Source organism: Panthera uncia (assembly GCF_023721935.1).
Source record: "Panthera uncia isolate 11264 chromosome A1 unlocalized genomic scaffold, Puncia_PCG_1.0 HiC_scaffold_17, whole genome shotgun sequence".
NCBI lineage: Eukaryota > Metazoa > Chordata > Mammalia > Carnivora > Felidae > Panthera > Panthera uncia.
The window spans coordinates 111,011,542-111,153,273 of record NW_026057577.1 but is presented as its reverse complement, the minus strand read 5'-3'; the positions used below and the strand labels follow the sequence as shown (position 1 = coordinate 111,153,273).

The 141,732-nt window shown below is 51.0% G+C and overlaps 1 protein-coding gene and 1 non-coding gene across 2 annotated transcripts; one reads left to right on the top strand and one right to left on the bottom strand.

Moving 5' to 3' along the window:
- Positions 1–25,568: 25,568 nt before the first annotated feature.
- LOC125935835 (U6 spliceosomal RNA) lies at positions 25,569–25,676 on the bottom strand. The gene has a single exon (XR_007461820.1). It is a non-coding gene; the product is annotated as a U6 spliceosomal RNA (small nuclear RNA).
- A 3,239-nt stretch (positions 25,677–28,915) lies between these two features.
- Positions 28,916–138,642, top strand: PPARGC1B (PPARG coactivator 1 beta). Its single transcript, XM_049648032.1, has 12 exons — positions 28,916–29,041; positions 107,294–107,467; positions 113,084–113,305; positions 116,610–116,726; positions 117,936–119,091; positions 120,330–120,366; positions 120,958–121,042; positions 122,181–122,983; positions 126,104–126,179; positions 128,489–128,610; positions 131,399–131,553; positions 132,529–138,642. Exons 1-12 carry the CDS (start codon positions 28,964–28,966, stop codon positions 132,627–132,629), a joined length of 3,126 nt encoding a protein of 1,041 aa, XP_049503989.1. The 5' UTR covers positions 28,916–28,963; the 3' UTR covers positions 132,630–138,642.
- The last annotated feature ends 3,090 nt before the right edge of the window (positions 138,643–141,732 follow it).

Below are 141,732 nucleotides of genomic sequence, written 5' to 3'. Positions count from 1 at the left end.
CAGGAGGGACAAAGATCTCGCCTATCTATCCGTGGGTCCTCTTAAGTATCTTCAGCTTCTGCAACTGCACATTAAGGGCGGGCCCGGGTGTGTGTATGGGGTGGTGGTGAGGGCTTCCCAGTACCCTGCTTCCTGGCTTTGTAATCCCATCCAAGTGCCAGGGATATCGGAACGCGGTATTCGGGGAATTCTCCCAGGAAATGTTACAGAGGTTGAGCTGTGTTCAGAAGGTCCTCGCTGGGCATTGTATTAGGGGCCTGGAGTCACCATCATGGCACTACTCTCCAAGCTTTGGGTCTCCCAGAGGGGCTCTGGGGAAGGGGGGTCGTTGTCTCTGAAGTGCCTTTCATGCACTAAGCCGAATGACCTTGGCCTGAATCGCTGAGGGTTATGTAAGATTAGGTAGCCACTTAGTCAAAAATAGCTCTCATGCTGACTCCAGCCTACAGAACAGCATCCAAGCGAAGGGGACACAGATGGACCAGAGCTGGGCACGCACGGGGAAATTCCCTTCCTGGTCCTCACCACTGGAAAATTGTTTGAGAGTGTCGGATGGAACTTCAGAGCTGCCGACAGGTGATGTCCCATGCTTGTCTATTTGGCTGCAGCAGTGTGGCTGTTATGGGCACAGAGACCTTGGGCACAGAGACCAAGGGACCATAAAGACGGAAACTCAGTGCAGACATTTGAATAATTTAAGTAAGAGAGTACAGCAGGCAGAAGAAAGAGCACTGAACTAGGAGTCTTCAGATCTGCTAACTGCCAAAGACACTCTAGAGCCGGGCACTTTGATTTATTCAGTCAACAAATACAGAGCAGTCACTACGTGCCAGAGACTCTGCGAGCACTGGCGATACAGAGGTGGTGACAGAAGCCATCCCTACTCTCACAGAGTTCCAGCTTGTGGTCAATTGTCTTGTCCCCCATCCTACTGAGAACTAACATTTTCTGAGATCTTCCCTGTCCCAGGTGCTTTACAAGACATTGGCATTCACGTGAACAAGACAGACACTGTCCCTGGCTGCATGTAGCTTCTAGCCTAGAGGAAGAAACAGACAACAGACAAGCCAGCATCAATGAAACCCAAACAAAGTATCTTTATAATGACAGTTCGGCGGGCCGCTTCAGCGGGCCCCTTCCGCATCTAAGAGGAGGATCTCTCTATTGAACGAATGAGACTGTTCCTATTTTCTTCAAGGTTTCTGCCCAGTGAAGGAGCATGCCAGGGGCCCTTACACTCTCCCTCTGGAAGTTACGCTGGCGGAAAATCATGTGGACCATGTTTGAGGCAGAAACCCTTTCCACTGCTGTTCAGAGTGGGTGTTGGTCTGATACTTTTGGAGGACAATTTGGCAACAGTCATCAAAGCTTTAGAAGTATGCCTCTCCTCCGACCTAAGAAATCCACTTCTGGGAACTTATCCAAAGGAAATAATTGGATAAGTGCACAAAGATGTACATTGTAATGAAGCTCACGGCATTCTTATTTATGATAGTTAAAAATTCGGAATAACTATGAGAGACGACATTGAGAGATCATTGCAACAAATTGCAGTATAGCTGTAAAATGTGGTAAAATGATTAGGCGGTCCTCGATACCACAGACACGGAAAGATGGCCATATGTGAAGTTAAAAAAAAGTTGTAGGTTGGGGCGCCTGGGTGGCTCAGTCGGTTAAGTGGCCGACTTCAGCTCAGGTCACGATCTCGTGGTCCGTGAGTTTGAGCCCCTCGTCAGGCTCTGGGCTGATGGCTCAGAGCCTGGAGCCTGCTTCCAATTCTGTGTCTCCCTCTCTCTCTGCCCCTCCCCCGTTCATGCTCTGTCTCTGTCTCAAAAATAAATAAAACGTTAAAAAAAAAAAAAAGTTGTAGGCAGAGAAATTAGACCCCTGTGCACCGTTGGTGGGAATATAAAATGGTATAGCCCCTGTGGAAGACAGTGTGGCAGATCCCTAAAGAATTAAAAATAGAATTATCAGGGGATCTAGCAATCTCACTTCTACGTATATACCCCCAAAGAATTGTCGACAAGTTCCTGAAGAGACCATTGTATATCCGAGTTGATAGCAGACGAAACACGGAAACAACACGTGTCCGTTGGCAGGTAAGTGGAGAAGCAAATGTGGTGTGCGTCTCTCCAATGGAACATTATCTGACCTCAAAAAGGAAGAAAATTCTGACGTGCGGTACAACATGGATAAACCTTGAGGACATTACACTAAATGAAATAAGCCAGTCACTAAAAGAAAAATACTGTGTGATTCCACTTACATAAGTCACTCAGTGTAGTCCAGTCATACAGATAGAGAGTAGCATGGCCGTCGCCAGGGGCTGTGGGAAGGGGACAATGGGGAGTTACCGTCTAATAGGCCTAGAGCTTCGGTTTAACAAGGTGAAAAGAGTTCTGGAGTTTTTAATGCCACCGAAATGTACACTTAAAAATGGTTATCATAGTTAAAAAATGGTTAAGGCGGTAAATTTTAAGCCAATTTTGCAATTCATCGGGAATTGCAAGAAATCCCAAAGAGCCAAAACAATCTTGAAAAAGGAAACTAAGTGTGAACACTCACACTTCCTGAGTTCAAAGCGTGCTCTGCAGCTACAGTAATCAAAATAGCGTGGTATTGCATGAGAACAGTCTTACATATAGGTCAGTGGAATAGAATCGAGAGTCCAGAAATAATTCTACACATCTTTGACAACTGGTTTTCAACAAGGATGCTAAACCCATTCAAGAGGAAAAGAATAATCTCATTAACAAAGGGTGCTGGGACAACTGGGTATCTGACATGCAAAGAATAAAGTCGGACCTTTAGCTCATACCCTATGAAAAATAAACTCAAATGTATAAAAGTCCGGGATATGAGGATCTAAAAGTATAAGAAGAAAACATAGGAGTGAGTCTTTATGACCTGGAGCACAAGTGAGGAAAGAAAAAAAAAAAAACCAGATAAACTGGAATTCATAAAAATAAAAATCCTTTATGCATCAAGGGATACAACCAAGAAAGTGAAAGGAAACCCACAGAATGGAAGAAAACAGTTGCAAATCATATATCTGTTGAGGGTCTGTATTCAGAATATATAAAGAAGTTGTATAAGTAAACCACGAAAAGACCCAACAGCCCAACTTTTTTTTTTTTTAATTTTTTTTTTTTAAACGTTTTATTTATTTTCCAGACAGGGAGAGACAGCATGAACGGGGGAGGGTCAGAGAGAGGGAGACACAGAATCCGAAACAGGCTCCAGGCTCTGAGCTGTCAGCACAGAGCCCGACGCGGGGCTCGAACTCACGGACCGCGAGATCATGACCTGAGCCGAAGTCAGATGCTCAACCGATTAAGCCACCCAGGCGCCCCCCAACAGCCCAACTTTTTACCTGGGCGCAGGACTTGGATATTTCTCCAAAGAATACATGCAAATGACCAACAAATACATGAAGAGACACTCAATGTCATTAGTCATTAAGGAAATGTAAATCAAAATGGCAACGAGATTCCACTTCATATCCATGAGGATGGCTGTAACACAAACAAACAAGTGGAAAATAACAAGTGTTGGGAAAGATGTGGAGAAATTGGAATTTTCCTACATTGCTGGTAGGAATGTAAAATGATGCAGCTACTGCAGAAAATAGTCTGGTATTTTCTAAGTTAAACATAGACTGACCATTCGACCCAGCAAGTCTGCTTTTAAGTATATACCCCAAACTGGGGCGCCTGGGTGGCCCATTCAGTTAAGTGTCCGACTCTTGATCTCAGCTCAGGTTTTGATCTCAGGGTCGTGAGCTCAAGCCCCGTGTTGGGCTCGGCACTGGATGTGAAGCCTACTTAAAAAAAAAAAATTATACACCCCAAAGAATTGAAAACAAGTGTTCAAACAAAATCTTATGTGTGTGTGTTCACAGCAGCCAAAAGGAAGAAATAACCCAAAGGTCCCTCCACTGATGAATAGATAAACAAAGTATGATATACCCTTCAATGGAATATTATTTGGCTATAAAAGGGAATGAAGTTGCTGATCAAGGTCACAACACGGATGGACCTTGAGGACATTATGCTCAGTGAAAGAAGCGACACACAAAAGACCACATATTACATGATTCCGTTTCATAGGAAATATCTAGAGTAGGCAAATCCGTAGAGACAGAAAGCAGATGAAGGGTTCCTCGGGGCTGGGAGAGGGGAAAAGGGATGACCCCTTGATGGGTACAGGGTGTCCTTTTGGAGCAATGAAAATGTTCTGGAACTAGGTAGTGGTCGTGGTTGAACAACACTGTGAATGTAGTGTCACGGAATTGTACGCTCGAAAATGGTGAAAGTGGTGAAAAAAATACATACATTCCTAAAAAATAACTGGAAAGAGAGACACTAAAATGTTCACGGTGATTATTTCTGGATAGTGGTAGGATTGACTTTTTTTTTTTCTTTTTTGGTACTTTCTGATCATTTTACAATTAAGCATGTTTTACATTAGTAATCAGAGTAGATAAAAGCCACGATGAGCTGTTTTCATTTTAGAAAGCAGGAAGAAAAGGAAAGAAAGAAGGGGGGGCAGTGGAGGGGGAGGAAGGAAAGAAGGAAGGAAGGAAGGGAGGGAGGGAGAGAGGGGAGGGAAGCAGGAGAGGGAAGGAGGGAAGGAAGGCAGGGAGGGAGGGAGTCAAGGGAGCTCTGAACCACCCCACTCCCTGTCTCTCTCATCTGCTTGGGGCTGCAGGCCTGAGTAGAGGGGCTGAGAGTTGTCAGGGTTTCTGGTTAGACACCAAGAAGGACCCTTTAGGTCAATAGGGGCGAGGTCACAGCCAACCGACTCTTTACATGTGCTATAGAAAGATCCTCAAACTGTACTGTGTAAAAGGCAAGGTGTAGAACACAGTACTTCGATTACTGTAAACACACACACACACACATACACACACACACACATCACTAAAAAATGTAAACACGTACATTTCCAAATGCAAAGATACTCTCTGCCAACATGAATAAAAAACAGTAAAAACCCGTTTTCCCCAAAGAGGGGAACTGGGTGGCTAGGAGGCGGGAGAGGGAAGGAAGGGAGCTGATTTTCACTCTGGACCTTTTGAGTTATATCATTTTCAAAGATATATACTTTTTTCTTGAGTATTTGCTTTGCATCCTAAAAAACAAAGTTTCCCAAACATTAGATGAAAGATATTCAGGTAAAAAAAATATACTGTTTCTGCCCTATTTTGTGTTTACCAAAGTAACAGTAGACATTACTTAACATCAATAAAGTAGGTGTTCCTCAAACATTGAAACAACACAGGAAAGTTTAAAGGAAACACAGAACACTCCTCACTTACTTTCAAAGGGAAAGTATATTTAATAATAAAATGCATTTGAAAATAAAAGAAATGTATCAGAAAAATGGTCATTTTTTTTTTACTTCTCTTTTTTTCTGCATTTTCTATAATGATATCTATTATTTTATTTTGGAAAAAGTCTGTAATTAACCAAGTTCTTAAACATAAAGGCACTGGCTTTAGGCGGCTGGTAAAGCATGTGCTGGTCTGACCTTGACCTCTGAGCAGCCCCTGACGGTTCCCTTCGGCCCTGTGCACTGTAGCCTCCTTGGCCCAAACCCTGGGCCCTGTCTCTCCAGCTGCCCTCAGATGGCCTGCCCTGCCTGCCAAGGCATTCATTCTGTCCCCATCGGAAGCCTCCTTAGCCCTCACGACTCCCTGGTGGAACCAGTGCTTGGCAGAGGGCAGGGGCTTCTGGATTCCTCTCTAGGAGCGGCGTGGGGGCTGTTTCGAAAGGTATTTGTCCAACAAACGCAGTATTTCCACCTTGATGGTATGTTATAGACAAAGTTTTCAAAATAAATTTTTATTCCTCTTTTACATTAGGTTGAGCAAGAATTATCCATTCTTAAAAAGTGGGTGTGCATGTGTTGGGAGAAAACTGATGGAGAGAAATGGGCCTGCCCTGGGGCCATCTTCCCTGGCCCCCTTGGTGTGGCCACAGCGGGGAGAGCTTGCTGTCTGCCTGCTGTGCAGAAGACAGAGGTAAGCCTAGATGCCTCCAGCTTCCTTGTGCCCAGGCGTGTCATTGAAAAACCTTCCTGGGCTCTCCCCCATGGTCTGGGACCAACATTTGGAAGTTTTCTCCCGGGATGTGTTTTCTGAGCCTCACCCCTACTTGGCTTCTCTGCTCTGCTGTCCTTTGCATACTCTTGAGGTAATGCTAGGTCAGACCAAAGAGGGCCAGTCAGAAACTTCCCGGGTTCTCTAGTGGCTACTCTGGCAAGGTCCTTTTACCCCGGATAATTCCTCTGTTGCTTAAAATACTTCCATTTGAGAACCATCCTTTTGCAGTATTAATTCTAAATTCCTATTTAAGAACAAACAAAAGTTCATGTCTCCCCTGAATTACAAAAATATGTAATTGTGTAAAATAGGGAAAGGTGGACTCTTCCCCACCAAAAGTCACAAAATATTCACACACCGAGTGAGTACCTAAAGAGGATACTATAGATATTATAGTATAGAAATACTATAATATTTTTTTGAGGTCTTTAAAAATAAATCTCTGAGGAGCGCCTGGGTTGCTCAGTCGGCCAAGTGTCTGACTCTTGCTTTTAGCTCAAATCACAATCTCACGGTTCGTGAGTTCCAGCCCTACATCAGGCTCCCTACTGACAGTGTGGAGCCTGCTTGGGATTCTCTTTCTCTCTGCCCCTCCCCTGTTTGCTCTCTCCCTCTCAAAATAAATAAATAAATCTCTGAGTCATCATTATTATTATTATCATTGCTTTATATAATTGTGATCATTCCATATATGAATTTTGATCCTTTTTAATAAAAACCATTTCAACAGAAGCATTTTTGTTGTTGTTGCTGGAAATCCTGGCTCTGCTGTGTTATTAATGATTTTATCTTGGGCATCTTCTTTAATCTCTCTGTGCCCCAGTTTCCTTACCTGCAAAATGGGGATAATACCAGTATTTACCTTCCAGGGTTCCTGCAAGGATTCAGTGAGACAATGCAGGGAAAATGCTTCGCCAACAGTGAAATGCAATTAAATGTTAGCCATTCATCCGTTGCTAAGCATAGGCATGGTTGATTTCATTTTTCAGCTGTCATGAATAATACTACGATGAACACCTGTCTGTGTGGAGTCTTGTCCATATTGAGGATTTATTCCCTAGGAGCGATTCCTGGAAATGGAATTGCTGGACCAAAGGGTTAAGACTTTTCTAAAGTTCCTGATACAGATCGTTACTGCCACTCCTACCAGGAACGAAAAAAATCCTGGCTTGATTTACCATTTATTTACTTGTTTGTTTACTTATGTATTTATTTCCAGCTTTCTTGAAATACAGTTGACATATAACATTGTGTAAGCTTAAGGTGTACAATGTCATGATTTGATAACGTATAGATTACAGAATATTTTCCACAGTAAGGTTAGTTAGCACATCCTTTACCTCACGTAATTACCATTTTGTCATTGTGAAGAATCCTGGTTTTAGGTATGAATCTGTCCTCTGCAGGACAGGACACGGGGCTCCCTTCCCCTACCCCAGCACCCCCAACTTTAGTGGGTGTGATTTTAGAAGCCTTCTGTCTCTGGGGCACCTGGGTGGCTCAGTCAGTTGAGTGTCGGACTTGGGCTTAGGTCATGATCTCATGCTTCATGAGTTCAAGACCTACATGGGGCTTCCTGCTGTCATCATAGAGCTGGTTTCAGATCCTCTGCCCCACCCCTCTCTACTCCTCCCCCTGTTTGCGCTCTCTCAAAAATAAAACATTAAAAAACAAACAAACAAAAAGCCTTCTCTCTCTGAACAAGCCCCAAGCCTGCCTCCAAGTCTGATAAGACATCTCGGCATCATGCAGGGACCTGGTAGAGTAACTCTCAGTTGTACTCTTTGTGAGACAGGGGCAAGGATCTTGCCCAAGGCGTGGTGAGGAATAATCAATGGCTAATGGCTGGAGTGGACTTTTGTCCTCCTGGTCATAAAAGACCTTTGATTTGCTTGGCCACTTTTGAGTTTCTCAGGAAAAGTGATAACACTAGGCCAAAGTTCGTGCCAATTGGTCAGACTGCCTCCCTCCAGTACCCATGAAGCTAGGGAGAGAAAGGGAGGATCATGGTCCCACATGAGCTGGGCCAGGTTCACTGGGGCTGGGGTCATCGGGGTAAGAGACACTTCCCCTTTGATCCTCCCACACATCACACCACAGGAAATATTCCTGTGCTTTGTCAGTCTACCACTGACCCCTGACACGTCTGAAGGAAGAAGGTTGGATACACAGTAGACAGAGGACTTAGAATGAAGTGAGGCTCAGCCCTGATTTGAGGGACTGATCAAAGCCAGGCTTGTCCCTCCTTCCATCACCACCCAGCCACTCACCAATACTCCCCAGAATTTGATTTGACTAAATCAAAATCCCCTGTACCTATGTAGGGGCAGCTGGAAAGCCAGACTACAGGGAGGACAGAGCTATCAGGTGGGACATTTGAGCCTGGTGGACGATATAACTTTCCCCTCCATGGCCCACAGAATCTTCAGGAAATCTATAGTGCCTGCCAGTGCTTTGGGGATTGGATGTGTTTTTGAAGGGTGAAATGAAATACAGAGACTAGCCTCAATCGGAGAATACCCATGGGTATCCAATCACATGTAGAAGAAAATTTAATGACATGGAAAACTGTTCACAACATGTTGTTAAAGAAAATAATTGGGTGCAGGAGGAAATGTGCAATTGCAATACCATTTTGGTCAAAACAGAAAAGCATTTGTTCTGTTGAAATGTGAGATTAAAGGATATATCTACATAAACATAGACATAGGCATAGACATAGACATAGACATAGAAATATAGATGATATAGATATAGATATAGATATAGATATAGATATAGATAGATATAGATACATACGCCTGGGTGGCTCAGTCAGTTAAGCATCTGACTCTTTTTTTTCAATGTTTTTTTTTTATTTTTTTTATTTTTGGGACAGAGAGAGACATAGCATGAACGGGGGAAGGGCAGAGAGAGAGGGAGACACAGAATCGGAAACAGGCTCCAGGCTCCGAGCCATCAGCCCAGAGCCTGACTCGGGGCTCGAACTCACGGACCGTGAGATCGTGACCTGGCTGAAGTCGGACGCTTAACCGACTGCGCCACCCAGGCGCCCCAAGCATCTGACTCTTGATCTCAGCTCAGGTAATGATCTTGGGGTTCATGAGGTCAGCCCCACATTGGGCTCTATGCTGACCGTGCAGAGCCTACTTGGGATTCTCTCTCTCCCTCTCTCTCTGCCCCTCCCCCACTCATGCTCTCTCTGTTTCCTTGTCTCTTTCTCAAAATAAGTAAACTTCAAAACAAGAAATATATATTTAATTATTCGTGCTTTATATTTTCTTTAACGAACACGTATCGCTTATGAAGCTGGAAATAATCTGAAATGTTTGATGAGATGAGCTGTTCTTACTGTGCTGGATTAGTTGGCAAAGGAATGAAGTAACATCGTCCAGGTCAAGCCAAGACTGAGGGGCCCATTGATTCATGGCCAGTTTAGCGACCTTTCCATTTGACTGGAAGGAAACACCTCCCCAGTAGTGTATTGAGCGCTCCGGACGCACGGCATCGGAAAGATCTGATAGACTGGACCACTCTGTCTCCCACTCACTTCCTTTTACTGGATTCTAGGGAATGAGCATTGTCTGGAGAGTGTGGGTGGCTATAAGTGCATTCTTTCTCCCATTTCTAAGTACACTCACCAGCTTTTCTTCTGCACTTCCGGTCAGTAACATGACCCTCGAGCTCTTCTGGGCAGAGAATCATGTCAGCAGGATGGGCTGGGAAGCCTCCTGCAGATTGAGCCAGTTTTAATCTGTGACTCATAGCCACACATAATAATTTTCTACAAAGGTGTCTGTTGAGTGAGAGGGACACACGGAGAGACAGAGACAGAGGGGCAGCCAGGCAACGTGCCTAGACTTACACGCCTGGACGTGAAAGGACCCTTCCAGATCACCTGTCTCATCGCCGCATGATCTGGGAAAGGGAGGCCTGGGTGGCACAGGCCAGCAGTACAGCCAGGCCACAGCCAGCTGGGTTTGCTTCCTGATCATCTCTCCTTGCCATCCTGCTCCCCGGCCCAGCCCACAGGGATACCCTAACTCCTCCCTGGCTGATCTTCCTTCCACCTACAGCTGTGTCACTGGGGGTCCAATGAACCATGTTGAGGGGTTTGGACATTAATCTGGGTCCATGAAACAGCATGGGAGAATGTTTAGTCGGGAGAGTAGTGGGGTCAGATCTGGATCTCAGGAGGCCGCTGAAACCCTCCGACTGCTGTGGCCAGACTGGGCCCACGGAATGGGTCCACGAAAGAGTGGGTTCAGGGAGACAGGTCAGGAGGCTGCTGTGATTGTCTGGGTGGGAGGCGGGGTCAGCCTGGGCCATGGCTGAGGCAATGGAGACGAAGAAGGGTGGGTGGTCTCCCTGACTTCTTGAAGCCCTCGTTGATCTCCTTCTGCATTTGCAGTCAGTATCAGCCAATTCAATACTTAGTTATGGGCTTACATTTGTTAGGGCTCTTCTAGCTGTGATTGCATGGAATCCTGACTCGAACCAGCTCAGGCTCAGCACGGTTGAGCCGTGTAGGGCACATGGGAGGTGTTCAGTAAATGATGAATGAATGAGCGAATGAATGAATGTGTCTTGACTCCTGGACCATTGTTCTTTCTACTACGCGTTAGGCAATACTGACCTTAAGCCTAAATTTTATAACCCTAAGTACTCCAAGGCCATCTATCTGGGCTTGCACCCAACTCAGGAATCCCGTCTACTACATGCCTGACAGATATCCATTTGGCCTATCTTTGGAATCCTCCCGGGTCAGGACACTCACTACTTCAAAAAGCAATCCATGTTAACAAACAACGAAAGAGATATGTAGTTTAAAAATCAGCTATATGGAAGTGTAATTTATATAAAATAAAGTGCACCAACTTAAGTATAACATTCAATCAGTTTGGCAAACATAGACAGTTATGTAACCACCACAATGCAGTCTAGAAAATTTCTATCATGCCAAAAAGTTTGCTTGTCTTAATAACACTTTCTTTTCTCTAGCTTACTTTAATGTAATAATATGGTAGGGGCGCCTGGGGTGGCTCAGTCGGTTGAGTGTCCAGCTTCGGCTCGGGTCACGATCTCACAGTTTGTGGGTTCGAGCCCTGCATTGGGCTCTGGGCTGACAGCTCAGAGCCTGGAGCCTGCTTCAAGTTCTGTGTCTCCCTCTCTCTCTGCTCCTCCTGGCTCATGCTCTCTCTCTCTCTCTCTCTCCTTCAAAAATAAATAAAAACATTGAAAAAAATTGTAAACAAAAGAATAGTAGACAATACCTGTAACATACAAAAAAATGCGTTAATTGACTATTCGTGTTATCAGTAGGGCTTGTGATCAATGGAAGATTATTAGTGGTTAAATTTCAGGGGAGTCAAAAGTGATATGTGGATTTTCAACTACACAAAGAATTGGTGCCCCTTACCCCTGCGTTGTTCAAGCATCAACTGTATACACTCTCCAGTCATTTGAATCTGGCATATGTCACTTAGAATAATGCACTTAAGATTCATCTATGCTGTTGCCTGCATCAGTCGTTTTTTCCTTTTTATTGCTGAATACTAGTCCATTGAATGAACGTTACCACGATTTGTTTATTTATTCATCACTTGCTTATTCATTCAATTTGTTTATTCAACCCACCATTGGGTTGTTTCCAGCTTTTGGTTATTGTTAACAAAGCTTCTATGATAATTCACATGTGCATCCTTATGTGGACGTATTTAAAAAAAATTTTTCTTGTATAAATACCTAGAATGTGATTTCTGGCTCATATGGGAGGTATATGTTTAACTTTTTAAAAAACTGCCCGACTATTTTCCAAAGTAGCATCTCGCATTTGTTTTTTTATTTAAAAAAGTTTTGTTTAATGTTTATTTATTTTTGAGAGAGACAGAGACAGGATGCGAGTGGGTTAGGGGCAGAGAGAGAGGGAGACACAGAATCCGAAGCAGGCTCCAGGCTCCGAGCCATCAGCACAGAGCCCGATGCGGGGCTCGAACTCACAGAGCCGTGAGATCACGACGTGAGCCCAAGTCAGACGCTCAACCGACTGAGCCACCCAGGCGCCCCGTAGTATCTTGCATTTGTATCATCTTGCCCTCCTATCAATATTGTAGGAGAGGGGCACCTGGGTGGCTCAGTCGGTGAAGCGTCCGACTTCAGCTCAAGTCATGATCTCACGGTTCATGAGTTCATGAGCTCTCTGTGCCCCCCTTCCTTCCCCGCTCACACCCTGTCTCTCTCAAAAATAACTAAACATTAAAAAATGTTTGTAAAAATATCGTACGAGAGTTCCAGTTGCTCCACAATGTTGCAAGCACTTGGTATGGTCGGTTTTTAAAATTTTCATCACCGCAGGAATGTATAGTGGTCGCACTGCATTTGTTCCCATTTGTGTTGCCCTGATAACTCACGACACTGTGCATCTTTCCAGGTGCTTTGTATGCTATACACATGAAATAGATGAGGTAGGGAACTTGGGAGAACTTCCGTCTTGGCTCTGAACTCTTTCTTCACGGAGATACAGGCTTGTTGTCACTCACCCATCACACAGTTGTTGAGCGTCTATTGTGGACCACACGCTGTGCTGGCTCGAGGGGTGGTTATGAACCAGACAGGCATGGTCCCTGTCTCATGGATCTTACGGAGTCAGGGCAACACATTCATTTCCTTCCCTCGTGGCAATCTATATCAAAAATATGTATCTACTGTCAAAGAATTGCTGAGTGATTAGGAAACATCAAAACAGATTTATGCTAATTGTATATATTATATAATTTTAGGTTGATGTCTCATTAAGGTGTCTCTCACTTAAGATATGTGTACTTATTAAACATTTGGTTCTTTCACGTGGGTTCCCTTGGAGAGTGTCGCATGATCATCCAGGGAGATTAGGATTGCAACCATCTTCGAAACTGAAAGTCAGAGAGCTAGAAAACTGGCCCAAAGTCACTCAAAAGCAGAACCAGTCTTTGAACTCAAATCTTGGCACTTTAAGTCTAGATACTGCTTGGAATAGTAACTGAGTGCCACTGGCATATTTTCAGTACAATTTTAGGACTAACACACTAGCTATAATCCGTTTAAATTAAGGTCCAAGGGATTATGGTCTGGGTTATTTTCCTAAATTTCCTAAATATCTATCCAAATCCCTCATTCAGCCTGTGAGACCAAAAAGGTCCAGAGGAATGGCCACAGGGCGAGTCAGAATCCAAGTCCCGGCCTCCCGACTCCAAGCTGTTGTTTTGTGAAAGTGTTGCCCCTCGGTTCTCCCTCCTTTGCTTGGCCAGTCTCCGTTTATTTAGTCTACAAACATTCAAAGCAGTCTGTGCTGCTGTGGGCAAAGGAGTGAGGGAAGGTGAGAGGAGAGACTCAAGAGACCTGTATTCAAACCTCAGCTTTGCCACTGCCAGACCAAATGACTCCGGCAAGGAACTCAACTTCTGAGTCTCAGTTTCCTCATCTGCGCAATGGGAATGATGACGGCACTGACGCTGACGTTAGAGAGCTTCAGAGAGGCATCAAACTCCAAGTGCATGGAAAGCCCTCCCCTTGAGCTCTGGATTTTACTATTTGTTAAATAAATGAAGGAATACAAGCGCTTCGCTCCCTGCTGAGCTTATAACAGCACTGGATGAATCACTCGATGGCCAGCTTTTCCATTTAATAATTGCACTGAAATTATGTTTTATGAAGATTGAATTAAAGGAAGTTTTAGTAGAGAACATTTTCACTGAAATCAGAATTCAAATACACTGTTTCATTTCTCCGTGTTTTCTTCAAACTTTTTATCCCCATTTGGAAGCTGCATTAAAGTGATTTATTGTTAAGAAGCTGACAACAATGAAAAGAAAATCCTAAAGGTACATTTTTATATAAAACCCATGACTCAAAACATTAATGGTTTTCATTTCTCTACATTGCCTTCCAACTTTTATTCAGAAAATTTTTACCTCTTTAGAATGAGAATGGCTGTCTTTGGGTCACTCTTTTTTGAAAACATTTTATTATTTAATTTTTGCTTCCAATTGTTTAATAAATAAAGTTGTTCATGAGCTTTATGCTTGTGATTTCTAATGGTTCCATATGATTCTTTTTTAAAAAAAAATTTTTTTAATGTTTTTATTTATTTTTGCGACAGAGAGAGACAGAACATGAGCAGGGGAGGGCCAGAGAGAGAGGGAGACAGAGAATCCGAAGCAGGCTCCAAGCTCCGAGCCGTCAGCACAGAGCCCAATGCGGGGCTCGAACCCACAGACTGTGAGATCATGACCTGAGCCGAAGTTGGACGCTCAACCGACAAGCCACCCAGGCGCCCCAGGTTCCATATGATTCTATCCAACAGAATTCATGCACTAACCTACAGAATCTCAACCCTGCAGGAAATTATATCAGATTATCATAGCTTATTATATTCCACAAAATCACTAAACGTTTGGATGTCACCACAACCCTATAAGGTTAAGTACTAAAATTACCCCACTTTAGGGGCTCTTGGGTGGCTCAGTCGGTTAAAGCGTCGAACTTCCGCTCAGGTCATGATCTCGCAGTTCGTGGGTTCAAGCCCTGCGTCAGGCTCTGTGCTGACAACTCAGGGCCTGGAGCCTGCTTCAATTCTGTCTGTCTGTCTCTCTCTCTCTCTCTGCCCCTCCCCCACTCACACTGTCTCTCTCAAAAACGAATAGACGTTAAAAAAATTTTTTTTTAACTTAAAATGATCCCACTTTACAGATAAGGAAACTGAGGCTCGTGTAATTTTAATGACGGGCCAAAATTCATACGAATAGTGTCTCAGCGATCTATTGCCGTGTGGCAAACTGCCCCCAAATGCAGCGGCTAAGGCAATGACACCAGCTTATTTGCTCATGATTATGCAACAGGATCAGTTGGTGAGTTGGCTCATCTCTGCTCCACACAGATACTGATTGAGGCAGCTTCCCTGTAGCTGGAGGATCCCGGGGTGGGGGTGGGGGGGGGCGGTTATTGAGAAGCCTGGTGTCTCCGCAGGGGAGGCTGAAATTGCTGGGGGCTGGCTGGTTTCTCTCTTTGTGGTCGCTCATCCTCCAGGGCCTCTGTGTCCACACGATGTGTCTGGCGGGTTGGCTGGACTTCTTTCTGGGCGTGTGGCTTCCTAGAGACCGAAAGCAGAGACCCCAAGGCGCCTTAAGACCTAGGCTGGGAACTGGCACGACACCTTCTCTGCTGCATTCTTTTGGTCAAAGCAACTCCCAGGGTTGTTGGTCTAGAATCAAGGGGAGGAGAGTAGACCCTACCCCCTGCTTGGAGGAGCGCCAGGCATGAGGATGCCGGGATTGTTGGCTGCCATCTTGGTAGCTATGGAACAGAACTCCAAACATAGGCCTGCGCGACTACGACCTCCAACTCAGCTTCCCCGTCTCCATTCTACCTCAACAAATCTTTTTGTCTCACTAGCTCTTTCTCTTAGTTTCATTCACGTTTCAGTGGAATTTCCAGGAACGGGGAGACCTGGTCAAAGGGCAGGCACGTTGCCGTGCTCTATGCTGAGACAAGTCGGCATCGGCAGAGCAGAGTTATCTCGCGAGCTTCTCCTTAGGCCTGCTGCTCAAGCCCCTCCCCCCCCTTCACAAAGGAGATGTAGGTTTAATTTTATTCAGCTAATTTATTCAATTGTATTCATTTAATTTATTCTGTTGCCGCACTTACTTTGACGGAGGAAATCTGGGTTCCTGCTATGGAGAACCTCTTTGGGACTTCTGGGCAACAGCAAAGTTAGCGGAGACTTATGAGGATCAGCTGATCCTGAGCTAGGCAGGATAGTGTTCCCTGTGGGACAGGGCACTCGGGGAAAGTAATTTGCTGACCTTGACTTTTTATAGAACTTGGGATGCGACAGCAAGAACATGGCTTACACTTGCCAGAGTTTAGCGCCCCTTCTGAAGTGTGACCGTGTGTCTTTGTTTGCTGTTCCAGTTAGTTTACACCTGTTGTCCCATATTCTGTCCAGGTTAGCTTTTGTCCAGGGCCCAAACCTCCCAATTTGGGCAATAAATTTTACGCGTACCCCACCTGTCACAGAAACTGGGGTAAGTCATTTCTCCTCCCGGAGCCTCAGCTTCCTCATCTGGACAACAGGCCCAGCTACCAATTTCAGAGATGTGGATCACTTTTCATTTAATAGCATTCTTCCACGTGGCAGGAGCTGTCCCAGGCTCTGGGGGGACACTGTGGGTAACCAGACACTGTTCCTGCTCTCCTGTCTTGCTTGGGCTTCACGTAGACAAGCCAGCTAATTTCAGAGGTTGAATTTAGATCAGATAGCCAGGGAGGGCTTCTCCGAGAAGGTGATATTTGGGCCAAGGCATGGAGAATGGGAGCAGAGCATAAAGGGAGGTGAGGGCACAGCATTCCAGGTTAAGGGAACAGCAAAAGCAAAGGCCCTGAGTCAGGAGATAACTCACTACAAGGGATAAAATGGAGCTCATGAGCAAGGTCATGTTCTAGAAACTGTGAAGAGTCCCAACAGTAATTATTTTACACTAGAGGGCTTTAAAATACTCTCAACATCCCTATGATCCTTAAGCGATCCTTAAAATGATTCCAAAAAATGTTGGAGAGGTGGGGCCGAAAAGTATTATTAGTCCTGCTTTGCAGAACAAAATATTCTTATGAATTGTCTTTGCCTATCTTTCCAAAATGGTCCCACTATACGTCTGTGCTTAAATTTAATTTCGTGTATCACCATTATCTTTTATTGCTTTTGAGGATGGGAATCTTCTGGGAACCAGAGACATCTGTATAAATCTCTTCCCATTATGGTATTTAATTCTGTGGTTAAGTCCTCGTGTGTATTGCTTTCACATCTATATTCATAAGAGATATTGGTCTGTAGTTTTCTTTTCTCATGATGCCTTGGTCTGGTCTTAGTGTTCGAGTAATGCTGCCCTCATAGAATGAGGCGAGAAGTGTTCCTTCCTCTTCTGATTTTTGGAAGGGTTTGTGAAGAATTGTATGGATTCTTCTCTAAATGTTTGGTAGAATTCACCAGTGAAACCATCTGGACCTGGGCTTTTCCTTGTGCGTAGTTGTTTTTTTTTTTTTTTTTTTTTTTAATTACTAAATCCATCTCTTGTTTCAGGTCTATTCAGACATTTTATTTCTTATTAAACTAGTGTTGTGTCTTTTAAAAATGTTTATTTATTTATTTTGAAAGAGAGAGAGAGAGAGAGACCCTTCAGGGGAGGGGCAGAGAGAGAGGGAGACAGAGAATCCCAAGCAGGCTCCGCACTGTCAGTGGGGACCCCGATGTGGGGCTCGAACTCACGAACACAGAGGCCATGACCTGAGCCAAAATCAAGAGTCAGATGCTCAACCGACTGAGTCACCCAGGCCTCCCTATTTCTTATGAAATTAGTTTTAAGAGTTTGTGTCTTTCCAGGAATTTGATCATTTTACCTGAGTTCTCTAATTTATTGGCACACAGTTATGTATAGTAGTCACTTATAATCCTTTTTATGTTTGTAAGGAAGTAATGTCCCCTTTCGTTTCTTATTTTATTTATTCTTTTAATGTTTATTTATTTTTGAGAGAGAGAGAGAGACACACACACACAGAGTGTGAGCAGGGGAGGGGCAGAGAGAGAGGGAGATACAGAATCCGAAGCAGGCTCCAGGCTCCGAGCTGTCAGCACAGAGCCCAATGTGGGACTCGAACTCACAAACCGCGAGATCATGACCTGAGCCGAAGTTGGATGCTCAACCTACTGAGCCACCCAGGCGCCCCTCATTTCTTATTTTAATAATTTTAATCATCTCTTTTTTTTCTAGGTCAATTTAGCTAAAGGTATGTCAATTTTGTTGATCTTTTCAAGAACCAACTATTGGTCGTTGAGTTTTTCTATTGTTCTTTGATTTTGTTAATTTTGACTCTAAACCTTATTATTTCCTTTCTTCTGCTTGCTTTAAGGCTTCATTGATCTTTTTTCCAGTGTCTTAAAGTGGAGAGTTAGATTATTGATTTGAGGTCTTCTTTCCTAATACAGGCATTTAGTGCTTTGACTTTCCTTCTCTCCTGTGTGCTGTTGTTTAGCGTCAGGAGTCTGGGGTTTCCGTCTCAACTTCTCCACTGCCCCTGGAGAGGCCAGAGTAAAATAACCAGGTGTAGAGTCAGGGAGCCTTCCCGGGTCCTGAAACTGACACTTGCCGGGTGACCTTGGTTAAGTCATTGCCCCTCTTGGGTATTAGTTGTTTCTTACCTATAAAATGAAGAGGCAGGGGGCACCTGGGTGGCTCGGTCAGCTGAGCGTCTGACTCTTGGTTTTGGCTCAGCTCACGATCTCACAGCTTGTGAGATTGAGCCCCACATTGGGCTCTGTGCTGAGAGCATGGAGCCTGCCTGGGATTCTCTCTCTCCCCCTCACTCTCTGCCCCTCACCTGCACATGCTCTCTCTCTTTCTCTCTTTCAAAATAAATATTTAAAAATAAAATAAAATAAAATAGGCTGCACCATAGCATGTCTAGGGCTTTCTTCTAGTCTAAATGGCTTAGAGAGCAGGCTCAACATCTGACACATCTTTATATGTGTCTTTATATATCTTTTTGGAGTGGGCATGTGTCGTTTCTACTCAGCATTCTCTTCCCTCCCCTCCGACAAGGCACTTGGTTGTCCTTTGGGGAGACACCACTCTCCCACAATATATCTAGACCTTTTTGTGTGTGCCATGGACCCCTCTGGCAGTCTATAGAAGTCCATGGACCCTTCTGCAGATGGATGTTTTTAAATGCATACTATAGACTGCATATGATTTAAAAGAAGTCAATTATATTGATATCGTTCTCAAATAATTAGAAACACGAAATTTTGCTATAGTCTTATACATACACTTCTTTTTTTTAATTACATTTATTTATTTTTGACAGACAAAGAGAGACAGAGCACAAGCGGGGGAGGAGCAGAGAGAGAATGAGACACAGAATCCGAAGCAGGCTCCAGGCTCCAAGCCATCAGCACAGAGCCTGACGCGGTGCTCGAACTCACAAACTGTGAGATCATGATCTGAGCCGAAGTTGGAACCTTAACCGACTAAGCCACCCCGGCGCCCCCATATACTTCTTTATTAGCACATTAAATAACAAGATCTAGTTGGTCCGCTACCTACCATATTTCAAATAGTGAGGAACATAAACGATACTTTGAGATACCGACAACTGTGATGTAATACGAAACACCCGTGATTTCTATTGGTGACAAAGTTGTAGGTATTTTTAATGCTACTGTGATGCGTTTGCTACATTTGTAACAGAAGGAAATGCTAAATTTCAGGTAGAAGTCAGTGAAAAGAGAGCTATAATTTTTTCCTATGTAAATCAACCGTCCCTTGTTAAGAAACCTTTGTTTAGAAACTGCTTGACTCCGGGGATTCCGAAGTAAGCGTGTAACCCAGTAGCGGCCAATCAGAGCAGAGACTGGCTTACCTATAGGCATTTAAGCCAAAGTGGTAGCATCAGAGTGCATCCTGGGCCTTTGCTGGAAGCCTGGGACGGTTCTTTCTGGTGGGTTTGCTAAAGAGGATTGGGTGTAGGCCTGGATCCTACATACCTTGCCTTCACTGGGGAAAACCGACCTCAGGATGAAGCCAGTACCGAGGAAAGCAGAGCTGAGAAGTGATCATTCACAACTTCCTGGCAACATTCCTCCTTTTAATGTGTTAATTATGGAAGCCAATACATTATCTGTTGAAGCCAGTTTGAGTGGGGTTTTCTGTTCATTGAAATCAAAGCGGTCATAACTAATACAGTCCCATAAAGCTGGCACAAAGTAGGTGGCTCATGAAGGAATGATGAATGAATTTCAAACAATGTGGCAACGTGATTAATATTGTTTGCTAGACTCATCTGTACAGAACTGGCTTGATTGTGTTTTAGAGGATGAAGGTATACTTAAAGCAAGCATTCCATGGGCTTTTGGTTGGCTGAAGGAATAAAAGAACTCACCCATTGTCATTACTTTCTATTTTTAGCCTCGTATATTCCTCAGTGATACAACCAAGACCGCATAACACAAGTCTAGAGTCATTTGGGGCCACAGTTACAAACTAAGTCTGTGGCCCACTCACCCTGGGGAATAGCATGCAGTGATATAAAGGAAGAAGGTAGGTCTATATGTGCGGATATGGAAGCACTAAGACTCTTCAAGAAGGAAATTACAAAACAGTAATGACAGTAAGGTTCCATTGTCATTAAAAACGAAATCTCCCAAGCAAAACTTTGAGTTTCTCTGTGAACATAATGAGTGTATAAATCAAAGAAAAAAGTCTGGAAGGTCACTCACGAAACACTAACAGTGGGCACCTCTGGGGAGGGAGGGGTATCGGGTGGCCGTGGTCACAGGAATGTCCTTTCTCTCTATTGTTCCCGTTTTTTTTTTATACAAGGATAAAATAATTATGGATCGTTTGTGTAATCTAAAATAATTTATGATGAAAAAATAAGAACTCTGGCAGAAAGTGGACTATTCCCTTTTAGCCTGCTCCCCACCCCCCACCGAGGCGTCTGTCAGTATTCTCAGGGAAACTGAAGATAGCAGGGATGTGCCCATGATGCTCTGCTGCTCCCCTGATGCTGTGCCCATGATGCTTTGCTGCGCCCATGATGCTGTGCCCATGATGCTTTGCTGCGCCCACGATGCTGTGCCTGCAATGCCACGCTATACTCTCTGTACCTTGCCATGCCTATGAGGCCATGCCCTTTCCCTGGGACTGTCGTTCTGGCTGCTCCAGGAGCCAAGGAGATTCCACCCCATATAAAATGCTCCTGGGGTGGCCTACTGACCTGGATTCTCTTCTCAGTATCCTGACTCCAGCTGCCTCTTCTGCCAAACTACACACGGCCCAGATGATTTCTCCTGCAGATGGGAGAGGGAATCAGAGCATCTCACGGTCAGGGCAGAGGCCCCCAGGGAGACCCCTATCCCACGAACGTTTGGGGTGGCCAATCCAGTCTATGCCTGTTGTGCAGACTGGGAATTTGAGTCTTAGAATGGGGAAGAGGTTTGTCCAAATGTGAGTTTAGTGCCAGAGTGAGACTCCGACCTGCCTCCCAGTTCAGAGCTCATTTTCAGGAGGGTGCCAAAAGTTCCCGCTGTCACAGCTCTCCTTTACGTAGAGATCTTGTCTCCAAGATGTCCCTGTCACAATGCGCATCTGTTACTTAAATCACACATTCAGCACTCAACAACCTAGTTTCCCGGAGGAGCTGGGTTTTAGCATAGGAAGCAGATAGCAAGTTCCATTTTATTTTACTTATTGTAAAAAACAAAATTGTAGGGGCGCCTGGGTGGCTCAGTCGGTTGAGCGTCCGACTTCGCTCGTCGATGATCTCGCTGTCCGTGAGTTCGAGCCCGCGTCGGGCTCTGTGCTGACAGCTTAGAGCCTGGAACCTGTTTCAGATTCTGTGTCTCCCCTCTCTCATGGTCATGAGTTCGAGCCCCATGTCAGGCTCTGTGCTGACAGCTCAGAGCCTGGAGCCTGCTTCGGATTCTGTGTCTCCCTCTCTCTCTGCCCCTCCCCCCGTTCATGCTCTGTCTCTGTCTCTGTCTCTCTCTCTCTCTGTCAATAATAAATAAACCCTATGGGGCGCCTGGGTGGCTCAGTCAGTTAAGCGGCCGACTTCGGCTCAGGTCATGATCTCGCGGTCCGTGAGTTCGAGCCCCGCGTCAGGCTCTGGACTGATGGCTCAGAGCCTGGAGCCTGCTTCCAATTCTGTGTCTCCCTCTCTCTCTGCCCCTCCCCCGTTCATGCTCTGTCTCTCTCTGTCTCAAAAATAAATAAACGTTAAAAAAAATTATAAGAAAATAAATAAATAAATAAATAAACCCTAAAAAAACAAAAAAACAAAATTGTAATGACACAAGTGAACATATTAAAATAATGTATTTCTGCCATCCTAATCCTGTTTCGTGTGTGCAGACGTCTTACGTTGCTCTAACATACATACTTTGCACGCGCGTTTATGCACACGGCTATAATCATTTCATAAGGATTTTTTTAACTTTGTTTCACTTAATATTGTACATCTTCCCCATTTTCCACATCGCTTTCTCCTGCCTTCTGCAGAGTATTTCATCATGTAAATAAACCATATTTACATAAGTACATCTTCATTGTTCTTCTAAAATATTCCAAACATACAGGAAAGCACAGGAACGATATGCGACACAGGTTCACAAATACTGATACTTCACAAATATTTTTGAGACCTTTTCCAAGAAAATAAACCATTACAGGTACAGCTGGAGCTGTCTTCTGTACAATGGACTCTAATCTCCCAGGACAAGCGACATAACTTGCAAGGCTCAGTGCAAAGTGAAAATGCAGAGACTGGTGTTCAAAAATCATTATGAATTTCAAGACAGTGACAGCAGAGCGTTCCAAGAAGCATGGGGCGTTTCTAAGTGTGCGGCCCAGGGTGACCGTGCAGGATGCACACCCACGAAGCTGGCCCTCAGGCCCCCTCTCCTGTCACATTCCTGAAAGTGATCTGTGTCTTTGCTGTCCCATGTTTACACTTTTCCTTCATACACATGCATTGCCCAACATTATGGAGTATTAGTTTACATATTTTAAAATATTACGTAAGTGGCATACCAACGTGTATCCTTAGACTGCTTGCTTGTCTCGCCTATTGTTTTTGGGATTAATCCACGCGGATTCATGAAGATGTTATTGATTTTCACTATCGTCTAATATTCCATTATGAGATCTCACCACAGTTCATTTTTTGTAGAACCCTTCTCTTTTTACCATAATTACTAATGCTGCAGTGAACAGCCTTGGACACAGTTCTCTGTGCACATGTAAGCTTCTGTCTGCTCTCTGTGAGGAGGTGTGGAATCGAACTGCTCTGTCTTACCACATGTTGGGGTTGTTTCCGATTTTTTCCCTGGCATCAATGTGCTCCCCTTACGTGTCTCCGCTTGGAGATGCCCCACAGATATCCAACCCCCCTTGGGAGACTTCCCTCTAGTTGTGTTTCCTCTAAGACTCATCACCTACTGAATCCAGAAACTGGATGTCCTGTAATCCTCCGCCCCGCCCCCATTTCCTACCTATGACCAAAGCCTACTGATTCCCGGTCTAAACTATGGCTTCCACTCATCCACTCCTTCATATCCTTCTTGCTACCTTCATTGTCTTGGCTTAGCATCCTACCTCTCCCCTGGGCACTTCTCCCAGCCCCTCCAGCCTCCAGCCTCCTAACTTGTTGCAGAACCTATGACTCTAGTGAACTGCATTTTGACTAGTCTCTCTCGCATGCATGTGGTGGAGATCAAAGCTGTGAGTTATACAAGAGCAAAGACTATATCATGGTTCCCATTTGGGGGCCTGTAGCACAGTATCTGACACCTGGCAGGTTCTGAAAATATTTGTTGAATCAAAGTGTATGTAAACATCATGCTGTAGTTTCCCCATCTTTTGAATCAGACCCCTAGGATAAATTCCCAGAGGGAACGTTATGGATGACTTAGGATAATGACTTCGTAAGTAAACTTGACCCACAGAAAATTCTAGGTCAGGTAGGGTAGATAGGATGTCCCAAAGCCAGAAAGTGACAGAGCGTCAAGAAGAGGTCTTCAAGTCTTGCCATCGGCTTGTCTTATTTGATAGGGATACTAAATTTAGATGGTGCCCTTTAATGTCAGGTGACTGTCTCTTTAAATGTTGCTGTTCTGGTATACATGTAACAACCTGGTAGAATTCACATCTCTGGAAGAGCAAAACAGAACAAAATAACCCTCACATCTATGAGCCTTTGTTTCAGTATCTATCAAATGGGCAGACGATCTCTTTGCTCTGTGGACAGATAAGGAAGAAGCACCTTTCTTTTCCCCTACCCCGATCCATCCTTCCCATGCTTAGTGCATAGTTATTTATGAAACCGAGGAGGGTGAATGAAAAACAGCTCTCTGCAAAAGTGACTTAATGCCCCTCACCTGCTGATCTGGAAGCCCTTTAATCATTAGTATATGAAAGAGAAATCTGCTAAGTGTATTCCCAAAAGGTACTGGTGATTTCATAGGCTAACCCTCCAGGAAGAAAAGGGCATTGACTAACACTAGAAATGCCTTGCTTATGATGGATTTTCAAGTGCCCAAGATCCCCACCCCCCAACTCTGAGACCCTAGAATGACACCATCTAGTGCATCTTTCCAAAGGCTCAAGCCCTGCACATGCAGCCCTGCACACGCCTGGCTTGCGGTCCTGGCTCTGCCCCTGGAGGGCTGCGTGGCTTTGGCCACATTCTCCTTACCTGTAAGGTGAAGGGGTAGGTAACGCCTTCTCCCCTGCACCTCTGCAGCTCTCAGGTTCTGTGTTCAGCGAAAGGTGGAGGTGGCTGTCAGAATTGACAACACAAAGCAGGTGTTTTTTAGTTCCTCTTGGCTCGAATTTCTGCCTCCTGGACAGAAACTGGGAAATAGGTGTGTTTCTGACTCCCTGGCATGGGTCACAGAATCCGAGTTGTGGGTGGCCGGCAGGAAACCCAAGTGATTCTAAAGACCCAGGTCCTAGCGCTCTCCCTCCCTCAAAGAAAGTTCACCATGCCCTGATCCATGAATAGAATACAGCCCGGTCGTCAGCCACCGTGTTCTCTGATTTATCTATGGCACCTAGCGCAGCGGCTGGCACGTAGTAGGTGCTCATTAAATATTGGCTGAACGATGGGTAGTTTCTCGTAGGAAGCGTCATCTAGGGGAGCCTCTTAAATGCAGATTCCTGGGCCCACTGCAGAGCTACCCGATTATAATCCTGGTAGCAGAGCCCAGGTGGCCGTCGTGCCCTCCAGAGTTTGAGAGCCACAGTTATAAGCGTCTGAATAAAGTATGCTCCTAGGATCAGAAGGGAGAAAATGCTGTTGTTTTTAATTTTGAGCATTTGTCAGTGGTGACTATAATCAAGTGAAAAAGGTTCATATTGCTGTCGCCATTTCTGTGGAACCTGGAGGAGTCTGGGCTTTGCCGGGTGTATGTGCAAAGCAAACTTTCACTAATCTCAGGAGAGGCGAGGCCAATAAAAAGGCAGAGCAGATAGGAGTGAGCCACATGAAGTCCAAGTTTGGCATTATTATTGCCCTTCACTTGGAAGTCATAAAACAAGAAATGTGCCACTGTTCCGGCTTCTTGGGAGTGGTTAGCTGGTGTGAGGTTTTTCTCAATTCCTTTCAAGGGTCTGTGGCTTGGACCAGACACAGACCTGGGTTCGAATCTCGGCTGCGTCTCTAACTGCTTGGTCTTGGGCTAATCACTTTAACCCCTCTTAAGCTTTAGTTTCCTCAGTCATTACGTGGATATCATAATGCCGACTACTCAGGGTTGTTGAAAACAACCTGAGATGATACACATTCAGGTACCTGGCCCATGTGTGGTATGGAAAAGCGAAGTTTTAGCCAGTAACCTATAAACGGCTATCATATTGGAGCTGCAGGGTTCAGGAAAGGGTCGTTTAGTTTAGCTCCTTTGTTTTATCCTTGTGCAGGGGCCATGCTAATCTTCTCTGTGTCGTTCCAATTTTAGTATACGTGCTGCCCAAGTGAGCACAGCTCTTTTGTTTTAAAGGCAGGGAAACAGCCTGACGGAGGGCAAGCAAATTGCACAAGATCACCTAGCACCTTAGGTTTCTTGAGGGCTTCTGTTCTCAACGTAGATCTTTGAGTTTTTCCATGGACCAGAGAGGGTGAGGAGGCTGAGCTCTGTAGGTGGCTTGTGATGGAGGCATTTTGAAATGTGCTTTTGAAAAGAAAGCTACATATCTCAGGTGAGGAGTCTTATCACCTGAGTTGTTTGCCAGCCAGAAGCCTGTTCTGAGGACATAGTGATTGGTGAGAAAGTCCTTGAAGCTGCTCAGTTTGTGGCTCTTCTGTCGACACCAGAGTTTAAGGACACCAGAGTTTCGAGCACTGTTGAGGCCTTCCCTGGGAGGCCCTGTCTGGTACTGTGGTTGTGTAAGGCCAAAGCCTGGAGATGGCTGGCCTTGGGGACTCCCCAAGTCTGGCCTCTCAGCTGCAAGGGGCTCAACGCCAGTCACAGGCCATGCTGGATCTGGTAGGGACATCTCTGGAAACTTGTCCTGCAGGGTTCTGACTGGGGTCTGTGGGCAGCAGCAGCAAAGTCCTTGGTGCCAATGACGCTGACCTTGGTGACGGTGATGACGATGAGGGAGGACGAGCCCAGCTATCTGCCAGGTGCAGGGCCCAGCAATTTCTTTTACGTGCACTGATTTGTGCAACCCTCACAAGAACCCTATGGGGAGGAAACTGTGGCTCAGAGAGGTTGAGTAAATGACCAAGGGCACACAGCTAGCGAGCACAGGATTCAAATCCGGATCTACAGGAGTCCAAGGCAGCCAGCAGCCTGTGAGTGCTGGAAGAAAGGAAAGTAACACCGGCCCATTCCTTCAAGGGACGTGTATTTTCTCCCCATTTTTACAGATGAGGAAACAGAGGACCAGAGTTTAGTGTTTTTCCCCATGAGGTCAGGCACCGTGCCAAGCACTTTACATATTTTACCTCTTCACTCATCATAACATCCCTATGAAGTAAGTAATTCTATGATTTCCACTGGTGTAGATGAGGAAACCAAGGCCTGACACTAGATGATTGGCAGGGGTTCAGAACCAGACAGTCTGACTGCGGTGGTGGTGGGGGGGGGGGGTTGCCCATGCTCTTGATCTCCTGAGTTGCCCAATACTGAGACAAGATGTAGCAGGACTGGACCAGGACCCGGGACTCCTGAATCCCAGACTAGTGCTCCAAGGCTAGATGGAGGCTCTCTGTTGGGATTCTTTATTCCTTAAAAGCGCGCTGGCCTAAAGCCCAAAGAGTGAAATCACGCCCTGCGGTTCTGGGAACCTCAGACTGGAGAAGAAGGAAGCTCTTGCTCTGGTGTTCAAGTCTGAGCAGGTGTACTGAGAACTCTCCCTGTTTCCTCCTCTGGCTGGGAGGGAGCCCACACAGGGTGGGCAGGGTGGGCAGGGTGGGGCAGCCCTCCTGAGTGCCAGTGGGGGAGGAGAGCAGGAGGCAGGCGTGCCCAATGAAACAGGCCTAAATCTTCCCTCCTTAGGCCTTTATCCAGGTGGTGCCCTCATGTGCTGCCTGGCAAACAGCAGGGCATGATGATGAGAGTCCAAGGTTACAGTCAGGAGGCCTGAGTTCTGGTTCTGGCACCATCGGCTCCGGGCAGTTTCCTTATCTATTCAACGGGTGGTGGGGGTGTGGGGGGTATCAAAATCCTCTGGGTTCTATAGTTAACACATTATTTATTAAGCACCTACTGTGTGCCAGGCCCTGGAGATATAGCAAATGGGAAAGCAGATTTAGTCCCTGCCTTCATGGGTCTTAGGGTCTAGTAAGGAGAGACGTGAAGACCAAATCTTCACTGAAACAAATGTAAAATGGCAGCTATGGCCAGTGTTTTATTTTTATTTTTTTAAGTTTATTTATTTATTTTGAGAGAGAGAGAGAGAGAGAGAGAGAGAAAGGCACGGTGTGTGTGGGGGGGGGGGGGGGGAGAATCCCGAGCAGGCTCCATGCTGTCAGGGCAGAGCTCCATGTGGGGCTGGAACTGTGGGATCATGACCTGAGCTGAATTAAGAATTGGATGCTTATGGGGCGCCTGGGTGGCGCAGTCGGTTGAGCGTCCGACTTCAGCCAGGTCACGATCTCGCGGTCCGTGAGTTCGAGCCCCGCGTCGGGCTCTGGGCTGATGGCTCGGAGCCTGGAGCCTGTTTCCGATTCTGTGTCTCCCTCTCTCTCTGCCCCTCCCCCGTTCATGCTCTGTCTCTCTCTGTCCCAAAAATAAATAAAAAAACGTTGAAAAAAAAAAAAAAAAGAATTGGATGCTTAACCAACTGAGTCACCCAGATGCCCCTAAAGGAAAGGCCTGTAGAGCTAAGGGGGCCCATGGCGGTGGGGGTGGCGGGAGAAAGAAGGGGTTGACAGTGTGAAGGGCAGTGGGGACCCAGCCGCTGAAGATGTGGTTACTAGGTAGATGGCTGCTGGTCAGTGGAAAGCACTGTGTGTGGGTGCGGGTATTGAGAGGGTTCATCAAAGGAACTGGGAGGCCAGGGGGCCTGGGGAAGCGGGCATGTGAGCCATGCATGGTAAGAGAAGTCATGGAAGTTTATTCAGGGGTAGGGGAGTGAAGACAGACCGGAGGGAGATGGTCAAACTTAACAGAATACGAGTCAATGCATTTTTCAAGGAAAAGAAAAAAAAAAAAAAGGCCACCTCCTTTGAGGAGCCTTCCCTGATTTCTCCACCTTTGACCTATGGTTTTCCTCCCTCTCTGGTGTTGCAGCTCAGGCAGAAAACCTCAAACCTCTGGGGCAGTCGGACCTGAGCTTATGTACTGTGTCTTCCTGCTATTGAAATGCACAGTGACTTCAGACCAAGTCCTCTGCCTTCTCGGGCCTCAGTTTCCCCAGCTGTGCAGAAGCAGGTTGTCTCAAAGGACCCGCCCAGCGCTAACGCAACGTGATTCGCTCTGGCAGGAGCGGGGGGCTGCCCGCATTGCTGCGCAGGCACCGGGCCGCTGGCTGGGGCATCGTCACCGGGCTGCGGGCGCTTTCCTCCGGGCCGGGGGCTGCGAGCGAGGACCCCGGCGCCAGACGTGGCGCAGGAAAGTGGGGGCGCGACCCCCGGCTCGCGCGGGCACCGCGCGGCCCCGCCCCCGCAGCCAGCGGCCCTGCGGCAGCCGGGCCCTGAGCTCCGCCCTCCGCCTCCCGCCGGCCTCGCTCCCTCCTCCCGCCTCCCTCGCTTGCTCGCTCGCTCCCTCCCCCCGGCCGGCTCGGCGCTGACTCCGCCGCACGCTGCAGCCGCGGCTGGAAGATGGCGGGGAACGACTGCGGCGCGCTGCTGGACGAAGAGCTCTCCTCCTTCTTCCTCAACTATCTCGCCGACACGCAGGTACGGCCAGCAGGGGCCGCGGGCCGGGGGCCAGGGGTGCTGAGCTGCGGGGGCTGCCGTCGCAGCCGCGGAGGCCGGGAGGCGACGGTGGGTGCATCGGGGGTTCCCGGCTGCGGAGCCCCCCTTTCCTTGCACCCCGAGAGGATCTCTGTTTCGGAGGTAGGGAGCTGGGGGCTCCCCCCGCGCAAGCCGGAGCGTGGGGGGAGCTACGGCCGCTGGGGAGGGTCTGGCCTCGGGTGCTTGGAGTCTGCCCCCCCCCGCGCCAGCAGAAGTGGGGGTTACCGCGTTTCCTTGGGGAGGTGGAGCCGCGCCAAGGTGTGGGGGACCCTCAGGCTGGCCCTGGGTGCTGGAGGCGCGCCCTCAGACTGCCGGCACTTGCTGCCGTACTTTCACGTGGACTTGTGGCCCCGGCTCAGGCGCCTGCCCGGGTCCCCCGAGTGCCCTGGTCCTCCGGTCTCGGGTGCCCGGAGTGCTGCTGCTGGCCCCCCCGCGGCTCCCCATCGGCGCCTGCAGCGCAGAGTTTCCTGCCGGTTGCCGGCTAAGGGCTTAGGGGGTCTGCGGGGCACGTGGACATGCGGCCGGAGATAGCACCTTCCTGGTTTCGCTACCGGCCGATCCCCCGGGGAGAAAAGCACGGCAGGATGGGGGTGGAAAGGCTGTCTGGGGGCGCCTGGGTCCCCCCCTGCGGCGCGCGGCCCCGGTGCGCGCCCGGCGATGCTGGGGGAAGGGAAGGCGAGGCGGCGTCCCGGGCTCTGGCTGCGCCTGGGAGCCCCACCGGCGACACGCGCGTGACAGGAGAGGGTGCTCTGGTGTGCCGGGGCGGGGGGAGGCGAGAGAGGTGGGGACTGGGAGGGGGGGGGGGGGGGGGGGGTGCTGCTGCTGGGACGAGCCGCCACCGAAAATGCCTGCACTAGGCGTACGCGCCCCCCACCCCTTCCTTGGTTTTCCCCACCCCATGCCTGTTGCAAGCATAAAGTTTGGCCCCATAGTTATGGCTTTTTCTCCCGGCGCCCGGCTGCGGGTAGCGGGGAGGCTGGGGATGCGGCGGAGGCGAGAATGAGACCCCGGATGCGGGCGCACGGCTGGGCGCGGAGAGGGGGCCGCCGGGCGGAACCGGGCGCGGCTCGCGAGGGCTGGTTTGGTACCTGGAGTCCGAGCGCCGGTGCCGGCTCGTTTTGCATAACACTGGAAGGGAGGGGGAAGGCGGAGGGGGGGCGGGCGGTGGGAGGAGAGAGAGGGAAACTTTGCTTCTTGTTATAATCTGCCTGTCTTTGGGCGGCAGCAGCTGTCATGGGACCGGGTGGGCGGGGAGAGGCTTGCAAGCTGACTCCTAGCCGTGAGACTCGACTTGGAGGGGACGCGCAGCAGCCGAGACGTTCAGCTCCGGGCGGCGACTCCCGGCTGGCGGCTGGGACGGCGCGGCGTGGCGGGGTGTCGCGGAGAGGAAGCCCGCCGCGCGCGGGAGAAGGCCGACCCTCGCCCGCTGCAGACATCCATGCGTCAGGGAGCCGCGGGGCCTCGTGGTCGGTGGCGGGCGTGCTGGGGTGGTTTCGGGGCTCGGGCCGAGGGGGTGGTGGCGTGTGATCGCGCAGTCTTAGGGCCGGGGGTGGGGTGGGTAGTGTGTGTGATGAGCGGTCTGCGCGCGCGGGTGTGTGTGTTTGTGTGCACACGCCGCGCGCGCCGGGCGCGTACCTTTACCTCTGACGAAACTGCAGTGGAGCTCCCGCGGCGGTCACCGGGCGCCGTCGCCCGCCCCGCGCCCACGTCTACTCGGAAGGCAGATCCCAGCCCCAGCACCACCGCCGCCCCGTTACTGCCGCCCCCCTCCCCAGCCCCAGCCGACAGCCTGGGCCTAGGAGGACTGGGTGCGGGCGGGACAGAGCTGCCCCCGGGAAAGTTCTGTCCTCATCCCTTGCACTTGTCTGGGGGTGCCTCCAAACCTCGCGACTGAGACTCGGGTGAAGGAAGCCTGAAATAGCAGGAGACTCGTTCGGGGACCCAGAGCAAAAACCGTCCGTTCTGGACCCTGGTTTTAACTCCATCTTTAGTGTTCTTTGGCTCACCAGTGATTCATTATTTGCCCTTTAGTCTTGCAGTGGGCCTACCCTGCAGGGATATTTCACCCAAGGAAACTAGAAAATTGGGTAATCGGGTGTCAGCAGAAGCAGTGCAGTGAAAGTTAATCTGGGACGTTTGCTTTTTTTATTTAACCACGTGACAGGCAGAGGCTCCTCTGGTGATCTTTGCCGGCCCAACTTGGGAAATGTAATTGATAGGGGAGCTTTGCAGCCACCCCTAGAAGGTTCATAGAGCCCAGCCGGAAGAGGACCTGGGCGGGCCATCGCGTGCCTCCTCATTTTACAGTTGGGGTTAGAGGCTGCGAGGGGTGAGCGGCTTGTACAGGACCACGCAGCCAGCGGGTGACAGAGCCACCCAGGGCTCCTGACTCCAGGTCCTGTGTGTTACCTCGAAATAGCACTGGACTTGGAGTCAGAAGGCCTGAGTGGAGTCGCCTTCCCCACTCTCTGGCTGGGTGACCCCAGAGCGAGCCATTTGAACTCTCTGAGCCTCCTTTCCTCCATCTGTCAAATGGGGCTGGTGTTGCAGGCAAGAGAAGAGGAGGTCGAGGTGGTGGGGGTGAGCTCTGCTTGCATGTGAGATGTCTGGTTGTTCCTGCAACTCCCTCTCCTCTTCCAGACCCTCCCTGTCCCTCCCTCCATTCCCGACCCCCCCCCCCAAGGGGTGGGGAAAGCGAATAAAAAGCTAATTTATTGTCTTTATCCAAAAGACTTGTCTTTGGTGGCTAATCCAGAGTTAGAGAGAGGGAGGACTTGTGTTTAGGAGACTTAACTTTTACCCATTCGGGCCAAAGTTCAGAAATTCTGCAGACCGAGGATTGTGAAAGTCTCTTGGAAAGGTTTGGGGCACGTATCCCAGAGGACTTTGGGTTGGCTTCACCTTTGCCCAGCCTGTGCCCCTTGCCTCCAGTGCCCTCACCCACTGTTCCTGCATGGCCCTCTCGAGCAGGCCTTCCTTTCCTGGCTTGCTCTGCTTTGTGTCTCTTTTGGTTTTCTTAGTCTGTGTGATACAACCAAGCATTTTGTGTGTGAGTCCTGTGGCCCAGTAAGATTCTGGAACTAGAGTTGTGCCTTTCATCTCTTTGTGGCCCCGTGGCACCTGCCACCGTGCTGAATTCCTTTGCTTGGCTCTTGGCTAGGCACGTGAATTACAGGGGAAGCTCCTAGGCGGTCCCTGAGACAGCTGGGCAGTCAGTATGGGTAGAAAGGAATGCAGAAAGCTACAGCTATAGGCCATGACTTAGGCTCTAAAGGCCACACAGTAAGCTCACACTAAATATGGGTTGTTTGAAGTCACTTGGGACATCAATCATAGATAGATGCCCAAAATGTCAGAGCTTTACAAATCATGTGGTCTAATCTCTTACCACTTAAAAATATTCAATTATAGAATTGTTAGAAAATACTGGCAAGCATGAAGAGGAAATTGAAAATAGGTAATCTTACCCAAAGGTAACCCCTGTTAATTTTTATATATATTTCCAGACCTTTCTTTCCCACTGATTCCTATCGATTATATCTTTTGCACAAAAATGGAGTCACTCCTATCGATTATATCTTTTGCACAAAAATGGAGTCACTCATTATATACTAATTGTAACTTGGAATCATGCTGTTGTAATATGCTTTTTTTTTCTCCTCCAAACAATATGCTGTGATTGTCTTTCCACATCAATAAATATTCTACTTAATATCATACTATCTGAATGGTTATATAGTATTTCATTGAGTGTTGAACTAAAATGTATTTAATGAGTCCTTTATTGTTAGTCATTTAAGTTGTTTACAATTTTTGTTGTTCTTGTAAGCCATGCTGAAATGAATATCTTTGCATATGTCTTCTTTCCTTCATTTAAATTCCTAGAAGTGAAATTACTCTGTCAAAGGAACTATGCAGGCGTTTGGGAAACACATTTCTGGATTGCCTTCTAGAAGGATTGTGGTAATTTACACACTTACCAGCATTGTGTGGGAATGCCTGGTTCCCTGTAGCCAGAAAACTTGGTATTTTAATTGGTTTACATTTTTGCCAGTCTGTTCATCAATAAATTCTTTTAACCTTTTGTTTTAACGTGCATTTCTTTGATCACTTGTAATGCTTCCCCCCTGCCCCCCCATATGATGATTTTTGGTTCTGTTCTGTAAAATGTCATGTTTATGATTTGGCCCATTTCTCAATTGGTGTCCTATCCCCTCAGTGTTCTAAAATTGGACCTGAGTACTGAGAAGGGGCCCCGTCACATGGAGATTTGGGAAAGTGGCTTGAACTCCTAGTGTTCACCTGTTGGGTATGCAGTGTTGCAGCTTCCATAGCCCCCCAGCTTCCATGGCCCCCCATGCCAGGGCTAACTTCTTTTCCAAGTCAACGTTGCAGGCATCTAGAGGGGAAGGTTGGAGTGCAGCCTTGGCTGGGTGCCTTTGCCCACCCCTCACCTGTGTGGGAACAGGGGGAGTAACTTCTTCACCTGAGCCCAGAAGGGGACATGTGTGCTGGCTTTGTTTACCTGAGGGCAGGGCTCCACTTTCACTGGGGCTCCGTGGCTGGTACTAATGATCAGGATGCCTGTGAAAGCCAGGAAAGGCAATGGCCCAGCAACTGGGCCCTGGGGGGCTCATATTTCCCCTTCACCTTGGGACTCTCCTCTCCCCAGCTGCTGCAGGCCAGCCAGAAGCTTCACCATTGCCAGGGTATGAGTCACCCTTTTCCCTCTCTCTCTCTCTCTCTCTCTCTCTCTCTCTCTGGAATAATAGAAGGAATACTGGCTTGAGTCAGAAGCAGCCTTGCAAATGGGGACTTGGGCTTAGAAGTGAGGTCATAACATGAGCACTGCAGTGCTAACAGCTAACTCTTCCTTCATCATCCTCAACGACATCTGTCGGAGCATCCTTTAGATGCCGTGCACTCTGCCAAGCATTGTTTTTGCATTGTTGTGTTTTGTCCTCAGGGAGAGTCTACAAAGGGTAGGTGCCATTATATTACCATTTTACAGATGAGGATTTTAGTTGCAGAGAACTGGCTGGCTTGCTGAAGATAATCTACCTACGCTATCTTGGAGTGAGTAGAAGAGCCAGGATCAGAGGCGAGGTTCCCAGACCACGTGACTCCAAGCTCCCGAGGCAGGGAGAGGCAGGGACGGCTTCTGTGCAGTGTGTTTCTAGCACCTCGAGCGAATGAAGGCACGTTGCAGAGAGAGAGAGAGAGAGAGAGAGAGAGAAGACAACTCATCAGGCCCTCTGCTTCTCTAGGCCTCAGTTTCTCAATCTCTGAAGTGGGGATTATAGTCCCTAACTCCCAGGGGTGAGAGTCAAATAATATAATGTATATAAAATGAGTTGCAGCCTGCAGCTCAGAACACTTCGAATTCTTTTTGAAGCACTTTGGAAGGGCAGGATTAAGTGTAAGCAAACTCCCCTTCATGCAGTCCTTTTTTTATGCAAAAGAGGGAAACATAATTCTTATGTGAGGGTGAAGGAGACCCAGATAAAGTCATTTGGAAGAGAATGAGCAGGCCCATTTGCTATTTCTTCTCCAAGGTACTCCAGTGCCTCGCATGGGTCCTGTGGACTCTCGGTTGATGTAGAATTGATTGGATTGGATTGGATTGCCCTTTCTGTTCCTCTCCCCCTCTTCCGGTCTGGGTCTTGTCTTTTCATGACTATGGGATTCCTGCAGTTGCTAGAATGCACGTCTGATGCCATTCCCTCCCTCACACATCCCCCCCCCCCCCCCCCCCCACGTGGCTTCCCAGGACTTTTACACTAAAGCCCCAAGTTTAAATATTCAAGGGCCTCCAAGGACTTGAACTTGGAGAGCCAGGCCCCTGACATTATCCTGCTTTGTCTACTTTCCCTTTCGGTATGGGTGTCCCCTCCCTCCTCCCCCAGGGTATGTCATGAATCTTCTTCCTGGAAGTGTAGTCTATCTCCTCTGCCACTGTTTCTCCCATTTCCATACTCATCCTTCCAGATCCAGCTCCGATGCCATTGTTTTGGTGCCACCTTCTCCCCGCTCTCCAGGCACAGCTGCTCATCCCTGGTGTGGCCACTGCACTCACTCATCCTACGTGGGTTGGCCTTGGCCGGTTGCTGGCTGTGAGACCCCTGGTGGGTCCCATAACCTCCCTGCACTCCTGTTCCCTCCCGTATAAAGATAACAATAAATAGTACTTGCCTTATAAAGTTGTGGCAAGAAGTCAATGAAAATCAAATGCAAATGGATTGAAAGCACCTAACGCGATGTGTGCCGTATAATAAGCACCAAATCGTGGGTATGTTTTTTTTTCCTAATGTAGGTCACATTAAGTTTACTCATTTAGGAAATCACTCCACCCCACCGTTTAAATGTATTCCAAGCCCACCTGCACTTCAGGCTCCTCCCACCCCCACACCTGTCCTCCAGGGGAAGCCTCTTAAGTCTACCACTCACATGGACGGTGCTACCTACTGTCCCTCTGGTGTCCCTACTGTCCCTCTGCGTGTTTTTGTCCCTACCGCTAGGTTGACAGATCTGGGAGGGCAAGAAATAGTATTTTTATCCTGAGCTAGCTTTCCGGTTACCTGTTACATAGATGATTTTATTTTATTTTATTTTTTTTTGAGCAGAAGAATGTTTTATGTGATTAGGTGTCAGGTTCTCTGAAGAGAAGTTTGTGTTTTAAACATTTTACTCTGGAAAATGTCCAACACATACAGAAGGGGCCGGCCACGGAATGGTATGGTGAATCCCCATGTTCCCATCAGCCTCATTCTGCCATTTTGGACCCATGGCCATTCTTGTTCATCCATGCACACACCACATCCTGTCGTCCGTGACTGTTTCAGTGTGTATTTGTGAAAAGAGACTTTTGAGTACTATCACATGGTTTCTCCCAGTAACGGTGACGTGGGCTCTGTTGTCCCCATTTTGTAAGTGCACAGGGATTGGGTTAGTCACTTAGGGGCTTGCAGCTCGTGAGGGTCTAGCCTGGGATTTGAACATTGACCCCTGAGCCCCGTCCTGTCCTGCCATGCTTGGGAGGGTCATTGGAGAGCATCCACTCTTTCCCTGCCTTTTCCAGAAGAGGAATACAGAGCGAGGCACAGAAGAAGCCACTTAGCTGGAAGAGGTCCAGGTCCCTGACTCTCAGACCTATTCTTTTCCAGTATCAGGACTTGGGGAGGGGGTGTCTTGGCTCTGGGGGACAGACAAGTGGATAGTCCTCAGAGAGACACTGTTGCCCAGGTGGCTGGGCTTTGTGGTGGCTGTGGGATCCTGGGGTGCATTCCACTGCCACCCCTGGACAGGCTGCATTTGTTTCCTACTCTTACAGCTCCTAAACCCCAAAGGCCCCCCCATGCCCCTAGCAGTTAACCCTGGGTTTCTTCATTAGGTGCTTTCATAACGATTACCCAGTGAGTGAGTCAGGGGGTGGCGATGGGGGGTCAGAAGCCTGGGTTCACAGGGCTGAGGGAGGGTCTGATCTGAAGCATACAGCTGGGCTGGGCACAGGGTCTATAGGCCCCTGATGGCAGCTAGACTCCTGGGCTCCCCACCCTGCCCTTTCTTTCTTTTTAAATTCCCCCCCCCACCCTGACTACTCTTTAGGGCAGAGACAGATTTGCTGCCCAGGAGTAGGGTAGGAGACCAGAGAGACTTTTACAAATGGGAGGGTAAAGTCATTGATTAATTATCCCCAAAGACCTGTCATTACAGCTCCCTCTTTTAGGTAAGAAAACAAACATTTGCCCCGATTACTTGTTTAAGTGGCTGAGAGACCTTGAGCCCTAGGGTTGGGCTCTGATTCTGGGAGCCCTGTGACCTTGGCACAGGCTTCTTTGTGCCTCAGGTGTTTCACCTGGGAAGTGGGACGGATAGTAGCACATAGTTTGGAGGGTTTTAGGACTAGTTGACATGATGCCTGTAAAATGCTTAGGAATATTCAGTGAGTAGGAGCCATTGTTAGTAATAAAACAGACAAATCCAGTGTAGACCCCGCCTTTTGCCGTCCCACTGAGCTCTGGGGCCTTGATCCCATTGAGGCCCTGAGGTTTCTCTTCCAGAGGAGTATTATGTTTTCCTTCCCCCTCTGCTTCCGAGGGAGCTGAAGAGGAATCCCACCCAACCTTAGCAAGGACCGCAATATTGACTTTTAGAAAACTGAATCCAGTTAGATGCTACTTGAAGAGAGAAGAACCAGGTAGTGGTTAAGAGCTCTCGGCTTTGGAGTTTCGCTGCCAAGGGTTTAAAATCAGGGGCCTACCACTTACTAGCTGTGTGACTAGACACTTGAGCAAGTGTCTTAACCTTTCTGGCCCCAGTTGTAGAAGCAAGCTCCTGGATATGGCATTCAAGGCCTCACGTACACTATTGGGGAGAATCGTGGTGTTTTCTTTGGATAGCTACAGCAGAGAATGGATGACGCTCGCAGCATTGCCTGACATAGAGTAAGCACTCAGCAAACAGTTGCCACTAGGATGATGACAATGACAAGGATGTATAAACACACCAGTGGAAAACAGCTTTCGGGGAGCTGGAGTGCCTTACAGACCATCTTACTCAGTGCCCTTACCTCGAAGTGAGGAAACAGGCTGGGAGCTGACCAGGGACTGGCTTCGGGTCACCTAGCAGAGGCAGGACAGGACCCCTAGCTCCTGTCTACATGGGCAGGGCTGGCTCTGGATAGCAGACGCTCGGCTGTCTGGGACCCACTGTCTGGGAACTCAGCCGGGCGAGCCCTGCTTGGCTGAGAGGGATGTTCCCCAGCAGCCCTGCAGCCGTGTTTTCTCCCTTGCTTGCCTGGCAGAACACAGCCATTTAGCAGAGGGAGAGCGAGGAGACGTTAGAAACCAAGCCCTGAGCAGTTGCGGCAGCCGGCCCACGAGTGGCTCCCTGAGGTTGCCATGGCAAACAGCCTTGGCAACGTGGCTGTTGGAGCCTTTATTTCTGGTCTCAGCCTCCTCGCGGGAAGCGTGGTACCCAGGACGCTGGGGAGGAGGGCCCTGTCTTGGCTCCTTGACACCATGGATGACCCGGCCTCCGCGCTGCTCGTGATCCCGGAGGCTACAGCAGCCACTGTTCAAAACATCTGCGGGTCCACCCTGCACAGCCTGCAGAAGTGAGCTCCTGGTGATGGCATTCAAGGCCTCAAATGCCTGCCTACCCTTCTATCAATTTGTTCCTCAACTAGTATGAGACTATGCCATGCTGGATCTGGTGCTGCAGAAACAGAACAATATAATAATCTTAACATGGGCCTGGTGTCCGGGGTTCGCAGTCTGGCCTCAGGTTCCTCGGTCAGGTCCTATGCCAAGTTAGTCATGTAAATTATTCACAGTCACATTAATCTCTGAGGAACCCCATGAAGGAGTGCCCATCGGTCTCCCCATTTTACAGTTGAGTAGGCTGAGGCTGACTCCACAGAGTTTGTGGTGTTGGTGCCATTCCTTCCTGTGCCAGGCAGCCGCTAGGACTCCTGGCATGAGGCGTCTGTCTCCTCTCCCCACCTCTGGCTGCATCCTTCAAGGCCCAGCGTGAGTTCCACCGCATCTAATTCTCCCTCTTGCAAGTGGGCCCTTTCTGCTCTGTGATCCCCCCGTCTATTACAGACCTCTCATGTGCCCTGCCCCACTGTGTACTCTACCACCCTGCTGAGCTTATCCCTGCCCTCCAGTCACCCCAAAACAAAACGGGGAAGCTGGCTAAAGGGGAGAGCTTTGACCATCCAGGACTTTGCACTTGGCATGCAGGGAGGAGTCAGCAAAGGTTTTCTGTTGTTGTTGTTTTTCTTTTTAGTAGGCTCCATGCCCAGCGTGGGGCTTGAACACATGACCCTGAGATCAAGAGTCGCATGCTCTACTGACTGAGCCAGCCAGGTGCTCCAGCAAAGGTTTTCATTAATATTGTTATTAATAACAGTAATCGTAGAAACAGCTAATGCTTAATGACCACTTGATTCATGCCAGGTTCTAGGCTGGGACTTTCGGGTGCATTATCTTGTTTAATCCTCAACCATCTGGTGAGTCTGGTGCTATGACAGACCAGAAAGCAGAGGTTGCAAGTTCAGTGGCTTGCCCCGCATCCTTCAGGCAGATAGTGGAGAGGCTGGGACTTGAACCTGGGTCTGCCTGGCTTCAGAGCACTTGGTCTTAACCACCGCAGTGTGGGTAATCTGGCTGAGCACAGAGAAAGGACTCCAGTGTGGGTGATGGGCTACAGGAAGGAGGCATCTGCACTTGGCTTCAGCAAAGGGGGTGGGGGGGTGCTAAGTGGAAGTGAGTGGGATGTGAGAGAGAAGGCCCAGAGTACAGGGGCCTCAGTGAGACAGGGGTGCTGAGACAGGGGTGCGGAAGGGGAGTTGCTTTGGGGGAGGATTTGTATGAAGAGTAGACATCCATTTATTCAGGGCCCACTGTGTGCAAGGTTTGTCCCCACCCCTGGCTTTCCCTAGAGCCTTGTTAAATGCAAAACTCTGGTCCCAGCTTGTGATAACCTTTGTTTATGTGTTTATTCTTCACTGTTCTCTCCTCTACCCACTCAGGACCGGAGATCCCTAAGGAAAGGGACCTCATCAAGCTGGTTCACCATCAGATCCCCCAGTGCCTTACCAGATGCAGGTACAATGTAGGCCCTCAATAGATGTTTGTTGACTGACTGTCTGAACAAATGCTATTTGAGCTTTCAGGAAATTCACCAACCATTTGCTTGGCCCCAGAGGCCCCTTCTCTGCTTGGAACTATGTTGGGGTGTGTGGGCGAGGGGACTGGGGGAGTTGTACCTGTCTTCACAAGGGGCCTGCTGCCCTTGTCTCCAAGATAGGACTTGCACACAAAGGAATCAAAGACAAACATTTTTTGGAGCCTCCAGAACCCCGCTATCAGAACACATCTGCAGTGGACATGTCTTTGTAGAACATTAAACCACTGCTGGAATCCAGTCTGTTACAGGGCATTGCTCTGGCCCCACTGTGGAGGGGCTCAGGGCTTCAGGAGTCTCTGTGGTTGCAGGGAGGTGTCTGGTCTAATATTTCCACACCTTCCAAAGAGATCAAAACCAGCACCTTCCTTTGGGCCTTCTGGCCATTGCCCGTGTGCTTATTCCAGAGGAATGGGGCAGACTGGCCTCCACTCTGGAGGAAGAAAGGGGGGAAATTCAGGCAGGAAAAGGAGAGAGGGAGCCCTCAGGGTCCAGTGACCACACTCTGTAGCCCGAGACAATTAACTCCACGTGGTGTCAATCTTGCCTTGCACAGAATCCACTCAAGACCCTGTTCTGCATAGTATCACCCCCCCCCCCCCCGCCCCGCCCTTCCTGCTCAGGACCAACTCACTCTTAGTTTACACACCATTCTTACAAGCCTGGAAGTCCTGTCCACACCTCATGACTTCAGTAGCAGTAAGCCAGTTCAGTTAGTGTGTGTGTGTGCAGGCATGGGACAGGTTGGGGGTGGGGACGCGGTTCTATCAGAGGTAGAAACACGTGGACATGTTTCTGTTTGGTAAGGGGGCAAGGAGGCCTCTCGTTCCGGAATACACCTTACAGAAGTTACAAGGTTAATGGGCCATAGAGAGAAATTTTCCCAAGGAGAGGTATATTCTGTCCAGTGTTCTCTGTTCGAGGAAGCAAGGAAGAGTGAAGTACAATTTGGCATTAACCACCTAAAACAGGAAGTCGATCAAAAGCAGGAAAAGTTCCAAAGTTACCTACAAACTTGCCTTATGTGAACACACGTTATTCCCCAATAATGCCAAGTGAGTAAGGAGTCGGTCCTGCCATAGAAGTTTCTCTGAAAGTTAATGCAGTTAACTTTAACAGTTTAACTGTGAATGTGAGGTGTTGGTTTTTGTATTTTTAGGGCTGCACAGGAGTATGTATGTATAGATGCAGTAGGAGTCTGTATGACTGGCCTCAAGAAATTGTGTAGCCCTGGGGCACCTGGCTGGCTCAGTCTCTGGAGCATGCGACTCTTGATCTCGGGGTTGTGAGTTCGAGCCCCACGTTGGGCGTAGAGATTACTTAAAAAAAAAACCAAAAAAAAAAAAAAAATGTGTAGCCTCATGATTAATGAGAGCAAACTGTCTGGTTCAGATCTTAGCTGTGTGATCCAAGGAGTTAGACAGCCGCTCTGTGCTCTAGTTACCCAGCTCCCAGATGGGAATACTAATATGTCCTACCTTCCAGGGTTGGTAGAACTAATCAGTGGTTCTCAACCATGAGTGCATATCGGAATCAACTGTGTAATTAAAACAATAATAATTACACGTCTGGGGCTGTCCCAGACTCAGTGAATGAGAATCTTTGAGAGCCGGCCCTTAAGCTTCTGTGTTTTTAGAAGGCTCCCTCTCATGGCACCCTGCTTTCGTCTTGAACAATCAGATACTGTTCGTAGAGTATCTGGCATTAACTCTGTCATTCCCTCCCCTCTCTGTCCTTTCTGCCTTAGTCCAGAACACAGGGTAGCACTTAGGATACAAAAGACCCAGAAGCAGATAGAAGCCCCTTCTGTATAAAGCAGGGTAGCTTCCTTATGTGGCATTTCCACTCGATCTTCACATCAATTCTGTGTTGTAGGCAGGGGCGGGGGGGATACTATTCCCATTTTACAGATGGGGAAATGGAACCAAGAGAGTGCAGCAGATCAGTTGTCAGCTATTGCCTTCATCTCTATATCTGTCTTCCTTGATCCTCAGTTGCCTCCTCACTTACGGGGCCACTCGGGGGGGTTGGGGGAAATCAGGATTACTTCAAGAGGTGGGTGGATTGGAAGAGGGGAAAAGGAAGGAGCTTGAGGGAGTGCAAGCCATTTACAGATCCTCAGATCAGGGATCGTTGGATTTATTGGGACCCTTACAGATCAAAGGGTGTTTGTTGGTCATGGTCCCAAGCCATATGGTGGTTTAGGGGAAGCAAGGGGATTAGAACCCTGTTCTCCGGATGCTCACTGTCCTCCCAGCTGTATGTGCCGCTTCTATGGAGTGGACGGGGTGTGGCTCAAGTGATCACGAAAATAGTCTTCAAGTTAGTGTAGTGAGGCCTTTGCACGTGCTGTTCCCTCTTTCAGAAATGCTCTTCCCAGGCATCATGGTTTGCTGTTCCCTTTCCTCCTCCAGATCTGCTGAGACATGTCCTCATGAAGGCTTTCCCTGACCTTCCTGCTCTGACCCCTTTCTATCCCAGCACCATATTCTCTTTTCTTTAAGGCACATACCATTCCCAAATACGCTCATGTTTCTGAATTTGTACCTCGTTGGTTGCCTGTTGCCCCTGTGGGAATGAAAGGCTCCACAAGGCCTGTATATTGCCTGAGTGGTTTCCACTGTATCCCTAGCACCTAGCCCAGGGCCCAGCACGTGATTGGCCTTCACTGAATCTTCCTTCCTTCCTTCCTTCCTTCCTTCCTTTTCTTGTTTAACATTTATTCAGTTTTGAGAGACAGAGACAGAGTGTGAGCAGGGGAGGAGCAAAGAAACAGGGAAACACAGAATCCGAAGCAGGCTCCAGGCTCTGAGCTGTCAGCACAGAGCCCGACACGGGGCTCGAACTCAACTGTGAGATCGTGATCTGAGTCGAAGTCAGATGCTTAACTGACCGAGCCACCCAGGCGCCCCTGAATGTTTCTTGAATGAATGAATGAATGAATGAATGAATTTGCTTTGAGCCCTTAATCTGTACTGGCCACTGGGGTGAGCTCGCTTAATTCTCCTGGCAGCCCCCGGAGATAAAGCCCCATTCTTCAGGTGAGGGACTCGAGGCTCAGAGGGTGAGTGGTGGACTGGGAGGATATGGCTTCTTTACTGACCAGCCCCCCCATTTGGGGCCCAGCAGGCAGGTGTGACCAGGGACCTGTCCCCCAGGAATCATACCCCAGTGTCCCGGGGACCTCACGCCACCTTCTCCCCAGGGTTGGGCAACAGCCCTTCCTTGTTGCATGGGTACGGCCCCGTGTCGTGCTCAGCAGCACCCTGGGCCTTCAACTTCTCCAGCACTTGCTCTTTGTCCTAGTGGCCGAGGATGTGGCCGCCTGCTTTGTACTTTGCAGCCCAGCCACCAGCAGGAAGGTGGCGGTCTCCCACCTCTGGGGGTGGGGGTGGGGTGGTCTGTAAGCTGGACACTGTAGCAGGTGGGCCTAGAGGACAGTGGTGATATTTTGCCCAAGATTCCTCTCCCTCGAGCCACAGTTGGCCCAGATTAGTGGATCAAGTCCTGGGGAGAGCAGGATGGGCTCAAGGATGAAGTGAAAAGCATGAGGGGGAGGAGGGAGATTTAAATTCCACTCCAGAATGAGGAGAAAGGTCTCCTTTGCTCAGGTGACCTCGCGGTAAGTTTTCAGTGATCCAGTTGTGGGACAGCGAGGGAAGGAGAGCTGTCAACTGGCTCCAGTGGTAGTCGTTAGCCTGAGGTCTGGATTTCGAGGGCCAGCACAAGGCAGGCTTGGATAGAGGTTAGTTAAGACTAGAGCTTTCGGCCAGAGTCTGAGTCTAGGATCTTTAGCAGCTGAGTGACTTAGAGCGTGTTACTTAGTCTGCCTGGGTCTCAGTTTCCTTACCTGAAATGGGATAATAATCAGTATTTCAGTGGGCGGTTGAAACGAGAAGATAATAATGTTTGAAGAGAGTGCTGTGCCTGGGTGTTGTTATTAGCAATAGTTGCAATCAGTGACCGCTTGCTTTGATGACACATTGGTGGAGGAGACTGGAAGACCCCATGAATTACAGACTGTAGGTTAGCATTTGGTGCCTCTTCCTTTTTCTGTCCACGCAGCAGTCACTCCCTGGGTGTGGGAAGCGAGGATTGCAGATTTGCACAAGCCCTGCTCCTTGGCCCGGGAAGAACCCATCTGCAGATGGCCATGGAAAGTGGCCGGTGCAGAGGGAGTGTCCAGACAGTCTGTGTAGCAGACGGCGTGTGGAGAGGTGAGCTGGAGCTGGCTGACATGGTGGGGAAGGGCATCGCAGGGAGAGACCAGCCTGTCACAAGGCCCTGTTCGTCCTGTGGCTGGTGAACGAGCCGTGAGTGACTCAGGGGAGACGGGAGCTCCCACCCCAGGATGGAGGGCTTGCGCTGCTCCCAGGATTCCCGTGAGGGTGAAGGACGTAGAGGATGATCTGAGTATCTGGAAGAGATACAAAGAGGAGCGCTGAGATTTCCAGCCTGGAAAGCTAGCTGGAGGCTGCTCAGGGGAGTGGGGAGGTCTTAGGGAGGGTGACTAGGTTTTCCCCGGGCCTCACAGGCAGGGTGGGTGAGTGTCATCACCCTGTGGTCTGTGCAGGCCCTAGACATGGAGACACAAGGCTGGGGCACAGCTTCTCACCTGCACTCCTGACTGAAGGCCTTTGCCCAATAAAGCAGCAGGCCCCGTCCCCCCACCAGGTCCTTGCTGGACAGGGGAAAGGTTGGTAGCTTTACAGAGTAAATGCAGTGATGATAATGATAGGTGTTGCCGTGGTCTAACTATTGTTATTCCTCTTGCCACCACTGTTACCCTTTTAGCACATTTCTGTGAGATTCTCAGCGCGTTCCACATCCATAATTCACGTCCTCAGGAGGATTTTCATTTCCATTTTACAGATGAAGAACCTGAGGCCAGGCGTGTTGAAATGTCTTGCCCAATAAGGTCACTGTTGCGGGAACTTGGTAGGAATGTGAGACTTAACGCTCCCCCCCCCCACCCCTTGCCCCCAAGTGCAAAGTGGACCTGGAGAGGGGCACAAGACCCACCTGGTCAAGATGGGGTAGCCTTGGAAAGGGCCTCTCAGTCATTCCTGTCACTGCCTTGTCTTAGACTGAGTTCCCAGGATCATTTCGAATTCTCCTTGGAGCAGTGATCCCCAGTCTTCTTGAGGTTGCGACATCCTTCCATTGTGTGATTTTGCAAGAATTGCAACTCCCCCTGAAAAGTGTAATTTCCATTGATCCCTCTGAGTTAGAGTTAGGGAAGAGAGTTGTTTAGAGAAGTTTGTAGCTGCGCTGAGGACCGAGTCCCATGGTGGTGGCAGCATTATCCTTGGGAGCCTGGGAAGAAGATCTGGGTTCCGGTCCTGCCTGTCCCTTGTCCCTCTTTGCTGTGTGATCTTGGACAAGTCTGGCCTTCTCTCTGGGCTCTGGCTTTCCCCAACTCTCTCATCTCTGCCATTGGTGACTCATTATTATTCCACTGTGGGGGCTGTCTGCTTGGGGCGGAACCGCCAGGTGCTGGAGGGAAAGGGAGGTAAGTTACTGGAGCTGGAGGGAGCCAGATAACTCTCACATCTCAGTTGGGCGACATCATTTCCCTCCATCCAGTGAGCAAAGCCCGTCGCAGGTTCTTACTTTCCAGGTTGTGTCCCCTTTCCCGGTGACAGGTGCTGACTTCTCTTTGAACTCCAAGTTGGAAGAAATTTGTCGTGGGATCATGTGCCTGCAGTGAGTGGGTTTGGAAGGAGGAGAAGGCAGAGGAGGAACTCTAGGCAAGAGAATCCCCGATTTCCAACCTCCCCGGTGAATCACGGAACATTGGGATAAGTCACTCATGGGGGTGGAAAGATTGGGCGCAATTTAGGAACTTCGGGCCAGGTTTTTTTTTTTTTTTTTTAAAGGAGCAAATTATTCAAAATCCTCTGCGGATTATACCTAAAATTGATTTCTTCCTTTTTTTTCTACAGTGCTGTGTTATCCATCTTGAATCATTTTGTAATCTTTAAGACTGTCTTTCAGCCCTCGCTGTTTCAGCGAAGAAATACTTCAGTAGGGGAGGGAAGGTGTCAGTGAGCTCTGAGATACTGTGGGAGTCTGCAGACTCGGCCGTGGGTGCTCTCTGAGGCTCAGATGGCCATCCTCGGGGCCCTGGTGCCTTTCACGCAGAGCTCCTGCCGGGTGCAACCACGAGGTCTGCAATTATTTAAGGAAAGCTCACATCAAGTGGAAAAAGAGTGACCACACTTACCATACCATGTGGCCAATAGGCAATTCAACACCGGAGCTACCCAACCCCCTCGGGCCCTCGCCAGCTGCTGGATTTTGCAGCCGCATGGATTAGGCGACTACGCCTGACAGGCAGGTCCATGTGTACGTGGTGGGTGCCCGCGCAGACAGCCTGGCCCCGCTTCAGCCTGGGAGATGGGATCTGCCTGCATCCAGGGGAAGTCTGTTCTGAGCCTCACGGAGCGAGTTAATTTCAAAGCAGTTCTTTCGGGTAATAGAGGAAGCTAAAAATGATGAGATTTTTAAAACAACAGTTTTACATTACTATAACTCAGATGTTTGTTTAATTGCTCTATAATTTGCCATTAACCCCAGAATGTTTTCGAGAGATGACTTACTGCCTTGAATTCTTTCTTTCATTTTAGATTTTAGTTGTTGGTTCCACATATGCAATATATATACTTAGGTATTTAAAATGAACATGAATTAATTTTTTTTTTTTACTAGAAAGTGTTTTTAAATAGTAGTTTAAATATTTTTTAAATATTTTAAATATTTAAACTATTAAATAGTTTAACTAGTTTTTAAATAGTAGTTTAAAAATTTCCAATGTTTGGAACTAATAAGTCAAAAAAAGTGAGGTTACCCCCCCCCCCCCCCCCCACACACACCCACCCATCCTATATAGTCTCTTACCCTTAAGAACCAACCATTCTTGGGGCATCTGAGTGGCTCAGTCGGTTGAGCGTCCGACTCTTGATTTCGGCTCAGGTCACGATCTCACACTTTCTGGGTTTGGGCCCCACATAGGGCTCCGTGCTGACAGCACAGAACCTGCTTGGGATTCTCTCTCTCTGCTCCTCCCTTGCTCTCACCCTCTGTCTTTCAAAATAAATAAACATTAAAAAAAAAAAAAGAAACAACCATTCTTTAACAGTTTGGGATGTTTCAGTGCCTTTCAACGAAGTAGCAGATTATCCATTTTGTTTTTTTATATAAATATATTTTTTTGTTATGAATAAGTGGCAGATATTAATTTATTGAAATTTGAGAGAATACAAATGGGCCAAACAAAAAACAGAAAATAATCCAGCACCCAGAAATAACCAGTCAAAAGCAGTGCTTTTTTTTTGTTTCTTTAAAATAACACTGTAGGTCCCACCTCCAGCCAAAAGTTGCCCTGCTTGGGCACACTTTCCCTGCCTCCCCGCTGGCATTTGTGAGCTGATTTCTGCCCGTGACCTTGACAGGGAGAGAACCTCAGCTCCAGTCCTGGTGTAACCTGTCACTCACCATGTGACCTCTTTCAGCCTTTCATAAATGGGAATAGTCCCTGCTCTGCTGTGAAAACGCACATATCGTGGGTTTCAAAGCTAATTGCAAATTGTAGGGTCATAAACAGATACAAGGCCCCCACAGCAGCTGCTAGTGTTTTCACTCAGGCAGTACCACGTTTGGACAATATCTGACCACCTCCAAGTATTTCACATGACCGTGGGCCATTGTACTTCAGGGTTTGACCACTCCTGAAGTTTGGCTCTTAGTCCACACAATGTATGTCATATCTATCTAAGTGTATGTTTCTTTTTTATATTTCTATATTGTTAAAATTTTTTATTTTATTATTAAAAAAAAGGTTTTTTTCATGTTTATTTTTGAGAGCGAGAGAGCAAGCGAGAGAGAGACAGAGCACGAGCCGGGGAGGGGCAGAGAGAGAGGGAGACACAGAATCTGAAGCAGGCTCCGGGCTCTGAGCTGTCAGCACAGAGCCCGACGCGGGGCTCGAACTCACAAGTCGGAGCTGAAGTCGGACGCTCAACTACTGAGCCACCCAGGCGCCCCCCCCACCACCAACTTCCAACATGTTCTTCCAGAGATAAACCAGGCAGTGGACATCTTGTGTCATTTTGTACGTGTGTGGCAGAGGTGTAGGAAAAATACCTCCCAGGGCAGTTGTCCAGTGAAAGGGTGTGTGCGTTTACAGTGTTGATGGCGACTGCCACAGTCCCTTTGATGACATTTGATCAGTTTTACATTTCCACAGAAATGCATGAGAACCGCTTGCTTCCTCAACACCTTCACCAACACGGCGTGGTATTAAATTTTTTTGATCTCTGTTACTCTGGTGTTTCTTTGGAGTTTTAATTTGCAGACTTTCCTTCCTGGTTAAGGGTTGCTTGTGTTTCGTCTCCAAAGAACTGCCTATTGTGTTGTTAATTCTTTTCTTACTGATTTTTTCGGGGGTATGCTTGTTTTTCCTTACTTTCCCTTCCAATACCCTGGCGTCTTCTGGGGCCCCAACCTTCCTCCAGCAGGCAGCCCAGTTGGAGGAAAAAGCCTACTGGACTAGGTAGGGCCGGGATCCAGATCCTAGTCCTGTTACCTACCCGCTGTGTGACCTTGGCTGAGTCACCTAAACTGAGTCACTGTTTCCCACTCTGTAAGTCAGGATGTTCATTCCACAGGTGGGTTATTGGATGGGTGAGATCATCAATGTAAAAGTGTTTTATAAACTGTGGAAAGCTGTAAAAACATAATACTGCATTAATATTTACTAAGGTTCAAGGGAGCGATAGAGTTGGGATTCCTAGAGCTCCAGAGGCTCGTCACCTGGTTAAACATGTGGGGAAACTGAGGCCCAGAGAGAATGAACCTGCCAGAGTCCTAAGTCAGAGGCAGGCCTGACTAGGAGTGGGGTCCTGAGTTGTCTCGCTGTAGCAGGAGCCATGGGCAACGTGTCGTTTCTTCGAGAGCATTCTGATTTTTATAGTAAATTATCCCAGCTTCCGTGACAGCCTCTCCCTTCCATGGGAGTGCAGTGTGGCTGAACCCCAGGAGGCTGTACTTTAGAACTGAGAAATCTCCAGATCGGACCCCACTTCTGCCAGCTGTTAGCTGCAGCCTCTGCACCAGGTGATGTTACCCTTTTGGGCCGTAGTTACCTTCTCTGTGGAGGGCAGAGGGCTGCTGGAAGGGATTACTGCGACCACAGTGGTAGCGCCCTGCCCGTCTGGCACATGATGGGACTTGGTAAATGGTGTCATTATCGTTGTTTGGCTTTGCAGGAGGCGTGGCGGCAGGGTAAGCAGGGAGCCGGGCTCTGGCGCCTGACACCCTGGGGTCAAGGCCTTGTTCTGCCCTGCCTTGTTGGTAGGACCTCTTACTTCACATCTCTGAGGTCATCATGGGAGTCCTAGCCACAAAGCTTTGTGATTTGGAGAATCGGTGGACTTTGAATACCAAGTACTTACCACGTAGGAGGCATTTGTAAAAAACAAGTTATGAAAAAAAACACAACTTACTCAAGTGCCTGTATGTGCCAGTGCTAGCCCAGCTGTTGGGGGTGTAGCAGAAAAGAAGCAGGGTCCTGGCCTGGGGGAGTTTATGTCCTAGATTCTTGCTTATGCTCATTGTTGTTCTTGGTCATAGTAACAGCTGCACAGTCTGGTCACTGTCACTAGATTCTGCCTGGCCTCTATCTAGAAGCTCTAGGACACACAACTCCGAGGGGACCTGGGGGTTTTCCCTGCCCCTATAGACTCTGCACATGACTTACTTCCTGTGAGATGCTCCTTTTCCATAACCTTAGGGAACTTGACTCAGTCTGCCACCCTCGTTCCCCCCCACAAGGACTGAGCGGCTGTAGCCTTGTGGTCCAGTGGCTTGTTTGATATCCCACCAAGACTGGACCTGGCTTCCTGACCCCTCAGCCTGGGTCTTATTGCTTCATTCATTGTTTGGCCGTGGGATGTTTCCCTCTCATCCAACCTATGTTTAAGTTCATTTCTTGTGTGCTTGGGCCTGGGGACATAGCTACGAGCCCAGTCCTGCCCACAGGGAGCTGGGCACAGGGCGGCAGAAAACAAGGTGACTTCAGCTGAGGATAAGCCCTGAGAAGAGAATCCGTAAGACAAGGACATGTGATGGGGGGTCCGTGAGCTCCATGAGAAAGGGTGGTCTGGAAGCCCCTGTGGGATGACAGAGAAATCATAAAGAAAGCAGGTTTCTGGAAAAAAGGTGTTGTAGGCCGTTAGGGGCAGCAAGGGCAAAGGTCTTGTGTGGCAGGGTTTGTCGCTCACAGAACACTCGTCTGACTGTGTGGACAGGATCCAGGGGGGTGGGGCAGGGGTCGTCTATATCAAGAGATCTGGCATATATGAGCATCTTTTCAGAGCAGATGATGAGCTCATTTTAAATCAGAGCTGGCCTCGCCTGAGGGGATCGCTGTGTCCGGCTGGGGGAGGTGAGTGAGTAAATGCATTTTAGGCTGTCGCTGGAGCTTCCACACTAGTTTGGAATGAGTAGGGTCCACAAGGCCTTCGGAAGTGGCAGAATGGAGGCCTTCCTGGATTCAGAGCAGCTCTGGCAGTGCCCTCCTAACAGATGAGGGCTCCCTTGCCGGCTCGCCACCTAATGGTGTCAGCGCCCACAGCCACCATCGGCAAAGTCAATTTCCACTCCTGGATCTGCGATTTAACGCCCGGCTGCGCAGGGAGTTGCAGAGAACTGAGGTCAGGGAGCTAATTGGGTTGCTTCATAAGAGGGAGGTTCTTAGAATTGGAATATCTGGGCCCAGGGCAGGGTCACGATGCAGAGAAACCAGCAAGGCTTTTCTGGAGGCTGGGCTGGCTGGAGCCACTGGTAACAGAGCTGAAGTGACAGGGAATAATGTGGAGGCCCTGGACTCCCAGGGACACCACTGCTCTGGGAGGGAGTCCTGGTGCCCCGGGGGTTTATGTTCTAAAAAAAGGCCAGGTGGGCAGCTTGGGGTATTTTCTGTCCTGGATTAATCTCTTCGTAGCAATAGCCTGGGTGGTAGGGACCTCTTCTTCTTGCCCCCTTATACCAGGACCCTCATCCCTCCATCCCATGCGTGTACTGTCTGTGGTCATCGGCAGCCACTGTTGGCCCTGTGAGGGTAGAGCTCGTGGTAAGGCTGAAGGTCACTCGGCCAACTCCTGTATCTCTGCAGGGTGGACTCTGTCTGGCCAGATAATTCGCCCCTTATTCTAGGTCAGAATTCACTTACTCATCCGTTCATTCATCTATTCGTTCATTCACCTATTCAGTCATATATTTATTCATTTGTTCATTATGGAGCCATAGTCCCTGTTCTGCATTGGGTGCTAGGAGCACAGACTCAACAACAGGACAGTCTGTCCCCGTTGTCTTAGAGCTTAGAGTCTGCGGGGATGAGAAGGAAACAGACCTGTGCATTGCGTACATCATCACCATTATGATTCTACTTGTCACTGAAGCTGCATGTCAGTTACCGTTGTGAAATACACCTCAAAACACAAGTAGCGGGACCTGCTTGAGGGATCTGATCCATGTGAGATCTCCTGTGTGGTCACGTGCCAGGCCCGGTGCTGCCTTTTGGGAGCAGGGGTCCTATCTGGGAGCTTACTGCCATGGGATTCAAAGCTGACCTCAGGCCTGTTCTGCCCATGTATGTTCTTGCACCTTTTCTTTCCAGGTTCAATGGCATTTTGTGTTTCTACTGTGAACTTATATCCTGCTTTTAAAAAAATTCAACAGATATTTAAGAACTATACAGTTTTTGCATTTTACTTCCAATTTTTACTTTATTTTTTTATTAAAAAAAATTTTTTTTTAACTCTTATTTATTTTTGAGACAGAGAGAGACAGAGCATGAATGGGGGAGGGTCAGAGAGAGGGAGACACAGAATCTGAAACAGGCTCCAGGCTCTGAGCTGTCAGCACAGAGCCCGACGCGGGGCTCGAACCCACGGACCGTGAGATCATGACCTGAGCCAAAGTCGGCCGCTTAACCGACTGAGCCACCCAGGTGCCCCTCCAATTTTTACTTTAAAGCAGATGTAATTAATTAAAGAACGGGCCATTAATTTTACACATTCACAATTCCTTTGGTTCATGTAGGGGGTAACTGCTTTGTTTTTTATTTTTGTTCTAAGTTTTTAAAAATTTTTTAAAAGTGTATTTATTTTGAGAGAGAGTGTGCACAAGTTGGGGAGGAGCGGAGAGAGAGAATCCGAAGCAGGCTCCTCACTGTAAGCACAGAGCCCGATGTGGGGCTCGAACCCACAAACTGTGAGACCATGACCTGAGCCAAAGTCGGATGCTTAACTGACTGAGCCACCCAGACGCCTCTCCTGTTTTGTTTTTTAAGTGTAACACAAAAGTTTGTGTAAGATTTTTTATTATGAACGAATTACATCTTTATTGAAGAAAATTTGAAGATTGAAAATTGAAGAAATGGACACACGCTTCAAAAGGAAATAGAAACTACACCTGATTCACTCTCTAGAAGCGACCACCATGACCATGCCTTTTTTTCTTTCTTCCCCTGTACGTTTTTCCTTTAAAAAAAAAAATCAGATCTTATTGTCCGTGACTTTTTCATGGCGTTATATTGGCTAATATATTTTTATTAAGGACTTATTAATCTTTATTAAGGTTTATAGAAGGCGTTTTCCATGGCCTTAAGTTTTTTAACTGACTGTTTTGGTGACGGCAGGTAATGTTTCTCATGGAGGTAATGTGGCTTGAGATTCTGTTTTGTGGTTTCTTCTGTCTCAGCCGGTTCGGTTTTACTCACAACCTCAGGAGACTCACTGAGTCCCGTTTGCCTTTTTCTTTCTTTGTAAAAGGGAGAAACAACTGTCTCTCCCTGCTGGAGTGCGGGTCCTGGTGCCTGGAGTACGCCACAGCCGCCACTGGGGAAGCAGGTGAGGAGGGAGGAGGGCTTGGTGGCCAGGACAATGAAAGTCACCGGCCTTAGGCGGCTGCTGAACAGAGTTGAACGTGAGCAGCATGGAAAAGGAAGTCCAGCGTAAGGATGGAACTCCTGTACCTCCCCTTGTCCTCACAAACTGGAGGAAGTGCATTTGGTTAGGAATAACCCACATCCTCCACCAGGCATGCTTCCAGCAGCAGTGTGGGACGGCGGCTAGGCTGCTCCTTGCGAATTGGTGAAGGGCCTGGCCTCCGAGAGCCTCCCCCAAACCCAGGGCCACCCACCCCTGCCCTGCATACTGAGGCTCAGAGACACTGAGCCATCTCAGTCAGACAGTATGTTAGTGGCAGAGCTGGGACTTGAACCCAGGGCTTTTCCTACCACGTCATCCATTTGAGACTCCTTCGCCCAGGGGGATGACACCCCTCCGACCTGCAAGGAGCTGTGGTGGGGACAAAGAAGGGGTGCGGTCCTTGCTGAACTGATGCATATGCGTCATGCAGGAGACACTGCGGTGGTCAAGGACCCAGTAGGGATGTCCACTGGTCTATTCCTTCAGCATATGGCACGCCAGGTCCTGTGCTCAGCTCCATGCCCAGAGCTGTGAGCAAGCAGACCACACTGACCAGCAAAGAGTAAACTGTCGGTGGGTGGAGGCTAATGAGCCCCGTGAGGGAAAGACCACTGTATAGATGGCAGAAGGTTCTGGGCTGCAGTCCCTGAGAAGAATTGCTGGAGGTGGAGCTTGAGCTTGGGGCACCCCAACAGCAGTGCCCTAGCAGCAAGGGTAGGACTTTGGCATTGAATGGTAACCAGTGGTAGCTGGGTCTGAAGATTCTGCCGATTAACATGCTGTGTGACCTTAGGCAAATTGCTTGGCTTTTCTGAGCCTCCTACCCTGTTTTCAAAAAGGCGCAAGAATGAAATGATAAGTGGACCCAATGTGTCTGCAGCAGCCTGTGGTCATCGTCACCGGCTTTGTTGCCATTGTCCCTCACGGCAGTGGCAGCAGCTGTGTGGAATCTGGGACACGCTTGGGACCCACACTGCTTGTACACTGTGTTGTGAAATGTAAGTGGAGCCCCGATACTATGCAGACGGGATAGATAGTGCCCTGCTAATGATCTCATGTACCTGCCACACAAATAAGAGAGGGACTGAGGCCTGCTCTGCCCGACTGCCCCTTGAGATGAGGAGGAGTGGAGTCATTTCTGGAATTTGCCCTGAGGTCTAACAGGATTCCATTTGACCTGGTCCCACAGTGCACACTGAGCATTCCAGGAGAGCCTGACCATCCTTGAAGTAAAGGTGAAAGGAAAGGCTCATGCCCTGAACTGGGGGGCGGGTAGGGAGAAGCAGGAAAGCTTCTGGAGTTGAGCATGCTTCCTGCTGCTCTAGTTATTAAAGCAGCACGGGGCGTCTGCGTGAATTAGTTCAGGGACTGAAGCTGGCTGTGTGTCCGGCCCCTCCTCACACTCCACGGCACCGTTCTGGTCTTGTGGGCCTGGGTGGGACTGCCTGGGGCCCAATCCTGCTTCCGTGGCTCATGAACTTGACAGGCTGCGCGTCCCCACTGTCCTGTCTCCTCATCCACCACCCTCATCAGGGCACTGTGAGGGCCAGAGATACTCTGTGCTTCAAGAATAGAGCACAGCGCCTGCCCCGATGAGTGCTTGTTTTTGCTCTCACAACTTGGATTTCTGCCTCCTCTACCCTGCGGTTCCCTCCTTAGCTCAGCCTGCCCCCCATCCTGTTGTCTGGCTAGACCCTCGTCCTCCTGTGAAGTTCCTGTGAGGACTTATGTGAGGGGGCGGGTGCAAAAAGCAGGGGCAGTGACAAGCAGGGGGCAGTGGGATGACATAGGTCAAGAAACCCCAGTGGTGGCCTGTGCATGCCTCCCTTCTGATCCTGGCCGGACTCACCCACGGAGGCCTCTCTCTAGCCGTCTCCCCTGCCTTCCCAGGCCCCAGTCTTCGCTTTTGTCCTGAGGAAGAATCCAAGGCTCTCAGGAATGGAAGGGATTTTTTTTTTTTTAAATGTTTATTTATTTTTGAGAGAGAGAGAGAGAGAGTGCATGCACAGGGCATGGAGAGAGGGAGACAGAGGATGTGAAGCAGGCTCTGGGATGACGGCAGCGAGCCCGTTGTGGGGATTGAACTCACGAACTATGAGATCATGACCTGAGCTGAAGTTGGATGCTTAACCGGCTGGGCCGCCCAGGCGACCCAAGGAATGGAAGAGATTTTAGAGGACGTCTTATCCAACATCCTCCCAGGCAGGGCTTGGACGTTTTAGCGGCTGCGTGGGTGCTGAGCCGAATCTGTTTCTTTTGTCCTCTGGCTCCCTGTGGACTCTCCCCCAAGCGTCCTGTGTCCCTCCCGATCCTCCCTCTGGTCCTCCCTCTCCCTTTCCCTGGCCTTGCAGCCTCCCTCCCTCTGGCCCTTGGCCCTGGTTCTGCCATTCTTGTTCTGGGTTCCCGGGGGAGCCACCATGGGGTTGAGAGCTCGCTGTGGCCCCGGGGTCCTGGGGTGACTCTTGAAGTTTACCTTCTTTCTCCTATTAAAAATAACTCCCTTTGGCTCTTTTTTTTTTTTTTTTTTTTTTCATTTTTTATTTATTTATTTATTTTTTAATATATGAAATTTACTGTCAAATTGGTTTCCATACAACACCCAGTGCTCATCCCAAAATCCCTTTGGCTCTTAAGTTGAGTAGAAGGCATCGAACCCTCGATGTGATTCTCTTTCTTTTCTTGTTGCAGGAGATGTTGGTCATGAAGGTTGGGGTTCAGGGAGAGATGAGGGGGCTTTAAGTCTCTCACTGAGGCCAGTTGCGCCCTGGGTCCCAAATGCGAGGATTCCGAGGAGGTGAGTGAGAGCTGGAAGGCTTTCAGAGACCATCTACTCCTGGGGCTTTGACCAGTTTTTGGCCAGAGCCCCCTTCATTCTTTACATAAGAAAGTCAAAACATGAAAAGGTTTGCATGTGGTTCCATGGACACTGAATGCCACATACGGGCCTGAAATAAGAATTTATTTGCGTCTTTCCACCCTCATTGTACAGACAGGGACCCTGAAGTGCAGAGAAGCACCCCCATACTTCCACTTATTGGTAGGCAGGAGGATGGGGCTGGGGTAGCAGGTGGCACTGGGACCAGGAGAGTGGGGACCGTGAGTGGAGTGCTGGGGGGCTTGGCCAGAGGCAGGGCTGTGAGGCTTGTGCACATAGAGAAGCAGGGTTGGGGGGAGACGAGCGAGGGGGGAGGACCCTGAGGCATGGGGGTAGGGGAGACTGGGTCAAACATGGAGGCTATGGTGGGCTGGTGGATGCTGGCTAAAGGTAGGGAACCTGTGACTTCGTGGTGGGATCAAGACTGGCCCCAGTACAAGGATGACGTGATCCTTGGCCGGTGAAGGTGCCAGACCCAGGGAGACCAGGCGTTGGGTTGGAAAGACCTCAGATGCTACTGTTCAGAATTTTCCAGGGGAGGAACCCAGGCCAGCAAGAGCGGGAGGCTGGGATAAGGTCAGTGCCTGTGAATGAGTGAACTCAGGAGTCTCCCAAGTGTGGTCTGCTTGGTGAATTGGGGGGGGGGGGGGCATGAATCAAGTTACTACATTTAAAAAAACAACTTTTTTCATGTTTATTTTTGAGAGAGAGGGGGGTGGGGAGGGGCAGAGAGAGTGGGACAGAGGATCCAAAGCAGGCTTCCCGCTGACAGCAGAGAGCCCGACGTGGGGCTTGAACCCACGAACCGTGGGATCATGACCTGAGCCGAAATCGGATGCTTAATCGACTGAGCCACCCAGGCACTCTGAAGTTACTTCATTTTAATAGCTAAGTACTTAAGTGCACATTTGAGAAAATACAGCTAGTATGTATACCTAAGGATAACTCTAAGGAGAAAATGAACAGACTGAAAGACAGATACTGGGTAAGAAATAGTAGAGAGGCACAAAGATAAGGTGAAACTAAGGCGGCCGGCATGGGAACATGACGCTCTAGGCCCCACTGCACTAATGACTGACAGATTTGACCCAGGCTGAGCCCTGAGCCCTGAGGATGGGCTCCCCTCGGGACAGAGGCTAGAATGTAAGCACTCATGCCCCCTCCTCCCCTTCTGGGTGGGGTGCTTCCCAAGAATGGTGCAGAGAAGGAGGGACCAGGGAGGTTGAAGCTGTTTAGGGGCTTTTCTCCAGGACCTGAGCTTGGGCCCCTTCCAGCCTGATGGGGCACAATGGGCTCCAACCAAAGACATGGGTTTGGGGTCGTCTGGGTTGCTCCTAGCTCTGTGACTGGGAAGAACCCCCCTGCTGATCTGTGAGATATGGTGGCTGGAGGAGCTGCTTGGGCGGCCTGTCCTATGATGGGCCAGTTAGGTCTACACTGTCTGGGCATGGAGGGCGCAGGCTGTCCGCTTGGCAGCCGAGGCACCTCAGGCGGCCGCTGTAGAAATAGCATGAGAAGGTGGAGCTGCTCAGCCCTATGAGGTCCGCTTGGTTCAGGTTTTTTTTTCTTATTAAAAAATTATTATTATTGGGACGCCTGGGTGGCTTGGTCGGTTAAGCGTCCGACTTCGGCTCGGGTCATGATCTCACGGCCCGTGAGTTCGAGCCCCGCGTCGGGCTCTGTGCTGACAGCTCAGAGCCTGGAGCCTGTTTCGGATTCTGTGTCTCCCTCTCTACTCCTCCCCTGTTCATGCTCTGTCTCTCTCTGTCTCAAAAATAAATAAACGTTAAAAAAAATTATTATTATTTTTTATCATCATATTTTGGTTTTGGCTTGAAAGGGGTTGGCTGAAAGAAGGAGACCAGCTGGAAAATCAAAATCCATATGGTTACAGGGTAACCAAGAAGCATGGGCTAAGGTATCTTCAGCAGGTTAACTACACAATAGCAGACCTGGCAGACTTAATGATCCACTGATCTATATACTTCAAGGTACCACTCATTAAGCTCTTTCTTAATAGGCCAGGCAATTTGATTTCAATTTCCTTGGCTCTAACGCCCCCGCAGAGAGACCTTCCCGGGCCATCCCTACGCACCCTTGATTCAGCTGCATCACCCTGCTTATTTTCTTCACTGCTTCAGGATGATGTCTGACTCACTTCTGTGTATACTGCTTTATTATCTCCCCTCCCACCAGAATGGCAACTTGATGGGGTGCTGGGGGAGAGAGACATGAGAAGAAGCAGGTGGAAAGTGCCTAACACTGGAATCACAGTCATTGATAACCAAAATGCAGGCAAGGGAGTTTCCCTCTAGGGATCTGATAGAAGGAAACCAAGACAAATCTTGATTCAGGAGGTCGGGAAAGGGGTGTCTGGGTGGCTCAGTCGGTTGAGCATCTGACCCTTGATTTCAGCTCAGGTCATGATCTCGTGATGGTCTCTTGGTCTTGAGATAAGGCCCGAGTTGGGCTCTGCTTGGAGCCTGCTTAAAATTCTCCCTCTCCCTTTGCCCCTTCCGCCTCTCTCTCTCTCAAAAACAAACAAAAAAGAAAAGAGGCAGCGAAGTATTAAGGGCATGCCCCAAGGTAATTCAGAAATTTCTTTTTAAGGCAAACTAATCCTATGGGCCAAAAGGAGGGAAGAGCCCTCTTCTTCACCTCTATTTATTAAATAACAGAAGACCTCCTTTGGACTAGGGAAGACACACTGGAGGCGTCAAATCAGCCTGGCCTGTGTCACTTCCCTTCTGGAAGGCACTGAGATAGTCCACTGGCATCTTGTCTCGTAAATGGTAAAATGAAGACCAGAGCTGCCTGCCCGGGGCCATGTGGGACTGGAGCCACCCAGAGCTGAGGGCGAACCCTCAGGGCAGAAAGGGGAGAGGTGCTCATTCTTACCTGAAATCCTTCCTTTAAGACATAATAGGCTGTGTGGCCTTGGGCAGGTCACTGAGACTCTCTGAGCCTTTAGTTCCTGATTTCCAAAAGTGGCCGTAATATGTCAGCTTCTGCAGGATTGTTTTTTAGGATTAAATGAGATTAAGCACCTGGCAGGACCTGCCAATAAATTGCTGAATTTATTTAAGGCTCTTATTTTAATAAAGATATTTTTTAATGAATGCATGAAGAAATTTCATGATTACTAGCCTGTGCTACATGAGCAGAACTTTACCTCTGAATCTTTAGGCAAAGTTTGGACTTATAATAGACCTTGCCATTCAGAGTTCTGCCACCTAGTGGCCGCTTACCCAAATTGCAGGTTCAGGGTTTTTTTTAGTTTAATAAAGTATTTATTACAATTATTATTATTATTATTACTACCATATTTTGGTTTTGGCTTGAAAGGGCTTGGCTGAAAGAAGGAGACCAGCTGGAAAATCTAAATCCATATGGTTACAGGGTAATCAAGAAGGATGGACTGAGGTGTCTTTACCAGGTTAACTACAGAATAACAGACCTGGCAGAGACGTAATGATCCACTGATCTATATGCTTAAAGGTACCACTCATTAAGCTCTGTCTTAATAGGCCAGGCAATTTATTTTTATTTTTATTTTTTGTAGCTTTTTCTTTTTTAACATTTATTTATTTTTGAGAGACAGAGACAAGGTGTGAGCAGAGGAGGGGCAGAGAGAGAGAGGGAGACACAGAATCTGAAGCAGGCTCTAGGCTCTACGCTGTCAGCACAGAACCCTATGCAGGGCTCGATCCCACAAACCGTGAGACGATGTCCTGAGCTGAAGTCAGATACTTAATTAACTGAGCCACCCAGGCGCCCCAATAGGCCAGGCAACTTAATTAGCACTTTGCATACTTTGCATAGCAAAGGACTACTATCCTTCCTAGTCTATTCTGCATAGCAAGATCAATATTAGTAGTACCATATTTCAAAGGGGGGAAACAGGCTCACAAGTAACTGAGTCACTTGCTTGATGACAGTACATAGCCAGCCCATGTATCAGAGGAATTTGAACCAGGCAGTCTGATTCTGAAGCCTGTGTGTGATCTTAGCCTTCTTACCATCTCTCAACCAAGGCCAGGCCAAATATCTGCTCTGTTCCTGGACCCTAGAGAGGTTAGTGGGTTACGTTCTTGGTTTCTGCCTGCAGCTGACCTAAAGAAACAGTATGTCACCCCAGAACCCGGGTTTACACCCTATAGTCCTGATTATAGAGCACCCATCATTTCACTGGATCCCACTGAAGGCAAGTATAAGATGATGGAATTATCTGTTCCTCCCCTTGCTCCCTCCCCCCAAATCAGGTGGCTGGCCTCTCTCTTTGGGAAGGTGGATGTTCTCTGAGTGGCTCTGAGAGAGAAGCAGGTTTTCTGCTTGCACTTTGAGAACATGAGTGTGAACCTACCCACCATCAGCAGGGAGGTGGCTGGAGCGTAAGGAGGAAACAAAACCACTGTGTTTCTTTCCAAGTCCATTTGGCTGACGGTGCAGGCCTGGCATGACTGGTGTGGAGATGAGGACCAGTCCCCGCATTGAGCGGGCAGAGGGCTGTCCTAGCAACTCCCTGGGCCCCGGCGAGGATATCCTCCTGGGCCAGGGGAGGAAGTCTGCCCCACGCTAGGAAACAACAGGCTTCTTTCTGTACAGTTGGACGCCTCTGCCCATTTCCCACGCTGGCTTGGCTGGCAGGGAAGGGTGTGGGCTGGGGTGTAAAGTTCATGGAAGCGGGGCTGGGACCTGAGGGGGTGTTTGTGCAGAGAGCTTCAAAAGCCCGCAGATGCAATCCTGTACCTCCAGCCTTTTCCCCTGCTTCAGGAGATGTGTCTGGGTGAGGCCAGCTGGAAAGATTCCCTGATAATAAAATAATTGTTTAGAAATGATAGTTTATTCAGGGCTCCCAAGGGAAGCCCTGCTTTTCCTTCTTCCTGCTTTTCTCTCTGAGCTCATGGGACACCAGAAAACTGAGGATGTGTGGAGAGATGGTGTGGGGTCTAAGACTTTATTGAAGGGGAGAGTCAGGTTTTACAACTTCAGAGGGAATCTAGAGCCTTGTTTTCAATGTAAAAAGTCTAGAAATCTAGAACCCTCTCAAATCATCAATTTATGGAGATCCTTTGGTTTCACATTCCTCCCGAAGTAAGGAAGCTTCTCTCAGCATCCCCAGAAAATGCTGTACCCACTTATCGGTGCACCTCCTGAGACAGAACATTTCATTCCCACTGCGGGGTATCCCATTGCGTTTGGACATCTGACAGCTTAGCTGTTCCTTTTGTTGAGCTGAACTTCTCCCTGGAACTTTCTAGCATTTGTCCATATTCTTCTATGTAACATCTTGCATTTCCCCCTTACAAATGGTAATCAAGGTGGCTAAAAGATAAAGAGCAGGAGAGGTGGGTTCTCCCTGGGACAGGAAGCGCATCGAGGGTGGAGGAATTTGCTTTTCCCCTCCTTGGGTCTTTGCCCACAGTGGAGGGACCCCTGGCCACTTCCTTCTTCTTTGGGCTTTAGTTTCTTTACTTACACATTGATTGGGGGCTGTATTAGCTTTTCTATTGCCGCTATAACCATTTCACACTAACATAATGGCTTAAAGCAATACAAATTTATTGTCTTTTAGTTCTGGAGGTCAGAAGTCCAGAACAGGTCTCACTGGGCTAAAATCTAGCTGTTGGCTGGCCCATATTCCTTCCTGGAGGCTCTAGGACAGAATCCATGTCCTTGCCTTTTCGAGCTGCTAAAGGCTGCCCACACTCCTTGGCTTGTGGTCGCATTGCTCTAACCTCTACTTATATCATCGCTCCTACTTCTGTGGCTCTGACCCTCCTGCCTCCCTCTTATAAAGACCCTGTGATTACATTGGGCCCACCGGATAATCCAGGATAATCTCCCATCTCAAGATCCTTAGCTTAATCCTATCTGTAAAAACGCTTTTGCCTTGTAAGGTGACACATTCATGGATTTGGGGGATCAGGATGTAGGCATCTTTGGGGGACGTGCTTGCTGTAGGGATGAACTCCATGATCTCTGGAGCCCCCTCAGCCATGTGTTAGCTCAGCACTGCCCCTCAGATGCACCCCCCCTCCTTCCCTCTGGGTTGCAGGACCCCCTTTCTCTTGCAGAGTCTGGATTCCTAACAGGCAGAAATGCTGAGGTCCTGGAGGTGCCTACTCTGGCCGTCAGATTCTGTTCAATTTTCTTATGACTCAAGTGAAAACGCACCGAATTTTTTTACCTTCCAGGAGCCATATTTCTGTTGTCCAGTAGTACCCCTCAAAGTGCAGAGAAATATGACCTTATCTCTGCCCTCAAAAAAAAGTTGATCATTCAGTTAGGAGGAGACATAGGCAGTCAGTAGCTCTGTGCCCTTAGCAAGTAACTTACCATCTCTGAGTCTCAGTTTCTCCATCTGTTAACTGGGAATAGTAGCACCTTCTTTTTCCTCCAAGGGTTGCGTTAAGCTAAAAATCAGGAAATATTATGGAAATACAAGGGTTTATTGGAATGGTATGAGATACCTTGAGCAATACCAGAGCAGTCATAAGGACTTACATGATTAAACATGACCCAAAATTATTATAGGGTAAGGCCGGCTATGGCTTAAGTTGGTGGGGGCCACTCTGGAAGAGTTGAGGACCTTGGGCTTTGGAAAATCATCACCACTGCCAAATCGCATATTCTAGAACCTCGAAGAAATGGAATGGCTGGTTTATTGAGGCTAAGACAAGAGTACAAATGGAAATTCCCAGCCTGCATAGTGTGGGGTCTCATGCACACACACGCAGGTGCCCCCAGCTGAGTGTCCAAGCTCCTTCTGCCTTTTTCCCTGCAGCCGACAGCTGCTCAGTCACCCCTTGAGCCTAGGAGTAGAGTACGTGTACCCTGTGTGTGCTGTGCTGTTGTCCTGTGGATGATGGACCTGAGTGGGGGCGGCAGGGGGAGGTCTGCACAGGGTCTGGGAACAGGCTCAGCACCATTTAGGCATTTGGGGTCTGGGGGAGGGCCAAAGCAATGCCCTCTAAGATGCAAAACCCAGAGCGAGGGCCCTGATTGCCCAGGTCTAAAGAGCTATTCAGGGGGCAGGGTTGTGGGCAAAGGCACGGAGGCGGGATCTAGCCGAGTGTGGTCTCAGACCTGTGAGGTCAGATTTTGGGGGTGGGGAAGGCATGGAGTAATGGGTACCACATATCATGTTGTACTGTGTGCTACAGAAATTTTAGTAGAAGTGTTTTCTTTTCCTCTGCCAATTTTATGTAGAAAGATATAGCAAACTGTATTTCTTTTTCCTTGTTCTATTTGCCTATCTGGTAGCACCAATTATTATTATTATTATTTTTAATGTTTATTTTTGAGAGAGCGAGCGAGAGAGAGCAAGAGAGGGAGAACACGAGTGGGGAAGGGGCAGAGAGAGAGGGAGACACAGAATCCGAAGCAGGCTCCAGGCCCTGAGCTGTCAGCACAGAGCCTGACACGGGGCCCGAACCCATGAACCCTGAGATCATGACCTGAGCCAAAGTCAGACGTTCAACCCACTGAGCCACCCAGGCGCCCCTGGTGGCACCAATTAAAAAGCCTTACCCATGGGGCGCCTGGGTGGCTCAGTGGGTTAAGCGTCCGACTTCGGCTCAGGTCATGATCTCGTGGTCTGTGAGTTCAAGCCCTGCGTCAGGCTCTGTGCTGACAGCTCAGGGCCTGGAGCCTGTTTCGGATTCTGTGTCTCCCTCTCTTTCTCTGACCCTCCCCCGTTCATATTCTGTCTCTCTCTGTCTCAAAAATAAATAAACATTAAAAAAAAAAAGCCTTACCCTACCTTACTTCTCATGGGTTTGCTGGTAAATGGATAACAACCGGCTGTGGGGTCGTCTGAGGAGCCCGGAATTTTAGGATTTGCCAGGTTGCGTGATGTAAATTTCCCTACTGTGGCCAATTTCACACCACCCCTGTGATGCCACTGAATACCTCTCCAAGCTGGCTCCGGCTTTCATCTGCTTTACATTTCATTTTAATCCTCAAACGATCTTGTGATTTGGGTGCATCATCCCAGATTTGCAGACAGCAAACAGACTCAGAGAGGTGAAGGTTTCCAACCCAGGCCTGCCAGATTCCTAACCTGAGGGTGCTATACTGAGCCTTTCTCCCTGTTGTAGACTTAATTCCGTCCCGACCCCCCCGCCCCAAAACCCTGCCCATTATTGTATTGATGCCCTAAACCCCAGTGTGACTGTACCTGGGGACAGGACCCTTAATGAGGTAAGGTTAAGTAAGGTTAAGTGAGACCCCGGAGAAGAGGTCACGTGAAGACACGGCAAGAAGACAACTGTCTATGAGCTGAGAATCCTCACCAGAACCAACCCTGCTGGCACTTTGGTCTTTGGTCTTGGACTTCTAGCTCCCAGAACTGTGAGAAAATACATCTCTGCTGTTTAAACCTCCCAGTCTTTTGTTCTGGCAGCCCTGGCAAATGAATCCATTCTTTTTTCTTTTTTTACGTTTTTAAAAATGTTTGTTTTTTTGAGAGAGAGAGAGAGAGAGTCGCGGAGGGGCAGAGAGAGAGGGAGACACAGAATCCGAAGCAGGCTCCAGGCTCTGAGCTGTCAGCACAGGGCCCCACGTGGGGCCCGAACTCACGGGCTGTGAGATCATGACCTGAGCGGAAGTTGGACGCTTAACCAACTGAGCCACCCAGGTGCCCTGCAAATGAATCCATTCTAATAGTGTGGCCCTAAAACCCCAGGGCCATAGGCATTGTCCTGCCAGCTTTTTTGCAGGAGATTTGGCCTTGCAACAGGTCCTGGGGAACGTCTGTGCAGCAGGACCTTAGAGGTCACCCCTAAGGTCTCTTTCCCGGTGACCGGTGCTGTCGCTGCCAGACCTCACGTCGCCTCTCCCCTCGCCACACCAAGGTCAGTGAGGGCTAGATAGAGCCCCAAAGGCATAGAGGGTTGCAGGGGCATTTCTTTCCCCCAAGTGCTGGTGTCAGCTGTACTGTAGGGATTCTCAGGGGGTTGGCATTCAGTGTCAGAGCCCTTGGGAGCTTTGAAAAACTCTCACCCTTCTGGTCTACTAGCAACTCCCTGTGAGTTCAGCCAGGGTGACTGATCTGGAGAATGTGACTGAGAATTGGGGTCGGGGTGGGGAGGAGGGGAGACGGTAGGTCCCAGAAGGGCCAAGAGGAGAGTTGGGCGGGCAGCTGGACTCCCACGTGGCTTCTGATCTGTGGCTGCAGGCTGTGGTCAGGGTGCACATCATACAGTGAGAGGAACCAGCAGAGTCCAGAAGCAGGTTGGGCATACCACAGCCCCACGCTGTATTGGGGGTGGAGAGCCCTTCGAGGGTCCGCTCTGACCTACCACGTGACCTTTAGATAAGCAGACCCAGGAGCAACGTTTGGTGTTGGGTCAGAGCAGCTTTGGTGGTGAAGGCCTTTGCTGTGAGCGTGCTGGGCTGGTGGTGATGACGTTCTAGGAGGGAGTTTGGCAGGGACATTGTTGGACCCCGTGGATGGTAGGTTAGGGTGTGGCGGGTCTGTGTCATGCTGGCTGTTGGGGTTTGTGCTAATGACGTCGCGGCTTTTGGTAACACGGACGTGGCTGTGGGGGCTGCATGGTGTTGCCGTGACCTTTGTTGTGTTTTCTAGAACTGAGCGGTGGAGGTGGTGCACGGGGCGGGGGCGGGGGGTGGGAATTGGTGGCACAGTGCTTGTGACCCTGCGAAAGGCGTTGTGCGCCGGCTATGGTGCTGTTGGAGGATGGTGTTTTCTCCCGGGCTGTGGTGCTTGCTGTTTTTGGTTACCAGTGCCGGCTGGGCTGGTGCTTTCAGTCTGTGACTCCTTGGTGTTTGGGGCGGCCACATGGGCTTTGACGGGGTTGGGGGACAGAGGTTGCTAAGATGAGGGCTTCGGCAGTCAGGTGAGACCTACCTGCCTTTGATTAATCAAAACAGCCCCAGAGGAAGCACAGCCATGCCCCCCAAGCCTGATGCCCCCAGTGCCCCCCTAACATCCTGTCAGTGTCTCTGGCTGGTGTTTTGGGGAGTGTGGCTCATGACTGAATCTGGCAGTTGGTTTTTCTCAGCCGATGCCTCCCGCCCCCACAGAGGGAAGCCGGCTGTGGCTCCTTGTCTGGCTCATGGGCCCAGGATAGGGCGAGACAGCTTCTACTGTCCCTGCCAGGCTGCTCTCCTCCAGCCTGACCCCTCCTGGTCCCCTCCCTTTGAAAGGAAGCCCCCACCCCCCACCCCAGCCCTGTGAGGTTCCACTCTCTTGAATGACTGTTGAACTCCTGCTCACTCTTCAAAGCCTAACTCCTCTTCCAGGAAACCTCCCTGATTGACTTTCTCTCCCCAACCCTGAGTGATCTCTGCCCATTTGGGCTTCTACCAGGCGTTGCTGTTGGGACCACTTACTCCCAACTTTGCATGTTGCCTCCCCACTGGATTTTCTCCTTGCTTAAGCAAGCATTTATTGGGTACCCAGCATTTGCCAGCAGTGGGCAAGTGAACACAATAGCATCCCGTCTTTGTGGAAAGGGATGAGGTTGGGGGAAGACAGACATTAATCAAGGATCCAAATCAGTACGTGGCTGCACATTGAGAGAGTGCTACGAAGCTACCAGATGTGGTGGGCGGGGGGGGGGGGCACTCAAAAGCCAGGAGGGCCCCTGAGGTGGCCCAGGCAGGGTGGCTTTTAGCCTCGCTGGAGACCGAAGGTGGAAGCAGGTAGAGCAGCGGGGATCGGCCTTTCAGGGAGGAGGTGAGTGTGAACTTCTGCAGGAGACCTGATTGCCTGGGCTCGATGGTGACTCTCTGGGACTGGGTGACTGTGGTCAGGGCCCAGGGTGCCAGGCCCTCCTGCACCTTCCTGGTATTTCTCCAGGATGTCCGTGCTCTGTCCCCAGGATCCCACCCCGCCCTGCCTGGGGCCCCACGGCAGCCTGCATGGCCAGTCCCTCAGAAAGGAGGTATCTGCTGGTGTGCCTCAGGGTCCCAGCCGGAGCCCTGCCTGTTTTGGCCATTTTATAATTAAATTTTTTTTTTTTTTAACATTTATTTATTTTTGAGACAGAGAGAGACAGAGCATGAACGGGGTAGGGGCAGAGAGAGAGAGGGAGACACAGAATCGGAGGCAGGCTCCAGGCTCTGAGCCATCAGCCCAGAGCCCGACATGGGGCTCGAACTCACGGACCGCGAGATCGTGACCTGAGCTGAAGTCGGACGCTCAACTGACTGAGCCACCCAGGCGCCCCTGTTTTGGCCATTTTAGCACCAGTTAGGAGAGCAAATGAGGCCTTTGTCCTGAGTTCAGCTCTGCCCTGATGCCCTTCGTGGAGAGGCCAGGATGATAACGACATCTGAGCCCCATTAGGAAGTCGAGGGCTTGGTACCTTGTAGCAGCCGTGAGGCAGGGAGCCTGGCGAAGCCCCCTGCCCCACTCTGTTGAGAGGGCACAGGAGGGTTGCCGCTAACTAACTGTGTGCAATGAGCCCCAATTTCCCCACCCACAAAATGGGGCTAAAAATATAACATAGCTTTATATCCTTACAAAGTGTAACTGGGGTGATATAGGTAAGGCACTCAGAAGTGGGTGTGGCACGGAGTAAGGGCTCAATAAAGATTCACTGCTGCTGTCGTCCTGCTGGGGTCTGGTCCCATGACGAACTACTTGACCACAGGGATCACAGCTGAGTATTAAAGTGGGGCTTGGGACGATCTCTCAGACTCCCAGCTTTCACATTGGTTCATTGGGCATGCAGGCTGCGTCGCATATAACCCAGGCCTTTCAGGGAGTCAGGTGTTCAGGGATACGCATGACTGAGTGGCTGCCCCAGGTGTGACCTGCCTGCTGGGCAGGGTCTGAGCCTCGCCCGATCTCCCCTCTGCCTCTGCCCTGCACTGAGCCCCATACTGTCCTTTGCAGCTAGGCCCCGTTGGCTTGCTCAGAAAATGGCCACAGTCCTCCAGGACCCACTCAAGGGATGAGGTGGCAGGTTTGAGAGCTGAGGGCCTTGTGCCCAGGGGTTGGGTTCTATCCATAGAACCCCCAGAGTCCTCTGGGGAACTGGTTCACAGGATGGATGATACCAGGCCCCATCCCAGGTTTTCGCTTGGTCCGGGACTGGGATTGGTCTATGGGTTCTGGAGTCCTCGTGCGTGGGTAGCTCTGACATAGCTAGCCCACAGACTGGCATTTGGAGGCCATGAATCCACATTGAACAGAAAGGAAACTGAGGCCCAGCGTGGGAAGTGGAGACTTGGCCGAGGCCCCAAAGTGGGTGATTGGCAGAGCTGAAACCTCAGTCCAAAACTCTGGACTGTACATCCAGTGCTCCTCACTGCCCAGCATGGCCTTTTGTGGTGGTCCCTCCACCTCAGCTCATGTGAGACTTGGGACCACGGCCCAACTGAACAACATGTCCCCCAGCCAGAGAGCAGGGTGAGTTGTGGCTTGTGCTGGCCGCGGTGGGGTAGGCACCAGCAATGGGGCTGGTTACACAACTTCACCTGGACTGGCCTCCCTTTCCTCATTTGGTGGGCGTGTTCATGCACAGTGATGGGTGTGTGAGGGGTGTGTAGGGGTGTGTAGGGGCAGCTCCCTGCCATGGAGGCCTCTGGACAGCCTCACGTGGGTGAACTCTCACCCCTCCTCGGGGTTTTATTGCAATAGCCATAACTGTGGGGGCAGGGGCAGGGGCAGGGACATAGCAGCAAACCTGTCATCCGCCAACTCTCTGTAACCTTAGACGGTTTCCTTGGCCTTCAGTTCCTTCTCTTCGAAGGAGCTCATCATTCTTGCCCTGCCCACTGCCTGGGTTGCTTGGAGGGTACAGTATAGTGAGGCATGTACAGGCTTCCTGGAAGGGAGAAAATCATGTCTGAGATGTCACACAAGCGGAAACTCCCCTTACAGCGCCCATGGCAGACAGAACTAATCAATCACCATACTCTGTCCTCTGAACCTGGACAGATTCCTTTGCCAAAACAGGGCTTCGGGCAGACTTCCCAATCCATTGGAGCTGGCACTCGACACCAACATTTTCTGAGCGATCTAGAAAGGGATGCTGAGTCTGCATCTGGGCATGTCTTGTATTGAAGACTTCAGCTAATGATACCTACTTCTCTCCGTGTCCTAGGATGGGAGCCAGGAAGTACTCAGGGCTCTGGGTCTCTGGCTTTCGGCTCCGCGTCTGTCTTTTGACTCTCTTCTCCCCTTTCCCATTTCCCCCTGCCCTGTGCCTCTCTCCACAGTTGGCACGGAAGGGAGTTGTGGTGCTAGGTGCTGGATGGTCCATAAGGAAAGTAAATCAAGTGAGATAGAGATCAGTTAATGGATAGAATCCTCCCTTCTCCTCCCTGACCTCCCTTTAACTGGCTTCCAACACAACCAAGCTGTCTGAGGCCAGCATTGCCCCCTAGTGGTGGGCACTGAGAGCATGCTTACTGTACCACGCACTCTCCATCGTTCCTTTTCTTCCCTGCCCAGGCATGACCGCATCGCGTTGCCTCCGTCTTGGTTACGAGCTTTCTTTTCCACTCCTACACTTCTCTGACAGGTGTCATAGGAAAGACAACAGAGCATAGGGATAAAGGTCATGAAGGGGCACTAGGCTGGGAGCAAGAGGAGTTGACTATAGCTTCCTTCCCATTGATACCTTACTGTGCGACCTTACTGTGCGACCAAATTCCTGCCTCTCTGTGGGCCTTAGTTGCCCCATCTGCCCTGTAAAATTGGCCTATGTTCAGTGTGTCCTGAAAGGGGTGCCAAAATCCTTTTAGTCTGGACAGCTTTTCACCGCATGTAGGACTGCCCGTGCAGTCGGGACAGTTAGCATCTCAGGCACCCAAATCATTGTACCAACTTGGAGCTCGCAAATGCCCCGTAGCAGTGGTACCGCCCACGGTTGGCATCCCGAGACCAGGGGGCCTTGAGATCATGCACGAGGTGGATGCTTCCTCCTAGGGTGCGGTGAGTTCACCAGGTGGCCCGGGGAATGGTCCACCCAGAGGGACCGTGGCCTCAGCCTTTGGACCTGCGTTTGTATCTATGCTCAGCCACTTGCGAGCCTTAAGCCTTCGGACAAGTTTGAACAAGACTGTGTGGTTCTCAGACGAGGATAGAAATAGCCCGGTAACCCTTTCCCTCTAGCAGCAGATGGGGTGAGGTGCTCTGTGTGTACTCGAGGGCTCGCACCCTCGTACTCCTGACTGGCTCCTGGCCCCGACTCCTAACCCCACCCCCTGCCCCCGCCCTTCCACCACAGGAACAACCGTTTCCTGCGCCTTGCGCTTTTTTGTTTGCAAGAGGGAGGCTGTTAATCTCATTTGCGGGTGTGGGGCCTGCGGCTCAGAAAGGTGGTGTGACTGGGCTTAATTAAGCAGCAGGGTCAGGGCTAGGACTCCGTCTGCGTCCATTTCTGTCATTGTCGCTGTGTGTGCTGGGTCTCAGCTACTGTTTATCGAGCATTATGCTGTGTGCCAGGGCTTTGGAGAAATGTTCCCAGTCATCTCAAACACACACGCACACATACACACTCTGCCCACTTTACAGATGTGGAAACTCGTCTTCTGAGAGAAGTCCCCAAATGTGTGCCAAGGCTGCCCAGGTTGGCACAGCCAGGATCCAAGGCTGCTCCCTCTGTCTCCAGAGCTTGCCCCCCCCACCACCCCACATCTCTTTCCACTTACCTCCCAAAGCCCCCCACCCCCTGGGCCATTGCCAGGCCATGCTCAGTGGTAAGGCCTGGCCTGAGTTGTGCTAACAGCCAGGAGTGGGAGGGGGCACACTGGGCTCTGTGCCCAGGAATGTGTTGGGAAATTCCACTGCCATCCCACGCTACCCTCCCACGCTGGGAGGGAAGAGTTAAGTGGCTGCCTCGTCCCTTATGGATCACGGAGGCCTCTTCACTCCTTTTACAGCCTGGGTCTCCTCAGGAAACTGCCTGTGGCGCCCCCCCCCCCCCCCCCCCCCCCGCCCCTCCATCCCAACTTTTTGCCTTCTTTGGTCCTCTCTCCCCATGAGGCTGTACCGCCCCACCCCCTCCCAAGCTCTAGCTTCCCAAGCAGGCAACACTTGGAAGTAGGAATTGAAAGCTCTCTTCTGACAACACACGCAGAGTGGCCGGCTGCTCACGCGTACGGACCAGCATCAGCTGGTTCTCGGCACATACCTTGTGCTCTTGGGGAGGGCATGCGGGAGGCTTCCCCCGGACCTAGGGCAGTGAGGGGGCCTGTGTCCCTGGCAAGAAGATTTCGTCTCTCTCTTACCCCCAGCCTACAACTGGGCAGGAGGTGAGGAGGTTTGTGAGGCTTCTCGACTCCACCTGGACCTCCAGTGGCCAGAGAGAACCCCGACGGCAGCGGAAGGAGGCTCTGAGCAGGGCTGCGGGCTCTCTGGGTCAAGGGGATTTTCAAGGCTATCTATCTCCTGGAGACCACCCACCATCTGGTGTTTGCATCCCCCTGCCACCCCACCACGCAGGCTGTGTTTGCACACGCCCAGTCTCAGAGCCCTCACTACCTCCAAGGCCGCCTGGAACCATCTTTGGGCGGCTCTGGCTGTCCCGGGGCTTCCTTAGGATAAATGAGCTACAGGCTTAGCTTTGTGGGACCTCACAGAGTGAAGCTCACCCCTCCCCTGCAAGTCCCAGCTCTTCCCACCCCCTTCCGCCCAGGCTCTCCCGCCAACACAGGAGACCAGACATCCTGGATCTGTAACTGTCTGGCTGTGGCTGGCTAATCTCAGACAAAATCTGGCGCTTATGGCCTCAGTTTCCTTATTTGAAAAAAAGGAAGTGGGACTGTGTGATCTCAGAACCTCCCCTCCACCATTTTCTAGGAGTCCATGGGAGGCAATTATCCAGAAGGTTCTAGAACCATCACACAGGGGAGAGATGACCTGTGTCTGATGTCTTGTGTTTGACAGTGAGTTTTCTGGCAGACCAGTCTTAGGGAGCAGGTGCCCTAGACTAGGTCCCAACAAGACCTGGTTTTTGAATGTCACAGATTGAAGGGCCCTCCTCAGCCCCTCCTCAGAAGGGTCTTCCCTAGATTTCTGTTGACTACTAGATAGTTTCAGGCTCCTCCTCACGACACCGAAGCCCCATTATGATCTGATCACAGCCAGGCTCTGAATCGGAGCGCAGCTGCGGGAGAGTCCTGAGTTTTGAGTCCCACCTCCGCTGCACCTTGGCCACCCACCATGGGCGGATCAGTAAGCCTCTCTGACCTCGAGTCTCCCCATCTTTTAGACAAAAGCAAATTCTGGTGCCTCATAAGCGCTCAGAAACAGGCACTCCTGCGTCTGGGGGAGGGGCTGCCTCTTCTGCCCTCAAGGTCAAATTTTGGTAGCCCTCCCCCCCAGAGTGTGGCAGGACCGCCTCGGGCACCACACGACACTCCTGCCTTCAGGTTTTTATCGACCATCTGCTGTATACCAGAAACGGAGGGTACAGTGATGGAAAGACGGACAGGCTGCTGCATTCACGAGCTCTCTAGAGGCACAGAAATGAGGAAGCAAATCAGGAGACAGAATGGGGGCAAGCGAGCGGCTGCTGAGGGGTGCAGAAGAGGAAATAATGGGAGACGGGGCCGTCAGGAAAGGCTTGTGCCAGCATCGACTTTTGAGACCTCTGGCAAGAAAGAACATTGGAAAGAGCCTGGACGGGCCCTGATTGGAGGCTGGTGGGGTGAGGGCACAGACCTGCAGGGGAGGGCGACACGAGTGGAGTATGCCAGGTGGTGAGGTCAGGGCAGGCACTGTCTCCCCCCCACCCCCACCCCCGCCCCCGTGTTGCTGTGCCCTGGTGCTTTGTTGCTCTGTGATGTTTGATAGAGTGTTGACAGAGTCCCTCCACGTTGGAGTTCTCCTGTTTCCGTTGGCATTTACTAACACTCTCTGGCTGGCAGCAAGGGAGTGACTGTTTCCCTGTCCCCAGGCTGAGAGGAGATGTGGGTGAAGGGCCTTGTGTCCTGGGTGGGGTGGAGGGGGAGGGACCGGCAATGAGTGCCTGGGCCTCCAGGTGGAAAGGCCGCGTCTGCTGCAGAGTTTGGGGGTGGGCAGGAGTGGGGGAGCAGAGCCATTGTCAGCCCACAACACCCAGGAGGGCGAAGCCCCAAGCACGGCTTCTGATACGGTGATGAACCCTGAGTGGACGGCAGCCGGAGCCAAGTGTGGCCCAAGGCCTGGCCCCAGGCCTGCAGGGTTCAGATTCTCATCCTGACCTGTCAACAGTCCTCAGTATGACCCAGGTTGGCTTGCCTGACCTTGAATTGGGTGCAGGATTTCAAGTCAAACATTACCTAATGTTCGGTGGGCAGAGTCCAGCGCTGGGAGGACGGGATCTGGGTTCCGGTCTGGCTCTCTATCATCTTGCCACTAAAGCTGAAGAGGACCCTTCTCCCTACTCTGCACCATGAGAAGCTTAAACTACGAGTTTCTAAGCCCCTTCTTGCTCTGACAGCTTGTAATTCTGATTTATCCTAGTTTTACAGGACATTGGCAGGAGGGTTTTGTGGGGAGGGGAGAGTGAAGGATGAAGCATGATGAATCTCAAAAACTGATGGATAATTCTGAACATTCAGATATCTTTTTAAATTTTTCTTTTAATGTTTATTTTTTGAGGAAGGGAGAGAGAGAGACAGAGCATGAGCGGGGGAGAGGCAGAGAGAGAGGGAGACACAGAATCTGAAGCAGGCTCCAGGCTCCGAGCTGTCGGCACAGAGCCCGATGTGGGGCTGGAACTCACGGACCATGGGATCACGACCTGAGCTGAAGTCGGACGCTTAACCGACTGAGCCACCCAGGCGCCCCAGAACACTCAGATGCCTTAATAGAAGTCGGAGGTGTAGAACTAAGGAGGAGATGGTTCTGTCACCACAACAGGCAAACAAATATGCTCTCAGGGAAGGAGGAACAAAAAGCCAGATGCCTTTAAGCCATGTATTCTTCCAAATGGTAGAGGCTGTAGCAGCGTGCAACCCAGAGGAAACCAGATTCCAGGGAGGGCGTGAGATTTGCCTGCAAATACTTGACGTTGGAGAGGATGGCGCTGGCGAGCGGAGGTCGCAAGGGGAGGTTCCCACTCAGGCTCTGGAGGACCTTCCCGTATGTCCAGAACTGCCCCCAGATGGAATGAGCTGGCCTGCCTTGGATGATAGGGTGTTTCCTGTCATGGGAGATAGGAGAGGGCAGGTGGGACGGTCACCTGGCAGGCTGGCTGGTCTTTGTCCTCTGGAGGACCGTACTGGATGATCCCTGCCAGTTCTGCGTGGATGCCATTCCGTGAGGCGAGTTCAGGTCCGAGCCTGCCAACTCCTGTCGCGGGCCGCCGGGATAGTCACTCAGCCTCTGTGTGCCTCAGTTGACTCACGTGACAGGAGAGAGAATACCTGTGTCTCTCTCGGGCTTGTCGTCGAGATCAGTCGAGGCCACGGCTGCGGAGTCCTTTGTGTGGGGCAACCCCAGATTTGAGCAAGAGATGATTATCGTTTTCTCTGCATTGTCTGCTTGGCACCCATGTCTGCTGATGTTTGGGTGGCGGGCTGGGAGGAAGGAACCCCTCTTCCCACAGCTCGAACTGACGGGTCTATATAGTTGAGTTTCTGCCTTTAGGAATCTAGTCTTTGGGGGCAACAGAGGGAAGAGTAAACCCTGAAGCAGGGCTAATACAACCTGGTGTGAATGTTGCCATGGGCACTGGCCGAGACAGACATCACCCATCAAGCACCGTATTCGTCCTGCTGACTTCGGATATGGCTTAAAATCCTCAAACACATGATGACTATTAACTGTTAGGATTTGGCCTATGAGAGAAACTCTATTCGCTACCCCTAAATAAAGGGAAATTATTAATGCCATTCGTGGTCCGTGCAAGCAAGCGACTCAGTAAATGCATGACGGGGAGTGGCTGTGCTGGCAGGGAGTAGGGCTTGGGACAGCTGGGAGCTAAATTAAATTAGGCTGGGATGGCTTCTTGGTGGAGGTGGTGGTGGGCTAAGTCCAGGAGCGGGGAGAGTAAGAGAAGAAGAGAGAAGCAGCAAGGGCATTCTGGGCCATTGGTATGGCATAAGCAGGGACTCTGGGTGGCGGTGGGTTGGGAGTAGGGCTTGCGATAGCTTAGGGCTGTGGTGAGTGAGCACTGGGCTGGGTGTCTGGTCACTGATCGCCACCCTTTCACTCTGTGGCCTCGGGTAAAGCCCCTTCCCTTTGTGTGAGGAAAGGAGCGAGCATTCGTCTGAGATCCTGCAAGCTCTTAAGAAGCTCTGAAAAAACCATTTCTGCAAAGACCAGCATCTCTGACACACACACATGCACACACGCACCCCTCTCCTCAAGCAGTGGGTTCCTAATGAATGCCTTGTTGGTGGCAGCATATTAAAGTGTGATCCAAATGACTCAGAAATCTGGGGGCTGGAAACAGTAAGTACACCAGGGTAGTTACCGGGGATAGAAGCAGGATGTGGGCTGAGTGGGGCTTGGACTTGACAGATCGCTGGATTTCCAGAGGATGGAGTATTTTCCCTGAGGTCAGCAGCAGGTTGAGGTCCAGAGCAGCCGAGCTGGGTATCCGGGCCTCGGCATCATTTCAAGGCGCCCTTTCATTCTTGGCCAAGAGGGAGGGGAGGCTGGGCAGGGGCAGGGGGGCTGACAGGTTCTCATCTATTTATAGCTGGGATTTGGGGTCACGCGGTTCTGGGTGCTGGGGTGGCCTGATGCTTGGCTTTGCCAGCCAGTCACAGGGCAGCTGGCCCCAGGGTCCTGCACATTAGCAGGTGCCCTAATGTGAACCCACAAGGCTGGCCTGGGCTCTGGCCAGATGCTCAGCATTCCCTCCTGACTCCCAGCAGGCCTCTGGGGGGCTGCCAAGTGCCGGCTGGGATAGAGGTAGAGAGTGTGGCAGAGCAAAAGGGAAGAAAGGGCTTGTGTGAAGGCGGCTGGGAGGGCTGTCCTGGCCAGTGGTTCTGAGCTTTGCGGGGTTGACAGAAAGTCAGGGTGCTGAGGGCAAAGGTCCCAGAATGGGTACTAGAACTCCTGGGTGCCGGCGTCAGTGTCACACTGGAACGAGGGAAAGAGAGTGGGAGGGAGAGAGAGCGAGCGTGAGCGAGCACCTTGGCCTGCCCAGGCCTTTCTCATCCTCAGGACACATCTTTTCCCCTCCTGCAACACTCAGCACCTCGGAGACCAATTAGTTAATTTCCACTGAGATGCACAGCCACGAGCAAGCAGGATTAGGGGACTTGTCCTGACCGATCAGCACATCTGCTCCCCTTTTGCCCTGTTGGAAACTCAGTTAAGGCTGTGCAGGGCTTTTCATACAGAGGGTGGCATGTCAGGGTAAAGAGGGCCAGTGACCTTGACAATGACTGCGTGGGGCCTGGGAGGCAAAGCGTGGGCTGGAGTCATGACTTCGGAGAACTCATCCAATTTTGGGGGCTTGTAGGCTCCTCATCTGTGAAATGGGGAGAACTCACCAGGATGCTAGAAGGGCCTGATAAGAGAGCCTGTGGATCCGTTCTGTAGCTTTCCACAAACGGGAGTATGGTAATAGCCGTATTCCTACCCACCACCCGCGTGCACCTGTGTATACGCGCACTCAGGTGCCGGCCTAGCCTGGACGAGGAAGGTGCGAGAGACCCCCCGACTTGCCTGCCTGACGCTGGCTGCACTGCTCCCCTGTTCTCAAGTACCCCAAACTCAGCATGTCCCAAGTGAAGCTCCTTTCACCTTTCACTCCCTGCCTCCAGCCCCGAACCAGGGAGCCCTCCTTAACTTTTCCTCCTTCCTCACTCCCCACAGCCCGGCTATCGCCCAGTCTGTTCACCAGAACAGAGATCACAATAGGTCCAACATTTTCTCCTCTTCATTTTACTTCCTTCTGCCCAGAGGCCACTATGTCACATTGGCCTGTGGGGCAGCCACTCATTGGACCTCCTGCTGCCATTTTGTCCCTATCTTCACGTGGCAGCCAGAATGCAAATCCGACTTGTCACTGTCCTGCAGAAATCCCCCTCAGTGGAGCCCCATGATCTCAGGACAAAGGCCACCCTTAACACGGTGGTTAGAAGTCCATTAGAGGCCCTGAGTACTTCCTTCTCATCCTTCCTGGTCTCCCCGAACCCTCACTCCAGCCGACTGTCTTTGTGTTCCAAATCTCCTGGGCACAGGTCTGGGAGCTCCCCGTCTAACTAGATGGCGGGGACCCTGCCTTTCTATCACTGCTATATCCCCAGATGCATGGTGCAAGTTAGCACTGAAATAACTGTTCGGGGAAAAGGAAAGTGTTTATATACTCTCAGGGCAACAGGGAGTTCTCCATACTGATATCCAGGCTCGGGAGGTCTGGAGAGAAACCTCACCCAGGGCAGCAGGAAGCCTGGGTCCCACACAAGCCTCTTCCTCTGAGGCCTCCGTCTCGTGTCTGTACAACCAAGGGTCGGACCAGATCTCCTCATTCTCATCTAAGGGCCCTTTTACTTCTACTGGTAGGACAGGAAAAAGGCAGAGGCTAGTGTCATGGGCATTGCAGCCGGACAGGCCCAGGTTCAAATCTTGGCTTTTATCCCTGGTTGGCCAGTGATCTTGGGCCTCTCTGAACCTTGGTTTCTTCATCTGTGAAGGGGACGGAGATCATCATTTCTGTTGTCTCAAATGGCAGTGCCCGATACTCAGCAAGCACACAGTAAGTGGGGGCCCCTTCCTTTTTAAAAAAAGTTTATAATCTGACAAAGAAACGTGGCAGTTCAAATGACTCTTTAAGAAAAATTCATTTCCCCCCTTATCTTTTAGTGCTGAGTACTTGTAGAGAGGTTGCTGGGCGTTTGGTCTGGCCTTTTACTCTGCCTCTCCTGAGATCCCAGTCTACCTTCTCCATACACAGGGCAAAAAGACTTTGGTTTCTTTACGAATGGTCCAGGCATGTCTGTGGAGGTTAGTGTTGTGACTCTTGGGAGCTGGTGCCACCCCAACCCAGGTTGGCACTAAAAGAGGCCAGAGAACAGGATCATTCCCTAACCCTTTGCCCACAGCTACGAGATTATCTGCCCACAGGTCTGGGCCAACCTTGGCTCAGTGAAGGCAAACCGAAGGCTGAGCATGACACCCATTCTTTCTTTTTTTTTTTTTTTTTTTTTTTTTTTTTTGGGGGGGGGGGGGAGAGCAAGGGCAAACAGGAGAGGGGCAGAGAGAGAGGGAGAGAGAAAATCCCAAGCAGGCTCCGTGCTGTCAGTTCCAATGAGGGACTCGATCGCACGAACCATAGATCATGACCTGAGCCAAGATAAAAAATCACACGCTTAACTGACTGAGCCACCCAGGTGCCCCTGACACCCATGTTTAAAAAAATATTTATTTTTGAGAGAGTGAGATAGAGCATTAGCAGGGGAGGGGCAGAAAGAGAGAGAGGGGGACAGAGGCTCTGAAACGGGCCCTGTGCGGACGGCAGCGAGCCCCTGCAGGGCTTGAACTCACCAACCACGAGATCATGACCTGAGCTGAAGTCGGATGCTCAACCGACTGAGCCACCCAGGGCACCCCCCCCCCCACCACACCCATTCTTAATGGAAAGATGGCCCAGGGGCAGGGGCCAAGACCCAGAGGCAGGTATCCGTGCAGACGCCTTCCCAGACACCCTGTCACAGGGTGGCCTTGTGCCCAATCCCGGCTGCATGCCTGCTGTAGACTACAGAAACTGGACCTGGAGGTCCTGGACATTCGGGGAGGAATGTCTTCCGTAGTAGAAAAGGTGAAGGAGGATTCAGAGGGTTGGAATGGAGACCGTCAAACAGCAGTGAATGTCAGCAACATGAATGAAGGGATGAATGAGCAAACCAATGAATAAAAGTATTCTCCTGCCAGTAAAAGCCGAGTCTTTTCCCAGACCTCAGAAGCACAGCATTAGCCCCCTTGGCTCAAGCCTTGTCAGTTTTATTAGGTGCTTAGAGTAGAGAAAAAAATCACTAGGGAAAACCATAGCGTTAAGCTCAGTGGTTCTCAAACTTTTTTTTTTTAATGTTTATTTTTGAGAGAGAGAGAGAGTGGGGGAGGGGCAGAGAGGTAGACAGAAGATCCCAAGCAGGCTCTGTGCGGACAGCAGCGAGCCCGACGTGGGGCTCGAACTCACTAACCGCGAGATCATGAACTGAGCCGAAGTTGGATGCTCAACCAACTGAGCCACACAGGTGCCTGTCAAGCTTTTTTTTTATCCTACCCAACCTGCATGTTAGAGAACCCAGGCTTTCTGCCCTCTGCATATCCAGGGTACTCAGGATTGTTTGATTATAAGCAATGGAGACCTGACTCAGAGTCACCCCCTAATAAAGGAATTTATTTTGTCATGTAAATGAAAATGTGGGGTTCAGGTTCAGTTGGCTCTAGGTGCTCTATCTCTCAAGTCGACTTTGTGGGATACCAGTTTCATACAGGTTCTTCCCAGTCAATGGGGAAAATGGCCACCAGGCTTCTCATGGATCAGCATAGTAACCACAATAGGAAAAGAGCATTTCTTTTCCAATAACATCAGCCAACATTGTGGGGCTGACTCATGTTGTCTGGATTGGGGGCACAGGGTCAGCTCTGAGCCAGTTATGATGGCTGGGAAACGAGGGCCTCTGATTGCCCAGCACTAGGTCATGGGCCCACTTCTGGAACAAGAGTGTGTATGTGGGTTCAGCATCACTGACCTATGAGGCCTCAAATGGGAAGGGTATTGTTCTCCAGAGAGATGGCAGAGGGATAAAAACTCCTTGTGCTCATTGAACAGTTCCTGTTTACATTAAAAACCAATCGTCCTCCACATTGGGATTTTAAAATGTGATAACTAATTATCTACCACACCTTTCACCGGCATCCTTTGCCACACAGGGGAGACCTGCTGATGTGGAATGCTTCCCCACTAGCTGACATGACTGCCAGTCAAAGGTGAGGCTCTGGGATCGACTCTCAACAGGACATCTGTGTTGAGCAGTTTCTTGGATGTGGGGAAAGATGGATGCTGCTGTGACCACATTCTACCCACCGGGACACTACAGTCTCTGAGAAGGATCTGCGGGGAGGTTGACATGTGTAGTGATGTGATAGCTGTGGGCACCCCTGTCTCCCAATCATAACTGGGTTTGGAAAGGACCCAAGTTTGGATAGAAGATTCCATGCGATGGAAGGGTTGGGTTTGATTATCCCCCATCTGTGATCGATTGGTAATGACTGCCAAGAGTGCGGTGTTGGAGAGTCCGAAGCTGTGCTCCGGCTCAGCAGGAGGGAGGCCTGTGATTGATTAGCAGTGTCTGCCACGGGCAAAGGCATTGAAGTGGTGAAGTTTGTCATGGGAGCCATTCCTGGGAGATTTTTTTTTTAGCTCTCTCATTTCAGACATGAAGCAACAGAACCAATGAGAGCAACATCGGGGCTCAAAGGAGAAACAGATGCAAATGGGGGCCTGCCTGGGAAGTGACTTGAGAGTTAATTCAGAGACCTAGCCTTTGACTGTGTGTCAGCCGTTTTCCCTGCCTTTGCCTTTTCTCATCTGCAAATGGGACAAATGGTCCAGTCCTGTGAACCAAGCAGGACTGTTAGGAGGATCAGTTGAGGTGATAAATGGGAAGTCATTTCATCATACGATTATAACAGCAAGCATTAAGTGCCACTTTATGTTCCAAGCACTGTTCTAAGTGCTTTACTTTAGCCGCATTCAGTCCTCAAAACAAGCCATGAGGTAGTTACTGTTATCCTCATTTTAAAGAGGACAGCACTTAGGCTCAGACATTAAGTCACATGTCCACACAGCAGGGCAGCCTGGGGCTGTGGCCTGCACTGAATCCCTTCATTATGGTGCTTCTCACGGTAAACTGTAAAGTGTGCTGCACCTGAAAGGGATTACCTGAAGCAGCACCTCTAATTCCTTTCTTGCTCAGGAAATGTCCCACTAATCCACTCCCTCATTAACACCCATGGAGGTGAAACTGGTCTGCTCTGGTCTGTGTGTCAACCTTTCAGGCGTCGATGACACTTTTCCAAGACCTCATAGGCAGTAAGGGAGGGAAAGCAGTGTAAACCTAAGGGTGAGCCCTTGATCCCCAGTCAAACTGCCTGGATTTACCTCCTGGCTCTACTGTTTCCCAGCTGGGTGACCTTGGGCAAGTTAGCTAACCTCTCTGAGCCTTGGTTTTCTCATCTGTAAGTGGAGATGATAATCATACCTGCTGTGTGGGATTATTGCAGGCACTAAAGAGGATCGTGTAAGAGAGGTACCTGGTAGCATATTAAATATGCAGTGTGGGTCATGGGGATGGGGGTGGGAGTGTGGGTGCAGAGGTTAAAGGGGCCTGAAATGGTAGGGAGGGGGGCTGCTCTTCTCAGGACCAAGGACTTCCTGCAGCCTCATTTATGATGATGCCCTGGACAGCTCTGAGCAGATAGAAGGAAGCTAGCACCCTCTACCCTAAGCCCCCAGACCTGGGGCTCGCTAACTCCTCTGGAGTGTGCCTCTGCTCTCACCGGCTCTCCCGCCGCAGACAGATGCTGCTTCCCTGGTCCTTGCTGCCGCAGCCCCAAACCAGCCAAATCCAGAGTGAGCTAGTCTGCAGCCTGCACTTCCTGGGGGCCTTTGAGGCTTAAACAAGTCTAATAAAAGGAGCACAATCAGAAGAGATTCTGATACTAGGGTGAGGCATCTGAGAGTATACAAGTGCCCTTGTTTTGGGACCTGATGAAATAAGCAAAGGGATAAATGACAATGCTCCTTGATGGTTTGCTTTCCTGTCATTTACTCTGGGTACTTTGCCATTGGGAATGGGCTTCAGTAAGCCCACCTGTGAAATGGGACCCGGCAACCTATGGGGAAATGAGTGAAATGTATAGATTCCTGGTCTGGGGCAGTATTCTGGACAGTGGACTTAGTGGTTGCATCATCGCTTGGGGGCTTGTTTAAAATGTACATTCCTGGGTCTCCAGGATGGAGAATCCAAAGATGGATTCAGGGCCTTTGGGGTGGGGCCCAAGAAGTTGCATTTTTACAGGCTTCCCCAGGAGATTCTGCAGCAGCGGCTAAGTGAACGAAACCTTGGAAATACCGTGTCTCTTCTTAAGGATATTCTTTGATTCTCTTAGATTTCTCCTAGGCTCTCCTCTGAGAGAGCCTCCGCCTGTCGGGCAGCCAAAAGACCCTGCAAGATGCCCAGGGCTCCTGCTTAAGAGTTTCTAGAGACGAGTCTCTGCTTGTGCTCGAGCTCCTCATCTCTGGAGGTGTGCAAGGAGCTCCTGAGCGTGCCTGCTCCGGGTTGGGGCTGGTGAGCCAGCCAAGCTCAGAGCCTCCTTTGGTGACTCTGTGATTTCAATGCCTGGAGAGGTTTGTCTTACCTAGCAGAAGTCAGTTGCTGCAGAAGGGGGTGGGAGGGGGGTGTGATTCGACAATATCAGAGCTGGAAGGCAGTCCTTTGCTGGAAGGCTCCTCTTCTCCCCTCTGTGGGCAGGATCTTACCCACCGGTTCAGTGAGTGGAGACGAGCTGAGCTGCTCTGATCGGACTGGCGGCCGGCAGCCCCCTCCCCCTTTTCACAGCCTTCCACAGATTACTGTACCCTGCGCCTAGGTCGAGGTGCTTGTGGTTTTTCTGTTTAGATATAAAAGGATATATCGATAAGAGTTTCATTCAACAAACATGGGTTGAAGGAGCACTTGCGGGCCCCCAGGGGACCCTCGGGCACACCCTGTATCCCCTGGCCTTGGGTTCGAAGGCTCCCCATGGGGACGTGATGCTAGGGCTGTAGGAGTGTAAGTAGGGCAGAGGGCATTCTCAGGCGAGACTTGGAAAAGCAGCATCCTGAAGACGTGGTGCAGAGAACAAAGTCGCCTAGCCGGGAAGGCTGGGAGCAGGGTGGAGTGGGGGAACGCTGTGTACAAAGGTGCGGAGGTGGGACCATTCAGGGTGCTTGGCACAGGGGGTGGGGAGGGGCAGGGCAGGAGGCTGTAAAATGGCAATGAGCAGATAGGCCCCGCGTGGAGAGTCCTTTTGCGAGCCAGATCCTTCAGGGAAGAGATGGGGAGAAGCCTTTCTCCTTGGGGCCTCTTCTTTAAGATGTGGGGTCCCCCACTCCTCACAGCAGCTCCCCAGAGGTGGGAGGGGTCAAAGAAAGGCCAAGACACCCTCCCGAAAGGCATTCACTCCACTTTTGGGATGGGACTCGGATTCCAAGTGTCATTTCAGGAATGCGACTGTATGGAGAGCCTGGCCCCTGGGAGCCGGGCTCTGCTCCTGGCTGGCTGCGTTGCTCTTGCTTCTCTGTTACAGCCTTTCTGAGCCTGAGTGTTCCCATCTGCAGAGTGGGATGGTATGAATTTCTACCTTGAGGATTGTTGCGAAGCCTGAAGGACATGCTGATGAGGGCCATCAGCAGCAGAGGACACAGGCTGGGCACATAGTCCTATTGATTCACCAAAGCCGCGGGCGCTCCTGGGTGCACGAGTCCCCTTTGCAGTGCACCCTGCCAGCCTCTGTGCGAATCGCAGCCTGGAGGAAAATCACCGCCTTCATTAGAACATTCTTCTTTGTGTGGGAAAAAAATTGGGACTTCCACCCGATGGTGTCTTGCATCTGCCCTTGGGGCCCCACAGAAGAAGTCTGTGTGTCTTCTCCTGGAACACCTTCAGAGGTGTGCGATGACATTGACCACAGCCTTGGGACCAGACATCCGAAGCTACTTTATCCAGTCAGGGCCATCGTGGAGTCGGGTCACTGGGTTTGGTGGTGGGTGGGCCCGTCACGGTTGTTGGTTGCTGGTCTGGTGGGTGCCCTGCAAACAGCCTGTGGGGATTGTGGCTACTGCCTGCCCTTTCCCCTTTGCCTTCCAGAGAACTGGGCGGAGGCAGTGAGGAAGCTCTTCGTGGGCAGGAGGAGCCCCTGACTCATAGAAGATGTTTTCCTGTCAGAAGGGAGAAGTGGGCATATCACAACTTCCAGGGGAAATGCAGAAGGAAGTTGGTTCATCAGAGCATCCTCTGTCTTCCCAAAATCCCAGTGTGCTGTTAAAAGCAGTGTGAGCGGACCCCTGTGTAAGAGAATGCCCTTGCACTGCCTAATTTGAAACCCATGCCTCACATGTTTGTGGGGAGGTCAGGTCACACCCTGGTTTCCTCCTGACCTCAGACGTATCTCGTCTAGCAGCCTCTGCCTTCTGGAATCTCTCACTCAGAGCCAGTGGTAGCCAAAACCATCATGACAGAGGCCAGGCACCGTTGTTCCCAAACTCCTTCTGGTTTTAGAGCTAGCCTTCAGCTTGGAGACCCCCGGTTGACCAGTTCGCTGCAGATGAGACACGGTACCTAAGCGGAGAGGAGTGGAACTTGGTGAGGACAGCAGGCCCACTTTAGGAAGATGGCGAGGCCAACACCCTACTGCCCAGAGGAGATGGCTGTGGAGGGCAGAGGCATGCAGCTCTGGAGACACCGCACCCCAAGGGGAGGGACTCCCGCGCATCAGAGCAAATGGCCCCTTTGAGGGGGCAGTGGTGGAGGTGATGGATCCAGGGGTGAGCCAACTAAGGCCCCGAAGGCCAAACCAATCAGCTCTGTTCTTGTCAATAAAGTTTTATTGGCACCCAGCCACGTCTATTGGTTTATGCGTCATCTGTGGCTGTTTTTACATTCCAACCGCCGAGCTGAGCAGTTGACTTTATGGCTCCAAAGTCTGAAATATTTACTATCTGGCCTTCTACAGAAAATGCTTGCCAGCATCTGATGGTTCGAGCTATGAAGGAAGGGGTTAAAATTCAGCCTCTGTCAGAGCAGGACCAGGAAGTATGAAGTTTCTTGGAAAAGGACTTCCATGCAGACTGGCTTCATGGTGGTGGTGTGCCTATATTGGTGCTTCAACGAAGGGAAAAGAGTCATTTTGCTCAGGAGCATATCGTGGCGGCTCTCTGTCTCAGATCCAGGCCAGAGCACTTGAATGGCACGTGCGTGTGCATGCGTACACACGGGCACAATTCTCTAAGCAGCAACACGGCAAAGAGATGTGTTTGCCTCTAAAGGGCAGTTGCTTGTTTTGTCTCCTCTGGGGCCATTGCCTTAGCGTTTGGAGAAGCCGGGCCAGGATTCCTGCGTTGCCCTATATAAGGAGGCTGTCGTCCCAGCCGGGCCCACCCCATGGCAACAGGGCTAAAATGGAAACAGGGAGTTCTGTTTAAGGCCAGCCGCTGCCCAGCAGCTGCCTCCCGCCCGCTGCGGACTGAGCATTGTCTGCAAGCACCTGCCCTTCCTGCTGTAACCAGATTGGAATGCAGGCTCTGGGGGCTGCCGTCCTGAAGCGGGTCCTTTGTGGGGTCGGTGCCCCTGGACGCGTGCCACCGGTGCACCCTGCCTTGTGTCCAGGGCCATGAGGGGTTCACCAGAGGCAGCTGGACGCCGTGCCGGCTGAGGGTCAGACTTTCCCTCTCTGAGCCTCAGTTTCCTCCTGCGGAAAATAGGAGGTTCAGGGCCAGTTCTGTCCAAGGATTCTTTTCATTCTGTTGTTCTGTAACTCTGGCCCCTGTGCCTCCCGTGGAGAGGCTCTGAAACAAAAAGGGCTTTGTTCTTATTCTAGTGTAGAGGTGAGATGTTGTGGCTTCGGGGGTCAGGTTTCTGGGTTCCCATCCCAGCTGGAGGACTTAACTTAGCTGGGTGCCTCCAGGGGAAGTCAGCAGACCTCTCTGGGCCTCAACTTTTCTCATCTGTAAAATGGGGATAAAAAGGGAACCTCCTCCACGAAGTACCTGTAGCTAGTGTTTGGTTAAAGCATAGGAGGGGATGGGACTAAATGGCCATCAAGGCCTTTTCCTACGTGGGGTTCTGTGTGGTTCTAATTCCAGATTTCCAGCCTCTCAGGCACGTGTCCCACTCTCCCACTGTTGACTGGGGAATTTCCAAGCAGAGGACACTTCACAGCCCTGGAAACCTGACCGAGAGCTTAGAGGCCCGGAAAAGGGAGTTGAGGAGAAAGGAGCTGTGGGGAGTTTCCAGGGTGTTCCAGGCATATGTGCGTGTGGGAGCCACGTCCCTGCCAGCCAGCTCCCCTGGGCGGAGCGGCCCCAGGCCCGGCATGGCTTCTGAGCAGGACGAGGTTACGCCATTGGCATCGTGAGGCCTGGGATAGCATCCCTTCAGCCCCACCCCTCTGCATTTTTCTGCAGAATCATCGTTCTCTTGTCTTCTGTTTGGAGATATTTGGAGGGGATGGGGGAGAGGGAGGGAGTAATTTTTTTTGGAGCAGTAGAATACAATGATTAAGAACCTGGCTTTGGAGTCCGTGGCCCTCAGCCAGCTAGGGAACCTCACTGGGCCTCCTCAGCTTCCTCCTGTAAAATAGAAATAATAGCAGCTGTGAGGATTAAATGGCAGAAAGTGTATGAGCTCAGCCCATTTTCTATGCAAAATAAGCTCACTTAGTAAAATCTAAAGAGTGCCTACTATGCACCAAGATCTAGTGGGAAACAAGCCGGACTAGTTTCCAGCAGTCAGGAGCTTCCATTCTAGTGAGGGTGGACAGATAACAAACACACGGCCAGAACGGACAAGATCTTTTCAGACAGTGAGGTGGATCATGAGGAAGATAAGACAGAGCCACGTAACGGACAGGGTGCCGAAGTGGGGAAGGGTAGCCACTTTAGAGTGAATGGTCAGCGAAGGCCTCTTTGAAGAGGTGACATTTGGTCAAAGTGTCAAGAAGGAGCCAGCCATGCAAAAATGGCTTGTGCAAAGGCCCTGGGGCAGTGACGAACTTTTGAGTTCTAATATATAAAAGAATGCCAAGATGTGGGGGGCATGGCGATTGAGTCAGAAGGTGGCCAGAGAGGATGCTGGCAAGGTAGTATCAGCCATGGATGTTTGGACTTCATCCTAAGTACAAGAGGAGAGTCTTTGGAGAGTTTTGAGTAGGGAGGGAGTGGGGCAGCATGATCCGATGTACATTTTTTAAAGATGATTTTTGGCTACGGTGGGAGAGACCAACGTGGAGTGGGATGGGCAAGTATGGAACCGGGAGACGTGCTAGGCAGCCTTGTAGGGATCCAGGCAAGGGATGATGGCAGCATGGGCTAGTAGGGTGAGAGCGGAGATGGAGAGAGAGTGGACAGGACCAGCTGATGGACTGAGAGGGAGGGAAAGAGAGGTGTTCCAAGCGTCGCTTCTGAGCCGCTGGGTGAGGGTTTTGCCTATCACTGGCAGGAGGAGGACTCGAAGGAGAAACTGGCTCGAGTGGAACTAGAGCTCCATTTGAACATAAGGTTGAGGTGCCAATAAACCAACCCAGTGGAGCTGTCAAGGCTACAAGATTTGAAAGGGCTCCTTTGCCAGAGTAGCCGAGGACACAGCTAACGCAGGGAAGGAAGGACATGGCATGTGTTGAGCTGAGACAGCCCCAGTGCGCGTGTAACTGGGGCTTAACCCTCTTCCAGCCCTAAGCTTGTGGATTTAGCTTTAAGGACCTCCCTTACTCACTCAACAGCCCTGCGTGACCCACATCCCGCCCGGGGCCCCTCATGGGCTCAGGGCTGTTCCAGCCACTCCCCGAGGACTCCCCACGGCACGCAGGTGGGCCCTGTTCTGTGTGGGGACAGAACCTGGGACGGCTTGTACCAGCCAGGCACTGTGTGAAATGTTTTATGACTGAGCTTCTTAACCTTCACGTTCTCCAGCCCCAGGGGTTAGAATTTAGGGGCTCTGTGAACTTGGATAGAGAACAAAAATGATCTCTAAGCTCTAAGTGAATGTTTTGCTAACCTCTGAGTGAAATTTAGAATTTCCATTCATTATGAACATAGATGACAAACCGTGAAAATATTGGTGGTGGCTGTGACTTTGTCACCAATGGAATCACAGCTGTTTTCATATCACATTACAGTTATTTCAGTTATCTGGGAATATTTATGTTCATCGCTCCTTTGAAATTATGGGTAATTATTATACTTGCACCGAGATCTTATTTTTTAACATTGCAGTGAGGAAGCATGTGATGTTACTGTAACACAAATTTATTCTTCCTAATATTTTGTAAGTGTATTTTGATATCATTGGTTTCCTTTATAATGCTGTTTTATTTTATGCGCTTTGAAACATTTTACTTAATTTTATTTGTAAACATTTTGTAAACATTCTGAGAAGCTTGTAAGCCTCACCAGTGGGACCCAGTCACTCAAAAGAGATTGATTTCTGCTTTAAAAGCATGATCTTATCGTTTTCGTTTTATAGATAAAGAAGCTAAGTCTCAGGGAGGGTGAGTATCTAGGCCGGGGTCACACAGCTGGTTGAGTGAGTGAGCTCAAATTAATGCAGATCTTTCTGATTCCAAAGTCAGTGTTGTCAACAGTTTCCATTGCTACTTCCAAAGTGGCCCCGTCAGTTGGACCTATGACTGATTTAAACAGAATCTGCGGCACAAAAACCATTCATATTTTATCTGGAAAGATTAATATGGCTTTTGTGTTACAGTCCCAGCGTACCCTTGTTTTTTATAATAGAAGAAAGTTTTTCTTACCAAGTGAAATGATTTAATTTTCCATTGTGCCAGATATTGGGGAGTGGGGAGAGGGCTTGTGCGTTTGTATTTCTCTGCCGACCACTGCGTCCCCCGTAGGTATGTGATCAGAGACAGAGAAGCATGGCCCCAGCTCAGTAGATTCTCATGCTGCCCTGTGAGCAGGCAGCTCACTAAACAAATGAGAAAACTGAGGCCTTGGGCCAATGGGTGGCTTCCTGTAGTCACAGAGCTCCAGCCAGTGGAGTTCTAGTTCTGGCTCTTCCCCGTGCTGCAGCCTTGGTCCAGTTCCAATATCACTAACTTTGCTGCATGATCTCCAACATATTACTTACCATCCCTAGGACTTAGTTTCCTCATCTGTAAAATGGGGTGGCCAGTGTATCTACCTCTCTTTACTTGGTGGTTGGACAGTACCAATGACATGTCTATCAAGTGTGACCTTTGCAGAGGTCCTCAAGCAGGGGCTGGGTACTGAGGAAGGCAGGGACCCCCTCGCTGCCTGTGAGGTGAGATGGGACCGTCCCTGAGCTCCCGCTAAGGCCAGGAGCCAAGTCCGATATCCGGGTCCAGTCTCAGTTACAGCCCAGAGCTTCCTGGGTGAGCAGTCAGGACTGGTTGACAGGGGACAGACTCCTTGCTTCCCGTCTTTGTCTCTCTGTCCCTTCCTCAGAGCCCCGACACCAGACGTGGTGGCTTTATTTCACGCTCCTCTATATTTAATAAGCAGGACCATGACGAGATTTGGTGACCTCAGGGCCCAAATGGACCGTCTGCTGGCATAAGCAGTGCTTGAGTCATTTCCCAGGGATGAGCACTGGGCAGGATTCCAGGAGCTGAATTTACCCTCCGATTCTCTGCTTTCCTCCTTCCCTGCCTGCCTCCAAGCTCCATTTTAGAGTTTCCAACTTCCTTGGCTTCAGGAGGCCATGGACCAAGATAGATAGAAAATGAAACAATTACTCATTCATCGAGGCTCTCCATGCCCCTACCTTAGCCGAGGCTTGGCCTCAGTGTGGGGAGACCCTGACCCAGGCCCTGGGGCTCCTGCCTGCCTGGGAGCTCTCATATCTGTATGCACTGGAGGACACAGGCTCAGTGGCCTATGTGCCTGAGAGATAGAGGCAGCAGATGGTGGAGATTGAGAGGAGGGACAAGCGGGGACAGTCAGGGCAGGCTCCACAGCCAGGGTGGCATATGAATTGGACTTTGGAGGAGGGGTTGAGGCGTGTATGTGACCGGATAGAAATAAAATCCTCGAAGAGTAAGGAAGGACCTAAATAGAAAGTAAATATTCTGTGACCTCCCCCATCCCCAACCAACTCCTTGTTCCTGTTTCCAAACTCTTAAATATTTTCTTCTGTCCTCCTAGTGAGGATCTCTGAATATGTGACCTGTGTGTCTACTTTCCATCCATGCTGCATCTTTTATTAAAAGCACAGACAGGATCATAGAATGTCAACTTCCCCCTTTCACTTAGCAACCCACCGTGGCTACCTTCGTGGCAGTGCCCGTGGGGGCAGGGGGCTTCGACTGGTGGTACGGTCCTTGCAGGTGGCTGGATGAGAAAACTCCCAGTGTGTACGACGAGCTTTGGTGGGGGCATGAGGTGGGCAGTATAGCCAAGTGGCTAGGAGCTGAGCCTGACTTTTGGATTCAGCAGATCTGGGGTTGAATCCCAGTTCTAGCACTTTATAGCTGTGTGACCCCGGGCAGGTTTCTTCACCTCTCTGAGTTTCAATTTCTCTGTCTTTCAAATGGAGCTAGTAATCCTTCCTTTTTGGGAGTGTTGGGGACTTTCGGTGAAAGCACTTACCGGTCCCAGAGGCACCTGGTAAACAAGAACAGCCACCCGTTTTTGTGGCTGTTGCCGTGGTGTATCATATGGGGCAGGGGCAGCCGAGCCTTGCCAGGTAGGGCCAGGTGCATGTTGGGTGTTTCTGAAGCGGCGTTTGGAGAGAGGAGGGCCAGCAGATCGATCTGAAGCTTAAAATAGCCTGGAAGTGCAAGAACAACAATAAATAAATGGGTTCCGGATGCTTTTAAATCTTGGCATTTCCTGATCTCAGCTCAGCTGGTCCAGACAGCTTCATCAGCGTTTACTGCCGAGGCTGGCGGTGCACGCCTCCCCTGGCCACGTCCCAAAGCTGCTTTCAAGAAAATCAGATCTAGAAACGTTTGGATCTCTGGCGCCGGGCCAGCGGGTCATGGATGTAGGTTGAGGATCAGGCAGCACTGGGGCTTGTTCCATGTGTGTGGAAAGCGAAGGCCTGGGGCATGAGGGGGTGGGTGAGGTGGTTGCTCGAGAATGGGGTTATTCATTCGCGACCCCGGTGTTTATTAAGCACTTACTATGTGCCTGGGGCCGGGGATATAGCAGTGAGTGTTAATAAAATGCCCATTCAAAAAAGTGTTTAGTTAGTAACTGTGATGAGCCCTGGAAGGCTCAGGACCTCTAGAAGGCTGCGAGAGGGTGCGGTGGGGCTCCTCACGTGCTCCGTGGGGCTCAAGGAGAGCTTCCCCTGGGAAGTAGGCTAGCGGGGAGAGATACGCAGGCAGAGCAGGGCTAAGCGTGGGGATGATGTTCCAGGCAGAGAGAACAGCCCGTGCATAGACCCTGTGCAGGGAGAGACCCTGGCAAGCGCCAGAGGTGAAAAGGAGGCCAATGGGGCCAAAAGTGGAGGTAGGGGTGGGTTAATACGGTGACACGATACGGGGCAGGTAGGCGGGACCCAGATCACACGGGACCTTCCAGGCCTCAGGAAGGATTTTGGTCGCCATCTGGGAGCAAGCAGGAGCAGGCTGGGCATTAAACAGGGCCCGGTGGGGTCAGATCTGCATCTTGACGGGATGGCTGTGGCGGCTCGTGTCCAGAAGCTCGGAGGGGGACTGGAGGGGAAGCAGGAGCCTGTGTGAGTTGATGGCGATGCGCACCAGGGTCAGTGAAGGGTTAACTCAGTGATGGGGGTGGGGGTGGTGAGGAAGCACCAGCAGTTCCTTCTGGACCTTTCGGTGTAGTCTCACTAATGGCCGTTGTCTTTTGAGCACTTAATTCTGCACCAGACGCTACGCAAAGCCCTTCTCCTTCCGTCCTCTTAAGAACCCTAAGGTGGTCGGTAGGGCTATTATTATCCTCTGTTTGACTGAGGCCCAGAGGGGTTAAATCACTCGGCTAAGATCACATAGCTCAGCCCCCCACTGTCAAGCACAGTCCCTGGAACCGCGTCCTCCAGTCAAGTCTGACCCTTCTCAGGGCTCAGCCGGAGCCCCTGGCTTCTGTCTGGTTGCTCCAGTGACCCTTGAGGTGGTGTCATGTCTGCCCTGGCCACAGAACCGGTTCAGAGCCAGCCTGGAAAGGCATTGTCACGTGTTGGCCCGAGGGGACACGGTGTGTGGCTCTTGCTCCTCTCCTCTCTCCCTCCCGGCCTGGTGGCTTCTGGCAGTCCTTGATAGCCCCGGTGCAGGACGTGAGCTGAAACGGCTGCTGGCTGCATCTCTGGGTTTCACATGTCGCCTGCCTCCTGGGGATTCGGATGGTCTCTGCTGCTTGTTTTTAGTTTGCTTCTTATTTCCTCTTCTCTCCTCCTCTCCCTCTGCTCCCACCCTGTCCCCATCTGTTGCTGCCCCATGGGGGTCTTTTCTTCGCTTCCCAGATGTGCAGGCAGGACTTGGAATGGAAAGGGAGGCCTTCCAGGAAGGGAAGAAGCTAGCAGTTTGGGCAGCTGTTACCTGCCGGGCACCGGGCAAGGCTGCTGGCATGCGTGACGTTACGTAACCCTCGCAGCCGTCCTGTGAGGACGTCCTGTGAGCACGTCATTATCTGTACGCCACAGATGGGGACGCTGGGGCTCGAAGGATTTAGGTGTTGAACCCGAGATCACATGCTCCAACCCGACTCCTCATTTAAACATTTTTGCTTCCCAAGCTTTAATGTGCTTATGAATCATCTGGGGATCTTGTTTAAGTGCAGATTCTGAATCAGGAGGTCTGGGGATTCAGCACGAGAGTCTGCAGAATTTAATAAGCTCCAGATGAAGCCGATGCTACTGGCCCGCGGACCACACTTGGAAGAGTGCAGCCAGGAGCTTGCAGATCTTCCCCACGCCCTCCCGTGACGCCGGTGCAGACGCGCACCGCCACGAGCTCCGCCTCCGTGCTCACCGCTCTGTATGCGCCGTCTTTCCCCCTTGTTAGTTGCTGACGGGGCATCTGAGGCTTTCCCGCCATGCCCAGGATGCCTTGGGCCGACCCTGCACGTCCCAGGGCCCCACTTGACTGACCGTGGTCTCCAGTGCTGGCCAGTGTTGGCATATGGGGAAACTGAGGCTCCGAGAAATGGAGGGACTCATTCAAGAGTCCGTGCCAATAGCACGGAGAAGTCAGGGTTGGGACTTCCGGTCAGCTTTCTCCATTATTGCTTTGACCAGGAGTCCGCGGTCTTGGGGTTTCTAGTCCCGCTCCTCTCTTTAATTCTCTGTATGACTCTAGGCAAGTTATTTCCCCTCTCTGAACTTTAACTTCCTCGACGGGAAAATGGCGTAACCTTTGTCTTATGAGGATCAAATGGGAGAACGTCTAGGTTACAGCATAAAGGATTCCTATGAGCCCGAAGACCTCCGATTCTAATGGGGCGAGGGAAACCTCGCAGGTTCAGATGGCACTTATATGCAGGCACGGTGGGAACCCCGCTCCCCGAGAAATCTCACCGTTCTGTATCTGAGAACTCCCCACTTCCTGCCTCGTTCCCATCAGGCTTCGGTGATAACCAAGCACTGTCGGATGGTTTCCCTTTCACAGTGTAGGCGTCCGTTACTCCACTGTTAGTGCTTACTAATGACGCCCTGCCCTGCCCCAGAAGCCTGGGGCAGTACCACCTCGTGGGACACATGAGAAGGGGGATTTGTTGGACACGGATCCACGTGATGTTTGCAGGGAACACACTTCTATGGAAGGCAGGTCCACCCGTGGCTGGAAGGAGCCCAGGCCTCAGGCGTGAGTGAGAGGGGGTCTGCTAAGCCGGCCTTCTTGGCCTCCCTTCTCCTCTGGCCCTCACTGACCCCATGACCAGGGAGGGCCTGCTGGGGCCAGAGAGAATCTGTTTCCCACCAGCTTTATCTGGGAGCCCGTGGGTCTGGGTTTCTCATCATCTGACCCACTGGAAAAGGAAAGGCAGGAGTCTCCTTAAGGGAATAAACGGATATGGAAGGAAATCACCCCCTCCCCAACCCCAGGAAAGGATGGTGGGGGGAGGGGCGGTGAGCGTGAGGGAGACTTTGCAGGGATCACAGTAATGTGAAGCAGAGATGCCAGAACCGTCCTGGGAAGTGGGGGCTGTACCCGCATCCCCGGCTACCCCACCTATCCCACAGAGGTTTGGTGAGTACCGACTCTGTGCCAGCCACGGTTCTAGGAAAGCCCAGCCACTTGCCCTTGTGCGGTGTGCATTCTGGAGGGGGGACAGACAGTCCCTGGCTTTGTGATGCGGATAGCAGGTGGGGGTATGTATGGTTCACTGTGACCAGGTGAGTTCCGTGTTGGGAAGGGCCTCTCTCGCTGAGACTGAATGCTGGCAGAGTGGCCAGGGACCCAGGGAGGTGTCCCAGGTGGAGAGCCCAAGCCGAGAGGGGGGGGGAGAAGGCATTCCGGGCCACACTGGGCCTCATAGCCACGTGAGGACGTTGGGGGTTTGTCAGGGGCAAGGAGGAGTCAGGGAAGGCTTTCAAGTAGGAGAGTGAGTGACTAACCCTAGTCTCAGCTCTGCCTCCTGCTCCCTGGTGATGGTGGCAGTGCCCGTGCCCTCCCGGAGGGGGCCTTGGCTCCCTCCTCTGTTGGTCTACACCAGCAGCTTGTGACCTGGGCCTCCTGAACGCATAAAGAATCTCAAAGGTGCTAGCAGGGCTCTGAGAACATTTTCCCCTCCCCATTATTTTAAAGTCTAGTAGATAAACTTGTAAGAGCGAGGGAAAGAGCCCCCCAACCGCCCGTAGTGCTATTGACGGCACTAGTCACCTGAGGAGGGGGGCGAGGGTGGGGCAGCCAAGAACTTGGGAGCTGGGTCTGGATTCACATCCTGCTTAGCAAAGTCATGTCACCTCCCTGAGCGTTACCTTTCCATCTGCAGGGTGGGGGGTACCCGCACTCACGTGCCACTCAGGTGCTCTGAGCGGGGGGATACCGCCTCCCCGGGGAGTGGCTTTTTAGTCTGAGGATTCAAACAACCCTCCTCAAGGCCTTCGATTACCCATGAAACAGCGTGTGTGAAGATTAAGGTATGGGGAAATCGAGGATTCATATGCAAAATACAATGTCACCCCATTTCTGATATGTAAGAAAGAAACACAAGTTTGGCTTTCCGTGTATTTGTGTTTGGCCCAGCTAATAATGTCGAATTCACTTAGGTTCCACAGGAGTATGATGGGTTGCCACTGCGTGGTTTTTCGTTAATAAAAATGGAGAAACCAGTGAATGAACCCGCTCATAATCTCTCCCACTGCAGAGCCCAGGGCCCTGGTGGGCTGTGGGAGAGATGATGCAGGGGGTTCCCCAGGGAGCCCAGCGTGGGAACCACAGGACCAGATGGGCTGTGAGGCCCCTCCCGGCTCCCAGGCTGCGCAGCAGCCCCAGCAGGGGCAGTTGTGGGTTGAGCGTTGCTGGGTCGTCTCTCCCTCAGCGGGTCGGTGTGTGTGTCGGCCGAGGGGCTGGGGATGGTGTGCCGGTGGCCGAGCCCTGGCCTGGGTTCCTGGGGACCTGACTTCGGCTTCTCCCCGCTAGGCCGGGGGCGGGGGGGGGTGATGCTCAGTTACCCAGCACCCCTCCACCCACCCAGCGGCCCTGTCTCTGCTCAGAACCGCCAGGAGCCAGCCCCCTGGGCGCTGCCCTTCCTGGGGGGAGCGCTGCCCCGTCGGGTCCCTGGCATGAGGGCAAGGTCGCAGTCAGCGCTGGGCAGCGCCGGGCTGGAGATGTGAGCTGGCACCTTGCTGGCCTGTGGAGCGTGACATTTCCTCAAATGCCACAAAGGGGCTGCCTGACCTTCACTCCCCTGCCAGGACCCCTTTGCTGCCTCCTTCTGGGTTATTTATAATGGTGCTAACAGGCAAAAGGGCTTCTCAGCCGAGCCCTGGCCCAGCTCCCTGTCTCTCCTGGCAGCTGGGGGAAGAGACACATAAATAGAACCAAAGAACACGGACACTGTAGGACCCCAGAGAATACCTCCAGACGGAGTGTGCTGGCTACTTTTTTTTTTTTTTTTTTAGGTCTCTGGGACTTTTTTATGTTTGTTTTTATTTTATTGTGGTAAAATATACATAACCTAAAATTAAACATTTTTTAAGTGTACAATTCGGTGGCATTCGGCACATTCACAATGTCACACAAACGTCACTGCTATCCACTTCCAGAATTTTCTTTGTCATATGACCAAAGCCAGGTGCTTTTTCATCCATCTCCCAGCTAGCACCTGCTAGCCACCGCCCCCCCCCCCCCCCCCCATCTCCTGAGGAAATTCAGATTTTGAGGAAACCTCACAAAATGTGCCGAGGAAGGAAAGCGTCAGCCAGTTTAGGATTGCCACGACTTGATGAGAATGTCAGCGGCCACCCCTTTCAGCCACATTGGGTGGGCACATTTGCCAGGGCGAGCTGCAACCCTCTGCCTTTCTTCCTATTCAGGAATGGGATCAAGACGGGAGGGGATGGCTTGGTCGCAGGGAGAACCATGAACCTGCTCTCATCTCTTTCTCTCTCTTTTTTTTTTTTTAATGTGTATTTATTTTTGAGAGAGAGAGAGAGTGAGAGAGAGCAGGGGAGGGGCAGAGAGAGAGGGAGACACAGAATCTGAAGCAGGCTCCAGGCTTTAAGCTGTCAGCAGAGAGCCGGACGCGGGGCTTGAACCCACAAACTTTGAAATCATGACCTGAGCCGAAGTCGGACGCTTAACTGACTGAGCCACTCAGGCGCCCCTCATTTCTGTCTCTTCTTAAGCAAAATCTATTCATTTAGCAAACTTCCCTCCTTCATTCTAAATAGGGCAAGTGTTTTGCTGAACTGAGTGCTGCCTCCCACTCAGTCGGACCACTCACTACCTTTGGTAAAAATTTAATAACAGTTCCTCATAATGCAGACAGCACCTCAGAGTTTTCCCAAGCATTTTTCCGTCTAAAATAGCACACTGGGCTGGTCTGGGATAATTCCACAGCAACCAGAGGGTTACGGGTCCCTTTGTAGAGATGTGCAAACAGAGGCCCGGAGTGACGTGATCTTGGACGTGACTGATCTCATTTGAGCCATCTGCACATAGAGTAACTCAGCGTCTCATCCAGGCTGGCATTAGGGGGAGGCAAAGGAGACACATGGTTCAGGTACAAAATTAAAGGAGATGCCAAAAAAGTCAGTAATCAAGACAATTCATAGAGTTTTGTGGTTTTTTTTCCCCCTTGTCTTTCTTTCTCTCTTTTTTTCTTTTAAAGTAGGCTTCAGGTTCAGCATGGAGCCCAGTGTGGGACCTGAATTCGTGACCCTGAGATCAAGGTCAAGACCTGAGCTGAGGTTAAGAGTTGGACACTTAACCAACTGAGCCACCCATGGCACCCCTGCTAATCATATTTTCAGGCAGTGTTTAAAAATAATAAAACTGGACGCCTAAATATCCATGCAGAACAAAATACCAAATCTTTAAATAAAGGCAGGAACAGTAAGAGTGCCATACAGAGCCATATAGATGCCTGAAGCAAAAGGAAAAACCAGTACCACTGGCCTCTCTTTATTTAGAATTTTGATATTTTGCTCATCATGGGGTTTTTGCATTAATTTTGATTTTTTTCAGAGTGTTGCACTAGAGACAGTCTGTTTTGATTACTGAGTTTTTTGGTGCCCAAAGCGGGGGGTGGGGGCTGGGTGCCTCCCTCACCTCATCCTAACCCTGGCTCTGATTCCACCTTCCAATTTCTGTGTGCTACTGTGACAGAGGACCTACCTCCCGGGTCCCCAGGCCTCGGGTCACCGTATGCCAGAGCCTTTCAACCGCCGCCGAGGGTGGCATTTGCTCTCCACAGTCTATTTTTGTGCTTGCCCTTCAGCGACTGATAAAATGTTGCTCTGGGTACAGCTGATGTGTTGAAATGGTGAGTGCTCGTGTCAGGTGGCTTGTGTGATCGGATATCTTCATTCTTGACCTCGCAAAGGGGCCTGGAACCAGGCAAGAAAAGGAGTTCTTGGCGGGTTTGCCCCCACCGTGTTGGATAAAACTCGAAATCATTATCTGGTAACTGAGGCTCCCAGGCATTTTGGCCTCGTCTCGGGGCTGTATGGAAAAACATGTTCATGCTGCTTTCTTCATACTGTCATGCACAGTTTACAAGGCACGTCCACCTTTAGCTCATTTTGTTTATTGAGCACCTACTATGCGCCGAGTATTGCGCTCGGCACCAGGGAGACAGTTGGGGGAGGCGCCAACGTGTAGGTGGATACGGGAAAAACGGGGTCGGGCTCTGGAGGGGCTGGTGGCCGGTGGCTGCACAACAGGGTGAATCTTCTTCATGCCTCTGAACTGTCTGCTTCAATGTGGCCAAAATGGCAAATTTTATGTTATGTATATTTTACCACAAGTTTTAAAAATACCGGGGGTGGTGGGGGGAATGGAAATATCAAGGAATAGAGTGCTAATTGAGGGCATTGCCGCAGAGTGGTGTTACCGTAAGAGGGAGACGGGGCTGTCTGTAGGATACAGTGCTCAGGAAGGCCCATCTGGGAGGGACATTTAATCTGCTGCGGGGATCGTAAGAAGCAACCAGCCATTCGAAGATGCAAGAGAGAGGAGGCAGTCCGGGCGAAGGGAGTGCCAGCACAGAGAGGCCCCAGGCTGGAAACTCAAGCCACACAACAGTTCCACAGGGGAGGCTGGTCTCAGGAGATGCCAAGAGGCTGGGTGACGCCCTGCAACTGGTAAGTGACGAGCCGGGGCCAGCTCTGCCTCAACAAATCAACAGATACCTGCACATGCTTTGCAGTTTGCCAAGCACTTTTCCTGCCACTCTCCTTTGAATTCAAGAGCCCTTGAACTCAAGTGCGTGAAATTGACTGCAATTGCAGGCAGACGCAATGTGCAGATCGCACTGTCCCCAAAACACCTTCGCTCGCTCCCTCACTCGCTCAAGTGGCAGAATATAGTCCAACCTTTTACTGTTTTAAAATAAATCACGCAACGTCCACCACTCTCCTGGGCCTGGGGCAGCCTGGGCCTTCTGAAAGGCAGGCCTGACGTGCCAGTAGGGGTGCGATGGGGCTGGGACACAGCTGATGGCACCTTCTACAGCCTTGCTGCCAAGGGAGGGGCATCTGGGCTCTGCACAGCCACCTGCCAGGGCATTCAGGAGCCACTCCGCCCCAGGTAGCTTCACCTGGGCATAGCTCCAAGAGACTTTGCAGATCTCTGTTTGATAAGGGGCCGCTTGAAGGCAACGGGGAGGGGGAAGGAGATGACTGAGTAAGATAACACCCACCCCAGGAGACTTACTGCCTCAGTTTCCTTATCTGCAAAAGAACTCTCTCTACAGAATCTTCCAGCACCCAAGCCCCTGGTTTCTGTGCTGTTTGTAGTCCATCGTAGGTATTTATTTCCAGTGCTGGGCAGGCTGCAATCCATGTACAATAGGCATCTTATCTGATGAGAGTGGGAATAGTAGCGGGGTGGGGTGGGGTCTGGAGAGGGGAATTCTTAGGAAAAAGTCAGTCAGTAAGAGCACAAAATCATAAAACGTAATAATGAAGCCGCATGACATGTACATTATTTCCAGTCTTTTGCTATAGAGCTGTTTGGGTACCAGCTGAACCCACTTAGGGTTCTCCCAGCTCATCTCCTGTATAGGCCACACCCACTGTACCAGGGCTCCTGTTTCCAGATTGGGGATTCATTCAGTTGGATCAAGAATTTCTAGTAACAAACAGGTTTGAGAAGAAGCAGAGCTGACCCCAGGTACACAGGCAACCCAGCCAGCGGGAGTTGAAGTGTGGATGCCCTAGGGGGTCCTCCCCGCGGCTCTGGGGCACCGTGGGCATCAGTGAACACTGATGTTACGGGAGGAGATTGACAGTGTTAATGAACCTGGCTGGCTGGTGAGAAGAGCTCCATCCAGTCACTGGTATCTGGTCACCCTTCCTGGTTAGCTGGGTGTGGCTTGGCATATAGCCCAGTTTGGAATTCTAGAACCCATTTTGCTCTCTGGGCTGGAGAACTCACTCTCACCAGACCTGATGACCTTCCATTGGGTCGCCTTTACATTAAACCTTAAGCGGGCAGCTGTATGGCCAGAACTTGGGTGCCAGTGAAAAGGGCTGAACATCCCTGAGTTGTGCTTGGCAGGCCTGGGGCCAGATGCTTCCACGTGGAAAAGGCCTTGAGTGTTTTTGTCAGAGAGCCTTTCAATGGCCTGGTTTATCTACTCTCAGGGTGTTTGTCCTTTTAGGCTGGGCCCAGAACCCTTCCATTTTCAACTTACTCTTAGTGGAGCTTAGCTTTGTGTCTGTGGCTCCCGTGTCTTATTTCAGAGGATGCTGTAAGGATTTCTGTGTGGACTAAGATCAATTACTCGTCTTACTGTTCTCCTAGAAGTCTCCTTAGGAGTTTTGTACTAATTTGGAAGACAGTGGGAAGATTAGATTTTTTTTTTTTTTTAATGTAAGAGAGATGAATTAGTCATAACTTTTTCATTGATAGGTGACAGAAACTCCAGCTGGCATGTAATCTGAAAAGGAACTTACTCACTCATATAACTGCAGAGTACAGAGAATAGACTGGCTTCAGGCACAGCTGGATCCAAGTGTTCAAATTATTTTATCAGGACTCTCTGTCTCTCTTCTGCTTCTTGGTCTGCATTCCTTACGCCGGCTTCCTTTTCAGGCAGGCTCTCTTCCCAGGTGGTGGCAAAGATGGCTGCCAGTCGCTCCAGAATTAAATTTAATCAGCTAAGCCCCTCTGTCTAAATGAGCCGGCAAATTCTTGGGTGTTCACTCTGATCCACCTCTGAACCCATTGAAGCAGTTGTGGTGGTCACTGGACGAAGCATTTTAATTAGCTAGACCGTGCTTACCTGGACTGTCTGGGTGGCAGGGAGGGGCGGCTTCCCCAAGAAAAATCAGTAGGCCGCCACCATTAAGAAGGGGGGGTGGGTGGGAGGCCAGCCAAATCAGAGGTGGGAGGGGAAGAAAACGTGTGCGTTGAAATGGCTTTGCAGGAACTTTATGAATACCAACCTTACTTCCTTCGTGGAAGGCGAGGGTGGGCCCAGAGTTCTAGATCTAGACCAGGGCAGTTCTGATTCATGAGTAGTGGCTACTAAGGCTCCATTCTGAGTAGGCGTGGGGCTCAGCAGGAAATATAGTTGTGTTCAGTTAGTGGTGTCCACCATGGTTAGGAAGGCAGGAAAGGTGACCTCACTGCCAGGTACCTGCCACCATAGCAGCTCTCATGGCTGGGCTGGGCATTCCCGATTGCAATTTAAAAGAGAAAACTTGGGGCGCCTGGGTGGCTCAGTCGGTTGAGTGTCCGACTTCGGCTCAGGTCACGATCTCGCGGTCCGTGAGTTCGAGCCCCGCGTCGGGCTCTGGGCTGATGGCTCAGAGCCTGGAGCCTGCTTCCGATTCTGTGTCTCCCTCTCTCTCTGCCCCTTCCCCGTTCATGCTCTGTCTCTGTCTCAAAAATAAATAAATGTTAAAAAAAAAAATTAAAAAAAAAAATAAAATAAAAGAGAAAACTTGCCTCAGACCATCAAAGACAACTTATCATCAGTGGAGGAGGCTCTGAGCTGGTAGTAGGGTGCCGGCCTAAGTACTGTCTTGTACTTAGAGCATCCAAGATGGTGGTCAACAGGTCTGTCAGGCCTGGGTAGGGGCTCTGCTCCCCACCATCCCAGGCAGGCCTGGAGACAGCCAGTGTAGTCTGGCTGTCAGAGCAAGGGTGTTCCTCTGGCAGAAACCATGAGTGATGAGAACACTGGGATCCAGGAGCTGGTGGAGGTGGAAGGAACCCAGGGTTGGAAGAGCCAGTTGGTTTAACCAGTAGGTTTAAGGACTGAGGGGATGGGTAAGAAGACAAGTTCAAGCATTGATCCTCTGAGAGCCCCTATTTTTCCATCAGTTAAGTGGAGATGCTGACCACTGACCACTGCTGCATTTGGGAAGGTGTCAGTGAGAGCGTAGCTGTGAATGTCACTTGAAAGTCAACTGTAGGTGCTGTATCTCTGACTACCATTCATGGGGTGTCTGATGCATGCTAGGCTCCCAACCTATGTTACTTTATCTTTGTAAGAACCCTGTGAGGTAGGATGCTTTTTATTATCCCCATTTCTTCAAGAGAAACTGAAGTGGCCAAAGTTATGTCCTGACCTCAAAGGATTAGCATTAATAGCAAAGCCAGGGCCCCCGACCTTTGTCTAAGCCTCTTTCCATTTCAAGACAGTATTTCTCGCTCCGCCTTTGTGTCCCCTTCGGTAAATTCATTAATTCATTTATTTATTAGTTAAATGCCGAGTTTTAACCTAGATAGTTCCTGAAAGCCTATGTGGATTTCAGAGACTAGATTAGTACAGAATTGCATCAAATGCTTGATTGAGCAAGAGGGGTCATAAAGTCTGTCTGTTTGATGTTCTGTTTAATAGGAGGGGCAGTGGGAACTGAGAGGGGAGGTGACATAGCGAAGTGCACACATGGTAAAGGACACATAGTGAATGTGGACAGACCCAGAACCCGAGCTCTGTCACTGCTGCCTCCCTCTTTCCCCCTTCCTGCTTCCTTCTGCTCAGTAACTCGGAGAATGTGCTCTGGGCCAGGGACGAAGCTCGACGATTTGCTGATTGTAGTCAGGAAAGTGGAGTCACCAATTTTTCCTGAAGATGCATTCTTTCTTAAGCAGGGAATCGATTTCCAACAAGATACACAGGCTTCCAATGAAGCCACTTATGTGAATCTGTACAAAACACCATTAATCCACTGCTAGGGCCATTTATCTCCCTGGCTTAGGGCAGCCACAGCCTTTTCAGATCAGGGGTGTGATGCTGCTGAGGGAATGGGTACAGAGGGCTCAGCGACCAGAGGGGCATCCCCCGGTAGGGGTGTGAACGGACCAATAGTGGAGACCAGAGGGGGCCATATGTGCGAGACGTCCTGTGTGTGGCCCCACACCTGTTCCTGTGCAGCCGTGAACCTGCCACATGACTTGGATCTTTCTCAGATCTTGTCTGAAGCTCCACCTTCCTATCTGTAAATGGGAATAAATGGTCTTGAATGTTCCTTCTCACTTTCAGAAGTAAAAAAAAACACAGGCTTTGCAGGGAACAAAGAGACTTGGCTTGGAATCTCAGCTTCACCTTTCTGGGACCCTGGGTACTGTGGGTTGAGTTGTGTCTTCCAAAAGATGATGTTTGAATCCTAACCCTCTAGTGCCTCAAGAATGTGACCTGATTTGGAGATAGGGTCTTTACAGAGGTCATCTAGTTCAAGTGAGGTCATTAGCATGGACCCTAATCCAACATGGCTGGTGTCCTTATCAAAAGGGGAAATGTGGACACAGAGACAGGCACCCACAGAGGGAGGGAGCGGTAGGAAGACATACGGGGAGAAGGTCATTCACAAGCCAACAAGAGTGGCCTCAGAAGGGGCCGCCCCTGCCAACACCTTGAGCTCAGCCTTCCAGCCTCCAGAGCTGGAAGAGAAAACATTTCTGTTGGTTAAGCCACCCAGCCAAGGACACCTGGGTGGCTCAGTCAGTTAAGCGTCCCACTCTTGGTTTCTGCTTGGGTCATGGTTTGTGAGATTGGACTCTGTGCTGACGGCACTGAGCCTGCTTGGGATTCTCTCTTTCTCCCCCACCCCCCTGTCTCTGCCCCTCCCCTGCTTGCTCTGGCTCTCTCAAAAAGAAATAAATAAACTTAAAAAAAAAAAAAAAAAATGAAGCCACCCAGCCTGTGGCGCTTGGTTACAGCAGCCCTGGGCAACTATGAGAGTGACTCCCTCTCTGAGTTTCCTGATTAGTAACAGGACAATGACATCTGCCCTGGAGGGTTATTTTAGGAATCTGATGAGAGGATGTGCATAAGGTACTTAGTGCAGCCCTCGGCGTTTGGTAAGCGCTCAGTAATAGCAGTGGCTGTAGTCAGTCCTGTGCTGTGACCTCCCAGCTCTGCTAGTGGGGCCCGCAGAAGATGGCTGGTAAGGAACAAGGAGGCCTCAAGTCAGACCTTTCCAAGAGAACTGGGTCACCCAAGGCACCCCTTCCAAAAGCCTCTCCAAATACGGAGAGGGCCAGAGAAATCACTATTAACGCAGAGCTTAATGGTTTTTAGCTAGAGAGTGGCCTCAGCCCTAATTGCCAAGGCCGCGAAGCTGAGGTTTCTTTATTTTTATGTCCTGGGTATACTTAGGGTATGCCGAGCTGCTGTAGCTAATCGATAAGTGCAGCAGTTGCTGCCATTTTATGGGTGTTTTGTAAAGGAGGTGGCATGGTTTTGATGGGAAGGACACTCCCTGGATGACCCTGAGCAAATCTACTATCCTCTTTGGGCCTCAGTTTCCATATCTGCAAAGTGAAGGAGGGAGGCCAGCCGGCCAGGAGTCCTTACGCTGCGTTCGTGAAGGCCTAGAAGTATGAATTTCTTGCACGCACACGCGTTGCTCAGACATATTTAATGGGTAACCTAAAAGCTGTCCATAGCTTTCGTCTGGTTCTTGAAGGGGCCTCTGACTCCCAGATTGTCCACGGTGACTGTCCTGGACAGCCTCTCAGGGCGGCTGGTTCCTCGCCAGTCTGGGTTTCTAGGCCTCAAGAAGCAAGTCCTACAGATGTGGCTTCTCTGAGTTACAGGGATGAGAGGGATCCGGGACATAGAGAGAACTCCCCAAGGGAGCTCATCACTGAGGGCTTTGCCGGCCAATGAGACCCCAGGGGCAGTGAGACACTAGCCGTTCAGCACGTTCAGCACTCACGTGTCTCTGCTTTGGCCCTCCCTCCCACTCCACAGGCCCTCGGTGTGCCCGCCCTGCCTGCCTGAGTGGTACCTCCCAGCCCCGCCACCTGCCCCTGTCCTGGATGCCACATCCGCCTGCTTCCCTGCTGGCCCCACCCCCATCACGCTTGGAGTAAAACCCAAATCCCTTCCAATCCCCACCTGATCCGGCCTCCACCTGCTTCTCTGAAGGCATCTTCCCCCATCCCCCCCGTCACTCCCCAAGCTGCCGCCTCACCAACCTTTGGTCGGTGCCTGGTGCTCTAGGCCTGGCCCGCACTTGGGTCTTTGCCTTGCTGCCCCTCCGCCTGGAACGTTCTTCCCCACGTCTTCCACCGCCTGACTTCTCCAAGTCTCAACTCGGATGTCGGCTCTCCCAGGAAGCCTTTCCTGACCCCCCACTAACAGAGACTTCGCCTCCCTCTCTTACCCTCTGTCAGCGCACCTGGCCTGTTTCCTTCGTGGCACTAACCCAACCTATAATCAAATATGCATGTGTTTTCTTCCCCGCCAAGATGTCAACTTGTGAAGGAATCAACTGAGGCCTCCATGTCCCGGCGCCTGGCTCATAGTAGCATTTAGTAAATGTGGGAACGCACTCACTAGCGTGGCTAAAATTAAAATGACTGTGACAACACCCAGTGCCGGGGAGGGTGTGGAACAGTCGGCGCTCTCAGCACAGCTGATAAGCATGTACTGTGGCACGGCAATTTGGGAGAACAATTTTGTCGTTTTATCAAGTCACATCCATTTATGACCCAGCAATTCCACTCCGAAATGTTTGCCCAGGGGAACTAAAAACGTACGTCCGCGCAAAGGCTTGTGCACACATATTGCAGACGTGTTCGCGGTAGCCAGGGACTGGAAACAAACGGATCATCTATCTAGAACAGGCAAGGCTGCTGCATCCGCACAGTCTGACGGGACACAGAGGAGAAGGAAGCTGCCAGGGGAGGCTGAGAGTCCGCCTGAGTGTTCCCTGCGGCCAGGGCAGCTGAGCGTGATGACCAGAAGTAGTAGGGTGTTGGGCGGGGCCTGGAATGATCCTGGGGGGGGGGGGGGATGTCCCTGGAGACAGAGGCTCGCAGGGCACCATGGTCCCTAGTCTGAGCAGGGGACCAGCCACTTGAGAGAACCTGGCCCTGGTGCTGCCTGTGGATACAGGCTTCTTGCAAAACTCCAATTAAGACATTTGACCCAAATTCGGATAAAAGCCTTTTTCCTGTGTCAAGTTGAGCTAATAATATACATTTGTTCATAATTTATGAGGCTTAGTAAGTGGGAACAATTAAGGAAAAGGCCTGTGCAAAACCTATTTCTTTTAAGTGTCACATAGGCGTTTTTTTGTTCTCTAAGGCAGCTCCACCCTCTCTGCCCACCATGAGACACTGTTGTCATTATTATTATTATTATTTCTTTATCTTTTTTTAAATTAAAAAGATTTTTTAAATGTTTATTCATTTTTGAGAGAAAGAGCGAGAGTGGGGAGGGGCAGAGAGAGAGGGAGACACAGAATCCGAAGCAGGTTGCAGGCTCTGAGCTGTCAGCACAGAGCCCGATGCGGGATTCGAACCCACGAGCCACGAGATCATGACCTGAGCCGAAGTCGGACACTTAACTGACTAAGCCACTCAGCGCCCCTGTTCCTTCCTCCCTCCCTTCCTTCCTTCCTTCCTTCCTTTCTATTTATTATTTTTTTAGTGTTTATTTATTTTTGAGAGACAGAGACAGAGACAGAGCTCGAGAGGGGAAGGGCCAGAGAGAGAGGGAGACACAGAATCTGAAGCAGGCTCCAGGCTCTGAGCTGTCAGCACAGAGCCCGATGCGGGGCGCGAACTCAGGAATCGCGAGATCATGACCTGAGCCGAAGTCGAACGCTTAACCGACTGAGCCACCCAGGCGCCCCATATTATTATTTTTACTTGCTATTATTACTGTTAGCTACCATTTATTGAGCCCCTCCTGAGCCAGGCCATAATATCACCTTACTTCACCTTAACTGTATGAGGCAGGAGGTGTCCCATTCTATAGGTAAGGCAGTTGAGTTTCAGAGGGAAAAAGAGAACTTGCCCCAGGTTTCACAGCTGGCGAGTGGGGATTATGACTCGGGTCTGCCGGACCCCAAGGCCTGTGCTGTGCTCTTTCTGTCCACCTCCCAGCTTGGGCCGTCTCTCTGTCCTTCTACTGGTAGTTGTTAAATGTGGGAGCCAGGTGAGAAAGCCCTCACCTTCTGATTCAGTGAGTCTGGGGTTAGGCCTGAGAATCTGCATTATTTCTAACATGGTCCCAGGTGGTGTCGACACTGCCCGTCCTGGGACCACACGTTGAGAAACGCTGGTTCAGTCAGTGCTGTCGCCACAGTCCTCCCTGCCTCCCTTCTACCCCACCCACCACTGCCAGGTGGCTTTTAGCCTTGGAGATCTTTTCCGGTATATTTGCATATGCACTATTGTATGGAAAGAATTGCGTCGTCCGATTTTTCTCTTTATGGGCTAATATTCGACCCGCTATACTCTATGATTTAGTTTTCATGATTTAGTTTTAGTTTTAGATTTTTAGTTTCTATGATTTAGTTTTCATTTCTATTTAACGTGTCTTGGAGAGCGCGTAGGTCTGCCTCGTTCTTTTCAACAGTTCCATGCTACAGGTGATGGTAGTTTTGTTTCCCTGTTGTGCACGGAATAGTCTTCCACATCTTAGACATGACACACATCCACCTGTAAAATCCCTGAGACTGTGGCTGAGTATTTCTCCAGAATATTGTAATCACTCAATAATGCCAGCCATTATTACTGCTGTTTTTTGTTTCATTATTAATATCGCATCCCAGAAACCCCTTTCAGCTGGGGACAGTAATGCAAATGAGTCTCTGTTTGCAGCTTCTAATGAAGTTTTGCACACAACGGTTTTGGTAAGAGGAAGGAGGTGCTATGGGAAAGAGGCGTTGAGGGATGTGTAGGAGTGCAAAGGAGGAGGGGAGAGAGCAGCGGGCAGGATTTGTATTGCCAGGGCCTGGCTTGGTTCCTGGTACTTTCAACAGCTGCAGGAGTGTCGGGGCCTACCTTCACATTTCTTGGTCTCATGGCAAAATCAGGCCTTGGCCAAGGGCTGCCCGAGGCCCAGGCTGGCAGCACCATGAGCAAGAGGGTCTGTGCTTGGATCCAGCTCTGACTCGCTTCCTTCCTTCCTGTCTCCTCAGGGTGGGGGGTCCGGGGAGGAGCAACTCTGCGCTGACTTTCCCGAGCTTGACCTCTCCCAGCTGGACGCCAGCGACTTTGACTCAGCCACCTGCTTCGGAGAGCTGCAGTGGTGCCCGGAGAGCTCCGAGACTGAACCCAGCCAGTACAGCCCCGACGACTCAGAGCTTTTCCAGGTACGTTCTCCGAGCCTCGCGGTGACTCCCTCTACTCCTGAAGGCCTGGATCTGCCCTGCACCACCTTCTTTTGCACTTGCTCGTGCAAAGAAGTCTCATCTCCCACCAAAGCTCTTGGGACCCTGCCTCTCGTCCTGGATCTGCCCTTGATCTTGGGCAGTTCTCATCCCCTTGCCGAGCCTGTTATCGCCTCTGGACGGTGAGGGCTGGGAAGAGCCGCTCTTGCTGTGCCGCCCAGTCAGAAATGAGCCGCTCTGTGGGCCTGGGTGGTTTCAAGACCTCCCTTTCCTGTAGTATCTCACTGAATTCTCATCCCTACCCTGTGAGGCAGGTGTGATTCTGAACCCATTTTATAGATGAGGAAACTGAGGCTTGGGGAAGTTAAGTCACATGCCTAGGGCGATTTACCTAGTCAGAAGCTAAGCTACATGCAAACCCAGTCTGCCTGCCTCCTGAGCCAGGGCTTGATAACCACGGAGATGCCATAATGGAGGTGACTAACATGTATTGAACAACTGCTCTGAGGCAGGACTGCCCCTATTGTGTGTTAACTCATTTAATTCTCCTAACAACTCTTAGACCAGGTACAGTTATCTTCATTTTCCAATTGGAGCCTAGAGACTTCTTTAAAAAAAAGAGGCGGGGCGCCTGGGTGGCTCAGTCTATTGAGCATCCATCCGACTTCAGCTCCGGTCATGATCTCACAGTTCATGGTTCAAGCCCCGCCTTGGGCTCTGTGCTGACAGCTCAGAGCCTAGAGCCTGCTTCAAGTTCTGTGTGTGTGTGTCTCTCTCTCTGTGTCCCTTCCCTATTCATGCTCTATCTCTCTCTCTCTGTCTCTCAAAAATAAATTTAAAAAGTTAAAAAAAAAAAAAGAGGCAGTGCTGAGAATTGCTGTGCATTTCAATGCCTCTCTCCTTGTGTGCTCTGTGTCCAGTCTCGGGGCCACATGATGGGTGACATTTCCTTTAAGAAGCCCTCTCATATGGAATAATAATGATGTCTGGGATTTGCATCAAAATAAAACGAGTTCTGCATGCATTTGCGTGTGAGGGTGTGTGGCCTGGAGGGTAATATGTGAAATAAGATTGACTGTGTTGTTGGGGCGCCTGGGTGGCTCAGTCGGTTAATTATCGACTCTTGGTTTTGGCTCAGGGCATGATCTCGCGGTTCAAGAGTTTGAGCCCCGCATCGGGCTCTGCACTGACAGTGTGGAACCTGCTTGGGATTCTCTGTCTCCCTCTTTCTCCATGCCTCCCCTGTTCGTGCTCTCTCTCTCTCTCTCTCTCTCTCTCTCTCTCTCTCAAAATACATACGTACATACATAATTAATAAAATTGACCACGTTGAAGTGGAGTGATGGGGACATCCAGATTTATTATTCTTTCCTTGAAATATGCTCCCCTATAAAGACTTGGGGGAGAGGCTCTAGCTCCCCATGCCTGTCTGGCAATGTAATAATAATAACAACAATAATGTGCTGGGTGTCAAATGCCATGCTGGCATGTCACGAGCACCATCTCATAGACTTCCGACGTGTTGTAGCTTTCTTTCTAGAAATGGAAACTCCTTCTGTGCATCAGGCACTGTGCTGTGTACAGTGTAGAGAGAAAACTGACCCCAGATCAGTTAACACAGAAACTGTGGTCATTGTGACATGGGCATGAAAGGAATGAGCCAGGTGTGAGAAAAGGATCTGAAGACTGGCTGGTCAGGAAAAGCCTCTCTGTGTGCATGAAATGGTCTTGGATGCAAGTGAGCCTGATGTGGCCCCAGGGCTCCCAGCCCAGCACGGAAGCCAGAAAACCCTCACAGACAGATAGGGCTCTGGCCAAATTCTGCCCACCCAGCCCCTCTCCCTGTCATGGTCTGCACACCCCGCCCGCTCTCCCAGTCCCAGGCCAGTTCCACCCACTGCCCACCGATGCGTCCCTATGGGTGTGATTCTGTGATCAGCACCTGACCCCCCTGCCACACACACGTCATAAATCCCATGACCTTGGGGGCCACGATGGCACCGTGCATTTCTAGCACGCTGCACAGAGCCTGGCACTTTCTCAGGGCTTAATAAATGCCGATCAGATGAGTAATTCCTTCAATGCCAGCTCTCATGTCGCCCCCTCGGTGAGTTACTTCCTCTCCTGGGCTCCCATCTTGTGTGCGCCTGTGCGGGCACATGTATGCTAGTGTCTCCATGTGTCCTTTAGACTCTGAGCTCCTTGAGGACAAACAGCATCTGATTAGTCTCTGGGGCCCTCGTGCATTGTAAGGACTCGATCACGTGTGTTGAATGAAGGAACTGATTGTGATACTTTCTTTCCTGCCAAGGGCCGGGCGTGGCCCATTCCAAAAACCTCAAGCTGGCATCGTGGGTTCTCCATCGGCCACAAGCTCAGTTTTCTCATTTGACCAGTGGGAATCCTAGAGCCCTGCTCCTGTGTCAGAGTTGTGTTCCCTCCAGTCAAATGGCGCCATTTCCATGGAAATAGACAAGGAGTGTGGAGGACAAGCCACTGTAACAGTGTTAACGGCAGGGGGTGGGGTGGGGGGGGGGCAGAGATGGTGTCTTCCATTTTTCTGTGTTCCCAGAGTCCTAGGGCCAGGGCCATAACCATCACTAATTAATTTTGGAGGAAACAAGCATTTGGTTGTTTTATCAGTTTGCTGCGTGGTCTTGGGCTCTGAGGCTGGGCCTTGGTTTCCCCATGCAAGGAATAAAGAAGGGATGTGGATTCCATCAGTAATTCTTCATCTGCTGGGGAGAGGGTCACCAGGTCCTTTTAGGCTCTGGTGAAATATATGGGCCTATTGCTGGACAAAAAGGCGGAAAAACTGATACCCTGGGTTTTCTGCACCCTAGTCGAGCCCCCTGGACAGGGGGGGGATTTTTGAGTGTCCTGTGGCCCTTGTGACAGAAATCCTGTTCTGTGTCATTCCTTCCAGGCCCTCCTGGGCCTTCAAAGTGAAGCACTTTCCCTTCAGATTTCTTGAAGACTCCTTTTCCTCTAGCTTGAGAGCTGCTCAGGAAGGCTGGGGTGGGGCTGAGTCTATTAATATCCTTTCCTCCGCTGATTAACTCTCCATTAATTTGCACTCTACTTCCAAGCGGAGTGGGGAGAGCCTGGCCAATGGGCCCGGGAAGAGGAGAGGGTGGCACGGCCCCCGGTGATGTATTACCCTTAGCACTGACGGATGCTGCGGGCAGAACGGCCTTTCCCCGAGCTGGAGCGGCCCAGGAAGGGCTGAGGAGAGGGAGGAGGCCTTTTGTCACTCATTTTGATTTCGTCCAGCCTGTTGGGTGCTTCTTGAGGTCTTTGCCATGTTGTATTCATTTTTGCGCGGTGCCTGGCACATAGTGAGTCCTTGACACCCCCCCCCCCCCCCCCCCCCCCCCCCCCCGCCCCTGCTCTGACTTGCTGTGTGACCTTGACAAGTCTGTTTCCTGGACTTTCATTCCCCGCCTGCCCCCTCAAAATGAATGGCGAATAGGTTTCCTCAGGAGGAAATGGGGAATGGTAGTCATTGCCTAGAGGGCCGTGTTAAGAAAGATTTTGGTGTGGAAGGAACGAAGGCCACAATTGGTTAGTGATATGGGGGGAGGCGGGGCATGTGGGCCACATGTTTAACATTTCTGGTCATCACTACAGGAGCCCTGAGGGATCCAGCTCTGATATTTGTAATAGTTCATAGTATCTCTGGACATTTGGCCGTTGTCCCTGTGAGAAAGGGAACTCTCGCTCCATCCAGTGCCGATGACATCATTTCTGAATAACTTCCTTCTTAGAATCTCTCCTTTGAGACGAAGATCTGAGTCTCGCCCTGTGGCCAGAAGTCATTGTTTGGTGCAGTCATTCTTCTCCTCCTCCGTAGATCTGCCTGGGAGCCACCTGCCCCAGGCGCTGAGCTAGGCTTGGGAGCGCCCTTGGGAGCATTTCTAGCACTGCTTCCCAGCTCGGCCTTCCTAAGCAGACAGTTAGGGTGGGGGTGGGGGCAGGAATCATGTCTTCCCATTTTGCAGGAAAAACAGCAAGGCTTAGAAGAGAGAAGCTGTTTGGCCACAATCACCCTATGGTGGCAGAGCCCCAGGTGGTCAGCCCCAAGAGTGGTCATTGGGTCCCCGGTTGCAAGGTCTGAACTCCCTGCTGGGCTAGACAGATCACTCTGGGAATACGGGGGGCTCTGGCCTGAGGGTGGTGGCAGCGGGTGGGGGGCGTGGGGAGCAGTCGTGAGCCCCATCACATTCTCGAGCCAGAGTCCACGGGCCTGGATCTGCCCTTGTGTGTCATTTCCCCCACCCCCACACACACTCCCCAGGGCCTGGGTCAGGCCCAACGAAAACCTCCTTTTGACCTTTCTTTTATTTTAGCTCTGTTCCAAAAATTACAAATGCGCTTGTTCTCTCTTTCCCCATGTCCCCCCTTCGAGTTACTCAGCTGCTGCTCCAGTTGCAAGGGCTGGAACAGATTTAGTGCAGCCAAAGGGCCGTCACGAGATGCATATTTCAGATGCACTTCCTGAAGAAAGGATAAACAGCCTGACCTGGGATGGGAACGAGTGCTGGCGGGGGCATCATGTGACAGAATGTGCCTCCTGCCAGAACAGGCCCAGCAACCAGGGTTTACTAAACGAGCGAGGTGCCTCGCTCACCTAGAAGCAGTGTGATGGCCACACGCCAGGGCCTCTGGGCATGGGGGCCGCTGGGCTGGTGTCTGCGGGTGGTCTGGGAGCATCCATGCTGACCCGTGTCATTACAGATCTTAGACATCAGAAAAGCAAGAGTCTTGGCTCATGTATGTCATGGTGGAAGTCCTGCCTCTGTCCCGGATCTGCTATGTGACCCTGGACACCTTGTTCAACCTCCACGATCCTCAGTTTCCCCAATTGCAAAATGGAGATTAGAGTAGCGCTCCCCTGGTAGAGGTTATTATAAGGTTTACCTGAGGCAATGTTCACGAAGCCTTTCTGTTCCTCGCTCTTGCCTAAGCACCCACAGCTGGTAAGTGTGGGATCTGGGATTCAACCCCACCTCCAGGGCCCAAGCTCCTGACCGCTCTTGAGCGGTGAGCAAGGCCTGGAAACCCTCTGGGCAATCGTAGTGGTTTTCTTATTGCTGTGGTTGTCATTGTCATGGCCAACCCTGAAGCTTCCAGCGTATACACTGCCTGCCTGGGCCCCAGAGGCAGAGGGGCTGGGACGCTGTGGTGGATGCTGTTCTCAGAGGCAGAGAGACCAGCTTCAGGGGCTGGGGGCTGCATCCCAGGAGCTGGATACGGGAGGCTGTGGTATAGAGCTGCTGTCCTTGGTAAAGGGGCCAGGTGTCTCAGGTGGACAGCCCTGTGCCCAAGGTTGCACACTGATGAGCAGCAGAGTTAGGAGCGGGGCTCCCAGGGCAAGGCTCCTTCCAGCATCACCTGCTGCCTGCTTGCAAACTTCTGTGATTCCTGGAGTCGATAACATATTTCTTCGGCATCTGCTATCCCGGCAACGCTGAGCCATCTGATGACTGGGGAAGGATGGGAGGGGATTGGCAGGGGGGGTGACGGTGCTGCGTGTGCGGAGCCCAAGGCATTGGCTAACTGTGTCCCTCTCTGCTCCACCCGTGCTCCTCACTTCAGATAATCGACAGCGAGAATGAAGCTCTCCTGGCAGCGCTCACCAAGACCCTGGACGACATCCCCGAAGATGACGTGGGTCTGGCCGCCTTCTCGGCCCTGGACGGTGGAGACACACCATCCTGTACTTCGGCTTCGCCTGCCCCCTCATCTGCACCCCCCAGTCCCAGCCCCTCCCTGGAGAGGCCCCAGGCCCCAGCGCCTGAGGTGGACGAGCTCTCACTGGTGAGAACCTGCTTCTAACTGAAGTGATGGCAGTGGCCTGGGATATGGCATGTGGTTGCAGGGGTGGTGGGTGTAGGGGAACCAGCTCCCGATCCGGCAGGGGTGTCCGTGCATCACGGACAACAGGGGTGCACAGCGGGCAGCCTAGACAGGGCCTCACCTTTCCCACCTGTACGGCTGGCCTAACCATGGAGGCTCCACTTGCACCCCGTAGGTCCTTTGGCATTTTATGGATTGGCCTTCGTGATTAGTCAGCTCTTGAAATTACGTGTGAAAACGTTTTCCTTAAGGTTATACCTGCATACACAGTAAAAATTCAAGCAGGAGATGTGGAGAGTTAAAAGCAAAACCTCCTTACCCATCTCACAACTGCGTTTCTCCTTTCCTGGAGGTAACCATGGTTACCTATCCGTTTGGTGACTTTCCTCTTCCACCTTTTTTTACTACAAAAGGGAGCCTATGTTATATGCTGCTCTGCACCTTTTCTCAGTGAACTGGGTGTCTTGAAAACTCAGATGAGCACAGGTGGCTCTGCTCCATACTTTTTGTTAGCTACCTGATGTTCTTTTGTGAGGATGTGCCACTGCTTACTTTACTCGTCCCCAAGTTGGTGGAAACTGACATAGTTCCAGCTCTTACTGTTAATACTGCTTCCGTCAGTGCCCCGGTACAGGCCTTTGCCACGTCCAAGTGGATGAATTTCTAGAAGTGGAATCTCTGGGTCTACAGATACCTGATTTTTCAGTTTAGACAGATATTTCCAGATGGCCCTCCATACAGTTTGGACCGGTTGACGTCCCCCCCTCCCCCCGCCAGCAAAAGTTAAATGCCGTCTGTGTGAGTGTACGCGGAATGTGGGAATGTGCACATGAAATTGCAGTTTTCCGGGGAGAAGGTCTCAGCTTTTATCACCTTCTCGAAGGAGTCCAGACCTCACAAGTTACTGAAAGCAGTTGTCCCTAACTCAGGCTGAGATTTCATGGGGTGTGTGAAGCCCAGCTGTGCTCACCTATCTTGGGCTCCTCACCTTGGCGCTGAGGTTCCTGGGCCTGACAAGACTCAGCTGGAAAATCAGAGCCTGTTGAGCTGGGGAGGGTCTTAGGTCATCGAGAGTTTGAGTAGAAAGGCCCGTAGTGACCGTCAAGTACAACTATGGGGAAACTGAGGCCCAGAGCAGGGAGGGGACTCTCCCATGACAGCAAGTTGGTATTCAGACCCCTGGTCCAGGACCCCTTTCCTCCTTTCCCACTGTCTTCAAGTTCCCCCAAAGCAGTGTGAAACATTTAGTAAGCACCTGCTGTATGCTGGGCACAAGACTATGTTCAGTCCCACGTTGTGGCTTCTGCTGATAGGGGTCCTGCTTCCTGTCAGACTGAAATCAGACTGGGTTTGAATCCCAGCCCCACTGGTTAGTTAATGCTTTCCTGTCCTTTAGACACCTAATCTCTCTGACTCAGCTTCCTGGTCCATAGGTGGGGTCAAATAATAGTGCTTATCTCAAAGGCTGATAGGAGGAGTACTGCAGATAATGCATGTAAAGCACTTAGAACACTGCCTGGTACTTAGAAGTTGCTCAATAAATACTATCTAAGTAATAGTTCTGGCTTGACCCGTTAGTACTAACGAGAGGAAGTCTCAGTGCAGAGGGCTCTGGAGAGGGATCAAACCCCAGGGAGGCAGAGAGCGGCCCCTGCTGGCCACAGGTAGTTTCCCCTCCCACACCTCAGACTGCCTTCATTCCACACAGGTTTACTGAGCACCTCTGTTTCAGGCACTGTGCTAGGCACACAGGAAACAGACTCACCGTCTAGACTCCCAGCATACCGACAGAGTTCAGAAAGGCCCTGAGAAGTTATCTAGATGCCCAGTTCTTAACCTGGAGCCATGGATCCCAAAGAGTCCACCAATGGACTGACCGGGACCCATGAACCTCTACATGTCCCTGCAGTTTTCTGAGGTCAGCAGCTTCGGTTGTATTCTTAGAGGGGCTCCTGAGTCAAAAAAGGTTAATAACCAGTCATTTAGTGTAGTTTCCCCCCATTATGCCAATGGAGAAACCAAGGCTTAGGGAGGGAAAGGACTCACTCACTGAGGTCTCATAGTGAGCGGGGCTGAGCTGGGCCAGAACCAGGCCCCTTCCCACCAGCCCAAGAATCTTTTCCTGTCCATGTCAGAGAATCACAGACCTGCGTGGTTTGGGGTCTAGGTAGAGTGGTGGGAACCCTCCAGCTCCTGGTGGAGTGTGGAATGGCCTTTTCTCTGGTGCCTGAGCCTTTGGCACTCCTTGCTGGGGTGACCTGACCGGGGTAGGGGCTGCGGGCGGCCATATCCCTCAAGGAAACAGTGCCATAGTGAAAACCCATCATGCTTCCCGACTTGTTCTCAGTCTCGCTGCGATAGGATCCCTGGTGGAACTTGCAGGTGTGCTGAGCTCCCTTCTCTCCTGCTGGGATACACTGTGCACCTGCCCTCTGGGTGCAGAAGTGTAAGAGTCTCAGCAATTTTTACAGAAAAATTAGAGAAGCCAGACCAGCTTAAGTCCAGCATGCTTCCACTTGTGAAAAAAATAAGCAGGTGTGTTGGGAGGTGGGACGTATGTATATTCTTGTGTGATTAAATTCCGCCTTGTGATGGGGTCACAAGAAGTTGGTTAATATCAGTTGCCTCTGGGAAGGAAGAAGGAGAACCTCGGGCAGGAGGTCTTCCTGTTTCCAGTTGTCTACCCCATAGAATTTGTGGTATATATATTTTTTTCACCATTCACAAGTATAATTTTTTAATTTAAGAAATTAATTTTTACCAAAGCAGTATGGGGAAGCAAAAAGAACAAAAAGGGAAATCAGCTGGAATCCCGAACCAAAGAATCACTGTGGCGCCTGACTTTCCAGATTGTGTGCGTGCATGTGTGTGAGTGCTACAGGTGTATGTGGAGTGTCCCAATGAAGTATACATGTCATATTTTAACAGTAGAATGGGAAGACGTTATTACCCAAGATCTGTTTGGATTTCTCAAAGTCACAGATCTTCCTCTTGGGTTAGTAACTCTGAGAAGGATTTACGTCTCGTTGGGATACTTGTGTGGGTCTTTGTTGTTAGACAGTCTGCTTTCTGTGCTTAGTACATTGGGAACATATTCTCGGTCATTAAATACCCTCTTCCCGTGGTCCTGTGATGACCCAGGCTAAGGGCGTGCTCAGTCCCAAGAAGCTAGCTCTGGGCTCAGGCTTCTCCCCAAGATATGCTTCTCCGTGTCCCCCCGCAGAGCTCACCCCCAGCTCCGCTCCTGTCTCTGCTTTTCCTGCAGCTGCAGAAACTCCTCCTCGCCACGTCCCACCCGTCCTCAAGCTCCGATACCCAGAAGGAAGGGACCACCTGGCGCCAGGCAGGCCTCAGGTCCAAGAGTCAGCGGCCTTGTGTTAAGGTATTTCTGCCCCCAAATCTCCCGAGGCCCCCAGGTGGGCTTTGAGGGGTATAACCTTCAGCTCTATATCAGGGCGTGTCAAGTTCAGTTGACTTGGGGTTTTCCTCCTTGTGCCTGACAGAGCCCTTGTAGCTGGTGTGCTGGGCACTTTCCAGTTTGGGGTTCTGGAAAAAGCCCTGGACTTTCTCATACACCTCAATGTTTCAGGCACCGTGTTATACATTGGGTTAGAGCGGGGACTGGGAAGGTGTGGCCTGCTTTCAGCGGGCTGATTCTAACAGGTGATACACAGAAACATGAGATCCTTGCAGGTTGTGGAGACCACAAGAAGGTGTTTGCCTTTCTTCTGGGGGAAGCCCTTTGAGAGTCGAAAGCTCTGTCGCAAACACCAAGGAGTGAAGCAGATCCCTTTTCCTCCTTGGATTCCATCTTCCAAGACTTTCAAAGAGCGATTTCATAGGTGATCTCCTAGCATTCCTGTTGCTCAAGGCCTACACTCCGTCCTTCCCCTCTGGTCCCTGGACACTCCTGCAGGGGGCTCTTGAACACAATCCCATGCCCTCGGGCAGAATCAGGATTTTTTTTTTTTAACGGCTTTATGGAGGTGTCACTTAAATATCATAAAAGGCACCTATTTTTAAAGTATAATTTGATTATTTTCAGTAAATCTGCAGAGTTGCGCAGCCATGACCACAGTTCAAAGTTGGTGGATTGATTGATTTTTTTGAGAGAGGGAGAGAGAGAACGTCAAGCAGGCTCCACGCTGTCAGCACAGAGTCCGATGTGGGGCTCGAACTCATAAACCATGAGATCATGACCTGAGCTGAAACCAAGAGTCGGACACTTAACCGACTGAGCCACCCAGGCACCCCATCCATGACCACAGCTCCGTTTTAGAACATTCCCATTATCCCAGAGAGATCTCTGGCACCCTCATTTACAGTGAATCCCGGTTCCCAGGCCCAGGTGCCATTACCGAAGGGTATAGCTCAGGGGAGCGGGTGGTCAGAGGAGGGCTTTGTCAGTGAACCCACGAGGGCGAAATCTATGGATGGGAGGCCTCTTAGGAGGCTGGTCGCTCCTTTGTTCCTTATCACCTGAGCATTGCCAGGTGCCACGCTGGGCCTGGCCAGTGGCTGCAGGAGGGGGGCAGAGTGGAGGGGGGCAGTGCGGGCCTCCCTCTTCACTCTGGCCTCTCTCTGTCTCTAGATGGACGGCACCCAAGACAAGAAGGTCCCCACGGTGCAGTCTCAGAGCCGGAGTTGTACGGAACTGCATAGGCACCTCACTTCGGTGCCGTCCTGCCCCCAGACTAAAGCCCGCTCCCCAGACAGGGGCTTGCAGCCGCCAGCCGCTCTGAGCCCCCAGCTCCCAGCCAAGGAGGATGAGGAACCCGGTGAGGACTGCCCGAGCCCCCAGCCGGCTCCAGCCTTGCCCCAGGACTCCCCGGCACCGGGCAGGGCGCGTCCCGGCACCCAGGTTTCCCGGGAAGACATGCACGCCGTGGTGCAGCTCATTCGCTACATGCACACCTACTGCCTCCCCCAGAGGAAGCTGCCCCCACAGGCCCCAGAGCCAGCCCCCCAGCCCTGCAGCAGCCCCTCCAAGCAGGTCAAGCCCCAGCCTCGGTCCCAGCACCCTTCCAAAGCCTCCTGGGCTGAGTTCTCCATCCTGAGGGAACTTCTGGCTCAAGATGTCCTCTGTGACGTCAGCAAACCCTACCGCCTGGCCACACCTGTCTATGCCTCCCTCACGCCCCGGCCAAGGCCCAGGCCCCCCAAAGACAGCCAGGCGTCCCCTGGCCACCCATCCCCCGTGGAGGAGGTGAGGATCACAGCTTCTCCCAGGAGCACAGGGCCCAGACCCAGCCTGCGCCCGCTGCGGCTGGAGGTGAAAGGACGCGCCGGCCGGTCGGCCAGGCTGCAGCAGCAGCAGGAGGAAGAGGACGAGGAAGAGGACGAGGACGAGGAGGAGGAGGAAGAAAAAGAGGAGGAAGAGGAGGAGGAGGAATGGGGCCGGAAAAGGCCGGGCAGAGGCCTGCCGTGGACCAAGCTGGGGAGGAAGCCGGAGAGTTCCGTGTGCCCCGTGCGGCGTTCCAGGAGACTGAACCCGGAGCTGGGCCCCTGGCTGACATTCTCCGATGAGTCTCTGGTCCCTGCAGAGCCCCAAGGAGCTCTGTCCTCACTGCACCTGGCTCCCGAGGCCTACGACATGGAGGGGGCGCTGGGCAGCCCCACGGATGAGGACAGTGGTCAAGACCAGCAGCTCCCACGGGGACCCCAGATGCCGGCTCTGGAGAGCCCCTGTGAGAGTGGGTGTGGGGACACGGATGAGGACCCCAGCTGCCCACGGCTCCCTTCCAGAGGTAGTCGGAGTCGGTGGTCTGTAAGAGAGGGGGCAGGGATGGGGTGTGGCATACCCCACTGCGCTGGGAGCCAGGAGCCCTGTGTTGGGCAAGTCCCTTCCCCTCTCCGGCTGTCGACTTCCCTTTCTGTGCAATGGGCTAGTTGGGCGGATCTTCAGAAATCACCCACACATCTCTGAGTTTTTCATCACGCATGGGCCAGGCACCACTTAATGAACACGGAGCGAGATGCCTGCTCTCATGGGGCTTTTGTTTCAGTGGGGCAGACAGGCAATCACAAAGTAAATAAAAAAGGAAGATAATTACAAATGGTGCTAAGTGCTCTAAAGAAGACGTCCTGGGTGATGGTGTGACGAAAGGAGTGAGTCTATAAATCTAGCTCCATAATGACGTTGAATTTTATTTTATTTTTTTTAAGTGTATTTATTTATTTTTGAGAGAGAGAGAGAGAGAGAGAGAGAGAGAGAGAGAGAGAGACAGTGAGAGCACAAGCAGGGGAGGAGCAGAGAGAGAAGTGGGGTGGGGTGGGGGGGCGGCGGGGAGAGACATAGAATCCGAAGCAGGCTCCAGGCTTTGTGCTGTCAGTGCAGAGCCCAACGCGGGGCTCGAACCCACAAACCGTGAGATCATGACCTCAGCCGAAGCCGGACGCTCAACCGGCTGAGCCACCCAGGCGCCCCTAATGACGTTGAATTTTAAATGGTAACAATGGTAGAGCTGGTAATAACAGGTATCTATTGTGTATTTGTTGTGCCAGGCACTGGTCTCAAACTTGACACAGCTTATCCCCAGTGACTCCTCACAGGGGGCCTGTGTGGCAGGTACTGTCATAATCTCCATTGCACACACAGAAACTGAGGCACAGAGTTTGAGCCGTCCATTCAGCCCTCCAGTCCTACATCCATCTGTGGACCAGCCCTGAGCCCCTGGCCTTCCCTGGGGCTCCCTGCCCTGCTGTACTATACTGTTTGGCCAGAAGGGGTCGCTCTCGTACCTACCTGCTCTTTCCCAAACCTTGAGTAGTCTGCCAGGTGTTAATGTTGCTGAGACCCTGCGAATGACGGTGACTTTGAGTTGTTCCTGCCCTTCCCTAAAAATGACAGAGGATTTTGGGTCACATGCTTGAAGGGAGCTCTGCCTGGTACCAGTGGAAGTTCGGGGTCTCCTCCAGAGGGAAACATCTGGTAGTGATGACGTGTTGGGGAATCTTATTTTCTTCTTTTTCATCTTCTTTTCAGACTCTCCCAGGTGCCTCATGCTGGCCTTGTCACAAAGGTAGATTTTTGGAAATCAGTGGTTTATTATTTCATGAGTCTGTGTCCTGTTGGGTGTGTGTATGGTGGTGGGGGTTGGGTGGTTCATCAGCCTGTGAGCCTGCCCCTGCCCCCCATTCCCCTGCCCTCATTGCCGTGCGGAGCCCTTGGTAGCTGGGCTCCCTTAGAAGGGAGGTCTCTGCAGGCCCAGGAATGTAAGGAATTAAGGGTTCAGGCCATTTCTTAAGCTGCCCTCTTCAGAACCAGGGAAGGAATTACTTTCTTCACGGGGGAAAGGTGATAATGCTCCGTGGCGTTGGGCAAGTCTCCTCCTCACTCGGGGTCTCAGGTCTGTAAAATAAGGAGGGTGCTGATGCTTGTCCTGTCTCCACCCTCCAGCAGATAACTCCTGTGTGTCCTCCAAGAGCGATAGGCTGCTGTGAACTCCTCTAAGCCAGGATGGGGGTCTCCCAGAAAACTCCCCAGCACCCACCTCTGTGGGCAGTAGAGCCAGGATCTGTCATGGTGTCCCCTTGCCCTCCTTGCATGCTGGGAGAAGTGGAGTCTTCTGCTGACTGGCCTCTTTCCTTTCTGTCCTCCCCGCCCCCACCAGTGACCCTCCTTTTGGCAAGAAGAGCTTTGAGCAGACCTTGACGGTGGAGCTCTGTGGCACGGCAGGTGAGCCAGGGGCTCAGCTGGTAGGGTGCCCTCGGGGGAGCTGGTATGACTTCCGGCAACGAGTCCCCCACCCCGAACAGCCCCTCGGGCAGTTGTGGGGGGTGCCCCACTGAGCCCTCCCTGCCACCGCTGCTCGGGCTGCACAGGGTCTTGGGATACCTAATGAGGGTGCTATAAGGGGGAGAGTCAGCCGGTCAGCTGCAGCAAGCCGCACATGAGCTAAGGGAGAGACACACGTCTTCCCCCGAAGGAGCCCACAGCGTTATGTGGGAGACAGGCTCCCACCATGACGGGTGCTGTTGCAGACGCGTTAGTTCAGAGTATGTACGAGAGTGCCGGAGCATGGAGGAAGGGGCGAGATGGGGCAGGGCGGGAGTGTGGCCTGGAAAGATCTGCAAGGCATCCAGAGCAGGGGGCTTGTGAGCTGGGCTCGCAGGATAGGCAGAGGCTGGAGAGAGGAGGCAGCGAGAAGTAGATCCCTGGCAACCGAATCTGCAGGAGCAAAAGGCACCCAGGGTGAAAGCCTTAGGTGCTCCTGAGGAGAGGTGCGCCTGGCATCACCACATCGCGGAAGTGGAGGAGGGGCCGGAAGGAGCAATCACAGAAGGCCGAGAGGGATGCCAGGCTGAGAGTTTGAGCTTGATCCTGCAGGCTTCAGGAGCCCCAGATGGGAAGAGATCTCGGGCATTTAGCAAGTTCCCTCTGCACTGGGGAGGATGGAGGCCAAGGTTAGATGCAGGAGCACTAATGGCACCGTGGGGGTCCAATCTAGGTGGGAGGTTTGACCTGCGGTGCCTGCCTTTAAGCTCCCTGGGGAGACATCAAAACAGTAGGGAGAGCTGGTCGAATGATTGGATGGAGAGCAGGAGGAGATATCTCGAATGACCGGGAGGCTTTGGCTACCATTGCCGGGCTACAGAGGGATGGCAAGTGGATTTTATCATATGCCAGCTCAAGAACTAACTGTGGGCTGCGTGAGTCCCAGGCCACGTTCAGGCTCAGCCACCAGTGCGGTGTTCGATTAGTGATGCCTGCCATTCATTGGGTTGGGAATGTGGTGGTACATACACTGCTTATCTGCCATCCCAAACCAGACCCTCTGTCCCTTGGAGGACTGACCCGTTTCCACCTCACACGGTTCTCCTCTTGCTTGGCTAGGACTCACCCCCCCCCACCACACCTCCGTACAAGCCCACAGAGGAGGACCCCTTCAAGCCAGACATCAAACACAGCCCAGGCAAAGACAGAGCTCCCAGCCTTCCCAGCTTGGAGGGCCTCCAGCTCGAGGCCGCCGCGGGGGCTGCCCACAAGCTGCCAAAGAAGCACCCAGAGCGGAGCGAGCTCCTGTCCCACCTGCGGCATGCCACAGCCCAGCCAGCCTCCCAGACTGGTCAGAAGCGCCCCTTCTCCTGTTCCTTCGGAGACCACGATTACTGCCAGGTGCTGAAGCCAGAAGGCGCCCTGCAGAGGAAGGTGCTGAGGTCCTGGGAGCCGTCTGGGGTCCACCTTGAGGACTGGCCTCAGCAAGGGGCCCTCCAGGCCGAGGTGCAGGCCTCCAACAGGGAGGAAGACAGAAGCCGTGATGCCAGCGCCCCCGCTAAGGACAGTGTGCTACTGCGAGACCACGAGATCCGCGCCAGCCTCACCAAGCACTTTGGGCTCTTGGAGAGCGCCCTGGAGGATGAAGACCTGGCCTCCTGTAAGAGTCCTGAATACGACACTGTCTTTGAGGACAGCAGCAGCAGCAGTGGTGAGAGCAGCTTCCTCCTTGAGGAGGAGGAGGAGGAGGAGGAGGAGGACGATGAAGAAGAGGACTCGGGGGTCAGCCCCCCTTGCTCTGACCACTGCCCCTACCAGAGCCCCCCCAGCAAGGCCGGCCGGCAGCTTTGTTCCCGCAGCCGTTCTAGTTCCTGTTCTTCCTCCTGCCGCTCCCGGTCACCAGCCGTCCGAAGGACCTTCAGGTATGGATGGGTGGCCTCAAGAGGGACAGCGGGCAGCCGACAACCCCGGTCCCCAGGGTGCCAAGGGAGGCAGGAGCCCTGAAACTGGGGCTGAGTCTCTCCGTGTGGCCTGTGTCCTGGTCAGAGGCCCCGGAGGTGGTCTCCCTGGGAGAGTTGTGGGGCAAGTCCTGGAGGCAGGCAAAGCCTGCTGTGTGGCAGTCAAGAGTGACCCAAGTCTCTTGGCCCCGGGAGAGGAAGAATACCCACTTCCTGGCTGCTTGTGGCTTTATGTCTAAATGAACTTGTCCCTTATTCATCCATTTCCTGCTTTGGACCCAATTTAATGTCTATGTGACCTTTGCATGTCAAAGGCAGATTAGCAGAACTCTAATCTTCGTTCTAAAAATAAGACCCGGATTTAAAGCAGCAATAAGGTTATTCCCATCTCTTGGTCCTGCTGAGCTGTGCCAGGACTTCCAGCCAGTCAGCTGATCCCCCGGGAGCCGCTCTACCTTCGCAGGGGGTGATGCATCATGAGCCTGTTTGCTCAGACCATCTTGGCTCAGTGAACTGGTCTGAAAGAAGGAGCTGGTCCAAAAGTCAGTGGGGAGCTGGGCAGAAAGAATGGAAGTTTGGCACATTTTGGTGGAGTCAGGTTGCTTCTCTCCCTGATCACAGCAGGACCTGACCTGACCTGGGGAGGCCTAAGCGGGGTCAGGGCATGTCCCAAATCCTCTGCTTGCCATGCACCCGAGTGACCACTAGATGGTGCACTTGGGTCTAGAGCCATGCAGCAGGCACCTGGCGTGCTTGTTACCTTGCAGCTGCATGGACCCCACCCGCCTGGTGTCTCAATCTGTACATGGAGGGCGGGGGGGGGGGGGGGGGGGGGGGAGAATCCGCAGTTCTAACTAGTTCCCAGGTGATGATGTCACCAGAGTGCCATACTCTGAGAACTAGAATTCAGGTAATAGAAAAATATCTTCTCGTAGAAAAACTCTGCTTTGTATTTATGTATCTACACCAGTAACTCTTAACTGCCTGAAAATCTGATTAAAGCAAACGCTTCTCTTCCCTTTAAAATGTATGTAGACCTGTAACTGGGCATTCAGTTTGAGGGGGGTTGTAGACTCCCCTGACACTAATGTTAAGAAGCCCTGAACTACCTGTTAATCAAAATGAGTTTCCCTAGCGATTTCTCTAAAAGCCCTTCTCTGTAATAAGCCAGGATGATTGGTCAGACCTCTCTCTGGCTCCATTCTCCTTTTCCCAAGGGTCACGGGGACTTAAGTGACTAGGTGTCCACATTAGGCAGTTTCCTCTGCAACATTTAGTAGCTCAGAAGCTACGAAAGTTTCTCTTCTTTTTGAAACACATCCTCCAAGTCTGGAGCTGGGGCTTCCTGGCCTCCTTTCCTTCCTGACCGGCTCAGGGGTGTCAGGGCAGGGCCTGTATTCGTGAACTTGACTGCAAAGAGCTGCGAGCCTCTCTAGAAACTCCCATGGATTCGCCTTTTCCTCTTCTTGCTTTTGGGCCAAGTTCAGGGCTGGCTTTTTCTGCTCACTGGAGAAAATTAATTGGTTGACTCGGTTTTTGCTCAGCTGGCAGAGCTTGGTGCCTGGCAAGCCTGGTAAAGGAGTCATCAGCCTTCTCCGGGCTCACATTTTTTTTTTTAATTTTTTTTTTAACATCTGTTTATTTTTGAGAGACAGAGAAACAGAGCACATGTGGGGAGGGGCAGAGAGAGAAGGAGACAGAATCCAAAGCAGGCTCCAGGCTCTGAGCTGTCAGCATAGAGCCCAATGCAGGGCTCGAACTCACAAACCATGAGATCATGACCTGAGCTGAAGTCGGACGTTCCACCAGCTGAGCCACCCAGGCACCACCCCCGCCAGGCTCACATTTCTTAAACCTGTGCTTCTGATCCCGGCTCTGAGCTGGTGTCACAACACAAACCCCACAGTACCTTTCGGTCACTCTCAACAGTTCAGGTGGGCGAACTGCCAATGTGTTACCAATGGATGATGACACTGCGATTTGTTGCACTTTAAAGTTTGCAAGTCATACCCCCTTCTATTACCCTGTTTAGCTTCGCAGATGCTCTTGGAGGGTGCATCTGCTTCTTACCCCCATTTCATAGATGAGGAAGCTGAGGCTCAAAGAGATTCAATAGAAAACCATAGCAAGTAATTATTGAGCAGGTCTTGAGCCGAGCATTTTCTGATTTGATCCTCACAAATGGCCAAGATGGCAGTACAGTCAGTTCTCCCTGTTTGCAGTTGAAGAACTCAGGCTAAGGGGAGGTGAGTAACTAGCCCAAGGTCACCCAGCAGGAGGTGGCAGAGCCGGGATGCGAACGAACACAGGCTGTCTGACCAGAGAGTCTGTGTTCTTATCCTGCGTGCTGTATTTCCCAAGGACGCAGACAGTATGTGCAGAGCCCGGACTCCCCCCTGCCTCCCATGCTGTGCTCCTTCCAGTCCAGCAGCCTGGCTCTCTGGGGGAGGAGGCGGTGTGCAGACAGGCGGTAAGACGCAGGCGTGTGGCACCCTGGGGTCTGCCCGGGCGGCGCATGCGGGCTGCTGAGCCTGATAGCCAGACTGGACGTGGGGGCTGTGAGGGCCGGGTTGCCTTGTGCCTGGGCTCCGGCCACTAGACAGCAGTGGGTCCAGGATCAGCAGACCTCCTTCTGGCTCTGGCTTCCCCACATTCCAGCCTTAGGCAAACCCATATTGAACCTGAGCCTCAGGGTTTTCATCTGGAAAATGGGGAAGCGTTAAGACCTCAAAGGTTGTTTTCCCCCCATCAGGTCCCAGACAGTGATGAAGTGAGAGGGCCTTTCCACCCTTAATGGCATAAAAAGGCAAGGTTCAGACGGGTTGGGATTTCGCGACACGGTGGTTCCCAGTGATCTCGTCCCAGAGGCTGGCCAGAGGCACCGGTCACATTGTTCAGAGCCATGCCCAGCCCCGGGCTGCCACTGCTGGGGACGGGGCCGGGGACGGGGCGTGCTGGGCTCCTTCTGCCCTCACGAGCGAGTTCTAAAGAAGTGTGCCTCGCTTCCGGGAGCAATTCCACCCGCCCACCCTGCCGTGGTCCCTCCTGAGAGTGAGTGCCTCTGGTTTGCTTGTTCACTGACAGATGTGAGAGCAGAGGGCCGTGTTCAGACGGAACGCCAAGTGTCCGGCATGCCAGGAAGCGGCGGGAAAAGGCCATTGTAAGTGATCTGGGGCCCCGGAGCCCGGAGTGAATGGGAAAGAGCAGGGGCATCAGGACGTGCAGGGACTTCATAGACCCGAAGCTTTTTGAGGCCAGCTGTGGCCTGCAGAAGATAGTCATGTTTCTCTCACTTAAAGAAGCACCAGGGTCACCAAAGGGCATCAGAGGTGGCATTGTGCAAAGTGTGGCCGAGGGACTAGCAGTGAGGCATGTAGTGGGTGGTGATTTTAGGGCTGAACGTCAGAGGCTTAGCAGGGCCGAGAGGGCAGGCTGCGGTTGGGGGCGGGGGGCGGGGAGCAGAGCAGGGCCAGCCAGGCCACAAACCAGCCCTGGTACCACCCTCTGTGTGACCTTGGGCAGGTCTCCCAGCTTCCCTGAGCCTCAGTTTACTCATCCATACACAAAGGAGTTGGGCCTTGTCCTTCCTAAGCGTCCCCCAGCTTGATCTGGTCTGAGGGACCAGGAGAGAAGCCTGCTTCTTGCTTCTTACTGACCCCCCTGATCTTCCCCCAGAGTTAGTTTATGGGCCCAGGGTATGCATGGTGAACCCACTGCAAAGCACCTAGAGAAAATTCATCAGGAATCTGCAGTGGGGAGCCGGAGCCAGCCCCTCCATGTCACTAGAAAGAAGGGAAGAGAAAGTAAGACAGATGCTCAGAAAGACAAACAGGCTTGCACTTGATTGCTTTCCTGCATAACTGGCACTTCCGGGCAGAAGCAGGGAGGACACATGAGGTGTGTGTACCCCAGAGGTACCCAGCTGCCTGCAGGCTGGTACTTATAACCACAGGCTGTGCCTGGAGCATCACCTTGGATTCCACGTGTGACCATTCAGCAGTGGGGCCGTGCCTGGCATGAGCAAGACAGACAAGGTCCTCATTCCCGTGGTTGGGGCAGAAGGGAGAGAAAGGCAACAGACTCGTAAGCAAGGAATAAACACTGTAATCAGAGATTGGGAGAGGCGCGGTGGAATTAATCACATGAGGCTAAACTCTCTGAAACAAACAGTCGTGTTTTGACTAGTGGGGAGGATGTGTTTACTTGGCAGTCTAGGAAGGACATCTGCAAGGAGCTAGACCCTGACAGATGAAAGGAGCCACTATGTAGTTTCAGGAGAACCATGGGGCAGAGGCAGGAAAGAACTTACCAGTGTAAGGAGCTGCAAGGAGGCTGGGGGAAGGGATGCCTACACTGAGCAGAACCCAGTTCCCATGGTTGACAGCAGAGGCCTGCTGTGGCCCCTGGGCCATGCTTTCCTCCCTGCCAGCTGGGAGATGAGAGTGGGGTGGTTCCAGATGGCTTTAACCTGTTCCGGAGAAAGCCTGTCCAAACCAGAACCTGTCATTTTCACCCACGAAAGCACAGGTTTCCAGGATGCAGCCGGAGTTTCTCCAGCGGGTCAGAGCAGCCATGGCATTCACTGGATCCAATCACAGATTGGAGGGGAGGGCACATTCCATCCTGGGTTGCTCCCCACCCCTCCCTCTGCTGGGCTCTTTTAGGGGCCCGCAGCATGGCACCCGGCTCACCTGAAGTGACCCCTTAGTCACAGTGTCTGTGCACTGCCCTGGCAAAACTGAGGATAGCGGTGACCCCAAGACCTGTGTCCTGGTCCCACTGCCTTCCTCCCAGCTCACTGTGACCCCCACAACGACCTGGTTTCCCATGCCTGCCCATTCCCATCCTCGGCAGTTTGCCTTTCTTTCTTTCTTCTTATTTTTTTTTTAATGTTTCTTTATTTTTGAGAGACGGAGTGCAAGTGGGGGGGAGGGGCAGAGCGAGAGAGAGAGAGAGGGCTCAGACTCCACACTGTCAGCACAGAGCCCAGCATGGGGCTCAAACCCAAGACCCTCGAGTTCACGACCTGAGCCAAAGTCGGACGCTTAACCGACTGAGCCATCTAGATGCCCCAGCAGCTTGCCTTCCTATCCCCTCCCCACTACCCAGAAAAAATCCCAGACTCCAAACACAAATATGAGTAAGCAGTTATGAGTAAGCAGTTAGATTAATGATGATAAACTCCCCCCTCCTGCCTCTGTCCATTCTCTGCTCATTTCCTTCAAGTGAGCATTTGCTCCCTTTAAAGCCACTTCCCCATCTGACACTTAGCAGCCCCCTCCTCCAACAAGGCAGGTCTTCCGGAGAGGGGTCGTCATTGTCCTTTCTCTGATTCCGGCCCCAGTTAGTGTTACCCACTCAGCCGGACATCGTGGGCTGAGGCCTAGGACTCCATAGAAGCCCCCCATCAAGCGGGTCCCAGGAAGCCAGGAAATGACTGGGTTTCTGTGTGTTTCCCTCCTTGAGCAGGGTGAAGGCCGTGTGGTATATGTTCGCAATCTCTCCAGTGACATGAGCTCCCGAGAGCTGAAGAAGCGCTTCGAAGTGTTCGGTGAGATTGTGGAGTGCCAGGTGCTGACGAGAAACAACAGGTGAGTCCGGTCAAGCTATTGCAGGAGAGGGGAGTGGGGAAGGGCAGAGGTCCCCGTCCAGGGCCGGCCACACAAAAGATGCCGGAGAAGATTCGCAGAACAAATCTGATGAGATCCGCAGCCTGGACCTGGAGAGCCAGGTCCCAGAGAAGGTCCAGTAACAACTGTGTGGCCCAATAATAAGCAGTAAACTCCCACTGATGGTTTGCTAACTGCCAGGCAAATCCTGTGCCTTCTCTTAAATGTTCTAACCTGCCTGTGACATATGCACTCATTCTTTCTATTGTTTTCCCTTCCCAGGCAGCTCAGACAGATTAACTGAGCAGCTAGTTAGTAGCAGAGTCAAATCTGCAGCTCTCATAGCTGCTTTAAGTCTCCGCTCTGATATAGGGCAGCAAACAGCCCCCGGGGCTTAAAGGGACACTTACACAGGAACCACACTGCCCTGCAAGGACCCGTGCCACTCATGCCCCTCTGTTCCTCCAGAGCAGCCAGTTCAGACCCTTTATTCTGCTGGGAATCTTTGTTTCTCCTCACTCACCTGGGGAAGCAGTGTTCATCTGTCAGGGAACCCGCATGCAGGAAGCATAGGTTGCACGTAAACGCACGACTTAGATGTCAAAACTTTGTCAGTTTTGAAATAACTCTAAAGTATCTCCCATCGTATTTGCCAACTGAGCTTTGAAGGTTTTTAAATTCAAATTTAATAATCGTTGTAAAAACTTCAATGAGAAACTTGTTTCTACGTAGGGATCATTACACACGTCACATCCATTAAGGTGGCTGCAGAAAATAACAAGTGTTGGCAAGGATGTGGAGAAATCGGAACCCGGTGCACTGTTGGTGGGAAGGTAAAATGGTGCAGCCACAATGGAAAATGGTAGGGAGGTTCTTCAAAAAGTTAAATATAGAATTACCATCCGATCCAGCAATCCCACCCGTGGGTATATACTTAAGAGAACTGAAAACAAGAGATCTCAAAGAGATATTCGCACGCCCCTGTTTATAGGAGCATTATTCACAATAACCAAGAAGGGGGAACCACCCCCATGCCCATTGGCTCATAAATGGGGAAACAACATGTAGTACATGCAAACAAAGGAATATTATTCAGCTTTAGAAAGGAAGGAAATCTTGGGTGCCCGAGTGGCTCCATCAGTTAAGCGTCCAACTTCAGCTCAGGTCGTGATCTCACACTCCGTGAGTTCGAGCCCCGTGTCGGGCTCTGTGCTGACAGCCGGAGCCTGGAGCCCCCTTTGGATTCTGTGTCTCCCTCTCTCTCTCTCTCTCTCTCTCTCTCTCTCTCTCTCTGTCTGCCCCTCCCCCGCTCATGCTCTGTCTCTCTCCGTCTCAAAAATAAATATTTTAAACATTAAAAAAAAAAAAAAAGGCAGTCTGTCGCATGCTGCAAGCACGGATGAACCTTGACAATCATGGATAACCTCATTAGGCTACGTGGAATAAGCAGCCACGAGGGGACAAATGCTATATGGGTTCCACTTCTGTGAGGTGTCGGCAGTGGTCAGATTCCTGGGAACAGCAAGCGGAGAAAGTGGAGATCCGTTCACAGCAGCGTGAACACTTCACACTACTGAATTGTACACTTAAAAACCATAAAAAGGGTACTTAGCGTGTTCTGTGTTTTTACCACAACTTAAAAAGAGAAAGTCGTTATACAAATAGGATGGTTTTAAGTTCTGTGCGGTCTTCAGGACGTCAAAGAGAACGTGCAAAAATAAAGCAAGCAGGCTTGGACGTTGAAAGAGGCGGAAGGGGTCCGACTTTGGCCTGGTTCAGAGAGGTGTCAGGAAATGTGAGCCAGCTGAGTACTTATTAGGCGCCTAGTGTCGGTAAGCCTGTCGTGGGCCGTAGCAGAAGTCCACATTGTCTCTGCCCTGAGGAGTGCACGCAGCAGAGGGACAGATCGGTCAGGATTCTTTTTCTTGCTGTTTGTGAAGCTGAGGAGCTGGGGAAAGGACCGACCTCAGGCCCCCCTTCGCCTCAGCACCCTTCTCAAGCAGGCTTCCCTCGGGTGGCAAAATGGCCGCCTCCATGCCTAAGCTTACGTACCTCCTACCAGGGGCAGCAGGAGTCTCCCTCACAGTTGGGGCCAAGAGCTGGGATGCACTCTTTGAGGCTCTGCTTTGGGTGACAGGCTCATCCTTGAATGCATCACTGTGGCCAGGGAGGGCCACCATCGTGTGACATCCCCTGGTGTCCTGAGCGCGGCTGAACACGTGGCTCAGTTGCTGAGCAAGCAGAGAGGTGTTCACCATAAAGGATGATGTGTACAGAATGCCAGCTGTACTAGGGAAGGGGGAGGCTAAGTCAGCAGCAGCCAAGGTGCTGGTAGCTGAGGCTGGCTTTGAAGGAGGCAGGAGGGCAGGGTGGGGGCCTAGGTGCCACAGGTCCAAGAGAAGTACATCACCTTTCATGGTGGGAGGCCTGAGTTTAAATGCCCTGCCTGCCATTGCCTTGGGGCAAATTCTGAACTCCGAAGAGCCTGTTTTCCTCATCCCTGAGCGGGGAGAAAATGCCAGTGGCCACTGGCAGGGTGATCTGAAGAGTGAGGCGCCCGGCAGACGTTCTGGGAATCACCTGCTCTTACTGTTCTCACACAGTGGAGGTCAGCCTAGCGACTGCCCTCATCCGTATTGGGGCGGGAGGGGGGCAAGCGGCCATGGTTACTGAATCAGTGTGGCTTTCTGCTCTGCCTCTGGTAATGGGTGGTCTGAGGGTATGAATCAAGCTGGCCCAGTAACGTGCTCCCCCTGACCTCTCCCCACAGAGGCGAGAAGTATGGCTTCATCACCTACCGGTGTTCTGAGCACGCTGCCCTGTCTCTGAGGAATGGCGCTGCCCTGCGGAAACGCAACGAGCCCTCCTTCCAGCTGAGCTACGGAGGGCTCCAGCACTTTTGCTGGCCCAGACACACTGACTATGGTAAGTACACAAGGCCCCGCCACCTTCCAGTGAGACCCAAGGCATGAGGGGCAGTGACCTCCTTTAGTGAAACCCAGACCCAAAGCCCCCTCTGGACCCAGTTCCCACACCAAAGCTCTAATGTGCCGATTGGGTAACTTTGCAGCCACTTCGCCTGGAGGCCGCCATCTTGCTTTTCTTCTGGTCTCTGGTCCATCTTGTCCTCTCCCAAGACTGGTACCAGATTCAAGCCTCCTGTGGCCACTTGGAAGGTCTAGTCTTGTGTTCACAGCCGGCTGGTAGAACGATGGTTACTGTCTCTTTGACCTCACAGGGCCAGTGGCTGCACTGCCACCTTGAGGGGCATTCCATGGTGACCCCAACAGGCAGCAGGCAGCCTTGTCCATTAATGGGCCACAATGAAATAATATTGTCACCGTGCTCTCACATTTGGAGAGGAGTTGGTGAAGAAGGACAAAGAAGTACAATTTAGGAGAGAATTATCTGTAGAGGAGAGTCTGACATGGGCTCCGTAGTACGGGGCTGAGTGTGAGTAAACCGAGGAGGATTCCAGGCCGGGCAGTGCTCCACCTGGCTGCACGGCCACCCATGGGGACCTGCTTCCGTATCTCTACAATGAGGGCATCCTAGCTCTGGTGGCCACCTTCCGTGACTTCCGCAGCGGTTTACTAACCAGCAGGAAGCTCTTAGGGAAATAGATTAATGGGATATCAGAGCTAGAAAGGAGCTCTAGGGTGCTCTGGTTCAGGCCACCGCATTCTAGAAACAGGGCAGCCGAGGCCGAGAGACACTGACGACAGGGCAGAGGTGTCACGGTAGAATGGCAAAGGTGATTCTTGCTGTCTGGTGTTCTTGGAGGCCTGGGGCCACATGCACCCCATGGAGCTGACCCCAGTGGCAGATTTTCTGATCGCCTGGCCTTTCTGAGTGGCTCACTGCCTTCCCCTCTCCTTGACTCCTCCACCCCCTGCCCAGATTCCAATTCAGAAGAGACCCTTCCTGCATCCGTGAAAAACAAGTACGAAGCCATGGATTTTGACAGCTTACTGAAGGAGGCCCAGCAGAGCCTGCATTGATAACAGCCTTAACCTTCGAGGAATACCTCAATACCTCAGACAAGGCCCTTCCAATATGTTTACGTTTTCAAAGAAATTAAGTATATGAGAAGGCGAGAGAGCGAGCGCGTGAGAGAACACACGTGAGAGAGACACTTGAGACTGCTGTCCTTTTAAAAAAAAAAAAAATCAATGTTTACATTGAACAAAGCTGCTTCTGTCTGTGAGTTTCCATGGTGTTGATGTCCCACTGCCACTTAGTGTCCTCGCTTCCGGCGGGTGGCCCCGGGTGCGCCTCCAAGTGCTGGGTCAGTCACCCATCTCCCCCTTCCTTCCCGACCGACTTCCCTCGTAGACGTGCAGCCGTGTCCACCATAACATTTCTTGTCCGTAGTATGTGATGATGAAATTGTTACTCGTGAATAGAATCAGGATTATAAACACATTTTTAATTGAAGAAAAAAAAAGTATATCCTTCAAATAACGTATTTATGGCTCAGATGTCCTGTGCCTGGGATTATCGTATCGCTTCCTTGATTTTTTAACTATGCACTGTCGCGAGGTGTTTGCCACTGAGCTGCTCCGCTCCCTCTGCCAGAATGCTCGAGAGGCGCCGGGCGGCCGGGAGGCTGATCCCCAGGGAAGTGCGGCCTGCAGCTGCAACGAGGAGCAGAGGGGAGAGGTTTCTGGGACTTCTCTGCCATGCTCTGCCCTCGGTGTCTCACTGAGCAAGGGTGGGTCCAGTTAGAGTCAGAACCCTCATCTGGTGCCAGCTCGTGCCCGGAGCTTGCGCCTGGCCTGGCGCACTCAGATCCTGGCGGACCCCGTGAGGAAGGCAGGGGTGAGCTGCACTGTTCTTGTTTTTCCAGGTGAGGCGGGCAGTGCCCCAAGAGGTGAGATGACGGGCCCGAGGTCCCACGGCCAGTGGGAGGGCAGAGCGGTGCCCCAGCCCAGGCCTCCTGATTCCTGGTCCCATGCTCCTGCAGTAGTGGGGTAAAGATACAAAGTTATAGCGACTGGTAGAGGTGAGTTGAGCGACATTGGGCCCCAGACTAGAAGTCTCCGGGCTCACTTTGAGGGTTAAGTCACCAACTGCCTTGCCAGGATTAGGCAGGTTTAGACTTGGACCTGCATCTGGATCCAGAGGGCTCTGTGGACATGCCATGAGAGCTTCAGTGACACGCCTGGGATGGCACAGGCAGGGCGATCCAAAAGCAGCCGTCCTTGCTGGGGCCAGCCACCAACCCATCCCACTCCAACCGGCTTGTCTTTCCCTTTCCCTCACCTGGAAAGTCACTTCGGTGGATGGGGCAGGGGTAGCAGGAGGGCATGTGAGGACCGAGCGTGGATAAGACCATCTCCAAGGTCCTTTGCCATCCAGACAACATTCTGATTGGGCTTTACCGTAAACTTGATGTTCATGAGTGATGTCAAGCCATGTCCAGCTTGGATGTTGTGCAGGTGCCTTGGGAAAGCGTGGCCAGGCTGGGTGTGAGCTCATTGCTTCTGCCTCAGACAGAGTGGCTCCAGTTTAATCTCGTTCATATATCAGGGTCCCTTGGGAAGTTTCTGTCTTAAAAAGAAAAGAAAAGGAAAGAGAAAAAGTCCTGCTTGCTTTAACAGTGTTTGAAATTGACTCATTAAACTAAACAAGCTAATTTAATCTTTTGCTACTGCCAGGCTTTAGAACTTTGAGAATTGGTAGTTGATTTTTTTTTTTTTTTAAGATTATCAAGTACTTTAGTAGGTATACTGGGAAAGTGAGCTTGTCCTGGGAGGTGAGAATACTCCCAGCCCACAGAGAAGACCGGAGGAAACAGGCTTTAGAAAGAATAGGGAATTTGAGCTCCTGGGGATCAAGTCACTTGACCGCTCTGGGCCCCCACATTCTTTTCTCTGAAATGGACTGAGGGGAAGTAGGCAAGTTGATCTCCAAGGTTCCTGCCGGCTCTGAGAGTCTTAGCTTCTGTGAAGGTGGTATCTAGCTTGGGATGGCAAATACATATATGGCACATATACCACTACTCCCACCTCCTTGGCCAGTGGCAGACATAACTAATCGACCACAGCACTCATGTTCTTTGAGCTTGGTCATACTAACTATTAGAATCCTCAACACAGTGCTCTGGGCAGCCATTTACTAATGGATCAGAGTTTAACCTGGTCTGATCTTCGAAAGGTTCCCATCATACAGAACCAAATGGTGGCTGGGTTTCATGTCGGCCCATCCCTATCGTGTCCTGATCTGTGAGAGAAAATTCCCCTAAGGCCATTCGTTGGCACAGGACTCGCAATAATACCGTGACACATGACCCCCACTTGAGTGGGGGGAGCGAATGGAATAGCGGACATGAAATGTTTGAGGGAGGCGGGGTTTGTGAGGATGAACCAAGAAAGGGACTATCCACAGCACAGACCTGAACATTGTAAATTCCTTTAATAGCTATTCACTGCCTAGCATACAGTAGGCACATAATAAATGGTTATGGAACGCAATAGAATAGAATTTAAATCTGTCTGCTGCCCCCACTGCGTCCTGATTTGCACCAAGGAGTATACTGAGGTTTTATCCTGTGGAAGCCTATAGGAAGGAACTCTAGATTCAGAGTCTGGAGAGCTGGGTTGGGGCCTGGCTCCACCAAGAACTTGCTTTGTGACCTTGCTAAGTCACAGAGTCCCTCCCCCACCCTTCTGCACCAGGAAGAGTTGGCCTAGAGGTTGCCTAAGCCGCTCCTACATACAAGACCAGTCTCTCTCTCCTCTCTTCTGGGTCAGCCGAGGCTGCCCTTCCCAGTCAGGTTAACACAGGACCCTTGAGGTACTTAGATACTGGCCCTTGAGCAGAGCCTGAGCAGAGATCTGCGCACGGCGTTGGGAGGTAACGTGCCTAAAGTCAGGGCTGGCCGCTGGCGGGAGAGGATGTCTGCCGAGAGCATCCCGCAGGGTTTCTGCTTGCCATCCCGTCCACAAAAGGCTGCAAGTTCTTCTAAAATTGACCAACCCCGCAGATAACCTCTATCTGGACGACTCATTCGGTGCTGTGTATTATTAACCAAGGAGACTCCGGGGTTCCTCCAGGAAAACTAGGCAACCTTGGTCTCTTGCCCACCACATTAAGGAGTAACCCAGAGGGAGCAGCTGCTTTTGGCAACCATCTCATCGTAGCTCTGTCCTCGTATTTGCTCTGGATGATGTTTACATGTGATTGCCATAAAAGCTTACTGTAGACCGTGTCGACAGCTGCCCACGCCGGGCAGGTTGTACTGTCCGTCCCTGTGCTGTGCTGGTGTTTGCAAAAATGTCCAATCCAACCGCTAAGTGGAATTCTTCCATCTCCTTCCTCAGTCGGTACAAGGCTGAATCAGAATCCTCACGCTTGGGGGTTCTGGTGACCGAAGGAAAATGCATCAAAGAGGTAAAGAATATGAGTGGATGGAGTGCAGAGAAGGCCCCCACCCCCCGTAGCCCCTCACACCTTGCTCCCAAGCCAGGAAACTGGTCCAAGAGCACGAGTTAGGGGGCTGCATCCGCCGTGAGGTCTTGCAGTGCTGCATGGTGACTGTGCTCAGGGGAGAGGCAGGGCTTCCGGGGCTCTGGGGGCAGGAGGAGGAAGGGAGGAGAGCTCTGAGCTGCAAACACTCAGCGCCCAAGTCCTGACGTAGGAAAAGATGCAGTAAGAGGTCACTTGTTGCATCAAGCCTCTGCTTGTTGATGTGTTGAGAGCAGTGTCTTCTAGGCATGTGCAACATGCGTGCCGAGGCCACCGTGCAAGTGGCGGCTGGGGGCGGCAGGGAGGGCGTTGACACACGGTCCTTCTGCATGGACGGGTGAGAACCTCATCCCAAGCCTTGGGTTCAGTTGAAATCACAGCTGAGCCTGAAGCTTGAGAGATGGGCCGTCCCAGCTGTGAAGCGGAATCAGCCCTGGAGGATTGGTTGATCTGACTCACGTCAAAACGGCAGTGTTTTTCTTAGCATTGAGATCTAGCAGCTACCCTCAGATCTAAGGGAAGAAATCGCGTGTGCGGTAGCAAATAAAGTGAACCTCATGGTTTTGTTGGCCAAAGAAGAGGGACCCCCTCACCCCTTCCCACCGGGGCGGAAGGAAAGCAGCTAGTGCTTATGTGCAATATGTTTAAGCCGGTCCCCAAGTCAAGTCCCCGGGGTGTTTGCTGAGTGGCAGACAGGGCTCCGGGGCTGTTTGCTGTGTCCGGAAGTACAGGGTAAATGGAGGGAGAGCTCGGGAGCTGGGAAGCCCACAGGAGTGCCCGTGGCCCAAAACAGACGCTGGGTGTGGGGAGACCCCCGGGAGCCGGCTGCAGGACGTCCAGGAAGTAGGCAGAGGCTGACTTTGCATTGAACCAATAAAAGCACTTTGAGAAAACCACAACCCTTCAGCGTGGCTCCATATTTCTACGCTGGCAAAGATGGGTCTCCTTTGGCTTGAGTGAGGTACTCTCCTAGGGATTGGGATGGGGTCGGGAGTGGGGCTGGTTTGAGGGAGGGGAGAGATGCCTTCCTAAATAGCAGCAGGAAAGGCCAGCCCTTTGCTGGCCCTTTTGTTGGAGGCCCTAGAGATGGGGAACGGTGAGTTTAGATCTTGGTACCTATTTTTATATATGTATAAAAAGTTGAAACAGCCCAGCTGACATCAAATGGGTTTACAGAGCAAGTCATTCAACTATAAGCCATCTCAGTGAGAAACCTGATGTTTCTTACTTGCTGTGTGATCCGGGGCCTCTGTTCCCTCATCTAACGGATGAGACTATTGGATGGAATGAACACTCAAGTCCCTTTCGAACCCGCTAGGCTCAGGTTACCAGCTGGGAGCGTCAGGAACCCATCACTCACCCGTGAACCGGATCCCATTCTCTGGCCGCGCCCAGCTGGTGTTCAGGGTGCGAGTTCTCTGCCAGGTAACCAACCAGCAGCAGACTCGAACCCACATGGTCCTGGCCGAGTTACCTTGTATGAGGAGGCCAGCTCCCCAGGACAGATCTAAGCCATAGTTTCTCGTGGGGATGGTGAGAAGTTCAACCCCGACTTGGCTGGGTGGCGATGTCACATCTCCCATCAGCCTCGTTGTCATTGTCCCCGCGGAACAGCTTTTAATCCGAATGTTGTGACCACTTGGCTGTTTCTCTCTTGCTCTCAGACAATACTAGCAATACACTTGTTTTTTCAAAAGAGCTTAACTTAGGCACTTTTCACACGTTTCCTTCAAATGATTGTAAAACATACGGGGCGACAGGAGGCATCGATCACACTGCATGTGTTTAGGGCAGCTTCTGCTTTTTGTTTCTCTAGTGATACAGCAGTGGTGGCTGAGGCTTTGAGACCTCGGGGGACGGATTTTCAGATATTCTGTTTCGTCAGAATGCCTTGCACATCTGGAAGCAGCAGGGCCGTCCGACTGCCCCACCCGGGGCGGGGGGGGCGCGGAAAATACGGTTTTGTAGGTGGTCAGTCCCCGGGCAGAGCAACGCCACGAAAGACGTGTTTATGTAGCTAGAACCCGCTCTGTGCTGCGTGTTTTGTCAAAGGAGCCTGCAAGGGAGCCCCAAAGAGCCTCTTCTTCCCCTTTGCCAGCCTTGCTTTGTGGGTGACTTTTGAAGGGATTGGTCGGCTTCCACCTCAGCACTTTGCCTTATCGACGTCTGGTCGCCCTCTAGTGGCCAAAGACTGTACCCACCAGCTTCCCAGATGGAAGGCAAATAAATCCTTTCGGCCCCCTTGCTGTGCAACACCAACTTTGGGAATTCTGTGTAATGGCCTGAGTGAACTGTCTATGTGTTTAGAGCCCAGTGTTACGCCAGTCAGAAGACTGCAGAAGCAACCGCTTAGCAGACTCTGGCACAGACCGAGAAGCACACTAGTTATCCTGTGGGCAAAGGAGACAGGAGTGGACCCTGTGTCCGGGTGCCCGGGAGGGGTTTGCTGTAACTGCAATACTGGCATCCCAGCTGCTGACCTTGTTAAGCGAACCTCTGCTGGGTGGCCCGCCCTGTACCCTCGGGACAAGCAAAGAGGTTGCGTGTGAGGAGACTGGGGGGGGCGGGGCGGGAGGGGGGAGGGGGCTGGCCATGGCCTTGGATACGGTCCACTGAATAGCCAAACAGGTTTGTTTGTTTGTTTGTTTGTGTTTGTGTTTTGTATTTCAAACTCTTGTCGAGTGTTTTTGTGTTAGGAATAAAAAGTCATAAACTCTCCCCAACTTTGTTTCTTGAGGGGTGTTCTGATTCCAATGGAAACAGGTTGGAAATCTCCAGGGGAGTGTGGTCACGGTGGTCAGCGGGACAGGGAGGTGGACCGCTTGGATTTCCGGATGGTTTCTGGAGGCCATGACCATCCAGAAGTCTGGCTTGGTGCCGTCCGCTCTGGAAATTCACACCCACCCCCTCGTTCCACGGTATTAGCATTGGCTTTGAGCGTCGGCTTCCTCCAGAGGCAGCTGCTAATGTTGAAATCAACTCAAGATCCCTCTCCCCGACCCCAGGTTTCTAAAAGACTGTGTCTGTAGCTAGCCTTAATCGACTGGGCGAGGTGGTCCCTATGGTCCCTTCCAGCATTTCCAAATCTTGGACTCAAATCCTTTTCTCTTGGTGTGACCATGCAGCCTAGAGAATTCTGAGCAATAGGGAGCCAGGGCTTTCCCCGGCTCTGTGACAGGGTTAAACCAGGGAATGGCTAAACTTGTCAGGTTTGGGCATCCCCAGGGGTACTACCGTAGGGGGCATTATTTATTAGGAAGCTCAACAAGGTAACTACAGCCTGGGGTGCGTGAGCGCAAGGCTGTGTGTGTGCGTATAGGTGTGTATTTGTGTGTGTGTGTGTGTGTGTGTGTGTGTGTCTGTCTGCACGTGTGCACGCCTGTGTGTGTGTGTGTATGTGTGGAATTACATTGATGCATTTCTTGAGAAAGGTGCAAGAATTTCACCTACACAGAGGGACACATCTGCTTTGTTATTTATAATAGAAAGCTAAATTTTAATTTTTTAAAGGACACTGCTAATGATTGAGAATCGAGTTTTTAGTTTTGCTATTTTTTTTAATTGGTAGAGGATTTTTATATATTTTTTCCATTTCGTTGGGTTGTGTCCTTATTTATATAAATACTTTATCTGTAAGAGGCAAGGAAGAAACCTTCTTTGCTTTTAATTATTGTGGTTGTCATGGTCCCTATTTTATTTCTGGTGTGATTTATCTGTCTCACCTTCTAAATGAGAAACTGTTTTCCTGTATTTGTACATTGTCAGATTCTATAGTTTCATAGATAATTTAACCAAATTGCTCTATGTATTATTCTTTCGTGAGTATAAAGTTCTATTTTAACGTCTGTAAATACTTCAGAACTGGCTTCTTTTCTCAGACTCCTACTATGGAGTTATTGTTTACATCACAAAAACTGTAGAATCTCTATGCTCATGTACTGTAAATAGTGAAGTGATCTGCTTATAAATAAACTGAACAAATACACTATGGAGATTAAAAAGAAAACACCACCCACAGCCCCAGTGAGATGTGTCTTTATTTGCGTGCTCGTTGAGGGACACCCTGGCCACTAAATGGGAAAAGGATTCTAGTTCCAGGGTCGCTTTCTCAGAGAGGACCGGGGTCAGGTGTGCCCCCCAAGCCCCCCAAAACTCTCTGGGTTCACGTTTCCTTCCTTCACAGCACATTTCATTGAACCATTCAGCTATTGGCTCTTATGAACCATTCAGACTCAGTCTCCCACAACAGTCATTCCAGGACCAGCTTTTTGCCAGGACTTTTAGAACGCTCTCCCGCTTTCTGAACAAGGACCTCCTTGTCTGGCTGCATCAACATTTCCACACAAGCTCACTAATGACACATGCCGAAGGAGATACTTTGACATTACGTTTTCAAGCAAAAACCCTCACCGACAGACGACAACAGTACGGTTTCTGGTTTAAAACAAAGTTTCTGGTCAGAGGATATGAAGAACAGACTCGAATTGTGTGCTTCATTTGGGTGAGTTTGAAATGTTTTCCTTTGCTCACTTCCAGCAAGGGCGGTGAAGAAACGGCATCTTCTAAGACCCTCTGTCTTGGATGTCCTCCGTTTCATGCTTTCTCGGGGTCGCTTTTATTTTGCCCGAAAACTGCTTTACCTTTATTTATTCTTTTTTAATAATTTTTTAATGTTTAGTTATTTTTGAGGGAGAGGGAGACAGCATGAGTGAGGGGAGGGGCAGAGAGAGGGAGACACAGAATGGAAGCAGGCTCCAGGCTCCGAGCTGTCAGCACAGAGCCCGACACGGGGCTCGAACCCACGAGCCGCGAGATCATGACCTGAGCCGAAGTCGGACGCTTAACCGACTGAGCCACCAAGGCGCCCCTTAACTTTATGTTTTAAGTGCAGTTTAAGTGCAAGATACCCGTGGATATTGATGTGCCCCCAAAGGGTTGAGACGTTGGTGAAGAAAATCACACGTACCCAAGACCAAGTACAATCAGCCATTCCATTCTATGTTATGTGCAAACTGGTTTCAAGTTGTTTGTTTCCTGCATAAACTCGCTCTCGTTTTGAGGTGATTTATTTTCTCCATCTGGAAACGGTTTGGATTTCTGCAGTCGGAAAGGAACACATCGCAATTATTTCCCATTCAAATGAATGGGGATGTTTCCCCTTAGCAGCAGGCTTCTGTGACTTGAGTTAGTCTTTAGAGAGGTTTTCCGTGTGCGTGATCGCTCAGAAGCTGTCGCCGCCCCCTTGCTGGATGGTAAAATCCAGGAAAGCAGGGCTGCTTCTCTATTCATGGTGCCCAGCCCTATTAGTCGGGAGTTCCTGAATGGACACGTGAGTGGATCCTATCCGTGGCCTGATGACTGCACACACAGCTAGGGAGGCCCCCGAGCCACAGAGTCACAGAAATAATGCCCTCAAGGATGCATTCAGTGGTGCCAGAAATAGCCCGGAAGATTTAGAGGCTCGAGACCTACGTTTGAGACGCAACTCTGCCATGTCTGTGTTGTGCAAACTTCGGCAAGCCACCTCTTTGGCCCCTGGTTTCCCTGAGTATGAGGCAAGATGAATTGCCTAGGTGAACTCAGGTCCCTTATGTTTTAAAGGAGCTGATGGTCAGAAGCAGGATGGTGCAGGGA

Coding starts and splice junctions, on each gene's coding strand:
- PPARGC1B (XM_049648032.1), top strand. CDS start 28,964: ATGGCGGGGAACGACTGCGGCGCGCTGCTGGACGAAGAGCTCTCCTCC. Junction 116,727..117,935: donor GTCAGCGGCCTTGTGTTAAG/GTATTTCTGCCC, acceptor CTCTGTCTCTAG/ATGGACGGCACCCAAGACAA. Junction 131,554..132,528: donor GCCCAGACACACTGACTATG/GTAAGTACACAA, acceptor CCCCCTGCCCAG/ATTCCAATTCAGAAGAGACC.